General features: G+C 43.6%; 4 protein-coding genes and 1 non-coding gene across 9 annotated transcripts; 4 read left to right on the top strand and 1 right to left on the bottom strand.

The window, feature by feature from the left end:
• Positions 1-27519: 27519 nt before the first annotated feature.
• Positions 27520-31765, top strand: Nxt1 (nuclear transport factor 2 like export factor 1). The gene is made up of 2 exons (XM_059259638.1): positions 27520-27715; positions 31025-31765. The coding sequence occupies exon 2, from the start codon at positions 31083-31085 to the stop codon at positions 31503-31505; it is 423 nt and encodes a 140-aa protein (XP_059115621.1). The 5' UTR covers positions 27520-27715; positions 31025-31082; the 3' UTR covers positions 31506-31765.
• An 8833-nt stretch (positions 31766-40598) lies between these two features.
• Positions 40599-53575, top strand: Gzf1 (GDNF inducible zinc finger protein 1). Of its 2 annotated transcripts, none has more exons than XM_059261577.1 (6): positions 40599-40726; positions 44119-45487; positions 47528-47622; positions 48914-49081; positions 50520-50677; positions 51386-53575. In XM_059261577.1, exons 2-6 carry the CDS (start codon positions 44130-44132, stop codon positions 51725-51727), a joined length of 2121 nt encoding a protein of 706 aa, XP_059117560.1. In that variant the 5' UTR covers positions 40599-40726; positions 44119-44129; the 3' UTR covers positions 51728-53575. The 2 variants fall into 2 exon arrangements, with proteins under 2 accessions (XP_059117560.1, XP_059117561.1); XM_059261578.1 differs by lacking the exon at positions 40599-40726 and adding an exon at positions 40741-40816.
• A 1469-nt stretch (positions 53576-55044) lies between these two features.
• Napb (NSF attachment protein beta) lies at positions 55045-106738 on the bottom strand. 3 transcript variants are annotated; one of them, XM_059261581.1, is made up of 11 exons: positions 106582-106738; positions 88488-88567; positions 84182-84298; positions 82259-82305; positions 82047-82124; positions 73585-73640; positions 73366-73450; positions 62668-62772; positions 60999-61067; positions 60233-60283; positions 55045-58866 (listed from the first exon to the last, which is right to left on the bottom strand). In XM_059261581.1, exons 1-11 carry the CDS (start codon positions 106677-106679, stop codon positions 58756-58758), a joined length of 897 nt encoding a protein of 298 aa, XP_059117564.1. In that variant the 5' UTR covers positions 106680-106738; the 3' UTR covers positions 55045-58755. The 3 variants fall into 3 exon arrangements, with proteins under 3 accessions (XP_059117564.1, XP_059117563.1, XP_059117562.1); XM_059261580.1 differs by lacking the exon at positions 82259-82305 and having other exon boundaries at positions 106582-106594; XM_059261579.1 differs by lacking the exons at positions 82259-82305; positions 106582-106738 and adding an exon at positions 105861-106211.
• Positions 106739-110536: 3798 nt separating this feature from the next.
• On the top strand, positions 110537-110618 carry Trnaa-agc (transfer RNA alanine (anticodon AGC)). Its single transcript has one exon. It is a non-coding gene; the product is annotated as a tRNA-Ala (tRNA).
• An 8094-nt stretch (positions 110619-118712) lies between these two features.
• Positions 118713-123885, top strand: Cstl1 (cystatin like 1). 2 transcript variants are annotated; one of them, XM_059259640.1, is made up of 4 exons: positions 118713-118823; positions 119221-119568; positions 123070-123180; positions 123771-123885. In XM_059259640.1, exons 2-4 carry the CDS (start codon positions 119344-119346, stop codon positions 123864-123866), a joined length of 432 nt encoding a protein of 143 aa, XP_059115623.1. In that variant the 5' UTR covers positions 118713-118823; positions 119221-119343; the 3' UTR covers positions 123867-123885. The 2 variants fall into 2 exon arrangements, with proteins under 2 accessions (XP_059115623.1, XP_059115622.1); XM_059259639.1 differs by having other exon boundaries at positions 118722-118823; positions 119226-119568.
• The last annotated feature ends 7258 nt before the right edge of the window (positions 123886-131143 follow it).

Genomic DNA, 131143 nt, shown 5'->3' on the forward strand with positions numbered 1-131143 from the left:
GCAATGGTCCAGAGAAAGCCCGAACTGACCTACTCTGGTGATAGGATGGTCAAACACCCTAACTGTCATGCTAAAAATCTCATCCAGTGACTGATGGAAGTGGATGCAGAGACCCAAGGCCAGGCCCCAGGTGGAGCTCCAGGAGTCCAATCGGTGAGAAAGAGGAGGGATTGTATGAGCGAGAATTGTTGAGACCAAGACTGGAAAAAGAACAGGGACAAATAGCCAAACTAGTGGAAACACATGAACTATGAACCAATAGCTGAGGAGCCCCCAGCTGGATCAAGCCCTCTGGATAAGTGAGACAGCTGATTAGCTTAAACTGTTTGGGAGTCACCCAAGCAGTGGGACCAGGACCTGTCCTTAGTACATGAGCTGGCTGTTTGGAACCTGGGGCCTATGCAGGAACACTTTGCTCCGCCTGGGAGGAGGGGACTGGACCTGTCTGGACTGAATCTACCAGGTTGAGCTGAATCCCCAGAGGAGTCCGTGCCCTGAAGGACATAGGAATGGGAAGTGGGCTGAGTGGAGGGCAGAGAGAGCGGGAGGAGGGAGGACAGGGGAATCCGTGGCTGATATGTAAAATTAAATCAAATTATAAAATTAAAAAAAAAAAAGAAAAGGGGAAGTGAACACAAAGTCCCACCCAATTTTTTTTTTTTTTAACTAATATCTGCTGGGGAAAAAGGAAATGAGTTTTCTCCAATGGAGTAACACTGGGTAAATCAACCACACTCCAGAGCAGGCTTCATTTTCAAGAGTAGTTGGCCAACACAAAAAGGACTTCCTGATTCTTTCTATGCTTCCTCTTTTGTTTTGTTTTGGTGGGTTTGTTGGTGTTGGTTTTTTTGTTTTTATACCTTATTGATTTTCCTCTTCTTAGTTTGTTTGCCTGTGTTGATTTTTGTTGTTTTCTTGGGGGTTTTGTTTATTTTTTTTTTTTTAAGAAATAGAGAAAGAAACAACATGAAGTTGGGTAGGTAGGAGTGAAGAGGACCTGGGAAGAGTTGGGGGAAGGGAAAGAATATGAACAAAGTGCATTGTATGAAAATAAAATAAAAAATAAGTATTAAAAATTTGAAAATAAAAAAATAAAGTCCTTAGAAGCTGAAATTTACGCCTATGCTGAAGAGTTTATCTAAAAAAGTGAGATGCTATTCTTGGCTCATGATTCATCTTGAATTTATTCTTTATTGCCAAAACCAGTGGATGAAATTGGGAGAAATTCTCCATTAAACACCATCTCTGGCACTCTGTCGGCTTTGGCACAAATGTATCCACAGCCTGTCATATACAGTTCAAGGATACAATCAAACATGACCAAGTGTGAATGTCACTTAATATGTCAGCTTGACTAAGTCACAAGGTGCCCAGGTAGCTAGCTAGTGGAGCATTTTTCTGAGTTGTATCTGAGAGAATGTTTCTGAAAGACTTTAGCATCTAAACTGTAGACTGAGTATGGCAGGTGACCCTCCCCAGGCTGTCACTCAATCTGCTGAGTATATTACAGAATAAAGAGGAAAAGACTGAAGTTACTTTCCTGACTGCCTAAACCACAATGCTGATCTGTCTTTGGTACTTATGGTCCCCAAGTCTTCAGATTGGACTGGAACCTCATATCCTCACCCCCTAAGTTTCTGAATTATTCTGCTGGACTTCCTGGTTTTCCAGCTTGTAGTCTTGTCAGCCTTCATAACTAAAATAAATCTTTTCTTAGATAACATATAAGAAATTATAGTAAAAAGTGGTGGCATATGTCTGTTCCTGTCCCCAGTGGAACACTATAGGAAAAAATTTCTTCTAACCAGTTTGGCAATGAGAGAGAATTGTTGACTTTTGTCATTGTCCAAATAGTGAAATACAGCTAATAAAGTGTTCATAGAATTCAGATTTAGTGGTACACACTTGTAATCCTAGCACCTCATCCCTGAGGCAGGAGGACAGCAAGTTTAAGGCCTGCCTGGGACCACATAGCAAGAACCTGGGTTTTTAAAAAGGAAAGGAAAGAAAGAAGAAAAAAAGAAAAGAAAAGAAACCCAAACATGGTGATGTATCACTTTAATCTCAGCACTTGGGAGGTAGAGGCAGGTGGATCTCTGTGGGTTTGAGGCTATCCTGGTCTACATAGTGAGTTCCAGGACAGCCAAGGCCAAATAGAGAGACCCTGTCTCAAAAAAAAAAAAGACATGAAAATATTAAAAAAAGAAATATAAAGAAAATAAATTATATATTATAAATCTGCTCCTAGACATATATCTAGATGCATGATTTTTGTATAATTTATTATACTTATACTTTATACTTCATATTTTATTTTATAATTTATGCATAACATTTATAGTACATCTTATTTTAATTTATATAATTTTATGCTAATATGAAATATGTATTTTTGTATATAGAACAGAAAACATGTTTTTTTTCTGGGGAGCACTAATATACCAAAGAAGATGAAGTTCAGGGTAACCACTCGCTGCCTGCTCAGTAAGTCTAGCTACTTCCTCTCTTTTCTTCCTTTTTTATTAAGTTTTCATGATAGAGTTTAGCATACTCAGAGCCTTGGCCAAGCTGTGCTCCACAAAGATGAAAGGGTCACGGAGCTCAAGGACAGTTTAGAAAGGGGAATGAATATGCACATAACCGAAACATTAAAGTGCAGATTCTCAGATCCTGTTCAGAGGGACTGGGTTTAAATGCCAGAGAAGGGCATTTGGGACTTTTTTCCAGTTGCACATTTTGTATTAATTATTTTTCTTGTAGCTGTGACCAAAACCTAACAGAATCAACTTAATAGAAATGGGATTCATTTTGGCTCATGGTTAGATCATTAACGCAGGGCTGCAGGAGCGAGGCAGCTGGTAACATTGCATCCACAGTCAGGAAGCAGAAAGATAAATGGTGATGTTCAGTCCACCTTGTCCTGTTTATTCAGTCTGGGGCACTAGCCCATGAAATGATGCCTACTCAACGAACCCAGTCTACAAACTTCCTCAGAGACACTCCCAGAAGTTTGTCTCCTAGGTAATTCAAAAATCCTCTCAAGCTGACAAATTAAACCTCACAACACTTTAAGTTTGAGAACTACTGTAAATATTAAGACCAAGGATATACTACTGAAGCTGCATTTTAGACAGTGTTGTCTAGCATCATATGTAATATGTATTAAAGGGGATCTTAAAGATGAGAAAACTCAGGTTGCATGGGATAACAAGAGACAGGAGTACAGAACCAGCGTGAGATGGACTAAAGTGCCAAAATGCCATATTTCAGTGGTTAAGAGCATTTGCTTCTTTTTCAGAATGCTGGAGTTTGGTTCCCAGAACTCATGTTGCGCAGCTCATACCTGCCTGTAATTCCAGCTCCAAGGGATTCTATACCCTCTTCTGGCCAAAGCAGGCACCTACACACAAATGTGCAAACACATACAACATGCACACACATGTGAATAAAAGTAAATAAGTTTTTTAGGAAGAGCAAAAACGATGGGGGCTAGAGGGGTGACTCTGGTTAAGAGCAGTTGCTGCTGTTCTAGAGGAGCAGGATTTGGGTCACAGCACCGACATAGTTTATAACTCTCCTCAACTCCAGTTACAGAGGGTGTGGTGCCCATAGGTACCAGGCACGCACACAGTGCGTTTACATACATACAGGTAAAGCAATCATAAACAGAAAATAAAAATAAATAAACAGCAGGGCAGTGGTGGCACATGCCTTTAACCCCAGCACTCGGGAGGCAGAGACAGGTGGATCTCTGTGAGTTTGAGGCCAGCCTGGTCTACAGAGCTAGTTCCAGGACAGCCAAGCCTACACAAAGAAATCATGTCTCAAAAAAACCTAATAATAAATAAATAAATATTTAAAGAAAAATAAAGAAAAGCAAAAAAGAGTGAAGGTAGACAAGGAGATTTAGAAGGGCTAAGCTAGCTCTCTTAGAACCAGAGCCAGAGATTTGGATATGGGTATCTGGTAGTACCATCTGGGATGGCTCTGAACAAAGAGAAAAAGGACAGAACAACAGAGGGAGGAAAATGCAATGAGCAAGGGTCTTGTTTCATGGTGCCAAACCTCAATGTAACCCATAGGAGCTTGGGGACATGGACTGTAGTGTAGAGTGAGTGAGTCCCACTTTGATTTCGAGATGTTATGATGGTAGTGTTTGTTATGACCAGCCAACACACAGTCAGCACACTACGTTAGTGAAATGTCCAGTAAAAGAAATTGGAGCAGAGCACCTAACAAGCCCACACAGGCCCTTCAAACAAACAGGGTCTTAAGAATCACAGATAGACCTGGCTTTGACCTAAACTGTTTATGCACCCTTCTGCACACAAAGTTATTGTTGTTGGCCAAGAGGTGTCCTGGCTGTGAGATGACCTCTGGGAAGACATAGTTTCTCCAAGAACTGGGGGATTTATTTGCATGGGTCATCTTTGGTAGTTTTTAAGGTTTATTGGAAAATTCTCTAAGAGACTCATAGCAAGGGTTCAGGAAGGAAAGAAGGGTGAGGAGGACACTGCTGATGTGTGAGACATGACTAACAGAAGACAAAGGTGTAATTAGCAGATATGACCCTCAAGTATTCTGTTTGTGGAATACTCCCCAGAGCCACATCTGAGAGGCCAAGTCCTTCCCCAGGGACCAGAAGCATCAGCAAATCTTTCCCTCCCAAGAGCTTCATTAAAAGCTTTCACATCGGAATCTGGATGAATCACTCATTACTTTTCACTATAAATCTCAAAAAGGCAAGACTCAACCTCTTCATCTCCCCATAGAAACTTCCAGAGCTAAAATCTCATCTTCTTTGAGTAATTTGAGTTATTTGTTGACATTTGCACATACTTTTGCTTGGCAAAAATTGTTTTTCTTTTTAAAGATTTTATTTTATTTTTATTTGTGTATTTTGTGTGTGTAGGGGCTTGGATGTGGTAATATGTATATGAGTGCAGGTGCCCACGGATGCCAGGAAAGTGTCACAGATTCTCAGGGCATACAGTTAGAGGAGGTTTTGAGCTAATTGATGTGGTTACTAGAAACCAAGTGAAGGTCCTCTACAAGAACAGTACAGACTCTTACCCACTGAGCCTTCTCTCAAGCCCCAGTAAAAATCTAAAAAATTACTTAAGGAATCATTTTCTTTCTCTTTTTGTTAATGCTCTTTTCTTCCTCTCTTAAGTTTTCAAAAACAAAACAAAACAAAACAAAACAAAAAAAACCACTAGACCCGGAAGAATCATTTCTCCCATGATATCAGTAACATCTTCTTTAAGCACCCATCTACTCCTGTCAAGCCACATCCTTTCTTGCTTTGAACCCAATTAGGTGTGCAATATGAAAGGTTGTTTCTGGTGATTAGGGAATAGGTACGCTAAAGGGCTCAGGTCATTATCCCTGGTGAATCAACTCTGGGACACAAGAAAGACAGTCCATCATACATACCTGCTCCTACCTAAGTTAAAGAAAATGATAGTTCATAGACATCAGTCTGTCTCTGGAATCTCACCTCCCTGCCACTCCCACACATCACCTGCACTTCCCACCTGCAAGCAAGGTTCTCTTCAAATGTGACCTGTATTTGGCTATAGATAAGAAGATCATCAACCCTACCTACCATCTTTGAGGGCTTTCATTAAAGTTAATTGCTATTTACTATGGTAAAACATCACTTCTTGAATAAATGCTGTTTGTAACCCTGAACTTTTACTTTATATTTTTGTTAATTTTTTGCAAATCTGTCTACTATGGATCACAGCTCTGGAGTTACAATGAGTGAAAAGCAACCAACAGATGAAAAAAGACAAATAAATAATTCAGAACCCAGATGTCATTTGCCTTTGCCTCTCTCCAGAGCCAGCTGGGTCCTGTTTCTCTCGTTTTCATTCCTCTGCTAAATAAGCTTTTTCAGCTTGTTCCAGAGAGGTAAATAAAAATGAATAATTCAGTCTCCCATCTCATTTGTCCTCCCCTACAGGGAACCAGAGTCCTCTTTTGTTTTCTGTCAATCTCTGGTTAAATAACATTAGCACCAGTCATGCATTCTTTCTCCAGTCTCCACCAACCATTCCTAGGAGGGAAGTGCATTTGGGGGGTCTCAGATGTGACCAGATTGTCTTCGTACGCATACTTTCTTCATTGCTTAATGCGAAAGACTAATGATCCTACACTGAGATGTTTCAGGGTAAAGTTCTTAATACTTACCAAAGGCTGTGGGACTCCTTAGAGTGACTAAAGAGTCTCTCACCAGCCAGGAAAACTTGGGTGACTCCACCACGTTCTTCCTGAGTGCCAAGCCTGAGGCTAGCTACTTAGTTGCTATAGTGACCAGCTCAGTGCCTCATTCCTTCTCTCAAGAAGTTGCAGGCCTCCATTCTCAGAGTGTTGGGAATCTGAATAGGAAAACATCCCAATGGCTCCCTTTCCTTGGCCTATGACTAAGTTCTCCATCTTTAATCTTTTAGAACATCCCTCTGCTTCCCTACAGAGATTTGTCTCTAGGAATCAATCACTTGATTTGTACTTCCAGGTACTTAAATCATTTTAGCATCCCTGGTGACTGCATAAGCTGATTCATTACATCTTTGCAAGCTCCCTGCACTCAATTTAGTCCTGAAAATAGCTCTGATTTTTCATGTAACTTGTCATTTCCATTTTCCCCTCCTACTGGAAGTATAATAAATTCTAATATTCAACAGACAGAGGAACCTATAGAGAAAGAGAACAGCTAAAATTTAGCAGCTATAAACCCACGAAACCCTCAGGAAAGCATATAATATGAAATGAATGTCATGGCTACTATTTATGATGAGATGCCCTAGGCCAGATTGTTACGGTTCGGATATGAAATATTCCCTGATGACTCATGTGTTGAAGTCCTAGTCACCTGTGATAGCTCTTTTTCTGTTGCTGTGATAAAATACTGTGACCAAAAACTACCTATGGAACAAAGAAGTGACTTTGGCTTGTGGTTCCAGAGGGAGAGCCTACAATGGCATGGGAGGCATGGCAGCAGGTGGCAGGAACAGGAAGCTGAGATCACATCTTCAACGGCAAAGCAGAGAGCTAACTGGGAGAAGATTGAGGCTATAAACTCTCAAAGCCCGTCCCCAGTGACATACTTCCTCCAGAGAGCTGCACCTCTTCTAGATTCTACAGCCTCCCAAACAGTGCCACAGACTGGGGACCAAGTATTCAAATACCTAAGCCTATAGAGAACAAATCTCATTCAAACCACATGGCCTCACTCAGGCTTTCTACAATTCTTCCTTTTCAGTACAGTTCTGTGCATTTTTTATTCTACTTTCTGGAGTATCTTTGAGAAAATGTGCAAGCTTTTCATATTCATGGGGCACAGCATGGCATAGGCTCCAACCTGATCATGCATTAATCCCTTGATGGATTCATAATATGAAAGTATTATTGGGATATGGTGGAAGTAGGAGATGGGGTCTAATGGAAGAAATGGATCACTAGGAATATATCTCCTCAGTTCCTTCCCTTTGCTTCATGGTCACCATGAGGTGACCTACTTTGCTCCCCAACATGTTCTTACTGTAGTGGTAGTCTGCCTCACCTCAGGACTACAGCAATGGTGTTATCCAACTATGGGTGGAAAACTTTGAAACCATGAGTCAAAACAAATCTCTCCTTTCAACTGTTCTTCTTAGACTTTTGTTGCAGCAACAAAAATGTAATATGCAAGTACATAATAAACTGGGCCCTGTCTTCTGGTGGTACCATAGGCTGAAACAGAACAATCAGGGTAGCATTAGTGTAGCTTTATCTTTCATCTGTATTCTGATCCTCAGAGATATACCTTTAACCCATGTGTCATCTGTGCTCCAGCCTGAACACCAAATGCCTTTCCACTTACTATCTGCCATGTTCCCACACCCAACCTAGTATTCCCCAATGCATCTATCTCTTCCCGATCAACACCATCATTGGTGGTCGCCATTGCATCTTGCTGAATTGTAATGTGCAGAATTACCCAAGTAGAAAATCCATATCCCCCTCATCATTCTTTCCCCACCCCCGCAGTCAGTCTCCATGTCTCATAGTTTTCTGCACATCCCGGTACTCTTGTGGTGATACGGGAGGCAGCAGAGAAGAATCACCTAGAAGCTTGCACACAGAATCAAAGACCAACTCTCTTTTTTTGACATTTATTTATTCATTTTACATCCCCACCAGTTTCCCTGCCCTTCTCTTCTCCCAGTCTCTCCCCCTACCTCCCCTCCCCTGCCACATCCAGTCCTCTTCTGTTTCTATTCAGAAAGGGGCAGGCCTCCCATGGGTATCGACAAAACATGGCATATCGAGTTGTAGTAAGACTAAGCACCTCACCTTGTATTAAGGCTGGGCAGGCAACCCAGTATGAGGGATAGGGTCCCAAAAGCTAGCAAAAGAGGCAGAGACAGCCCCTGTTCCCACTGTTAGGAGCTGTACAAGAAGACCAAGCTATACAACTGTCACATATATGCAGAGGGCCTAGGTCAGTCCCATGCAGGCTCCCTGGTTGTTGGTTCAGTCTCTGTGAGCTCCTATGAGCCCAGGTTACTTGATTCTGTGGGTTTTCTTGTGATGTCCTTGACTCCTCTGGTTCCTACAATCCTTCCTCCCTCTCTTCAGCAGGATTCCCTGAGCTTGGCCCAATATATTTGACTATGGATCTCTGTATCTGTTTCCACCAGTTGCTGGATGAAGCCTCTCTGGTAACTACTGGCCAAGCACAAATCTGAGTATAGCAGAATATCGTTAGGCATCATTACATTGACATTTTTTTCTCTAGTCATTTTTGGTTCTATCCTACGTCTCTGGACCATCCAGACTCTGGGTCTTGGCACTCCAGGCAGTGTCAAGGGTGGGTTCACTTGCATGGCATGGGTCTCAGGCTGAATCAATCATTGGTTGGCCACTCCCACAATCTCTGTCACCCTTCCCCCAGTACATCCCATAGGCAGGACAAACTGAGGGTCAAAGGTTATGTGGCTCAGTTGGTGTCCCAGTCCTTCCACTGGTAGTCTTGCCTGGTCACAGGAGGTGGCCAGTTAAGGCTACATATCTCCTATTGCTAGGAGTCTTAGCTGGGGTCATCGTTGTAGATTCCTGGGAGTTTCTTTTGTACCAGGTTTCTTCCTGATCCTGAAAATGACCCCCTTTCTATTGGTGAAATTATTAAGGCCACTCCATGTAGTTAAAAGATTTATTTAATGGCGTAACTTACAAATTAAGGGGTAGGTAGGTTGTGGGGTCTGGGGAAGGTGTATCATAGTCCAGCGGTGTTCTCTGGAGTTCTGCTTGGTCCACCTCCACCATCCAGGGTCCCAGAATGGAGTGAGTGCCCCGCTGATCCAGATCTCGGGTCCCCAGGCACCTCCCTTGGCCCCACCTTGTAGGCGTGACAGTTGCCTAAGTCTCAATGGGGGTTGGAACTTCCAGATCAAAGCTGGAATGGCTACCCACTACACCTTTCCAGTCAGCTCTTTGAGTACTGCCCCTCTCAACCCCCTAAGGATGACTTTTAAAAAATAAATGATTCCCTGGTTATTAAGCAGTATCTCATTATCTTGAAAAACTGGTTTTATACAGAATGGCTTTATTAATGTAAGGAATGTGCTCTGTAGAACTCTGTAAGAAACATCAGCATCACAGACAGAAATGACCCTGAAGCCTTGAGAGTCAGCACAGCATCTGAGGACCATTTGCAAATAAGACAATCACAACGTTCATTAAGCAAGATGGTATATATAATCTTAAGAACACTGAAAACATTCAAAGATGTATCTGAAATCTGAGGAAATAGTCAAAGAAACATCTGTAGTTGTTCTCAATCTGAGGGTCACGACTCCTTTGTGGGTTGCATATCAGATATCCTGCATATCAGATATTTACATTACAAGTCATAACAGTGGAAAAATTATCAGTCTATGGAATTAATGTCTTCTAATAAATCTGTTATAAAAAGAAAGAAATAACACAAATGCTTTCTGTTTTCCTGGCTGGAAACTAACACCCAGACATTAAAACTACCATATAAGTTGGTTATTTATAAAGAGGTGAAATGTACTAACACAGAAAAACAAGACTCTCTTCATGAGTTTGGCAGATAGAATTGTGGTTCTCTGTCAAAAATTCCATCCAGAAGTAGACCTTTTCCCATTTTGCCCCAGTTTAAGGCAAACTTAATCCATGGAGGCAGATTTTTGCCTTCCTTCTTTATTCTTCCTTTCTCCTGTGTGGTACCTGTCCTGCATACACACTAACAACTGAGGTTGCTTAGTGCAAGACTATCAGCTTACACCAGTAACATAATGAAACGGAGAAAGTATTTTATCATTTACATGTACGATGGAACTACAATAGCAATGGGATTTAGTTCATGATTATATCCTCTGAACATGGGCATTAAAATGTAATCTTTGACTTGGAATTAAAGCCTTTTCCCTGGGAAGCATCTCAGGCATTGTGGGCTCTGTCATCCTGTGATGCTGTATTAGCAGAGACAGCTTTGACATCAACCTGGATGAGCAAACAGCAATGCAACTGTTAAGATGCTCCCTGATGCTCCAGGAAATACTGGGAATGTGCTCATGGTGTATTTTTCCTAATAATTATTCACTGCAAACTCATATTTGTCAACTATCCTCTATAACAAGGACCAACTCTTAAAAGCTGTCTCTTACCTTCACATGTGTGCCATGGTGTGCATGCACTCATACTCTTATACACACACACACACAGAGAGAGAGAGAGAGAGAGAGAGAGAGACAGACAGACAGACAGACAGACAGACAGAGACAGAGAGCACTTAAATCTTGCTCTTTCTCTCAGAAAAAATATAAAAATCAATTATTATATTTACTATAAAAATAAAAATTTTAAAGCAACCTGAGTACCATGCTTTCCCCAGCTTAGTGGAGTACCCCCTCAAACTGTGAGGCAAAATACACCTTTTTCTTTAGGTTACTTTTTGTCAACAATTAACTAATGTAGAAAATATCCCACCAAAGGCCCATGTGTTTAGGACTTGATCCCAGCTGGCAGCATTGTTTGGGGAGGTCCTGGAAATTTTAGGATGTGGCATGTAGCTAAAAGAGGTAGGCCACTAGGGTGTGCTGTTGGGAGTATCTTGTACCAGCTTATTCCTGCCTACCTCTGCTTCCTGAATGCAATGAAGAGAGCCTCGTTTGTCACATCCACACTGTATGAAATTCTGCCCAGGCACTCTCTGAAACAGTGAGCTGAAACAAATCCTCTTCCCTTTAGGTTTTCTGTCAGGTATTTAGGGCAATGCTACACCAGTGTAACTAACACATCCACGTAATCACCTCAACCTTTTCTATTAGCAACCTCTAAATTCTAAATGACTTTACATTTCAATAGTTTGATTTATCAACTCTAGTCATTCACTAGTGACTATTATAGGGGAAAACTGACAAGAAAATCTTGGCCAGTTTCAATAGCTGAGGCAAGGCCAGCTCACCTTGTTAGGGTTTCCTTATGGCCTCTATAGAGATGGGGCTTCCTGATGCACTGAGCGCCTATCTTCCATAGCTGGAAGGAGGACAGGGAAACCTAGAATGTTCTATGATAACCTGCCTTTTCATGGATAGAAGTGAGGCTCCTCTGTGGAAGTAGATCCTCCTTGGGCAGCTCATTCTCAGTCAGAGGCATCTGGCCAAAAAGATGTGGCCCCCAGGGCTGTTCCTCTCACTGACTGTCCCTTCTGTGTATTACCCACCTGGAACCATGCCTGGTACAAAGTCCCAGGTGCTAGGCAGGTACCTAAAATGCTAACTAAGAAGCATTCTGGGCAAGCACTCCTGAGATGCACAAGTTCGGATGCTTTGGTCAGCAGACACAAACCCAGAGCTTCTAAAGGAACTCCCTCTAAACTCCCTCTAAGGGATGAAACGACAACCAAGCCCCTGTGCACCACCACCTGTCCAGACAACAGAGACATTCTTGGGATTTTCTGGCTTGTCAAATGTTTAGGTTAGGGGCGAAGTAAATGCCTTCTAAGGGATAAGACAAACTCTAATGCAGCAGCTCCCTTTGCAAAGGCGAGAGCGCCCTCATGTGGCAGATGCTTTGAATGTCAACTCAAGACTCCAAAAGCAGGCCAAATGCAGGCAGCTTCAAAACCAGGAAATGAAGCTCACTCAGCCTTTGAGCCTGAATCAACAGTCGAATAGTGTAAAATTGCTTTATTGAGTGAGCTTGCAGCATTTCCGTACTCTGAGTGTTTCTGTACTATAGTCAGAGCAGAGGTCCCACTGTGTGACCCATGACAACAGCAGTCTCTCTGGGAACTGGTTAGAAATGCAAATTGCTACTCTTTAGACACTCGGAAGTTGAGGGTCTAGCCCTCATATCAACATGCCCTCTTTGAATTCTGAAGCTTATTCATGTGTGTTCATATGTGGTATATGTGTTCATGTATGTGTGTACATGTGTGGGTATGTATGCACATATATGCATGTGTGTGGAAGGCACACATCAATATTGGATGTTTTCTTTAATGGCTCTTCATCTTATTTTTATTTATATTTCTTGTGTTTGTATATGCATATGCACATATGCTCCCATATGTACATGTAACTCCAGATTTGTATAGACTCATCTACCTTTTTTACCTTATTTTTTGAGGTAGGGTCTCTCACTGAATCTGGAGCTCAATTCAGCCAAATTGGCTAGGGATTCTCCTGTCTCAGCCCCCCAGAATGGAGACACACACACACACACACACACACACACACACACACACACACACACAGAGTCCCCTGCAGCAGCCATGACATAATCACATTAGTGTAAGAAGTGCGACTGAGACAGGGCAGGGTCAGCACATGAGAACATGTAAGAGTCAGTTCTCTCTACCACATAGGTTCCAGGGACTGGACCCTGATCATCAGGCTAGGCAACAGGTGCCTTTACCCGATAAGCCATCACACTCAAGCCAACTGCCAACTGTATACTAGACCAATATACCAACTTGGAACTTCGTGCCAAGCATGGTTTCCAGATAGGTAGTATATACCAGGCAGGGAGGATGAACGATGAGAGAACCAGCCATGCCCCCCCCACTCCAACTACACATTTTGTTGGCCAAATGTCAGCTGACTAAGAGTGAGAAGTATCACATCCACAGAGGACCCTCAGCTTCTAGTCACGAGAAGGCGGGTTATTATAGAACATTCTAGGTTTCCTCTTCTTACTTCCAGATGTGAAGGGTAGAGTGCTTAGGGCAGCAGGAAGTCCCATAGCTTTTTGGGGTCAGAAGGATACCCTGTCTAGGAGAGCTGGCCATGTCCCAAGTGAGCTCTCTGCCCCAAGAAAACCCCCTTTGAAAGCTTTTAGATTCAGCATAGAAGAGCCAATACACCAATTAGGAGAGGAAAGGAAGGCAGAGACAGAGTTTGTGGGAAGGGGACCTACCTAGTCACGTCCAGAGATGTACCCACCACCTGGCATCAACTCATCTATCCATGTGTCAATATTAGGAAGGGCACCAACTGTGCAGATTGGGAAGCTGAGCCCTCAGGAATCAGACAATTCACACTTGACCTTGCAGGTCTACCTGGCTCTACCCCCTTTCTTTCTGCTTCCTCTGCCTGGATTTTTTCTAATGATCCCAAAAGCCAATGAGGCTCTCACTGTAGTTGTAGTAGGAACTGTGAGGCACGAGTGACCCTGTGAGGCTGATGTAGTGTGGGCCTCACAGGGGGAAAGGAACATTACTCAGACTGTGGCCCTCTGCTCACAGTCAGAGGTACAAACAGATGGCACGGGATAGAAAAAGAAATTCTCAAATTCTGACAAGCCAGAGGAGGTACCAAAGAACAAGCGGCATTTGAACTGAGTCTTGAAAGAAGGGCTTTCTCCCTTTCCCTTTGTTTAATATTGGAGATAAAGAAGCAGAGGCAGGTGGATCTCTGTGAGGTCAAGGCCAGCCTGGTCTACAGTGTGAGTTCCAGGACAGCCAGGACTGCTACAAAGAGAAACCCTGTCTCAAAAAAATGAAAAAGAAAAAACAAAACAAAACCAAAAAACCCTGAGATAAAAGTTACACAACACTAGACCATTTTAAAGTGAATAATTTGATGACAATTAGCACACTCACTCTCACTCAACTTCTATGTCATTCCAAAGTGTTCCCACAAGTGCACATGGAACCCCCTTTCTATTGGGTTGCTTCTCCCTAACTCCTCCTTGTCCATAATCCCTAGAAAATGCCAGTCTGTGTTCTGTTAATATGGATTTACCTAATCTGGATATTTCACATAAGTGGAAACATATTCTAGGTGACCTTTTGTGTCTGGCTTCCTTCACACGGTGTGCTTTCAAGGTTCATCCACACTGTAGCGTATAGCAATACCTCATTCATTTTTCATGGCTGAATTAAATTCCATCATATAGTCAGACCACATTTTGCTTATTCATTCAACCATAGATGGACATTTGAGTTGTTTCCTGCTTTGGGCTATTATAAATATTCATATACAAATGTTTGCTTGAGCACCTGTTTTCAATTCTTTAGAGTACATATCAAGAAGTAGACTTGCTTGGTCATATGGTAAATCAGTTTAATTTGGGGCAGGGGAAGCAACTGCCATACCACATCCCACAGTGACCATTTTACAATCCTACGGTGTACAAGGCTTCTAATTTCTCAACCATCTCATTGGCATTCGTTATTTCCCAGTGGCACTCCACTGGGGTTTTGATTTGCACACTCAGGAAAGACCACAGTTCCTGACTAATCTCATAATGTACCTGCAATTCCTACTATTAGGGAAGCTGAGACAAGACAATCAAATTCCAAAGCCAATTAGAATGTGTTCAAGGCCAGCCTAGACTCAAGGAGACCCTGAATCCAGCCGGAGCAATTTAGAAGGCCCAGTGTCAAAAATAAAAACTGCAATGAGGGCTGGTTTGAGATGGCTCTGCCAGTAAAGGCCCTTGCCATCAACCCTGACTACAACCTGAGTTTAATCCCTGGCACCTACAAAAAGAAAACTGATACTCAAAGTTGTCCTCTGATCTTCACATGTACACTGACAAGCAAAACACACACACACACACACACACACACACACACTAAACATAATTTTAAAAGTACAAAGATGGCTGGAGGTATGGCTAAATGGTAGAGCAGTTAGCTTACATGCACAGGCCATGGGTTTAATGGCTAGTGCCCAAACAAACAAGACCAAGAACTGTTCCCTCAGTTCACAGGTGGCATGCCCTCAGCCCAAGACTGGGTCACTGACGGCAGAGGTCATGTCATGTCTCACTTTTTCTCTATGTCCTCAGGTCAGTGTCCCCTTGGCTTCACGTGGCACCCAGTCTCTCTCCACACAGACTGGCAGTTGATCCACATGGTTGGGTGTCTGATGGCAACAACCTCTTGAAAGGTTCTGTTCAATGTCACCAAGATGTCTATGAAGCACACAAAACGTGCTGGGTCATTCCGGGCCACTTGTGAAACTACTTACAATCCCTGCTACAATCAGCACTGTACTGTGCATTGTAGCCTGGGACTTTCCACATCAGAGGACTCAGCTGATTTCTCAATACCCAGTGACTATTTGGAGGGACCTCTGATAGTTTCTGTAGATCTCTTGCTAGGCAGTCCAAAAATACCAGTAAACTAAGAACTTCCCAAGCAGTCTCCATGCTCAAGAGGGGTGTGTAACTTCACTTCCCACCCCAATGCACTTTCTCAGGCCCCAACCCCTCCTGCAGCACCTCCAGTAAGAACTCTGAAGCCTGTGCTCAGAGTCGTCTATGCTGGGTTCCACAGTTTGATTCCACAGTAGCAGCTGCCTAAATGCTCCTACCTTCCCACCTGTTCTCCTACACATTCCCAATCAATGCCTTGTACTGGAACCCTGCTGTGTACCTTGTTTTATTTTGTTTTGTTTTGTTTCAAAGACAAGTGTCACTACATTGTTGTAGGCTGGGCTGGACCTCCCTATGTGGAATAGGCTGGCCTCAAACTCATAGATATACAATGACTCTGTCTCCCAAGTGCTGGGATTCAAGGCCTGCACTACCATGCCCAGCTCCCTGATCTAAATTATTTTTAAAGATTCATTTTTTTTTTTTTTGAGACAGGGTTTCTCTGTGTAGTCCTGGCTGTCCTAGAACTCAGTTTGTAGACCAGGCTGGCCTTGAACTCACAGAGGTCTGCCTGGCTCTGCCTCCCGAGTGCTGGGATTAAAGGCGTGTACCACCACTGCCCAGCTCATTTTTTATTATTTTTAATTATGCAAATCTGAGTGTATCTGTGTTAGAGTATGTGCACACGAGTGCAGTTGCCTTTGAGGGTTGGATCCCCCAAAGCTGGGGTTACAGGCAGTGTGCCCCAATGTATAAACTCAGGTCCTCTAGAAAAGCAGTAAATAATCTAAATCACGGAACCATTCCATCAAGCCCCTGAATCTCTTCTTAAAGAGTACATTCTTGAGCAAGTGAGAGGGTTCAACAGGTCCAGTTACTTGCCCCCAAGCCCAAGAACCTGAGTTGAAGTCCAAGGACCCACATGGTAGTTAGGAGAGAGCTGACTACTAAAAGTTGTCCTCTACCTCCACATATACACCACAGCACAAATGCACACGTGTGGGGGTGCACCTTTCATGACATAGAGTAAATAATAAATAAATGTAAATTTAATTTTTTTTAAACACAAACTAAACGTCTGGGGAATGGCTCAGCCAGTAAAGTGCCCTGCCATGTGAGCATGAAGACCCGAGTTCAGATCTCCAGCACCTATATAAAAAGCCAGGCACAGCAGAGGGCACCTGCAATCCTGGCACTGGGGAGGCACAAGCAGAATCCCTGGGGCTTGCTAGCCAGCCAGTCTAGCTAAAGGCATGAGCTCTAAGTTCAATGAAGAGACTCCGTCTCTGAATATAAGGTAGAAGAAGACACTTGATGACCTCTGGCCTCCCCATGCTCATGAACAAGTCTGAACACATATACACCACACATACACAAATAAAGACAAAAATAAAAGAAAAAATAAAAGAATTGGTACTGGCAAGACGGCTCAGTAAGTAGGTCTTCTATAATATTAGAGGGACCAGCCTTAATATTATACATCCCAGGAGAGAGAATTACTAACGGCGAGGACTATTTTCAGGAAATAGAATCTCAGCACACCGAGCTCCATAGTCCACTTGCTTTAATTCCTCTGGCATAACATCCTTTATACACAGCTTCAGTTCTATTCTCATGTCTAGCTCCTTTCTTACCTGATTTCTCTCCATACTTATCTATTGCTCCCTCTAAGTTCTATCTTAATTCTCTCATCTTAATTCTGCCTCATCCAGGTCCTTTTCAGCTTGTTCTTACTTGGCTAGTACTTCCCCATCTGGCTCTTCCTCATCTTCCATCTCATTCCTCTAGTCCTGTCTTCTAGCCCTTCAATCTAGTTCTTCCCCATCTCAGTTTGTTCCTCTCAAGTTCTTACCTGTCTAGTTCTTCCATTTGCTTTTCTCTTCTCCATCCCTTGTGCCCTGGAAGCCCTGGTATATAAAGCCAGGCTTCCAGGGTCAAACGGAGGGGTGATAAGAATCATATTGACAGGCAATAACCGTTAATTATCATCTGCAACCCCAAAGGGAAGTGACCAATAGGGAAATGAATTAACTAAAGGCTAAATTCAGGTAATATCTAAGAAGAGGGAATCTTATGTACTCAACTATAGTCTTAAACGTGATTAGTAGAAAATGTTAAGAATCTATAAGTTGCTGGGTCAATGGGAGAAAATAAAACTGCCTTCTTTTTTCCTGTGGCTCCTATCTGTCCAAGCTATCTGCCGTTTTTTCTGCAGGGTGGGGGAAAGTGTGCTCAGTCGCTAGGCAACCTGTGTACAGCTAGATGCCTCTGGTGATAGTTAAAGGGAGATCTGGAACTAGAGGTAAGGTTTAGGAAAGGAGGAAGTAAAGTTTAATTGGCACATCTGCCAGGCCTTCTCAAACGGGTAGCCTGGATGCTTAAGTCTGTTCTTAGAGAGTACAGAGGTATCTCTGACAAGGTACTTTCCTCCATCTGGGGATTGACCTGGCCGGATGCTGCCAATGAAGATAATTACAGGGAGGCTTGAACTGGGGTTCTGGCTGAGCATAGCTGTCAGCACAGAAAGTTATCTAAATATTCCTAGAAGTGGTTAGGTAAGGAGTTAAAGGTCTATAAAGTTAGTAAGGCTGTAAGTAAGGAGGGTCCGAGTTAAATTGTGTAACGCTATTACTTAAGGTCCACCTGACCTAGGCGGTGTCTCCTTGTGGAATTTATCTTAAATCAGGAGACTTGCATGCGGACTGTTATTACTGCTAGTCCTTGAAAGTGGCTAAGGGAGATATCTGATTCCAGAGAAAGCCTTTCCTGAGGCTGTTCTCCAAATACCTGGAATGTGTATGTCCAGAGAGTGATCAGTCCACACTGTTAGCCTTTCTTAGGGAAAAGTCAATTGGGAAAACTATGAAGGCACACATGATTTTCATAACAGAAGACAGCTGATATATAACAAGCCAAGTAACACCAAAAGCTCCTTGGAATTTGGCTTCCTCTGGAGGAAATCCTTGATCCCTCCAGGTAGTGACTTTGCCATAACCAGCTGAGTTCTTATGATATATTCCTGCAGCCCGCAGCAAGTATGGGCACTTGTCACCAAGCCTGATGACATGGTTCAATCCCCAGAACCCGTATCATGGAAGGGGGAATTAACTCCCTTAAGTTATCCAGACTTCTACACACACTCCATGGCACACACGTACCTTTTCCTGTCCCCCCCCCATAGATTTTTTTTTTTTTTAGATTAAAGTAGGGATTGAAGAGATGGTTTAGCATCTTGCAGAAGACCTAGGTTCTATTCCCAGCACCCACATGACAGCTTACAGCAGTGGTTTTCAACCTGCGGGTCGAGACCCCATTGGCAGACCTCTATTTCTAAAAATATTTACATTGTGATTTCATAACAGTAGTGAAATTATAGTTATGAAGTAGCAACTAAAGTAATGTTATGGTTGGAGGTCTCCACAACATGAAGAACTGTATTAAAGCATCGCAGCATTAGGAAGATTGAGAACCACTGACTTACAGCTTTCCATAACTCTAGTTCCAAGGCACTGACAACCTCTTCTGGCCTCTGTAGGCACCAGGCACATAAGGAATGTACATACACATAAAGGTAGAAAAAAACATTCAAAGACAAAACAAATAAATCTTTTTTAAAAAATTAAATAAAAGAGTCCAAACTAAGCTCCAGGCACTTCACACACATTAATTAACAGAAATTTCTAAGAAACAGAGAAGCAAGAATGTCCCCAAGAGTTGTCAGTAGGACAATCATCATAGTCAAATAGGCCTGCCTGATCCACAGGAAGGGTCATAAGCAATGTCACCACTAAGAGAAAGAAGGTTCCTGGCCACAAATATATGACAGAATGAAATATTTGACATCAAAGTTCAATACCTCTTCATGATAAAAGACATGAGGAACTCAGAATACAGGGAAAATACCTCCCCCTAATGCAGGCTACATACTACAAACACACAGCCAACATTATACTCATGGGGAAAACTAAGTCATATCTTCTAAAGTAAGAACGGGACAAGGATGTCCACTCTGCTCATTCAGTTCAATATAATGATTGAAGTCCTCACTAAAGCAATAAGACAAGGGAGAAAAAAATTATAAATAGGAAAGAAAAAAATCAAACTATCCTTGTGAAAATATATGATCCTACATTATTTTTTATTTTTTAATTTTGATTTAACTCTTTATGTGTTGGGTGTTTTCCCTGTGTGTACATCGGTGCACTGTGTGAGTGTCTGATGACTGCACAGCACAGAAGAGAGCATCAGATCCCCTGGAACGTAAGTTACAGATGGTTGTGAGCTGCTCTGTGGGTGCTGGGAATCAAACCCTAGTCCTCTGGAAAAGCAGCCAGTGTGCTTAATCACTGAGCCATCTCTCCATCTCCATAATGCTGTGGAATAATCCTTCTGTACACTGTGAAGATGTATTGCTCTCACTGTTAATAAAAAGCTGATTACTCCATAGCAAGGCAGGATTTTCAGGGCAGAGAGAATGCTGGGGAGAAGAAGGGCAGAGTTAGGGAGTCATGAGAGTCTTGATCCAGATGTGGAAGAAGCAACATGGGAAGTTCATAGATGAGGTAAATGAGCCTCGGGGCAGCACATAGATTAATAGAAATGGGTTAATTTAAGTTGTAAGAGCTGATTGGAGACAAGCCTAAGCTATCAGTCCAGCATTTATAATTAATAATAAGTCTCTGTGTCATTATTTGGGGAGCAGCTGGCGGGACAGAAAAATTCACCTACATCATGGACCAACAAACAAAAAACTAAAGTCTCTACAAGAGAACACTTTATGTACAGCAGCAGCATACAGAATCAACATACCAAATTCTATTACCAAAAACTAATAAGCTGAGTAAGAAATTAAAAATAATAAACACAGAAATGAAAAATTTTTACAATGAAAACTTTAAGCATTGAAGAAAGAAAATGAAGACTCTAGAAGAAGATGCAAAGCCCCCCACCCCATAGATCAGCGGAATTAATATTACAGACATGGCTATTTTACCAAAAGTGATTTACAAGGTCTACAATATTTATCAAAATTCCAATGACATTTTTTCTTTTGAGACAGGGACTCACTATGTAGCCCTGGCTAGCCAGGAACTTAATTTGTGGACCAAACTGACCTTGTAGAGAACCACCTGCCTCAGCCTACTGAGTGCTGGAATTACAGGTGTGCCACCATGCCCAGCAACATTCTTCATAGAATCAGAAAAAACAATCCTAAAATTCATTTGGAAGTGCATGTGTGTGCATGGAAGTGCGCGCGCGCGCGCGCGCGCGCGCGCGCACACACACACACACACACACACACACACACCAAAGTAATACTAGGCAGACAGAGCCATGCTGGATATACCAAAATACCTAGTTTTAAACTATAGTATAGCGCTATAGTCATAAAAACATACTCTTTGGTGCCAGAGAGATGGCTCTGTGATTAAGAGTACTTATTGCTCTTCTGGATTGAAGCCAAGTTCAATTCCAAGCACCCACATGGTAGCTCACACCATCTGTAACTCCAATTCCAGGGGATCCAATGACCTCTTCCAGCCTCCACAGGCACCAGGCACACCCATGGTGTACAGAAATATATGCAGTAAAACACCCACACACATAAATGAGGATAATTTTTTTTTAAAAATTATCTACCATAAAAGACATGCAAACCAACAGAATAAAAGAAGGAACCCAGAAATAAAGCAATCAATATGACAAAAGGAGGACTGGAGAGATGAAAGGCTCAGCAGTTAAGAGCACTGGTTGCTCTTCCAGAGAACTTAGGTTTGATTCCTAGCACATACTGGTTCACAACCATCCCTAATTCCAGTTTCAGTGATTCTGATGGCTTTTGGTTTCCATGGGCACTGCACTGCACAGTGCAGACATACATGCAAGCAAAACACAGATACACACAAAAGGAAAGTAAATAAATCTTTTAAAGTATATCTTTGAGAAGAGACTCAAAACATCCTTAGCAGTACAAGACAAGGTTCTTGAAAAGTGAGTGCAACTGAAAAATGTGTTTGTGACCAATTTTGGAAGGTATAATCTGCCACAATAAAGAATGAGAAACCCTTGTGACTATACTGTATGTGCATTTAGACAATATGAATGATGCAGCTGTGCACCATACTATGCACATATGTAAACATGCATCTCAGAGTGTATGTGTGATAGTGCACAGACATCTTATTCCAGCCCTCCTTTCTCACTGCTCATATGATCTTTTCCTCTGCTCCTGTTTGTGCTCACAGCTACACCAAAATTCCTAAGTTTATTGGCCTCAGTTCTTTTTGCCTTCCTGAATCCCTTTCCCTATCCTTTGGGGATAGCTCCTTTATATATTTCTGCAAGAATTATTCCCTCAAGTGGTTCTGGTTGGACTGTCTAGCAGGTATATGGAACATGGCTGGAACTGGGTCAATCTAACTCCATTTCCCAGGAATCTAACTTGAGTGGTGAATCCCAGAGGCTAGAAATTGCTCACAGATCCATTATCCTGTGGTTGATATATTATGCTGTGGTGATATATTGTGTCCCCCAATATATTGTGCATCCTAATAAATTTATCTGGGGTCAGAGAACAGAACAGCCACTAGACAGACAGAGGCCAAAAAATGGTGGCACTCACACTTTTAATCCTAGCCTTCTGGAGGCAGAGATCCATCTGGATCTCTGTGAGTTCAAAGCCACACTGGAAATAGCCAAGCATGGTGACTCACGCCTTTAATCCCAGGAAGTGATGGCAAGAAGCAGAAAGGTATATAAGGCGTGAAAACCAGGAACTAGGCTGGTTAAGCTTTTAGTCTTTTAGCAGCAGTTCAGCTGAGATTCATTTGGATGAGGATTCAGAGGCTTCCAGTCTGAGGAAACAAGATCAGCTGAGGAATAGGCAAGGTGAGGTTAGCTGGGGCTTGTTCTGTTTCTCTGATCTTCCAGCATTCACCCCAATACCTGGCTTCAGGTTTGTTTTTATTAATAATACCTTCTAAGATTCCTGCTACCTTATGCACCCCAATAAACTTATCTAGGGGTCAGAGAACAGAAGAGCCACTATATTAAACATAGAGGTTAGGCAGTGGTAGCACATGACTTTAATCCTAGCATTCTAGAGGCAGAGATCCATCAGGAGCTCTGTGAGTTCAAGGCCACACTGAAACTAGCCAGGCATGTTGACACACACCTTTAATCCCAGCACTTGAGATCTCATGTCTTGCTTGGGAAAGAAACACGCCTTTAATCCCAGGAAGTGATGGCAGGAAGCAGAAATGTATATAAGGCATGAGGACCAGGAACTTTAGCTTTTTAAGCTTTTAGGCTTTTAGCAGCAGTTCAGCTGAGATCCACTCAGATGAGGACGCAGAGGCTTCCAGTTTGAGGAAACAAGATCAGCTGAGCAGTTGGCAAGGTGAGGTTGGATGTAGCTTGTTCTGTCTCTCTGATCTTTTAACATTCACCCCAATATCTGGCTTCTGTGTATTTTATTTATAAGGCCGTTTAGCAATTTGTCTACATTATCCCATTGCATTCTATTCTAGTTTGCTTTCTACTACTATTAATATTATTACTACTAATACTAATATGAGTACTATTTCTATTACTCTATATCTATTATGTGACAAAGACCATGACCAAAAGCAATGTGGGAGACAAAAGGGTTTGATTCATCTTACAGCTTATATAGTACATCATGAAGGGAAGTCAAGGCAGGAATTCAAGAAACAAACCTGTAGGCAGCATCAGCAGAGACCATGGGAGCACATGCTCTTTTACACAACTCAGGATCACTTGTCCAGGAGCAACACCATCCACAGTGGGCTGGGTCTTCCCATGTTAAGCCCCCCACGACTCGCTTGAGAGCCAATATATTTCTCTACATGCTATTTTGTTTTATTTCACCTTATGTGTGTGAGTGTTTTGCCTGCGTGTGTGTCTATGCAAGATGTGTGTGCCTGGTGCCCAGAAAAGGGTATCAGGTCTCCTGAAACTGCAGTTACAGGCGCTTGTGAGCTTTCCAAACCCAGGTCTTCAAGTGTCCTGAACCACTAAGCCATCTCTCCAGCCTCCTATGAGACAATCTTATGGAGGCATTTTCTCCCTTGAGCTTGGACCTTAGCTTATATCAAGCATCAAGCAGACAACAAACAAAAACAAACAAAAAACTAACTAACCAGTGCACCCAGCACCCAGCTCTTCACGCAATTCTGTCCAGTTCTTATTCCCCAACTCCAGGAGTCACCTTCCTAATGCCTGCTGTTGACTCTACTAGCAGCCTTCCCATAAAGACGTTTTGGCCTAAATTAACCAAAGTTGGTTTCTTGTACTTTGCAACTACTGATAAGTATAGATGTCCCGCTTTGACCACACAGAGGCTCTGTAAGCACGTGTGACCTGTCCCACCTGTCCCACCACTTCACATTGCTGATAGCAGAGATGGGAAAAGACACACCTGAGACTTAGTCAATAGCAATCGTTACAACCTTCTTAGGCAAACAGTGACATCACAGGGAGTACCTCCATGTAATGTCTACAGAAGCCACATTTCCAGGTGTCTACATTCTGTTCCTCGGCAGTAGAGAAGGCAGAGCACGGATTTTACAAAAGACTACCTGGTTCTATTGCGGGTGCTTCTTCAGTGTTCTCCCACAGTCTCCACACAGTCCCGTCCCTAAATGAGCTCAGAGAAACACAGCCCTAGCTCACCCTGCTTCACCAGAACTCAGATGGGCCTGCCAAGGTCAAGAGTCTGGAAGAAACAGATGTGGTTCAGGTGCCAGGGAAGTCAAGACACAGCTGCCCAGACACAGCTGTGCGTTCACTGACTGCAGGTCACACAGCTGCTTTAGAAAACATGTTGTTCAGGTTCTGTCCTGGGGAAGAGCACAGAAATGTGGGGGAGGGGACAGCAAGCCTGTGTTGACAGATTTTAAGATTCTTAAGTCAGGCCCAACTCTGTGTGTGGACCACGTGTCCTTCCTGGACTGGCTCCATGGGGCAAATGGGAACACTGTCTTCACAGCTGCTTAGGCCAGCCTCATTTATCAAAAGTGCCCCTGTGATCAGGTAACAAATCCCACCAATTTGTCCTATGCTTGTTTCAAATGTAAAAGCCAATCATTTCATTAAAAAGACTGTTGACAAATGAAGAATTTGCTGTTGACATAAAATATAAAATATAATTCAGTCCCATTAATGCTTCTGGATGCTAATTTGGACTCATGTGAAGCCATTCCCAAGAATATCATTAGTGTCTCTGCTTTACAGAGAAGGCAGCTGGTCCCCAGACAGGCAAACTCACGGGCCACGACCACACTGCTGATACTCAAAGACACAGTGCTGAAGCTACAAGTAGCTAAAATTATGCCCAGCTTTAAACACTGACTCTAGAAACTGAGAAATCCAAAACTGAAGACTGGGGCTGAAGTGTGGTACAGTGGCAAAGCATTTGGCTAACATGTTGAGGCACTGGGTTCAACCACCACCACATTCTCTCTCCCTCCCTCTCTCTCACACACACACACACACAGATACACACATACACAGAAAGATGATAGTCCTAACATTCATCGAAGACCTTATTTCTGATTTCTTCTCACCTTCCGGTCTGCCTCATCACTGCTGAGACAGTTTCTCCTCTGGGGAGCAAAAAGACTGAAACACTGCTGTTCATACCCATGTTCAAAAAGGAAAGAGAAAAAAACATGCTCCTTTCCCAGAATGCCCTAGCAAACTCCTTCTCCAGTCCAACGAGAGTAACTGGGCCTCCAAACTCCCTGTGATGGCTATTCTTGGTTGTCATCTTTACTACATCCGGAATTCATTAAAACCCAAACAACTGGGCAAACCTGTGAGGGATTTTTTTTCTTTCGAGACAGGGTTTCTCTGTGTAGCTTTGCGCCTTTCCTGGACCTAGCTCTGTAGCCCAGGCTGGCCTCGAACTCACAGAGATCTGCTTGGCTCTGCCTCCCGAGTGCTGGGATTAAAGGCGTGTGCCACCACTGCCCGCCTGGATTTTTTCCTTAATTATTTGAAGTGGAAGACCCACTTTTAATCTGGATTTCTGAGGTGGGAAGATAAACCTTCAATCTGTATCTTTTGAGGTGAGAAGATCCACCACACCTTCTGCTGGCAGCCTATGTAAGGAACATGGAAGAAGGAAACTCTCTTTGCCTGCTTGCTCTTACCCTTGCTAGTGGATTCTTGGGTGAGAGTCCACAGCCATTGTTGGGCTAGCTGAACCACAGTGTGTGTGTGTGTGTGTGTGTGTGTGTGTGTGAGAGAGAGAGAGAGAGAGAGAGAGAGAGAGAGAGAGAGAGAGAGAGATTAATTCATTCTATAAATTCTGTTACTCTAGAGAATCTTGACTAATACACACCCTCAACTGTTAATGGTATTCTACTCTTGTGGGGGGCCGCCACCCAGCTCCCAAATAAATCACACATGGAGGCTTATTCTTACTTATGATCTCCTCACTCCTCCATCTCTCTTTTTCTCCTTCTCCCAGATTTCTCCTTCTATATATCCTCTCTGCCTGCCAGCACCACATATCCTTTCTCCTGCCTTGCTATTGGCCATTCAGTTCTTTATTAGACCATCAAGTGTTTTACACAGGCACAATAACACAGCTTCACGGAGTTAAACAAATGCAACATAAACAAAGGTAACACACCTTAAATTAATATTTTACAACACTCAACTGTGTCATTGATCTGTCCCGTGGATTCGGGTATATCTAATCTCCCCAAACTCAAGGGCTACATACAGAAAGAATAAAAGTCAAGTTATCTCTCAAGAAAAGTCCTAGGACCAATCACTGCCTACCGCCAGGTTTATAAAGCCATTTTGGTATAACTATTGCTCCAAAGACACTTATTTATCCTGTAAACTCAGCCTCCAACTCACTTCTTTCAATAATACAAACTTTTCACCTACTTGACTACAGTGGGGAGTGGCCGATATTAAATAGCTGGTTTCTTAAGTCTAAAAGCAAAGGGTAACTTATGAACATGAACAAAAGGACCCACAAGTTTGCCAACAAAATACAGTACTTCTTAAAACCTAGCCACTTCCAGAGGGCTCTCTCAGCAGGACAGATGAAGCGGAGAATTGTGTGTCTCGGGAAAATGAGCTTTTCGGGTTTTGTTTTACCCTCGGCAGTTTCTAAAGTTCTCACACTAAATGGTTCCATTTTAACGCTAAGTATCTAGACTGCTCTAGAATGACAAACAAACAAACAAACAAACAAACAAACAAACAAAAAGCCTTGCGTGCGGAAGAATAGTGCCACAGCTAGAGCCAGCAGGGAGCTCAACTTACAGCACACAGCAAATCAACTGCCACTGTTTGCTGCCTCCTGCAACCTCGGTCCTACCCTTGATTCTTCTCACTTGACTAAAATTGGTTCTCTCGTATAAGCACATCTGCAATGTCTACTCTAAGCGGCTTTACCTAAGAAAGGGCGCGATCAGATAAGATGCTTGACCCCACGGACTTCAACAGGACTCTGTCACTTAGCTTTCCACTCGGGCTTCAATAGAGTGGGCGTCCTATGTACTAGGTTCAGTCCAGAGCCTTACTGCAGCCGTGCTGCTATCTCCCTAGGTGGCGTCAAGCCTGAAGCTTCACGACTCTCCACAAAGAATCAACCTAACAGAGGAAGGGAGCCAGATGCGCCGGAGCAGCAGGTCTCTCGAGAGCCAAGTCTTCCCCAGTTGAGCGCTTAACCCCGCCCCCTATCACGCCTGCCAATCAGAGCTCCCTCCACCGGATCTTCTAGGTTGGTGCCTGCCCCGGAAGCCGCTCCCTCTTTGCAGCCACACCTGGGCGGAGCCAGCCTTTTTACTGGCTCCCGGAGCTGCCCGTCGCGCGGAGGCGGGAACCGTTGGGAAACGGGGGGCCCCTCGCGCCTGCGTAGACCACAGCACGCCGCGCGCGGGAAGCCGCTACGGGCGCCCAACTGTTCCCTGCCTCGGGACGCCGGCGCCTCAGGCGGAGCCTCTGGGAGGAAGAGGAGGGCAGGAGCGTAACTCCCCTGGCCCGGGACCGCGGCCGGGGCGGGACCCGGGACCGAGTCGCCTTGGAGACGCTGACCCGGGCGGAGCAGGTAGGTGGCCGCCCCTCCCTGCCTGACTGCGCTGTGGCCATCGGGCAGTGCCGCGGCACCGGGAACCCCTTGCCTCCCCTCAGGCTCAGTAAGACCTGGGTGTTGTCTTTCCCCCACGTGGTGTCTTTACGGCTGGGCATCAGGCTTTTTTTCTGTGCAAAACGGTGGCGGTGAGTTTGCCCTGCCCGGAGGAGAGCAGCAGTTTGGGGGCAGGAGGATGGCTCTGAAGAGCGTGCTGCCATCTGCCAGCGGCTTTGATAAGAAGCGACACCCGGCTGGACCTGAGGCCCAGAGCGCGGCTGCCGTTCCTGGGGTCCAGCTCCAGAAAGCTAGAGTTAGGAACCACGGCGTGGAGCATCCTCCTGGCCTCACTCTACTGTGTTTCGGTCTTACTGTTTTCCCTTGATGTGGGAGAGCTGAGCAGGTTCTGTGGGTAGCTGAAGACCAGAAATAGGAGTGATCACCTTTGGGGGGAGGGGGGGCGTGACCATTGTTGGATTGTGTTTGGAGGAAGCAGAGGAGAAAATGTCAACCCGGAGCGTCGTGGTCTAGAGGAAGCAGCGTTTGTATAGATGAGCTAGTTGGGCAGAGAGAAATGTGGTTACTTGGGAGGACATTGCCAAGCCGGCATCCCTGGAGCCGTGTTCATATAGACCTACTTTTAAAAGTCTAGGAACTTAGTAAACAAGGCCCTGACCCCCCTCGATTTTCCTAAATCGACTTTGAATCGACCAAGAGTGTGCGAACTCCTCTTCCTCTTTAGTAAAGTTGTTATAGTGATACCCATTTGTGTGATGATTGTGGGCATGTTCCTAAATTACTTAGCAAATATCACTTCAGATTGGTTAGTTGAGTCTTCAGTCTGAGGTCCTTGGAGAGATTGGAAAGAGCAATATCAAACTGACTCTGAACTGCTCATCTATAGGACCAGCTTCCTCCCAGCCCTGTGTGGAGTCATTGTTCATAAGCTGATAGTTAAAAAATAAATAAAAAGTGGGTGGGGCATGGTGGTGCATACCTTTTGTCCCAGCAGAGGCATGTGGATCTCTGAATTCTAGGCCAGCCTGGTCTACATAGCAAGTTCCAGAAGTACATAGAGAGACCTTGTCTCAATGAAATAAAGGTACTTGAAATGAAAAAGAATTGTTCACTACCTAAGTTCTAAGCTTAGTAGAGATCTGAAAATTTCTGGAAATAGACAAATAATATAAATTACCATGTCTACTATTTTCAGTAACATTGGTCAATACTGGTTTCTTTTAAGTGGAAATTTTTAATTAGAAGAAATAAAACAAGCCGGGCGGTGGTGGCGCACCCCTTTAATCCCAGCACTCAGGAGGCAGAACCAGGCGGATCTCTGAGGCCAGCCTGGTCTCCAAAGTGAGTTCCAGGAAAGGCACAAAACTACACAGAGAAATCCTGTCTCGAAAAACAAAAAAAAAAAAAGAAAAAGAAAAAGAAGAAGAAGAAATAAAACAGTCACATCTGTTACAGAAAAAAAATATGCTGTTTATGTGTTAGAACTTAAATGTTTTAGGGAGCCATAATCTTTATGATAGAAATAAAATTGTGTCCGTCCCCCTCCCCGCTTAGAATCTGTTTGAATCCTAGGGTCTTTCTGCTATGGTTATGGCCCCTCTAGTCTTACATGGTGGGCATTAGTGCTAAAGATGTGAATTCCTGTCAATCTTGGGCTTACTTCTTTCGGGGATGGTGATCACTATCCTCCACTCTCCTGAGTAATCTGCCATTCCGTGCATCTTCTGGGTCCTTGTTCAGTTAGTTCATTGTAGTCTTCCCAGACAGGCACCTGCTCTCCCTCTGGTAGCCTGTGTTGAGCCAGTAACCACTTATTTCTTCAGCATGAGCCACACCTATTCCAAGCTTTCAGGAAAGTTTTTTGTTGTTTGCTGTGGGATGTTCTGTATGGAAAATGTGTTGCTGATTGATTAATAAATAAAACACTGATTGGCCATTGGCTAAGGCAGGAAGTGTAGGCAGGACAAGGAGGAGAATAAAGCTGGGAAGTGGAAGGCTGAGTCAGAGAGACACTGCCAGCCACCACGATGAGAAACAGCATGTGAAGATGCCGGTGAGCCACGAGCCACGTGGCAAGGTATAGATTAATGGAAATGGATTAATTTAAGCTGTAAGAACAGTTAGCAAGAAGCCTGCCACGGCCATACAGTTTGTAAGCAATATAAGTCTCTGTGTTTACTTGGTCAGGTCTGAGCGGCTGTGGGACTGGCAGGTGAGAGAGATTTGCCCTGACCGTGGGCCAGGCAGGAAAACTCTAGCTGCAGTTGTTGTTTGAAGACAGGTTTGCTCTGTTGTTTTTGAGACCAGGCTCGCACCTGCCTCAGCTTCCTCAGTGTGCCCCATGACTCCTGGCTTAAACTTCGGGATATGTATTGTCTAGTTTAATTTTCATGTTCCGTGTGTGTGTGTGTGTTTTAATGAGGAAACTGAGAATTAGTAAGATTAAACAGGCAACAATTACTGAGCTTGGTGGTGAATGCCTTTGATCCCAGCACTTGACAGAGAGAGGTAAATGAATCTCTCAGTTCCAGGCCAGCCAGGACTACATATTGAGACCCCGCCTTTAAAATAAATAGGTAACAGTTTGAGCCTAAAGTTATCTGGTTGCAGTATGTAAATATTCTGTCACCAATAGAAAAGGAGGGTTGGGGCCGGGCGGTGGTGGCGCACGCCTTTAATCCCAGCACTCCGGGGAGGCAGAGGTAGGTGGATCTCTGAGTTTGAGGCCAGCCTGGGCTACCAAGTGAGTTCCAGGAAAGGCGCAAAGCTACACAGAGAAACCCTGTCTCGAAAAACCAAAAAAAAAAAAAAAAAAGAAAAGGAGGGTTGGGGCCAGATGGGTTAATAGGTAGAGGTGCTTACTGTCAAGCCTAACAACCTCAGTTTGATCCCTAGGACCCACATGGGGCAGAGAAGACTCTTGCAGGTTGTCCTCTGACCTCAAATAGCCATAGCATGTACCAACCCTCATATACACAAATATAACTTTAAACATTAAAACTTGAAAGAAGCCGGGCGTTGGTGGCGCACGCCTTTAGTCCCAGCACTCGGGAGGCAGAGCCAGGTGGATCTCTGTGAGTTCGAGGCCAGCCTGGGCTACCAAGTGAGTTCCAGGAAAGGCGCAAAGCTACACAGAGAAACCCTGTCTTGGAAAAAAAAAAAAACAAAAAAAAAAACAAAAAAAACACAAAACTTGAAAGAAAAGTTTTATCAGAGCAGAGTAGACTTTGATTATTGACATGTGTTCCCTTCATTTTTGCTGTCCTACAGTCCCTGGATCCCCATAGAGGAAGCACTCTGACGGAGGCCTCTGTCAGCAGAGCCAGAGATGGCATCAGTAGATTTCAAGACCTACGTGGACCAGGCCTGCAGGGCTGCAGAGGAATTTGTCAATGTCTACTACACTACCATGGATAAGCGGCGGCGGCTGCTCTCCCGCCTGTACATGGGCACCGCCACTTTAGTTTGGAATGGAAATGCTGTTTCAGGACAAGAATCCTTGAATGAGTTTTTTGAGATGTTGCCTTCCAGTGAGTTCCAAATCAGCGTGGTAGACTGCCAACCTGTTCATGATGAAGCTACACCAAGCCAGACCACAGTCCTTGTGGTGATCTGTGGAAGCGTGAAATTTGAGGGCAACAAACAGCGGGACTTCAACCAGAACTTCATCTTGACCGCCCAGGCCTCCCCCAATAACACAGTGTGGAAGATAGCAAGTGACTGCTTCCGGTTCCAGGACTGGGCCAGCTAGTGGGGGTGAGAAAGGCTTCTTGGCTCCAGCCGAGCTCTGCAGAGAAATGCCAAGCTCAGATCTCAGGATGTGGAGAACACAGTTCATTTTTGTTGTCACAGCAGCACTGCAAACTGGATGTTTGACTCCTAGAAACCCCTTTCCTGGTTATATACTGGTTTGTCATGGTTGCATTTTAAAAGTAGTAAACTTGCTATTTTTCTACTTAATCAGTAGAAACCTTGTTTCTGGAAATTGACAAATAAATAATATAAATACTGCTTCTCTGCCTTATGTTTCTAAATTTTGAGAAGGATGGAGGAGCGTGAAAGGCAGAAAACATAGTAGGAAGCACCTATAGAGGTGGGAGGGTCCTGGATGAGCTCCTACCCCAGTCTGACCTTGGGGAATCCAGAGCTATGGTTGGTAACCCTAACCACACTAGAATCCTCAAAACATTGGGAATTACCTGTCCTGGGCCATATCTCTAGCCAGTACCTCCACCACAAATAAGATATGGGCAATGGCATTTTATTTTTTCAAAGGCATCTTTGTCTTAATGTATGATTTATAAAAAAGATGATTCACCTGACAGTTGGCTTTGCCCTTAGCACCTGGGCTGGGAGTTATGATAAATGTGAAGAGTTAGCTGATAGCAGGATGCTGCTCCTAACTGGAAGCACCAAGGTTGGGAGGGAACATCAGAAGCTGTGACACAGAGGACCCACCTAAAACTTACTTTTCAGTCTGAGTTATCACTAGATTTGACATGTGATTAGATTATGGCCAGTGAAGCAGAAGCTGAAGGTTCGAACTGGGGAATTTTGTTTCAGTAAACCCTCATTTCCTCTCTGGCCGCTAGACCCCTGGTCATGGCTTCATCTGGAGTGACCAGACAGTCTGGCTGTGACCTAGAGGTAGAGTCCTCTTGAAGTACTCTGGGTCTCTGGTGACCACAACTGCCAGAGTAGCCCTAGTTAACCTATGATTATACTACTTTATGTCTTGGCCAGTCATACCCATGAAATAAGAACTCCAAAGCCACATCTAGAGCAGTCCAACCAGTCCTACAGACTTGGCGACAAGATGAGACTCAAAATTCAAGCTGAGATGCTGCTAAAATGTATGAAATAGCAAAGTGAGGTTTCCACCATGAATTAACTAAGATCCATGAACACTAAACATGATCCCTTAGGAAGACACAGGGAAGAAGATTGGAGGAGAATAAGTTAGTGATTTGGAGGGACATGTTGCTGAGCTTTAAATATCACAGACTATCACCAGAGGTGAGACCTTGATACAAATGCCCTGGAGTCAAAGAATTAAGTTCTTTAAACTCTATCATAACCGTCCAAAATAGCAAGAATAGAATAGTGTTCACCTTCCGGGCTTGGAACAGACATATTCTCAAGGTTCCCGATTTCCTGGCACTCTGGGAATGTTTGAATTTGAATTAACATGGTTCTCAAAGACAAGCTTTGCTCGATAACCATCTTACAAACACACAACCCTCATTTTTTTGTGCTAGAGTCCTCCAATTCTCCCCTTTACCTCAGTTCTCCAGGTTCTTGTTCCTTACACCCTGCCCTGTCAGGGTTTCCCCTTCATCCCTCACATCAACCCACCTTTCCTTTTGCTCTCCTTGCCCACCCTGCCCCACCAGAATGCACTTCACACATAAACGAAAGGCAAACACACCCAGCTTTCACCACCAGGCTGTCTGCTGTCAGACTGAAAACTGAGGAATGCACCCGGGAACCTGGGGAAAGTACTCAGAAAGGAGCTACCTTCTTTTTTGCTCTGTGACAGCCGCATTTTGTTTTAGAGCATTAAAGGCAAAGTTTGCTTTAAACACAAATCCTCATTTGTAGTCTGTATTTCAGGTTCTCGGCTAGGGTGTCTGCCAAATTGAGAAGTCTGGATTCTGTTATAACCTGTATTTTGCTTTAACAAAGACAAGATGCTTTACATCTTTGGTGCTGCCTTGTTGGAAAAGTGTGAAAATAACCTTTATATTTAACAGTGAGGGCAAAATTAGTTAATTCTTTGCAAAATTTTCTTTGTTCTCAGCTGTGATGGAGTTGTAGTAATGACAAAACTGGACTCTTATTTTCAAGCTCCCAAGGCTCTAGGGACATCTCTCTAATTCACATCCCCATGCCCTGGTCAGGTGGGGTCACTGTCCCTGGAAGGAACTGAGAAATGCTTTAGGATTGGCACTGAAGGGCAGGACTTTGGGGACCAGAGTGGACAGGCTTAAGGGCTGGGGATGGCTCAGCAGGTAAGAGCACTTGCTGCTCTTCCAGAGAACCAGGTTCAATTCTTAGCATCTACATAGTGTTTCACAGCTGTTTGGAAGTCCAGTTCCAGGAGGTCTGATGCCCTTTCCAGACTCCATGGCCACTAGGCCCACAAGTGGCACACAGACACACATGCAGGCAAAACAGCCACACAGTAAAATTTTGTTAAAAGTGGGCAAACTTGATCCTGATCAAGTGTGACATCTTCACACTCACTGTTAATCCTCTTCTGGTGGATCCTGGCCAGAAGAAAGCTAGTAGCATAGGTCCAGCCTCTCTGGGGCAACCAGGGTAGTGTGGGGTATGGAGTCCTTGGGGGAATCTTATGCCCAGGCATCATCTGGTCAGCCTCAGGACATACCATATTCCAAGCACCTGTGAGGCAGGATTAAGCAGCCACAGCTCACTAAGATTTTTTTGTGAGCAAACAGCATAAGACCTTGATCAGTGGGTCATGTTAATGCTGGCCACAGTACAGTGAATAGAAACAGTAAATACAGGAGGTGGTGTTTTCTAAGATGGAGGGGTCTCACAACATCGCTCACATGTTCCTCCTGACTCCCCATGGAATAGCCAGGACTACAGGCACATGCAGCTGCACCCATGGTCTTAGTATTAGAAAAGTGTCTTCCTGTCATCAGTAATGTTTGCCTTCCCAGGGAGTTACCAATTTTACTGAGTTTTCAAAGAAACAGCTTGTGTCAGTGATTTTTCTGTCTTCAGTGTAGTTGGCCTTTGCTCTTCGTGATTTTCTTCCTCCTGCTTATTTTCAGTCTTTTTAAAAAATTCTTCCATTGAAGTGCTGAGATTAGCCTGGGCCACCACACCTGGCCTATGAGGTAATTATCACAGGCATCCTTTGTGAAGTGAAAATGGTGGGAACTCCAAATGTCCACTAATAAGATTATTTTTAAATTATAATATTGCCACAAGGGAGATGATTGTGCAGTCTGAAAAAAGAAGGAGCAGACTTTTGTGTGATAAGATTCTTATGAAATATTTGAGTTTAGTAGTGAAAAAGCACAAACTCTTGGAGGATAACAGAAACATCACAAACGTCTCAAGAGCCGCTCAAGGTGTGTTGCACGATTTTCAGCTTATTACTGATAAGGTAATTGATTTGTGAATTTAAAATGAATTTATATATAGTAGACGTGAAAATTCTAGAAACATCGATCAAAAATTAAAGCTGTTTCTCAGGCACTGGCTTCTAGTATTTTAATAGTCAATTGCCGGGGCCAGCAGAGTGGGAAGGAGAGAAGGGACACCTGCAAGTTGCTCTGATCTCCCCAACATATGATCCTCTCCCAATGTAATTAAAAAAAAAAAAATGAGTCCTCTAATGTGTTTAAAAAGCCAGAGATGAAGCGTTTGGGTTTTGGAATCTGCAAGAACAGTCCGACATGAGTAATGGAAATAGATAGCTTTACAAAAACACACCTATCTTAATTTGTGATTATCAAATGCACCTATGAGAAATGGCTTAAGTCGGGTTGTGTATTGGGGAAATAGTTTAAGTGATGATTTGAATTTGAAGCAGGTAAAGACTTGTGGCCTGTTAAAACTCAACTCTTTTTTTTTTTTTTTTTTTTTTTTTTTCGAGACAGGGTTTCTCTGTATAGCTTTGTGCCTTTCCTGGAACTCACTCTGTAGCCCAGGCTGGCCTCGAACTCACAGAGATCCGCCTAGCTCTGCCTCCCGAGTGCTGGGATTAAAGGCGTGCGCCACCACCGCCCGGCTAAAACTCAACTCTTGAGCTGACACATAATTGACACACTAGAAAGTAACATCACTGGCAGGATTTTGGAGCCTGGTAATCGCACATCACTCCACCGCTGCGTGGTTCCTTCATCAACGCCCACTCTCCGTGCTGCGTGGAGGCTCCAGTGTGGCCGTGTTTTAGAGCAAAGGCTGTGCAACCTGGTGGGGATGTCAAAGGACCGCAGACCACCGCCACAGCCTCTCACTTGTAACCGTGATAGGATCGACGTAACACACTCGACCTTTAGGACCGAGGGTGTAGCATCAACACTGCGACCACCCAAAACCAATTGCAAGACTGTTCCCTGGGAAACGCAGCGGCATACCACGTGGCCTGGGCCCCCAGCTGCCTGAGTCTCCCAGAGTGAGAGACAAAGCACCGCACCAGGCTGAGAGACTAGGCCTATCTAAACCCTGGATGCTCACCATAGAGGTCGTGGCCCGGCTTGTTGGGTATTCCAGAACACGACCCGCATTATCTAACCTGCTGTTCACTTGTCTCCTTAGAACTGTGTATATTGTTTCCAAAGTTTCACCAAAATAAGCGCCTTGAAGTGAACACACACTATAATTGACTTCCATTTACTTCTTTAGGATGACTAGCAGGTAGGGAGAGTTTTATACACACAGAGAAACATATGACCATCTTGGCTTTAACCCCCTCACTGCTGAGATTGCACTTTTTGTACTTAGGCAGGATCAAACACTGTTGAACTCTGTCAGTTTGACTGCATGCAGTGGCTTGTATGCTGCTGCATTTCCAGGGGATTCTTCTACTTGTATTCTATGAGAATTGTATTCCAGCATTCTTTATCTGCTGGTGATTTGTTGTTGATTTCCAGAGTTTCTTCGAGGTCTGTCCTGCTGTCTTACCATTGCTTCGGGGTAGTGCTTTGCCACAAGGATGTGTATGGGGCAGATGTGTAGTTCTGAAATCTAAGGTAATCTTAAGAAAAAGTTTAAGCCGGGCAGTGATGGCGCATGCCTTTAGGGCAGGCGGATGTCTATGAGTTCAAAGCCAGCCTGGTCTACAGAGTGAGATTCAGGACAGGCACCAAAACTACAAAGAAACCCTGTGTGTGTGTGTGTTGGGGGGGGGGGGAACAGAACAAAACAAAACAACAAAAACAAAAGTTTAAGGCGATGACTTATTGAAGGGGAATGAGGTGAGGTCAGCAGAGTAAAGCAGGTGTCTGAGCCAAGTCAGGGAGACACAAAATGAAAGTGGTGACTAGACTTTTATTCAGATTTTAATTACTTTGATGTAGAAGAAATTCAGGTGTTACAAAGGATTTACTAAGAGATTTGCATAGGAGACATTAAGTCACACAAGTGGAATTTAGCTAAAGGAGCTGCCTCCAAATAACCCACAAGATAAATAGTATGCTAACTCAGCCTCTTAGAGAGAAACAAAGTTTAGGATGCTAGGATGCAAATGTGTATTCACCACAATTGGCTAGCCATTAGGCCCATCCCCAAAGACATACCTCTAAGAGGCAGGGGGAAGCACAAGGTCACACCATCATTAAGTTGCGGGTCTGCCATCAAGTCCCCTGTGCTCTCATTGGGAAAAACACAATTCTGCCCTGTGGGCAAGATGACCCTGGGTAGCAACCGTTCAAAAACAAAACAAAACAACAAAATTGGCATGCTTAAAATAATTCTGATGTGGTCGGGCGGCGGTGGCACTTGCCTTTAATCCCAGCATGCAGGAGGCAGAGCCAGCCAGATCTCTGTGAGTTCGAGGCCAACCTGGTCTACAGAGCGAGATCCAGGACGGGAACCAAAACTACATGGAGAAACCCTGTCTCAAAAAACAAACAAACAAACAAACAAAAATTCTGACAAAATGTTGTGTCTTTGCTGTGTAAATCTCCTCGCTTGCCTAAGCAGCCAAACTTGCAGTCTCCTGTCTCTGTTTACATTGTTCAAAGTGTAACTGAGGCCAGAACCCAAAAGAGATTTAAAGATGAAAGCATATGTAAAATGTGTAAGTCTAAAGTACATATATGTAAGCCAATAAAACCTTCTGCTGGGTGCCAACCCTTATTTGGGCCTTAGCCCCAGTTGGCCAGGTGCTTTCGTAAAGTGCTTTTCCTTCATTAATCTCTAAGTGTGTAGAGTGATTTCTCACTGGGAAGGCATATTTCTAGAACAACTTTGTGGGTGTAAGTGATAGAAATTCCCACCACACCCCCACGGTCGTGCATGGTTGTGCATGCCCGGCTGGACACTTAGTCATCTCTGCCTAGTCATTTCCGGGTCATAGGTCCTGCGTGACCCACGCCCCATGGTTATGCGGTCACGTAGTCTCGAGGATGTGACTGCGTGATCTCTGCGTGTGGGCCTATGTGCGCAGGTGCATCCTGGCCTTTATAAGGCATCGCCATGTCCGGGTGCCCCCCCCCCCCTTCTCGCACGTGTCTTTCCACAGGCCTGATCACATCTATCCGTTTCTCTTTGTCTTAATAAAACTCTTGTTAGTGGATTCTGTCGTGTATGTTGTGACTTTTCCTTTGGGGCAAGAGCGCAGTAAAAACCAACAGTAAGGAGTCAGTATTTTCTAGAAAAAAGTATTCTAAGATACAAATCCATTAAGAGTTTGTGAAGAGCAGGGCTGGTGGGCTGTGAGGAGTTCAGCAATTAGGATGTTCATACTGTTGGGTAATAGCATCAGGTCTTGAGAAATGGAGTCAGGCTATACTGAGTAATAGCCTCTAGCCATGAAGAATTGCTTGGCCAATGCCTAACCTTTCAGTTCCACCTGCAGAAACAATATGCCTGAGTATCAAAAAAAAAAAAAAAAAAAAAAAAAAACAACCCACCCTGTGGGGCTGGAGAGATTAAGAGCACTAATGGGTCTTCCAGTTCAATTTAATTCCTAGCAACCACATGGTAGCTCACAACCATCTATGTGAGATCTGGTGCCCTCTTCTGGCATGCAGGCAGAACACTGTATACATAAAACAAAAACAAAAAAACAAAAAAAAAAACTTTAAAAACAAAACACCCTGATCCCAATTAAATCACACACACATACACACACAGGGGGGTTTGGGGGGGCACTATAACTTCCTGGTAGCTACCCACATATATGTGTGTGTATATATACCTGCCTGACAGTCCCTATAAATGCATTCAACTTTAATCCCAAAAGGTTGGAGCCCCTTGGTGTTCCAATAAAGCATGAGGTAAGAGTCTAAACGCTTCTCTGCCCCATTTTTTTTTTTTTACACATACAAGATTTACCTTTCAAATAAGCTCAATTTATTCACAAAAACATTTCTATAATACCATGCTATTATAAAGATTAAGGGACTCACAATTTAGGGTTGGTTCACCAACATATCAAAGCCTGCTTGGTCATGGGAACTGCCTAGTGGTTGGCTCCTTAACACATCTTGCAAGTATTACATTATTCAAAGTCACAGAAAGTGGTTTCCAAGTTACACAAAATGGTTTTACTTATGTTCCCAACAGAGTTGTAAAACAAGATTTAATTCTTCTGTGTAGCAAAGCAGTTATAGCTTATTACACATGTTATACATATATATTTCAAGATACAATCATCAAATATAATTTAGTGGCATTCCCATACATAGTTTAAACTAATTTTATCTTGTAATTGAACCTTTATTTCAGGTAATTGGTTTAATTCAAAGAACTAGATTGCCTCTCTGCAGCAGGGGCTAGTTTAAATAAGAGCAAGTTATTTGCAAAGTTGAAGAAGCTATCAATCCTGGTGGGCATTTCTAGTTGAAATAGGCAGCTTCCACAACCTAGAGAAAGACAGGATCTGTATGCAGACAGAAGTTAGTCTTCTAGAGGATTACACACATTTCAAAGAGAAGGAAAAGCACCATCTCACTATACTAAATGCTCAACAAAGGGAGAGAGTGACCAGAGACCATCTATTCTCAGCAGGAAGAGGTCTTGTTGGCTGGTAGCAGTACAGAGGCAACTTGGTAAAGCTTTAGCAGTGGTTGGAAGCCTCAAGCATGATCACTGTTTAACAAACTGGAAATCTAAGGCAGTACTGTTGGGGAATATTATTTTAAGGTGTGTTACTTTTGTTTGTGCTGCATTTGTTTAATTCTGTGAAGCTGTGTTACTATGCCTGTCTAAAAAAACCTGATGGTCTAAATAAAGAACTGGCCAATAGCAAGACAGGAGAAAGGATAGACAGGGATGGCAGGCAGAGATTATAAATAGAAGGAAGAAATGTGGGAAGAAGGACCTAAGATCTAGCAGCCAGAGGAGGAGGATGACTCCAGGGGCCAGCCACAGAGTAAGAAACAAAGAAAGGTATACAGGAATAGAACGGGAAAAGCCCAGAGGGAAAAGGTAATCAGGATAAGTTAAGGAAAGCTGGCTAGCAACTAACTAAGCCAAGCTAAGGCCAGGTATTCATAAGCAATAATAAGCCTCCCTGTGTGACTTATTTGGGAGCTGAGTGGCCGGCTACCCCAAAAAGCCCCCCCCCCCCCCCAACAACACAGGACTTCCAAATTACCAAGTTTTAAGACCAAGGATGGGTCAGGCGTGGTGGCACACACCTTTAATCCCAGCACTCAGGACGCAGAGGCCAGCCTGGTCTACAGAGCTAGTTCCAGTACAGCCTAAACAAAAACCAAAACACACACACACACACACACAAGATCACGGGGATGGGATTTGGACGGAAGGATTCAAAGAATACAAGGCTGAGCCATCCTTTCCACCACACCACAGCGAGCATGGCCGCAGCCCTATGGCGAGACCTGGACCACCCCGGCACCCAGGAGGGCCTAAAAGTTCAACGACCGGGACAAGAACGCATTTAACGTGGCGGGAGGTTGTTCCAACTTGGCCAACTAACACCGCCCACCACCACCACCACCACCACCCCGCCCCCCGCCATTGCTGTCTTCTGCGCAGGCGCAGCCTTGGCTCAATGCAGGTGACAGATCCCGGAGCTACCAGCCGGTCGCCCTGCCCCAAATCACGTAAGACCACGCAACACAACGGCCGGAACCGCCTCTGCAGCTGGACGTGCGCGCGCAGCGCCTGTCTTGCCTGCGGGGGGCGGGGCCCATCAGGGGGCGGGGCGCGCTCGTGGCGACCAATCGGTGGACCTTTGAGGCCCGCTGTTCCTGCGGGCCTGGTCCTGGATACGGGCCCGGCGGAGGCACCGAGTGCGAGGTGAGTGTGTTGTCGACCGTCTGGCTTCCAGGTTGTCCTCCGCCTGCTGTGCCTTGGAACGGCGGGCTGTGGGGACCCAGACCGAGAGGGGTAGACTGGACCCCTTTGGCTCTGGAGGCCGGAGTCGGGGACGAGGGGCTGGGTCCTGGCCGCAAGAGTTCCTTCTCCCTGAAGCTTTGGAGGATCCTTGGTCGTTGGGACTCTGGGGGATCACAGTGGGGACGAAGGTGGTGCGTGCGGTCAGAGAGGCCACAGCTACCCATACTACTTTATACCCTGAGTGAGAGGCAGGATCCCTGTAGGGTGGACAGGCTGCGGAGAGCAGCGTCTCCTGGAGGCCTAGCCTGGGAGTCCGGAGATACTTGGCGACCTTGGTGAGGATGCTTGGCCCATCCAGAGGCGGCCGAATGCCAATAAGTTACAGTGGAACACAGCTGTCACCAGGCCACAAATAGTCGCTGGGACTTGACCGGTGTCTGCCCTCGTGGGAGGTAAACGGGGAAATCTGCTCAGAATCTCCTTGATTGATAGTGAAGTCGCTGCCAGGTCTCCTGGAAGAACTCAAGTTCCCTTGAGGAGGCAAGGCAAGGTGTTAGGAAGTTAGACTGGCCATATGAGCATTAGGTAGAGGGGTCAGTAGCCTTTGTCCCCAGGCTGGGACCGGGTGTTGGGTCCTGGAATCGCACAAGTAACCAAGAGCAGACCACCGAAGTTTATTAAGCAACTTTATTCAAGAACACCGCGGTGGGAAAACTTCTAACTAGTTAGAAATTATTTGGTTCTGTGACCCAGAGAAAGGGCTATAAGCTTCTTTTTATAGTCAAAGGTTGTACACAGGACAGAAAGTAAATGGGACCCACAGCATCTTGGCCTCTGAGCGTCTAGGGAGTGTTATCATCTGAGCTTCATCTCAGGAATGTTGACCTGAGCTCCAACTACAGGATTTAAGACCTCTGATTACAGGGTGTTAGTTCAAAATGTTTACATAGTCCGTGGGTTCCTTTAAATTGCCTTTCCCTTGTCTGGGAGAATGCAGGGCAAAGGGTTTTCAAAGCGGCTGTCCGTCATAATACACTCAGAAATATGCATATAGGCTATAAGCATACATTTTTTTTTCATATTCCTGGGCTCTTCATGGGGACTCTGAAGAGCATCGGCTCACCAGTACTTCTTCAGGTCTCCTTCACCCCAGTATTTCCTTTACTTAAGCTTCCTCAATATGTGGTGTTTCCTGTGAAGTCCCCTTCAGTCCTTCCACAGGTGCTGATTTTTTAACAATTGCACTCCCTAGGAGAATCTTCTCTGTGGTTGAGACTGGGTACTGTGGGTAGTGGTCCCTTGCATAAGATGGACAGGCAATGGTGAAGGAGATCAGCAGGAGTGCCCTGGATAGTGGAGAATTGGAAACCAAATCGAACCTGGAAAGGGAAGTTAGATTCAGGGACAGAGGTTTCTGAGAAGAGTCCACAGAGTAGAAAACGTGAAATTGGGCTAGCATTTTAGAGTCCAGGAGAAGAGATCTGGGGGATATGGCAACTGCAGGGGAAGCATCCTTCATTTGGTGAGGCTGGGGTGAGGGATGTGTTGAGAAACTTCAGTTAAACATAGACAGGGCCATGAGGATTAGGTTCAAGACCCCATCAGCCAGTTAACCAATTATCTTACTAGCTTGTCACCTGTAAGATGAGGTGCCATCAGTACCTTTACAAGTATGTAGGGAGCCCTCCACAAGCCGGCAAATGTCAGGCCAGCTGGACCTGTTTGGTATGTTGTGCTCCTTAAAGCCTCAGGATAACAGGGCCTTCCAAGAGGAGGAAGTGAAGGTTCAGAGAGACTCTAACCTGCTCGGGGTAACACAGTTTATAAAAGCTATGGAATTTCATTTCAGGAGAGTAACTCAATTTACCGGGTACTTAAGGACACTGGAAATGAGGATTGGGTTTTGAACTATTTTTCCAGGAAATACTCACAGTTTTCAGTGGTAGAAGTGATTATCAAAAGACTGTTTCTTGCTCAAAGAACTAGACATAAATTTTCCTGTATCTTTGGCATATGTCTCTGAGTAGATTAGAAAATGAGCTTGATAAGCAAATTGTTGTCTTAATGAGTTTCACTAAAGGTAAACTAATCATTTGTGCTTATCATTGGAGGAAAGTCTTGCCAGTATTGTTTTCATAAGAATATTATCTCATGAAAGGTATTTAGGAGCTTTAGAAAACTGCTAAGAATGAAGTATAATTTGACTCTATGTCTATGTGTGAGGTTATTTTTTTAAGATTCATTTTGTTTTTAATAATGTGCATATTTCTTTGTTGGGAGTATGGGCATGTGAATACAGATGCCTGAGAAGTTAAATCCCCTAGAATTAGAGTTAGAGGCAGTTATGAGTCACCCAATGTGAGTGCTAAGAAGTAAACTTGGGACCTCTGCAAGATCAGTATGTGCTCTTAACTGCTGAGCCATCTCTCTAGCCCTGTCTGTGTACTTTGTTTGTTTGCTTGCTTTTGTTGTTTTGAGATAGGTTCTCATATATAGTTCAGGCTAGTCTCAGAGTTGCTGTGTAGCTGAGATTGGTTTGAGCTGATCTTCCTGTCTCTGCCTTTTTTTTTTTTTTAAAGATTATTTATTTATTATGTATATAGTGTTCTGCCTGCAGGCCAAAAGAGGGCACCAGATTGTAGCTTGAGTTTTCCTGCCTGGCCCACAGTCAGGACAAATCTCTCTCACCTGCCAGTCCCACAGCCGCTCAAACCTGACCAAGTAAACACAGAGACTTATATTGGTTACAAACTGTATGGCCGTGGCAGGCTTCTTGCTAACTGTTCTTATAGCTTAAATTAATCCATTTCTAGTAATCTATACCTTGCCACGTGGCTCGTGGCTTACCGGCATCTTCACATGCTGTTTGTCATTGTGGCGGCTGGCAGTGTCTCTCTGACTCAGCCTTCCACTTCCCAGCTTTATTCTCCTCCTTGCCCCGCCTATACTTCCTGCCTAGCCAACGGCCAATCAGTGTTTTATTGACTAATCAGCAACACATTTGCCATACAGAACATCCCACAGCACCAGATCTCATTACAGATGGTTGTGAGCCACCATGTGGTTGCTGGGAATTGAACTCAGGACCTCTGGAAGAACAGCCAGTGCTCTTAACCGCTGAGCCATCTCTCCAGCCCCTGTCTCTGCCTTCTAAATGCTGGATTGTACATGGGGTTAAAGATCACACTACCACATCCAGCTGCTATTTGAATCTTTCTTTTTGAGAAAAGTTGGGTTTGTTAATTACTATTTATTTTCTCAAGAACTAATGTAACCCTCATAATTTCAAGTCCTTTTTTTTTTCAGGGATTATTCATACATGAGCTAATTAATTCTTGTTTTTGTTATCCAAGCTGTTCTTGGAATGAAGATGGAAAGTAGCACAGTTTTGCTGGAATCAAAATCTTCACCGTTGAACCTTCTGCATGAGATGCATGAGCTCCGACTTCTGGGCCATCTGTGTGATGTCACAGTCAGAGTAGAGTATCAGGGTGTCCGTGAAGACTTCATGGCCCATAAAGCAGTGCTGGCAGCCACCAGCAAGTTTTTTAAGGAAGTGTTCCTGAACGAGAAGAGTGTAGACAGTACCAAGACTAACGTCTGTTTAAATGAAGTTCAGGTTGATGACTTTGCTTCATTTCTGGAGTTTGTCTATACTGCCAGGGTGCAGGTAGAGGAAGATCGAGTGCAGCGGATGCTAGAAGTGGCTGAAAAGCTAAAGTGTTTGGACCTGTCTGAAACATGCTTACAGCTAAAGAAGCAGATGCTGGAGTCAGTCCTTTTGGAATTACAGACTTTCTCTGAGTCTCAGGAAGTGGAGGCCAGCAGTGGCCCCCAGGTGAGTGTGACCCCCAGCTCCAAAGCAAGTGTACCAGGAGAGGATGCTCACTCCAACGGCGTTGTAGATTCCTCTGACTATCCCATAGAGAGATTGGACAATGGCCTTTTGCCAGAAACGCCGTCCAAGAAGTGCAAGGAGAAACTGGACAAGAAGAAAGATGTGGCTAAGCCTCCCTACCCTAAAATCGGAAGAGCTAGTGGGAGGCTGGCTGGAAGAAAGGTGTTTGTGGAAATCCCTAAAAAGAAATATACAAGAAGGCTCCGAGAACAGCAGAAAAGTGCAGAGGAAGCTGCAGAGAACGACAGGTGTCCCCAGGACCAAACCCCAGACGATGAAAGGACAGAGACAGAGCCAGCTTCCAAAAGTGAGGCTTGCCCTGCTAGTGTGGAACTGGAGGAAGGCCTGCAGAAACAGGAGGGGATGAAGGAGGAGGAAGAAGGGAAGGATGGGGAGAAGAAGAATAACTTCCAGTGCACAGTCTGTGAGAAGTCCTTCCTGTATGAGAAGAGTTTCCTGAAACATATCAGGCTCCACTATGGTGTGACCACGGAGGTAGTGTACCGATGTGACACTTGTGGCCAGACCTTCGCCAACCGCTGCAACCTGAAGAGCCACCAGCGCCACGTGCACAGCAGTGAGCGCCACTTCCCATGTGAGATGTGTGCAAAGAAGTTCAAGCGTAAGAAGGACGTGAAACGGCATGTCCTCCAGGTGCATGAGGGTGGCGGCGAGCGGCACCGATGTGGCCAGTGTGGCAAGGGCCTGAGCTCCAAGACTTCTCTGCGGCTGCACGAGCGCACACACACGGGTGACAGGCCCTATGGCTGCACCAATTGTGAGGCCAAGTTCTCGCAGCCCTCGGCGCTCAAGACCCACATGAGGTGCGGCTGCCTGGGAACATTGCTGTGTGGAGCAGGGCTGGCCTGCATGCAGGGATGTGGGTTCCCAAGTGCTAAGGTGCACTGCGTGTTGGAGATGGCTTTAGGACTTGGACCAGCATGTCTGTGTCTGTTGATCTTCATTTCCCCACTGGTGCCGTCTACGGCTTGGGAAATTGAGGCAACTTTGAATCCTCTTTGGAGGTGTGGAAGTATGGGAAATGGTTCTTCAGCTTCTCCTTTTGCCCTGCCTCCCAAGCATAGAGGCCCTGGCACAGCAGAGCCATCTAGAACTCTAGGTGCTGTGTGCCTCCAGGTGCTCTGTACTTGAACAAGAGCTGGGCTTTTTCTTCACTCAGTTCCAGTGAAGTTCTACGAGGTGATAAGTCGTCTGTAGGGCACTTCTCTAGTGGTCTTTTAGTTCTTAGGGCTTGGAAAGTACCATTCATTGGTTGATCTAAGAATGAGGATCTAAGAGTCAGACAACACTTTTTAATTTTTTTAAAAAGATGTGTTTGTTTTTATTTCATGTATATGGTGTTTTGCCTGTACGTGTACCATGTAAATGCCTGGTGCCCTCAGAGGTCAGAAGGCAAATGTCAGATGCCCTGGAACTGAAGTAACCAATGGTTGTGAGCCACATGTGCGTGCTGGGAACTGAGCGCTGGTCCTCTGCTATAGCAGCAAGTGCTCTTAACTGCTGAGCCATCTCTTCAGCCTCTGAATAATGCTTTCTATTTGTTTTCAGACTATAGGTGGATAGTGAGTTCTTATATTTAACTTTCTTTATAGTTTTTTCTTTGTTGTTGTTTTAGACCAGCAGATCTCAACCTGTGACAAGTCACAACCCCTTTGGAGGGGTGTCCAACAACTTTTTCACAGAGGTTGCATATCAGATATTTATATTACAATTCACAAAAGTAGCAAAATTACAGTAATGAAGTAGCAATGAAAATAGTTTTATGGTAGGGGGTCACCGCAATATGAGGAACTGTATTAAAGGGTCACGGCATTAGGAAGGTTAAGAACCACTGTTTTAGGCAGTTTCTCACTGTTTCATCCTTGTTGGTCTGAACTGGGCTACATAGACTATGCTTGCTTTGAATTTTCAGAGATGGGCCTGCCTCTGCCTTGCAAGTGCTGGGATCAAAGGCGTGGGCCACTTTATACTTCTAAGTCTATACGTTCTCATACCAGTCAAGCAGTTGAATTTTCTACTGTACTCTACCTTTGCCTTCCAACCTAGAACAGACTGTGGGGACGGAACAAGGTGTCTGTCATCTTTCAGTTTGCCTGAGTTCAAAGTACTTGTGTGGAATGTACTCAGCAGATCGTGGCTGAGTGCTACACCATGCTGATTGTAACTGAAATACTCCTGTGTGGTTCTCAGCAGCTTGAGAGCAGTTTCTCTCTTTAGACTGACTGACTGGTCATGTGTTAGGAAATGATGGTAAAATGTTCGGTCATATGGTACTTTGTCAGCAGAAGTTCCTAAGGTTATTCCAAATGAGGAAGCTTCAAATATTAAGTGATACCCTTTAATACTAAAATATGTGAAGGCACACTCTCTGCCTTCCACTGCTTCCCAGCATAAATAAGGCCCTGGAGAGATGTAGGAGCTGCTCAGTGGTTCTACCCTGGTATATGGAACTAAGTGGAGATATCAATCATTGGATCTTGCACAGAAACTCCATTTGTGTTGGGATGTATGGTAAACTCTTTTTTTGTTTGTTTGCTTCCCCCCCCCCCCCCGTGATGGGGTTTTTCTATATAGCCCTGGTCTTCCTGGAACTTGCTCTATATACCAGGCTGGCCTCAAAATCAGAGATTTACCTGCGCCTGCCCCCCAAGTGCTGGGATTAAAGGTGTGGACCACCCTCCAACCCCCAGCATATGGTGAACTCTTGACCTGCCCAACCAGTCATTTTTCTCAGCTGTCTTGGAGGAAATGGTTTTTACACAATACAGAGGAAATTGGAAATTGTATTGCAAAGTGACCTTTGAAATATGCCCTGAGTTATCATCTGAATGTTGTACTTTCAGAATTCATACAGGGGAAAGGCCTTTTGTCTGTGATGAATGTGGTGCAAGATTCACTCAGAACCACATGCTGATTTATCATAAAAGGTGCCACACAGGTAAATACCCACGCTCTTGTGATTGACTGTCTTTCCTAGCCATAGAAGAAAATTGCAGTTGCTTATTAGAAGTTGGCATCCACCACAGCAGTGCAGGTTATGAAGCTTTTCCATCTAGTAAGGGAGAATTGCAGATAGACCTGCTGCCTGTACTGTGCTGTACATGTGGCATGGTCTGTGCCATGAGGCGCTAAAACGGGGCACACAGGTCTTAGATATCTAGAGGTATGAGACAGTTCTTATTGTTGTAACTCTTAGTCCATTTCCAGGAGTCTGTCCTAAAGAAATTATCCAAAAACCTGAGAAAAGCTGTGTGATCAGCTCTCTTCTTGCTATGTTTACTTACAGAACTGGGAACAACACAATGGGCCAACCTCAAGGAAATGTTTCAGTGGGCTGGAAATCCATGCCCCAGCTCATGACATGGCCTCAGAGGAAGGCCTCTTGAATTGCACGGGCACATCTGTGCTTGAATGTTGACTATAGCAATGAACAGTTAAGCATGGTCAGTGCCAACTGTGAAAACCTGGGCAGAAACCAGGAGCAAATACATACATGATAAATAATCATATTTAGATATGAGATTACCTCTATTTCTAAAAATCATTGTGATAGTTTACCATGAGAGGGACAGTTTCAGTTGGCTTTATTCTGGTTCAGCATTGCAGTCCTGTGGTTGAAATGTTGATGTAAACCGTATAGGGCACAGAACCTAGTCTATCACTGTGTACTGTACGCACTCACCCAGGTCTTCCTTTGCTTACATTATTTACAGCTAAGCACTCACACAGGCGTCAGGGTCACATACAGTCCTGACAGATGAGGTGTGGACCATGTGTTGCTGGAATGTAGACCACCAGTGCAAGCTGTGGAGGAGTCGGTCTCACATCACAGACTTAACTAGACTTCGTCATTATATATGACTGCTAATGTGTTAAATTTTATGAAAGCCAATGTTTTAATATTTGTAAAGCCAGGGGCACACCAGTTGACTGTATGAGTGAGTTGGGAGAATAAACAAAGAACTTAAAAGTACAAAAAGTGAGATGTCATTGAAATTGTCCTGTAGTCTAGTCCAATGGATTACTAGTACAATTGGATTACTAGTACAATTGGATTACTGTTTGGATTTCCTAGGATAGTCACCACTTTTAGCAAGTAGCAGGCGTAATATGTTTGATGTTTAATTAGAAGTGTCCAATGCTGTTTGCCAAGGTGTAGAGAGACGACCAGCTCTTCCGGGTGTTTTTAATGACTATTATTTCTACTTTTGTCTCATCTTTTCATGTAGGTGAAAAGCCTTTTATGTGTGAGACATGTGGCAAGAGTTTTGCTTCTAAGGAGTACTTAAAACACCATAATAGAATCCACACTGGATCTAAACCCTTTAAATGTGAAGTGTGTTTTCGGACCTTTGCCCAGCGGAATTCCCTTTACCAGCATGCTAAAGTCCACACAGGTATGGCTGCATAGTACCAGAGAAGAGTTCAGTCTGGCAAGGAAAACAGTTCACAAGTTTTAGATTTATTAGCAAATCACTTGGAGAGTGTCACTTTGGTGTGATTATGACTATAATAACTTCCCAGGGATGACTGATAGTGGATCAGTTTCCCAGGGTTTATTCTCTCATGGTGGGAAAAGCATGGCCAGGTTCATGGCAGCAGCAGCTTATAGGGGTTCCTCACATTATGTAGACTAGAGAGAGCTAGCTGGAACCAGAGGCTAGTAGAATCCTAAAGATACACGTTCTACTTCCAGCCAGTTCCAGAAAGATTCCACAGCCTTCAAAATAGTGAACAGCATTAAGAACATGACCCTGTGAGGCACATTTCAAATTCATTCTGAATCAGAAGCTTTAGGAGACAAAAATGGTCAAACTTTGTTATAATAGCATTTTTAAAGTGATTTTTTGAAGTTAAAGTATAATTACATATGATAGTATTTTTAAACCTTTTTACCTCCTCTAGGGCTTATTATTGCTATATGAATGCTGTGCCACTACATTAATTCATGGACCCTATTTTTTGTCTTCTTTTTTGAGGTAGATTTTCACATAGCTCTTGAACTTGTTATGTAGCCCAGAATGACCTTCAAATCCCGAGCCTCCTCCCTCTACCTCTCAAGTGCTGAGGTTACTGGCCTGGCTTCCCACCTAGTTTTCATGCTTTTGAGTTTGTAGTTTCTGATTTATTTGTTGTTGTTTTAACTAAGTTTATTTTGTACAATATGTGGTGGGTGACTAAGTGCCCTGACACATGTGGAAGCCAGAGGACAACTTGTGGGAGTTGGTTCTTGCCTTTCCCCATGTGGGTCCTACAGATTGAACTCAGATGCTCCAGCTTGGTGGCAGGTGCCGTTACTCACTGAGCCACCTGGTAGGCCCAGTTTGTGGTTTTGATAAAGTGAAAAATGAGAACACTTTAGTATGCAAATGGGGGAGAGTCTGTTGGCAGCATGGGGTGTTTATTGAAAGGGCACATAGCTTCCTGTGGTATGACAGCTTGATTATGGATGTTTGTATGGATTCGCATCCTCCAGATACAAACAGGGATAAAGAATGGATGTTAGTATACATATGTGCACACACACATGTTATGTATGTGTGTGTTTATTTAGGACAGTTCATTACTATGAATAGTAGGTTTGTATTTCACAGATACAATGTCAGCTGCATACACAGAACTGACCTATTTTTAGTACAATTTTAAGTTCTTGGTTATTGTAGTATTATAGTGCACTGGCGCTTCTGCCAGGTGTCTCTCCCTTGAGTCATTGTAATATTGCTTTCCCTTTGGGGGAGTGCTCAAGACTATCCAGGGAATGCAGATGTGTATCCAGAGTTAAATAAAGTGGACTGAAGAGGTCATTGAGTAGTTTCCTTCTCTTTCTGTGTTCAGGAGAGCGGCCTTATTGTTGTGACCAGTGTGGGAAGCAGTTCACCCAGGTAAATGCCCTCCAGCGCCACCATCGAATCCACACAGGCGAGAAACCATTCATGTGCAATGCGTGTGGACGGACATTTACTGACAAGTCCACTCTCCGGAGGCACACCTCAGTAAGTGATGGGTAGGCTGCTTAAAAACAAAGCCCTCTGCTCTGTAGGTTGCTAACCCTGAAAGCCTGTCATTATTCCGGTCCAGAGGGTCAGAGATGGTAGCAGGTTCTCTCTGGGGGTGTCCTGCAGTGACATCCAGGGAATAAGGTAAAGGGGTAAGGCCCCCTACTGCCAAGTCTATGCCAAACACTTCCCTAAAGTGGCTGCTGTGCCAGGCAGATATTTGGTAATTAGTGCAGGGGTGATTCACTAGAAAGCAGATTTAAAAGGCAGGGAGAGCTTTTGTTTCATCTCCTTAATATTTACTTTTTGATTGATAGACAGTCTAACACTGTAGTCCAGGCTGACCTCAGACTCATGCATGACCCTCCTATACGCCATAGTTTTGTTTAATGAGAGTGTGCCACGCTGCCAGGCCCTGAAGAGAGCATGTTGTTTTAAAAGATGCATGTGTGCCGGGCGGTGGTGGCGCACGCCTTTAATCCCAGCACTCGGGAGGCAGAGCCAGGCGGATCTCTGTGAGTTCGAGGCCAGCCTGGACTACCAAGTGAGTTCCAGTAAAGGCGCAAAGCTACACAGAGAAACCCTGTCTCGAAAAACCAAAAAAAAAAAAAAAAAAAAAAAAAGATGCATGTGTTATTAATAAGTATCTGTAAATTGGGAGACTTAGAGACACATGTAGTGACTTTTGTTTTGTTTTATTTGTAGATACATGATAAGAATACGCCGTGGAAGTCTTTCCTTGTCATTGTAGATGGCTCCCCCAAGAATGATGAAGGACATAAGACAGACCAACCCGATGATGAATGTGCATCACCGAAACTTTCAGATAGATTACTATCTTTTGGTGAAAATAGCCATTTTAACAACCTACTGGAAGTTCAAGGTAACGTGCCTGCCATGCAGGAGAATAGTTCTACAGACACTACTTGCAAAGCCGTGGTGTCTCAGGATGCTCTGCTCACCACTGCCATCAGTGAGCTTAGTGAGCTGACTCCACAGACAGGCCCAATGCCTACACACCTTCCCTCGTTGACCAACATGGAGTGAGAGCTTGAAGTTGTGTGCCAAACAGTCTGTGTGATTGCTGTATTCCAGGTAATGCCAGGGGCTAAGAAAAAAAGTTGTCTGTGCAAATACACAGACAAGACTGGCCTTGACATTTCCCCAGACTTCCATGACCTTGCACGTCTGTATCACACTTAAAGCTTTTCCATAAACATTCTGATCTGCATGATCTCAGCTACATTTCATCAACAAACATGGCAGTTAGCATAGCTCACTGAAGCCTGGTGTAGCTACACATGTCAATTACACTAATGCTTGATGTCTAAACCATTGCTTGTCTTAATCACAGTACACAGCATTGACCCAACTTAGGAAAGTGCTGTTTGTGGTCTCCTGGTCTTGCCCTGCCTTATATTTCCATGTGTGTTTACTTCACTCTGATCCTTTTAGGGCATTTTTCTACAAAGTTAAAGTAAAACTGGGGCCACTTATTTCAGCTGTTTCTTCCTTACTGAAATAAAAGCAAATTTGTTTTGGGGACCCTAAGATGGGACTGAAAAAGTAAATGATTGCATTTGTTCTTCCCCAACCCCCTATTTGTACGCACGAAAAGAGGAATGACAGAGTGAACGTTTTCAGTGTAGTAACTCAGCATGTGTGCAGGTAGGGAGTCTGTCATAAAATTCAACCTGGGATGAGATGTGGCTGTTCAGTTTCATTCCCTAAATCAGAAAAAAAGCTGTCCTACCAAAGAATCTAGCAAAATAGTTGTCTCGTTTGCAGAGGCGTGAGAAATAAAGAGGCGTCAGAGCATTTGACTAGTCACATTTTCACAACCAGCATGCTGAGTGAGCCTGGCAAATCTCAAGTACTTCTGCCAGGCTTTTCTATAACGTCCAGAGTCCCAAAATACCCATTTCCATAGTGGACGGTGACACAGACTAGTAACAAATGTGCCTCTTTAGGAGGAGCATGTAAGAATCTAGAGCGGTGGTTTTCAACATATGGGTAGTGAGACCCCTTTTGGGGTCAAACGATCCTTTCATAAAGTTGCATATCATATTTACATTACAATTAAGAGTAGTAGCATTAAAAGGTTGCAGCATTAGGAAGGTTGAGAACCACTGATCTAGAGGGTACCAGAAGCCTTGGCATGCTCAATTCCTATGCCTTAACAAATGGATAAAGAACGAGGAATGTTGTCTCAAATGTTCCTTTGACTTTCTTATGCTGAATTTAATTATTGCTCAACAAACTTCACTATGAAAATTGCAGTTTGTGGCATTTGCTATTCCTGATGTATGGTTGCAGGGCCTTGGGTATGTGGACACTTGCTACCTGTGACCCTTAATCATTAATTTTAAGAGCGCCTTAATGGGAGAATTATCTGCTCTAGTTGTTCTGTTTTTAACTTACTAAGCTTGCTGTGAGAACACTCTGGTTTCTAGGAGGAAGGTATCTTAAGTTCAGGGTGAAGACAGAGCACTATGATAGAAACTGAAAGTTCTTTCCTAGTGCTAACTTTGTGGTAACACCTTAAAAAAGCTGTTGAAGCCACCAAAAGGTGTTCCAGAGACTTGTAATATTTCAAACTTGCTCTTGAAGGTTCAGGGCTGAATTATCTCACATTCAGTTATGACCTGGCTCTCCTAGTTGTGTTTACAGACAAAAACAAACAAAACAATAGACTAGTGACTGGCACATGACCATTTCAACTGGTTAAGCAAACCTGCCCAGCTGATGTACTGTGTTATGGAATAAAGTCATCTTGATGAGAAGGAATTTAAACAATAGATTATTTTGTTACCTACTGGAAGAACTGTCTTGAATTTGTTTCTTTAGAAATTCTAAATAAAATTGTTTAATGTTAATAAATGTCTTTGTAAAGGTTCTGCAATTCTAAATTTATTTACATTACTATAACAGGGTCTGTAGAGAAAAAGATTCTTAACTGAAATTAGTCTAATTTGTTTAATAGCATAAACATTAAAACTTAAAATCAAGGTTTGTAGACTTCTAGTTATATAATCACCACAGGTGATTGACTTAAGTTCTTGAACTCCACAGTGGCAGATAGAATGGCACCTGCTCAGCAGTGGCCAGTGTCGAAGTCACAGCAGGCACTGAGTGACCACTTTGCTATAAAGGTTTTTGTCTCTTCCCAAGAGAGGAAGTTGATCCCTAAGGACATAAACCTTGGAGTTATTACCACTTTGTGGTGTCTTCCTTTTCTCTGTGAGAAAGCAAGACTGCCTTCAGTGAGTTGGTCCCAAATGTGTTCTGACAGCACACTACTCTCAGAGCATCAGTTAGGGTTACTGAAAAGGCGATCTGGTGCCATTCCAACCATTTTGTGTCACAACATAGTCCAAAGTCCAGAGGGCTCCACAGCCTTTGGTTTTACTAAAGTTTTCTGTAGTAGTTTAAAAAGTGGACCAGGAAGTAGTGAGAACCTTTGGATTTCTGCTGTTAGTAATGATCTAAACAGGATTGTAGATTATAATTTAACTTTCTAAAGATTTTATGTGTACAGGTATTTTGCCTGCACATTTGTTTGTCTGTGTACTGCACGCACACCTGGTACCGGAGGAGACATCAGACACCCTGGAATGGGAATTAGACAGACAGCTGTGAACCACCATGTGGATGCTAGTAATCCAGCCAGGGTCCTCTGGAAGAGGAGCCAGTCCTCTTAATCACCAAGCCTTGTCTCCAGTCACAAGTTTAGCTTGTTTAATGTTACCCCACTGTAACTGTTCACTCTGGCCGTTTGTACAAGCTAATGAAGCCAGGCTCTGACTTCCTTCCGAGTAAGGAAACCAACCAAGGAGAGACACTGGGGTGGCCAGACCTGCAGTGACCAATTTCTGATGGCCAACTGCACACACATTCACTTTAAGTTGGAAATCTGCTTTAACACTGGCAGAGTTCTGTGACTCGGTGGCAAGGGTCTGTACTTCCCACCTCCAAGGGCAACTATAGTTCCTGTGGGGAGACCCGCTTACAAAATTAAGAAGGCCACATATGGCCTTTTCAGGGAAGGGGGACACTGAGCTTCCAGGTCCCTTCCAGAAGTCAACTGTTTCCAGCAGCCACTCTTTTGTCTGCCTTGCAAGTGACTGTGAAGCTCTAAGGATTCAAGGAAGGAAGAGACAGCTTCCCAGCCACTGGCACTTCACTTGCAGCAAGAGAGACACCAGGGTTTCCCTCTAAACCTCAGCCAGCAGAACCATCAGGTGAGCAAGGCACAAAAAGCCAAACATGGGTAATGTCAGTGCTGTAAACCATCTGATGGGAACAACTTCAAAGCAACTAGTTCTAGCTGGAGTCAATTTAGCTAGCAAAGACTAGTCAAACCATTACTGATAATTTCCACTTTATTTACTGTACAAGTTCACATAAAACATTTTTTCAGCTAAGGTAGATTTATTGTTACATGGTTAGTTTTTATAATGTACTCCCCTTGCCTGAGCAACTCAGGACTTCACAGGGCCTGCTACTGGTCACGGCTCACACTGCAGCAGGCAGATCACGGGCATGCTGTGCTGCCAGATCCTCCACAGTCACCAAGGTTTGTATTTGGACATTTTTAAGTGCACAACACCAGAGGGAACAATAAATGCACAAGGGCTGGTGCATATACTTTGGTTATAGTGACACCACCACACATGGTTACAACTGTGCAAAAATACTGTTTTGTGTCATTAAATAAAAAAGGAATTCACACAAGCTATAAAAATGTTGCCACAAAAGCAAAGCTTTTCGACTGACATAACTGTGAACTATCCCCAGATGCTCTCAAGTATGAGAACTACAACAAATGATCACTGTTTTTGTTCATAATAATGTAGAAACCTTGAAAGCCAAAGCCTAGGCATCTTGAGACAATGCACTGCCCTGTGTCCACAGGACATTTGGAGGAAGTAAGCTCGCATACTACTGTCCAGACATTTTCCTCATTCTTTTACCTTCTGCCAGGTCTGTTCTTAGATGACCTTGCTACGATGTTTATTCCAGTTTATTCTGGAAATTATGCTCTTCCTGCCTCAGTCTCCCAAGTGCTGACTGATCTCACTCAGCCTTTCCTTTTTTTTTTGGTTTGTTTTTCGAGATAAAGTCTCACGTTGTAGCTGGAGTTATCTCCAGTCCTGCCCGGGCCGGCAGCCACTCAGACTCAAATAAACACATAGACACTTATATTATTTAAACTGTTTGGCCTAATGGTTCAGGCTTCTTGCTATCTAGTTCTTATATCTTAATTTAACCCATTTCTATTAATCTATATGTTGCCATGTAGCTCGTGGCTTACCGGTACTTTACATCTCGCTTTTCATGGCAGCAGCTGGCAGCTTCTTACTGACTCAGCCTTCTTCCCAGAATTCTCCTCTCTCCTTGTCCTGCCTATACTTCCTGCCTGACTACTGGCCAATCGGCACTTTATTTATCAATCAGTCATCCACAGCACATTGTAACCTACGCTGGCCTGGAATTCACTGGGTAACCCAGGCTGGCCTCAAACTCAAACAGTCCTCTAACTTTAACCTCTTAAATACTATAGGTTTACAAGTGTTCATGATGCTTGACCGAGCACTTAACTTCAGTAAAAGCAAATAACTGCCTAAAAAAATATAAACACTACTTTAAAAACCCAACACTTCTCTCGATAGGTATGTTAGGGAATCATGATGAAAGCTAAACCAAAGTGTCTTACAAGATACCATGTGGTTAAACGGTCACACCAGAAGACTGAATTAGTGAGGGCAGAGTACAGAGACTGACCAGTGTTCAGATGCTCTCCACTGGAACTGACTTAGAGCCATTTACACGCCCCACTTCCAAGGAAGGCTGCCTGTAGTTGGTTGTGAATAAAGCAATAACTCACTTTTCTATAAACCAGACTTTTAAAAAAACTTATTTTTAAGTGTATGCATGTTTTGTCTGCATGTACATCTGTGTACCACATGCATGCCTGGTGCCTGTGGAGGCAAAAAGAGGATGGTCAATCCCTTAGGACTGGAGTTTACAGACAGCTGTGAGTCCCCATATGGTTGCTGGGACTTAAACACGGGTCCACTGGAAGAGTAGACAAGCTATCTCTCCAGCCTCACTCACTCACTTTTCTGTCTTTTTGTAAGAGATTCTGATGGAGTCAAAAAGGATCAGCTAGGCTTGAGTGCAAACTTTACCTTTGGTACAGCCAGCTATCGTTCAGAAACCCCAAAAAGCATTGAAGGGAAAAGGGATTCTCGTCAGATTCTAGGGCACATTCTTTCTTTTCCAGACATACAGAGGCCTTTGAGCTTCCTGCACACACACCGTTACTACCATGAGAGTCTTCACAATGCCTGATAGACACCGACCACCCGTCCTCATGGGACCAATTTCAACTTCATCTCCTAATTTTTTCTTTAATATTTAAAAGATTGATTTATTATTTTACAAATGAGTGTTTTGCCTACATGTATGTATATATTCATTCACCTGTATGTGTTTATCTGTATGCATGTGCTTATTGAGGGCAGAAGAAGGTACCAGAACTCCTGGGGGAACTGGAGTTACAGGTGGCATTGAACTACCCAACAAGGGTGCTGGGCATCAAACTTGGGCCCCCTGGAAGAGCAGGAACCATGTCTCTAGCCCCATCCTGCTACTTCCTTTCCCTTCTGAAAGACGTGACTTTCTTATCTGTCCTCAAACTCTCCTCTTTTAGCCTGGGCCTGGCACGGGAAGAACCACCGACCCTACTCTAGGGCCATCCAAAGATGAAAACACCATTTCAGTGCCATTTCATACCTGATTAATCAGGAGTTTCATTGTCTGTCACATGACAGCAGCACATTAGGACTATGAAGTATTTCTAGTAACACATGCTCTTCAAGCACAAGTCATCTCAGCATACAAATATGCACAGGAGACTCAGGAAGCAAGGCCATGTCTACAGTACTGTATCAGCATATAAAGTAGCAGGGAGTGTCAGAATCTGAAATAACAGCATACATCTTATATAAATCACATGGGACAACAGAGTGCATACACACAAGTGAAATCACACCACCAGTTAAGAAATAAACCAGGGACCATCAGATGCAGGTTAGGTTCTTATCCAACCAGATATAACATAAATTCTTAAGCCACACTGACCCTCACTTAACCACCATGTCCAACAAATGGACACTTAACCACACATATTCTCAAGCTTCAGCTGGAATCTTCTATCCAGCTATGCTCAAGCTTGGCATGACCATGGTCCAGAAGACAATGTGAGGAGTGTATAAATGTGAGAACAAAGGAAATGCCAGTTATAATTTTTATGCAAATATGAAGAAGGGATTTCCATTACGACTAAAAGTGGAAACTCTCGAGAAGGGGAAAAATCCATTTCTCATAGGTTTTGTGTGTAAGTTCAAAATATCAATGAAATCCACCCTGACATTCATCCATACAAGAAACAGGACCACAGGACCTGCCAGCAAGTTCCTTCCCCTTATAATGCAAGTGATGCCAACAGATCCCAGCTATTCTCAGTGTCTGCCATGTATGTGTGAGCATATGGGGCAAAATAAAAAGCAAATGAATTCATCACTAGCACCATCAAAATAACTATAAAAGAAAGCTAGACAGTTTCTACTCAATTACAAACTTATTCCTAATAACCATCCTAAACTAAGCCACTTGTATAAAGGGTCCATCCAATACCAATACACAACGTCTTTGCAAAGCATCTATAAAACTGGGTTGAATACCGGAGTTTAGGAAAAAAGAAAAGCACATGGCAACATTGAACGTGGGCCCTGAAAATATCAGAAGAATAGGAATAAGATTCGGCAGTACGTCTCAGAAAACTATGAGGACTCTGATAAGCATTATATACTTTGGTTGTCTTAACCACCAACTGAATAGAAGCCTCCCATTCTCACAGTAACACAGACATGGCGAGCTGAAACAATACATAAATTGTGTGGCTTATTTACAACAAAATTAAGTCATTAAATGGGCATCCCGGAAAGATCGCCTTGCCTGTAGACAAAACTAAAAAGGAATGAGCTGCATGCCACAAAGATGTCAGCACTTCACTTGAGGTCTCCATCTCCTTCTCCATCCCCTTGGATGGACTTCTTGATTCGAAGCAACATGGTGGTCAGCCACTGATCCAAGCGTGATATTGAGTCAAACTCCTTCACCTGGTTTAAGGAATGAAGAATAGGAATTATACCCCAAAACACATTGAAAACTCAAGATGATAGTGACCTAAGCTGTTTGAAGATGTTACTGAAATAACCCACTGACTTTGATTAGAAATTACTCATTCTAATTTATAACTTTCCTCACTAAAAACAGTTTTCCTAGCTGGGTGGTAGTGGTGCCTGTCTTTAATCCCAGGACTTGGGAGGCAGAGGCAGGCAGATCTCTGTGAGTTTAAGGCCAGTCTGGTTTACAGAATGAGTTCCAGGACAGTCAGGACTGTTGCACAGAGAAAGCCAAGCCAACCAAACAAACAAAAAACACCCCCCGAAACAGTTTTCCTTTTCCTTTATGCCATAAGACTGTGCATTTAATTTTTCTCTGGATGTGAATATGTGTATGGCAAAACCCCACAAAAGCTATTATAAATGGAAAGGTGAATTCTATATGACAGAGGGTAGTGGGCATGACATAAGAATTAGAAAGGCATAAGAAAACTATTATTTACTGACCATGAAAACATACAATCAAATAATTAGGGAATGGGGAGCAGAAGTCCCTTGATGGATTTCAGCGCATGCAAAGAAAGACAGTGACATTGGGTGAAAGCAGTTAAGGGTAAAAGTGAAGATAGTCCTTTTCACTGTCACTTTAGGACTGGAGTGGAACTCATTCCAGGCCACTGAGAAATCTGCTTTGACTCTGAACACAAGACTGCAACAGATTAAACAAAACCAAAACCAAAAAAGACAAGTACAAAAAAGTAATCTATATCACAAATACACCAAAGTACACCAAAGGCCCAGTTTTGATGTTTTAGTTTTAACCATAAGCCCTTCTTTACACTGTCAGACTGTTTTCTAATCACCAAAACAGCATGTTAGGACTCTGTCACATGTTTCTGAAGAAACATCACAGCTAAGTTAGTCTCAGTGGAAATCAAGAGTCAGGGCTCAATACAACGAGAACTTCTGCATAGTGACGGGTTAATGGAACTAAATAATTGTTTTTTAGATTTATTAATTTTATGTGTATGAATGTATGTACACAATGTGTGCGTCAGGTGCCCATTGAGGTCAGAAGAGGGCACTGGGTCCTCTGGAACTGGCGTCACAGATGGTGTGGGGTGCTGGGAACCCAACTCTGGACCTCTACAAGAGAAACAAATGTTCCAAACCACAGAGCCATCTCTCCAACCCTTCCTTAATGGAAGTAGTTTGTGGGACATGTAAGACATCTTAAAAAAAATACAAGCAAGTTGAACCACATTCAAATAAATGTTCAGAATTTACGCAATGTAAAGAAAAAGGAATTTTTATACTGTAAACCTTTAAAAATGCAAAACTTCCTGAAGGTATAACTTACTGCTTCAGTGTAAGCTTCACTGTTCTGTTCTTCATGAGCTTCTAGAAGTTTCTGGTGGCATTAAAAAAAAAATCAAGAAAATGCTTTAAGCTAGAATGTCCTGTTTCTGAAGGAATACTTTAAACACAAATCACCATAGTAGGTATCTCATGAACTGAAGTTCCTAGTATCTCACAAAGCAGGATATAGCCAAATATAAGAATTACCCAAGAAAAAGGTCTAGCTTTATACTGCTATTTCAATTCTGCCTACTGTGGCACAGTGTTAAACAGTCTAACCCTCTTAACATATGAATATCAACAATGAAAAGGCCAAGTTTGAGGTACCCAAGTGATGGCTTGTCCTCACTGTCAACTTGACCCAGTTAGAGTCACCATTCAAACACATCTCGGGGTGTTTCTAGAAAGGTTTAACTGAAGAAGGAAAAGCTAAAGAAGGAAGACCCACCACCTGGAGTCCTGGACTGAACAAAAGGGAAGAGCGAGTGGGGCACCAGCATTCATTTCTCTCTGCTTACTCATTGAAGACGCACTGTGACCAGACACATCATGTTCCTGCTGCCATGATGGACGGGTCCATCAAAATGTACCCAAAACATACTTCCTCTTTTAAGTTGCCTGTTGTTGGGTTACTTCATTACAGCAATAAGTCCAGTGACCAATACACCATCACAAGACTTACTAAAACTCCACCCATCAGTAGTCTCACTTAAGTGCCATCACCTGACAGTAAAGGCTTCTGTCTTCAAAATGGCTTCAGTACTTACTTTCAATAGTTTACATTCTCTGGAGTCAGTAAATGCCGGGAACATTTCCTCGTACTTCTCAAGAGCCAGCTGAGGAAGGAAACAACTGGTCAATGTGAAACTTAGTGAACTAGGGAAGCTGTCACTGTCCTATTAATCCAAAAATTCATTTCATCCCATTTAACTGTTGGAGAAATATCATGTTAAACTCCACATCATAACACAGGGAACCTATTTATTTGGATATTCAATTTCAATTGAGAATAAAATTTCTAAAATAATTTTTAGATTTCAGTTGGGCTACTTAAGAGAAGAAATTGAATAAAATCTAATTCACACCAGGCTCTACATTTGTCTACTAAACAGAGACCTCCCTTCACACCCTCCAAATGCCAAATACCCATAGGGTAGGAGGGACTCTAGGGCAGTTTTTCTTCGTGGCTCTGTGAACTCTAGACGGCCAGTGCCAAGGCTGCTTGGTCAGTCTTGCTTTCTAGCTGACATCTTAATTTGCAGCCTCGACCTTCATTCTATTCTAATTCCACTTCTGAGCTGGTTTGTGTACTTTTTATTGTTGTTGTTTTCGAGACAGGGATTCTCTGTGTAGTTTTGGTGCCTGTCCTGGATCTTACTCTGTAGACCAGGATGGCCTCAAACTCACAGAGATCCGCCTGTCCCTGCCTCCCGAGTGCTGGAATTAAAAGCGTGAGCTACCACTGCCGCCCATTTTTTTAAAAGAGGACTTAGAGGCTGGTTGTGGTGGCACACACCTTTAATCTCAGCATTTGGGAGGCAGAGGCAGGTGGATCTCTCTGAGTTCGTGGTTATCCTGGCCCACACAGTAAGTTCCACAACTGCCTGAGCTACATAGGGAGACCCTGTCTCAACAACAACAACAACAAAGGCTATTAGGGCCAGTGTGGTAGTTTAGCAGGTAAAGGCATTTGCCGCCATGCCTGAATTGAGTTTGACCTATGGATCCTGTATGGTGGAAGAAGACTAACTCCTAAAAGGTGTTCTCTAGCTTCCACATCTCTGCTGTGACATATTCATATGCTCTCCCTTCCCCACAAAAAATAAATAACAAACAAATGTAAAAAGAGGGACAGAGGACATTAGCTTTACTGTCCCTCTTTTAGTTCCCCATTCCATTTAAAGCAACCACTACAGGAATCTTGAAGAGGCCAGCTCCGCAGCTGTCGAAAGATTCACACTCACACATCATGGAAGAACTATTACTTTTACTTGTATGTGTTGGGGCAGAGTGAGTATGTATTCATGTGGCTGTGTGCCTAAGCATGTTAGGGAGGGCGCATATGCACATAAGTGTGTATATGTGAAGGCCAGAGGTCAGTATCAAGTGTCTTTCTCAATCACCCTCCTTTTTTGAGATGGGGCATCTCCTTGAACCTGAAGTTCATCACTTGGCTGGACTGGCTGGCCAGCAAGCTTCAGGGACCCACTTATCTCTGCCCTCCTCCTCAATGCAGGAAAGACAGATGTGAGCCACTGCATCTGGCTTTTACACGGGCGCTGGGCATGTGAACTCGGTCTGCAGGTTTGTGAGCTCAGTGCGTTATCAACTGAGCCGTCGCCACAGCTCACAAGACCTGCAGGAAAAGACATCAAGAACAACAAAGCATCTCTTCTCGAGGGTAAAGTAAGTCATCAGAATCGAGCATGCTCTCACCTTGGCATTCAGCTCATCCACTATAAAGTGACAGAGTGCTGCCTTGAAGAAGTAATCCTTTGCACTGTACTTCAGCAAGGGGTTATCCATAGTGTTTGCTCCTACCTAGGCAGAGAAGACAGCAAATCACTAGCATAGGCAAAACCCACTGCCTACTCGCATGTTTTGTTTTTAAAAAAATACTTTTCAGTATCTTATACTGATATACTCAATACGAGATAGGACAAAATTTTACTAGATAAGAAATAATCATTAGGGCTGGAAAGATGGCTCAGTAGTTAAGGGCACTGACTGTTCTCCCAAAAGACCTGGGTTCAAATCCCAGCACCCACATGGCAGCTCACAACTGTCTGTAACTCAAAGGTCTGACCTGCTGGCAAAACACCAATTAAAAAAAAAAAAAAGAAGAAATAATCATTAGGCACATGAACTGTTAAAAATGCCTAGAAGACCTCTGCTTCTGAGACGATGAGAAAGTCTCAGCTTTACACCATTCTTCCTACGAAGTACAACTAGAAGTTTGTTATTTTAAGAAAAATGTCTGTTGTATGATATCTTGATTGCACTATGACAATAGGTTTGCTCTGAGTCAGAGGGCGAAGCTAGCCATTAGTTGACGAAAATTAACCATAGAGGTCTTGAAGGACTGAAGACAGATGGGAGACGGGAAGTAGTAAAGTAGAGCTGAGAAAAGATCTCCATTGCTTCTTTGATCATTCAGGTTCTTACCTGATATTTGACTCCTGATTTCTATTAATAAAGAATAATTAGATAAACGCTACAAGTGTCTGTGGACAGAAGGCACAGGACAGCCAACCAGTAAATCACCTGGGGACTCGGGGGCGGGGCTACTGGGTTTTATTCTTTACTACAACCCCAACATAGAAATTAAGAAGCCAGCATCCAGAAGTTCCAGGAGAAGCCAATGAAAAGAGAACAGGTGCCGGGCGGTGGTGGCGCACGCCTTTAATCCCAGCACTCGGGAGGCAGAGGCAGGTGGATCTCTGTGAGTTCGAGGCCAGCTTGGGCTACAGAGTGAGATCCAGGACAGGCACCAAAGCTACACAGAGAAATCCTGTCTTGAAAAACCAAAAATAAATAAATAAATAAATAAATAAATAAATAAATAAATAAATAAATAAATAAATATGAAATAGAACAGGTAAAGGTCTTAAGGGGCCCAACAGGGGTGGGAACTTCCACATCATAATTGTAATGTTACCTTCCTAGGTAAAGGCCTAGAGGAGCCTGAGCTTCCACCTCTACCAATACCCCTAGCTCTCCAAATGGTGTTAAAGAGGACCGATGAAAATCAGATGCAGCCTCGGAGCACAATCTGAAGATCATCAATCATAGCACAATCTAAAGCTGACTACAGAGACAGCAGACAATCAGGGGACAGAAATGTTAGACCTGTCTAAGTTTGCTTAAAGGAGTCCTCAGGAAAAATTCCTCAACAAGCTTACAAAAATGCTTGACGCTAATAATAAAAAAAGAAAATAAAAATCAGAGCCAGTGGTAGAGCTTTGTGGTGGAGCACCAAGGGGCTCAGTCTCCAGAATCACAAAAGTAAAAAAAGACAACAAAGAAACACTTGGAGCTGGGTGGTGGTGCACACCTTTAATCCCAGCACTTGGGAGGCAGAGCCAGGCAGATCTCTGTGAGTTCGAGGCCAGCCTGGACTACCAAGTGAGTTCCAGGAAAGGCGCAAAGCTACACAGAGAAACCCTGTCTCAAAAAAAAAAAAAAAAAAAAAAAAAGAGCAGTCTCCTCTACAGAGAAAGGTCCAAAACAGCGGAATCCAGTTTTGAAAAAGAAACAACAAACAAAACAAAACAAAAAAACAAAAAGAAAAGAAAGAAACACTTGGAGCTAGAGGGACAGCTCAGCAGTTAAGAGCACTTGCTGTTCTCCCAGAGGATTCAAGTTCAGCTCCCAGAATTCATATCAGGTGGCTCACAACCATGGGTAACTCTAGTAACAGGGTATCTGATCTCCTCCCCTGGCCTCCTGGACATCTGTACACACATACACATGGATACACACGTAAAGCTGCCTCTGGGGGGCCAGCCTCCAGGCAGCACCCAGGGTATGCAAAAAAATTCCATGAATGCAGTGAGGGCTAGACTTTTTCTGTCCGAGGAGAATAAGAAACATATGTTTTCTGATGGTAACTTTTTCTTTTACTTCATCTTGAAATATCCCTTTCTGAAAATCTCTGTCTCCACACAGCCACATTTTCTACATACCTCTTCTACACAGCTATACATTTCATCTACATAGCTCTCTTCTATCCATATATCTCTCAACAGCTACCTCTCTTTTCTCAACACATCTCTCTTCTACACACACTTCTTTCTACCCTGCTATATTTCTTCACATACAGCTACATTTCTCTTCTTGATCACTCACACACTCACTCATTCACTCACTCACTTCTTCACTCACTCACTACCTACTGCCACTTACAGAACAAACTCTGGATAATAAATAAATTACATAATCAGGGCCACATAGCATTATTTGAGTAAACAATAAGAAACAGAGCCATTCTGGTAACACATGAGAAATCACATGGCCTCCTGAAATGTCACACTGACCGTAGCTATGGCAATGCTTGGCTGTCAGCCAGGTCCCTGACAGGCAGTCTGTAAAGCAAAGTAAAAGGCACGTAGACATCCAAAGCCTAATGTTTCCGGATGGAGAGTGACTTTGAAATTCAGGACCTAAACAATAAACAGTTATTTGGCTGAACCTTGAGCCTTGAATCATAAAACTGAGGTCTAGGAGTACATGCAGAAAGTCAATTGCTGCAGGGAGTTATGTCTACTAAAGTTGTTTTGTGCCTGACCTTGGTTAAACAGACACCTGGGAATCTATCTTTGTGCAATCATTTGCAGGGCAACTAGTTTACTTTGAATTTGCTCTGAGGGCTAAAATTAAATTGGTAAAAAGCTGTCTTTGTAGCTGAGAACACTGTTACTTTCCTATGTCAGTCTGAGTTGTGAAAAATATCCTAATATTATTTCTAGTCATCAAAATTAGACAGCTTAAGACGAAATCATCTTTCTGATCATCCACAGATATATGTGCCCCAAAGTACAAAACACACTACCAATGGGCTGTGGAAAGAACTCCACAGCTGTTCTTTTTAGAGAGGAATTGTGACAGCACATGAGAAAAATCACAGACAGAAGCAACCAGTTTTCAGAGTTTGTGCTCCTACAAGCCTTGCTTGATGGGGTTCCTCCATCAAAGAGTTATTCATCTGGTAGGTTGACACCTGAATTATTAATTGCCATCTACTGTATTTATGTCACGGCCCGTGACACACACACACACATACAAATAATACAAATAAATCTTAAAAGAGAGAAAAACACACACACACACACAAATGAAGATGTGATGGGAGAACAAAATGAAGGAATGCTTTCATGATTCTGGGGAGATAGCTCAGCCAGTAAAGAAACTGCCGTACAAGCTCAAGGACCCGAGTTTGAACCCCAGCTCTCACTTTAAAAAGACAAGCAAGGCAGCATGGGCATAGAATTCTAGCACTGGAACCTCTACACACATGCACATTGTGTACAAAAGCACATGACCATGCATATACACACACCACATACACAAAAGAAAGAAAAACACAAATAGAAGTTTTAGAACCCAAACCCGCAGTAACTTCTGTATATGCACTAAATGGGCTCAACAGCAGTGTGGATGGGACACAGAGAAACTGAACAGGATGGCAGAGGACAGAAGTTTCTCAGAGTAACAGAGAGGTAGTAGGTCTACCCTTCATGCCATTTGCTGGAAGTGCAGTGTAAAGTGCTTGAAAGTACCTGAAGAAATGACAAATCAACACTCGGCCATCTGACAAGAAATAAGCTACAGACTGCAGTGGAGTGAAAATCAAGCAGCAGAGACCCAGACATCTGTATACAAGCCACATTAGAGTTAAACTCATAAACCTGAAGACAAGGAACTATCAACCCAGAATCCTGCCTTCAGGGAAAATGTGTCTAGAATGGAGAGAAATATGAAGACATTACCAGATGTACAGAAATTAAGAGAATTTGTTAGCAAAGATCTGCCTTAAAAGAATGGCACAAATATGTACTCTAGAGAGAAAACAGTAAAATAATGCTTCCTGGAGGAACAGGAAGGAAAAATAGTAAGCAAAAATTCAAGTACTGCAGGCTTTCCTTCTTAACTTTCTAAGTTATGTTTGATGGCTGAAGAAAAAAATGGATGAAGTCTTAATGTGTGCACAGGACATTAAAGACAATTAATTGCAGAACCAGGGAGCATCAAATGAGGCAAGATTTTTTACATTTCACTCGAGTTAATAAATGACAACTACACTTGTCTGTGATGAGCTATGTGAACGTGATGACAATTGGAGGGCAACTGCTTAAGAAAATATCACTAGAAGAAATATCCCCCCGCCCCCCAAGACAGAGTTTCTCTGTGTAACAGCCCTTACTATCATGAAACTCACTTTGTAGACCAGGCTGGCCTTGAACTTGCACAGATCTGCCTGCCTCTGCCTCCCAAATGCTGAGATTAAAGGCATGCACCACCACACCCAGCTGGAAGAAATAAATCTTAAAGACATTAAAGATAACCAAGTAACCCACAAGAGGCAGGGGAGAGAAAATGACAACAAAAACCAGAGCACAGTTAGAAAGTAAAATACAAAATGGTAGAATTAAGCTCTAACATACCAACAATTACATCAAATGTGCAAGATATAATCACATCAATAAAAGGACAGATTTGAGCTGGGAAAATACTTCAGTTGATAAAGTGCTTTCCTTGAAAACATGGGGCCTTGAGTTCAATCATCAGCTGTTAGCAAGGAAAAAAAAAAAGAGAGATTGCAGAGTATATGAAAAAATGTATCTCAATTATAAGAATTTCAAAAACTTTACTTGCATTATAATGGTAAAGAAAGAAGTAAAAGATGTATAAACATCACCGAAAAGGAAAACAGGAAAGAAATAGAAGAGGCTTTAAGTCTTTAGCACAAGCATAATTACCAAAGATACAGGATGTTACAGAATGATAAAAGGATAAATCTGATGAGAACCATGACACACAGAAGCCAAGTGTGACATAGTGAGCAGAATGGTGGGTAAGGCCACAGTGATAGCTAAAGCCTTCAATATACAGCAGAAACGAACAGAAAATCATCAAGAAACCCAGTGGTTCTATCAGCTAATAAGGTTTAATCAACACAGAGCAGGCCATGCAGCAAGGGCAGAACCACAAAGCACAAGCCAAGACAGACTCTGCATCCTACAATAACCTTCAACAAGTTTCTAAAAGAAATCACACAGAGCATGCTCTCCAATCACAATAGAACCAAAGAGAACAATTACAGGATAATCAGCAAACACTTAGACATACTTTTTAAAAATTTTTCAAGACAGGGTTTCTCTGTGTAGCCCTGGCTGTCCTGGAACTTGCTCTGTAGACCAGGCTGGCCTTGAACTCAGAGATCCCCCTGCCTCTGCCTCCTGGATGCTTAGATTGAAGGCATGTGTCACCACCACCACCTGGCTGACATTAAATACTTCTGAAGTGCCTATGAGTCTGCAAATCTCAAGGGAAAATAATAGGTACAATGAGTTGAGTTAAAATGAAAATACAACAACAAAGTAATCACGAGACACACTTACGGCAGCCATGAAAAGACAACTGTGGTGATATTTTATTTGTGCACTCCAATAAAACTTATCTGGGGATCAGAGAACAGAGCCAGCCACCAAATTAGACATAGAGGTCAGGCGTGGTGGCACACACCTTTAATCCCAGCACTAGTTAACCATAGAGGTCTGGAGGTCTGAACAGACAGATAGGAAGTCACAGAGCTAGGCAGAAAGAGGAAAGTGATGTAGCTGGGCGGAGAGAGGAAGTAAGATGGCAGGGCACAGAAAGGTATAAAAGCGTGAGTATACAGGAAGTAGCTCTCTCTTGGCTGAGGATTTCCTAGCAGTAAGAACATGGCTGGCCATACCACTCTTGGGCATATACCCAAGGAATGATCAATCATACCACAAAGATACATGCTCAACTATGTTCACAGCAGCACTATTCATAATAGCCAGAACCTGGAAACAACCTAGATGCCTGTCAACTGAAGAATGGATTAAGAAAATGTAGTACATATACACAATGGAGTACTACTCAGCAGAGAAAAACAATGACAGCATGAAATTTGCAGGCAAATGGATGGAACTAGAAAATATCATCTTGAGTGAGGTAACCCAAACCCAGAAGGACAAACATGGTATGTACTCACTCATAAGTGGATACTAGTTATAAAGCAAAGAACAATCAGACTGTAACCCACAGAACTAGAGAGGCTATATAGCAGGGGGGACACTAGGATGACTGTGGCTTATAATAAGTTTGGTTTTACTCAATTACTGGGCAAGCCTCAATGAAACATATCACTATCACTATTGGGATAAGAATTTATACTGTATCAAGCTGGAGAGATGGCTCAGAGGTTAAGAGCACTGGCTGTTCTTCCTGAGGTCCTGAGTTCAATTCCCAGCAACCACATGGTGGCTCACAACCATCAATAATGAGATCTGGTGCCCTCTTCTGGCCTGCAGGTGTACACGCATGCAAAACATTGTATACATAATAAAAAAAAAAAAAAAAAAAAAAAGAACGTGGCTGGCTTCTTTCTGCTTCTCTGATCTCTCAGTTTTCACCCCAATATCTGGCTCCAGGTTTTTTTATTAATAAGACCATTTAGCAATTCATCTTACAGACAACCACTATCAGTAGAAACACAGATACCACACAGGAAAATTAGTAAGCAACTAAGCTTCCATCGCAAATATCCAGGAAAGACAGAGACAGAGAGATCTGAAGAATACACAGAAATACATAAAAATGAAAATACAAAAACACAAGAAAAAATCATTAAATTCTACCCAGTGTTTAAATATTAAAATCAACCATCATAAATACTTTCAAAAAACACGGGGCTGGAGCTGCGTTGCAGTTAAGAGCTCTGGCTGCTCTTCCAGAGGTCTTGGGTTTGATGTGCAGCACCCACACGGTGGCTCACAGCCATCTATAATCATTGGGTTCAGGTGAACTTCCCTGGCTGGCAAGAGCCAGCACACATTTCCATTCCTCTGGAAAAGGAAGTGGAGAGGACAACAGGGCACTCTGACGTGGCCTCTCTCAGACTGCCTTATGTCCAAGCATCTCCTGCTGATTTCACCTTTGTCCTCAAATGTGGTAAATGGCAGCCATGAGTGTTAGTGGGTTCTGAGTCCCTTCAGTAAATCATCAGTGCATGTTTGGAGGCCCTGAAACTTCTGATGATCAGGTAAGATTTATCCTAGAATGTATGACTGACTTAACACACACTGTATTAATGTAATAGAGGACAAAAACTGTAAGCTTTTTTTTAACACATGCACGAAAGGATCTAACAAAATCCAACATCCTTTGATGGAACAAGCACTGAATTAAAAAAGGAAGAGACAAGAGCTTCCTCAAATTGACAAAAAGCATTAAGAGCATCCCCACAGCTGGCAGCCCACTTAGTGGTGAGAGACTGAAAGCTTTTCCTCTGCAATTAGGACCAAGAAAGACGAGGATGTCTGTGTTCACCATTTCTATATTAAATACTGTAACGGAGGTTCCAATCAGAGTAAGTGAACTGACAAAAAAGTGATGTTAAAAGACATTCAGACTGGGGAGGAAAACCTAAACATCTTGTTTATAAAAGTTCTATGAAATCTACAAAATCATTAGAGCTAATAAATGGGCACAGCAAGGTGGCAGCATAGAAAATATATAAAGAAGCAAAACAACAGTCTACAACCTGAGGAGGAAACTAAGGCAACCGTGTTTGCAGTAACGTTAAGAAGAACAAGATACTTAGGAATATATTTAACTACAAAACACAACTGAACAAACAAAAAAGATGTAACTATGTGGAAAACATCCTGTATCTATAATGTGATGGTTAATATGACTACCAACTTGGGACTAGAACACCAGCTCAGCAGCTTAGAGCACTTGTTGCCCTTGCAGAGGACCTGAGTTCAAGTCTCAACACTCACACGGCAGCTCACAACCATCTGTAACTCCAGTTCCAGAGGATCCTATACCCTCTTCCACAGGCACCAAGTACAATACATGCATATGGTGCACATACATATAGGTGTACAAAACATTCATATACATAAAGTAGATAAATAAATAAAATATGATCTTCAACTTGACAGGATCCATAGTTACCTAGGAGGCAAGCCCTTGGGCTTCCTGTGATAGATTACCTAAATTAGGTTAGCCTCTGAGCATGTCCATGAGAGATTCTAAACTAGTGAACTGAGGTGGGTATACCCATCCTAACTGTGCCACACATAAAGAGGAAGAAGGAAGCTGACTATCAATCAGCCTTCATCATTCTCTGCCTCCTGACTGTGACTGCCATGTGACCAGCTGCCTCATATTCCTGCTGCTGTGAGTTCTGACCATAAAGGACTTATACCCTTGTAAGCCAAAATATACCCCTCTTTTGGTTTTGGTTTTTCAAGACAGGGTTTTTCTGTGTAACCTGGCTGTTCAGGAACTCACTCTGTAGACCAGGCTGGCCTCAAACTCACAGAGAGCCGCCTGCCTTTGCCTCCCAAGTGCCTGGCTAAACCTTTCTGTCTTTAAATTACTTTTGTCAGGAATTTAACTGCAGCAACACAAAAACTAAGTGTTTAGATCATAAGTCTAAATATTCATAAATGGCAATATTCTCTGAGGATTAATCAATCCTATGTGTCAACACGAGTAGATCATGGGTGCCCAGATACTGGCTAAATATCATTCTGCATGTTTCTGAGTAAGATTAGTATTTCAATCATCAGAGGAGAAAAGCAGACTTCCTTCCTCAACAGAGATGGGCCTCAGCCAACTTACTGATGCATGGACCAATTACAAGGCTAAGCAAAGAGGCTAGTGAGATGGCTCAGAGAGCACAGGTGCTTACCATCAAGCTGGGCAGCCTGTTAATTTCCTGGATTCCTGGGGAGGGAACTAACTTTTGCAAGTTGTCCTTGCATTTGTCCCCCTGGCCCAATAAACAAATAAATATAATAAAAATATACTTTTTTTTAAGTTTAAGAAAAGGACAGCTGATCCTCCTCACTTGATAGTTCTAGAATTGAGACACTGCTCTTCTGCATTCAGAGTAGAGCTCATATGATCTATTTTCATGACAGATCTGGGCCATCTCAACATCTACCACTGAGAGAGAACTCCTAAAATCTTCTCTCTTTTCTTCCTGCACTCCAATCTGTTGGCTCTATGTATTTCTCTTGACTAATATGCTCTTTGAATTGCTCTACGCACCCAGTTCAAGTCCTATTAATAGTGAAGCTGGATTCAGGGCAGGATGACCCACTGATCCCAAAATTTATGTTAATTCAAGGGATCCAGAAGGAGGACAATCTTGAGAAATAAGAGTCAACTGCAGGACTGACAGTTTCTGATTTCAAACTCCCCTGTAAAGATACTGTTGTCAGAACAAAGTGATACTGGCATAAAGGTAAACAGATGGATGGAGTACAGAGCCCAGAATGAAGCCCCTGTCCTAGTGAGACAACTTCCGGCAGGGGTCCCAGACCACTGAAGAGTGTATTTAACAAATGGCAACTAGTAAAGTGATGTCCATATGTCAGAGTGAAGGTGGATCCCTGTCTAACATGCACACAAAACTCAGAATGGATCAAAGACTTGAACCTAAGGGCAAAAATCTTGAGACTCTTAGAACAAACCACTGGCTAAAAAGGTTTTCCGTACTCTACTTTCTGCACTCACACACACAAAATAAGTAACTGTAAAAATTTATTTTAAAGATTAAAAAAATCTAGACCAAGGCAAATAAACAACAGAATAAAAGGGAAATCCATGCAATGGGAAAAAATATTTGTAAGTAAGTTATTACTGACCATAAAGAACCTGTATCCTAATATCTAGGATTAAAAGAACTCCTAAATCTCAAAATGAACAAAGGACTCAGACATTTCACCAAAGATGGAAAATGGCCAGCGAGCACACAAAAATTAGTATCACTTATCATGAGAAAGAAGAAATGGCTCTTCATATTCATTAAGGATCACACAGAGATGCAGATGAGGATGTGGAGAAGCTGAGCCCTGGGCACTGTGCTCAATGATCTAGTGCTCTGTAAGAGTCTGGTAGTTTCTCAGCCAGGTAGGCTTGGGTGTACCATGAAGCCCAAAAATCTCTATTCCATCCCCAAGCATGCAGCTACGACAACTGAGAACATGCTCCCACAGAAGTTAAGTGCAAATGTTCACAGCAGTATATGCTCAATAGACCCCAAGTGGAAGCACCCCAAACGCTTATCAACAGACGAACATATAAGCCACAGAGTAAGTATTATTCAACCATGAAAAGCAATGAAACATTGATACATGTTACAATATGAAGAACCTTGAAAACACTATGACTAATGACGAAGTCAGTCACAAAAGGACAGACAGCGCAGTATTCCGTATAATGTGAAAGGGCCAAGAATGGCAAATCAGGGAAATAGAAAGCAGGTTGTCTTTCCAAGCTTCTTCTGGGAGTGATGGGAATGTCTTAAGCAGTGGGTAGTAGTGACTGTTACAAACGTTGTCAGGGTGACAGCAGTGTGCTCACCTGCTCATAGATCTCGATGGCTTTCTGATACTGCTCCAGCTGTGCAGCGTAGGCTGCCACCTTCAGCAGACACTTGTTAGCAGAGCTGAAAGTGGGACAGTGCAGAGTAAGTGACAAAACTGAGGACACTTGCTCCTGGCAGAGATGCTCAGATGACAAAGATGAGGTATCCTTTACCACCTATGAAAAGCCAGGACTGATACAAAGAAAAGCACATACCTGTTGGACTCTTCTCCTTTGTAATAATCAGCAGATTGTTCATAATGTGCAATAGCCTGAAAGTACATACATTTAATTCACAAACAATTCATTCATGGAATTGCATTTAAAAACTACACATAGGGGCTGGTAAGATGACTCAGTAGGTAAATGTGCTTGCTGCCACGCCTGACAATCCGAGTTTGACTCCTGGACTCTGATGGTGGAAGGAGAAAAGGGATTCCCACCAGTTACCTCCTGACCTCCACAAGCGTGTCATGGCACACATGTGCACACACAAAATGAATGAATGAATGTAATAAAAAATTTAAAACTACATGTACACTGATATTTTCCCCTATAATGAAGCTTATTCCAGTGATAAATCTTTCAGAACTTGGCCTCCTCAGCAAATACAGTAAAGCATGTGACCCTGAAGCCTCCTAAAGACAAAACCCTTGTGTTTGAGGTGGAAGATGTGATCTCCCGGCTTCCTGTATCTGCCGCAATGCCTGTGGCTTGCTATCACGCCTCCCTGTCATGATAGACTCTATCCCCCGGGACTCTAAACCAAAATAAGTTCTTTGTTCCATAAATTGCTTTTGGTCATGCTGTTTTATGTACAGCAACAGAAAAGTAACCAATAGTTTCCCTCACAAACGGTCCAGCTTCCACTGCAGTCAGGGTGGCCCCATGAATAGTTCTCCGATAGAATGTGAATAGCCAAACATCTTACTCTGTACCTTTTTCTTCATCTTTTCCACTTCCTAAGAGCTAAGACATGGCCAGGTCTGGGGTGACGGAAGCCACAGACTGAAGAGGGCAGAATTCTATCAACCTGCTTCCTACCTAACTCTTATCCCAGCATACTCATACTCTACAACTTACTGCAACAGCTTTGACTGTTCCTACTACCACAAGTATCACCTGAGCAAAGGTGTTCCTCCCATTTAAAATATGTGACCCCAAGCAACAGTCAAATGGAGAGAGAAGAAAGCTAGAAGCCCTCATCAGGCTGTGACAGAGTATTAGTGAAATTAGACCACCCAACACTTCAGAGGGTAGAACACATTACCAGAGCCCCAAAGTAATGCAAAGCAGCTACAAGAACAGGATGGTGTATACTGCTTTAATTAAGCCTGATGAGAGCCAGGTGTTGGTGACACAATCCTTTAATGCCAGCACTTGGGAGGCAGAGGCAGGTGGATCTCTATGAGTCTGAGGCCATTCTGGTCTACAGAGCGAGTTTCAGAACAGCTAAAGCTACACAGAGAAACCCTGTCTCAAAAAAAAAAAAAAAAAAAAAAAAAAAGCCTAATGAGGATGAATCTGAAAATAATTAGCTGCTTTTCAGGCAGTTATGGGGCAACAGGCCATGTACACAGGTAAGGGCCTGGAAAACCAATCAATGACTTCTACGGCCCAAAGGCATCAGTATGTGTGGTGATATTTTATTTGTGTTGAAATGTGGTGATATTTTATTTGTATGTTAACAAAAAAAGTTTAAGCCGTTTTAAGTAAACACAAAAGTCAGACAGTGGTAGCACATACCCTTAATCCGATCACTTGGCAGGCAGGGTCTCTGTGTGTTCAAGGCCACACTGGGGAACAGAGCCAAGCTTGGTGACACACATGTTTAATCTCAGTACAAACCATAGAGACCTGGAGGTCTGTACAGATAGGCAGTGAAAAGGAAGTGAGGTAGCTGGGCTAAGAACCAATGAGAGGGCAGAACAGCAAGGCAATAAAGGTGTGGGTAGATAGCAAGCAGCTCACTTTTAGGAGCTGCAGAGCTGGTGAGGTAAGGTTGGTTGGTGGCTCTCACTATTTCCCTGATCGCTAAGGCTCTCACCCCTATATTTGGCTCTGTGTTTTTTTATTTAATAAGACCATTTAGAAATTCATCTACAAGTATGTCTGTAGGAGACTATAAAATGGATCAGGTAAGCATTTTCTGCAGTGGCTTAAATTCTACTTTGGGGTCTAGGAGCTGATTGAGTTCTGCTGGCAAGTACTCAGTGATCCTATAACAGCACAGCCACCAACAACATAAGAATAAGTGCTGTGTCTTGAGACTGACAGTAAAACTTCAGTTTTGCATGACTTAAACATTTAAAAAAGTTTATTTTGGGAGGGAGGATCAGAGGCATGTGGAAGTCAGTGGACACTGTGGAGTTGGTTTTCCCTTTCCATGTTATCTGGGTTCTGGGGATTGGACTAGTTCCTCAGGCTTAAACAAGTGCTTTACCCCCTGAGACACCTCACTGGCCCAGTTTCACAAGATTTTTATGTGCCATAAATGTTTTTGCTTCTGATGATTAAGCAGTAAAACGCCTTTGATGGCTTGTAGACGTACACAAGCAGGCAATAGGTTTGCAGTCCTGAGCCTTAATTTACAAAGCTTTCCCAATAAGGCCCAAATACACAGCTAGTGACACATGGAAGTCAGACTAAAGGTGCTGGGCACAGAAATAAGGAAACAAATAGAACAAAGCAGGCTTGAGAACTGCATCGGATACCCTCTGCCTGTCTGCAGAGCGTGATCACAGCTGATGGAGCCAAGACTACTGAAGTCTCTGCACTGTGGAGCATCCCAAGGACACCCACCTTGAACAATTCTTCAATAAGACACCAACTTCACTGGTTAAACATGTGAGCTACACACAGTTAAAGGTAATGGGTAAAAGTGCCAAGACAGAAAAAACGTTAGGTATTCTATGACCCCCATTTAACAGATACAAAAGTCCATACAAAAAGCAGCAGGACAATACAGTCACTTGGAATCTTTCTCAGAACTGTCAGACACATGGTTCCATATCCCACAGAAGCAAATTCTGTGAGGGAAGGCCCAGGACTGCTGTTCACCATAGCATCCCTGAACCCATGACAATACCTACCATATGGCAGGTGCTCAGTAACCAGAAGTGAATGAATAAAAGGCCCGTACTAGACCACTATCAATATTCCAAGTAATACAAAGGACCAAAAAATTTCAGCAAATTTATGATTGGGGGAGAAAAGCCTTTGGGCCTGGGGTGCTGCCTAGTGGCAGAGTACATGCTTGGCCTCGATGAGGCTTTGGATTTGATGGCTGGCCTCATCCTCTTGCCCCCTCTGAATCGTTCTTATTCTCTGAACTGCTTAGCATTGTTTCCACTGTAACAAAGGGATCAGGGCACAAGGAAAATACCCATGTCTCCTGTGAAAAACTTGGACCACAGACCCTACCCACTCTACTGAGTAAAAAGATAATGTCTATTCCAACTGCTGAGAAAATTAAGCCCCAGTCACAGCAGACCTGTCCCTTCCGATCCTTTTATTAATCCTACACCAGAGATAAACTGCAGACTCTATTTATTCCCCACCCCTCACCCCCATTACCCCCATGCAACCAACACACACACATGTGGGATAGCCCTCTTCAGAATAAGACCAGAGCTTCCCCAGAAAAGAGACTAGGGAGTGGGACAGTGTGTGTGTGTGTGTGTGTGTGTGTGTGTGTGTGTGTGTGTGTATGTGTGTGTGTCTGTATGTGTGTGTGTGTGTGTGTGTGTCCGTATGTGTGTGTGTGTGTCTGTGTGTATTGGGTGGTGAACAGCATGAAGCAAATGAAAGCAATTTCTGTGTTCAGAAAACAACAATTGTGGCAGCTGGTATGATATCAGTCTCGGATGCTTCCTGGGTCTTTGACTATGTCAGAGAGAGGGCACAGTATGTTTGCTTACTCCTAAGTATTTGTTTATAACCTACTACGCCCTGGGCCTTGGGGGCCTATAAGAAAGTAGTGGTAGAACTCGGCAGTGGTGACATCAAGACCAGAGGTGGGAAGGAGATAGAAACAACAGAATCGTGAACAAGCATATGCCATAGGATAAAAGGTGACTCGTGGCTGTAAAATGGGGTGAGGCTGAGTAAGGAGTGTGTATTTGTGGGAGTGTCATCTGAATAAGTACTCCTGGGGTCTATAATCTTAAGTAGGGGGCCATGAGCTAGAAAAGGTGATAAAGGACACGAGGACTCAGCTTGTGGATGTGTGAAGAAGAGTTGGGCAGGCAGAGGGAACAGCTAGTACCCAGGTCCCAGGGCAGGAGCTCTTCTGGAACAGGGAAGGAACAGCATGGAGGCCTCAGTGGCTAGAGCAAGGGGACAGAGCAAAAGAGCAGGATGAATTTGAGGTCCCAGAGATACAGGAGTGTGGTGGGAGGAGCAACTCAGTGGGTCATGAAGACCTAGTGCAGGTCTCCAGCTGTTCCCGAAGCGTACGTCAACAAAAGGCTGTACACAGGGGCTGGGCTGATAGGTCAGTGTCAACAGCGCTGACTTCTTACACAGGACCGAGCCTTGATTCTCAGCACCCACAGGGAGGCTCAAACCATCTGTAACTTCAGTTCCGGGGGATCCAATACTCGCTTCTGGCCTCCAAGGGCACATGTAGACCAAACATATAAAATGATTTTTCTGTGTTTTTTTTTTTTTTGTTTTTTTTTTTTTTTGAGACAGGGTTTCTGTGTAGCCTTGGCTGTTCTAGAACTAGCTCTGTAGACCAGGATGGCCTCAAACTCATAGATCTACCTGCCTCTACCTCCAGAGTTCTGGGATTAAAGGCATGCACCACCATAGCACAGCTTAAAATGAATCTTAAAAGAAAGAGAGCGATAGAGACAGAAAGACAGAGAGAAAAGACCGTAGAGACAGACTGGCACACCAGTATCAAGGCTCACTGTGGCTGCTTTGCTGCTTGAGAGTCTGGGATGAGGGAACTAGGGAGCAGATGTGAGAGATGTGAGACCTGTCTAAGTAGATTGAAGGCACATGCCTTCAGTCTCAGATGTGAGAGACCAGCTGGGGGCTCTGATCACATGAAACTGGGGACAGGTACTGAGAAAACTGAGACACAGGAGTAGTGAGAACAGTACCCAAAAACCTCTTCACAAGCTAGATGGGGCCTAGAGAAAGGGCAAGGAAGCCGGCTGACTGGAGAACTCAGGAGTAGGGGCGGCACTTGAGAAGAGAATCTGGTCTAAAACCCACTGGCTCAGAGATGACAGTGGGACCCAAGAAGAAAAGCTGGCAAGCAGGCCACGGATGAGAGCAGTGATGCTGAGTGAGTACCGCTGACCGAGGGTGAGAGCAGTGATGCTGAGTGAGTACCGCTGACCGAGGGTGAGAGCAGTGATGCTGAGTGAGTACCGCTGACCGAGGGTGAGAGCAGTGATGCTGAGTGAGTACCGCTGACTGAGGGTGACAGCAGTGATGCTGAGTGAGTACCGCTGACCGAGGGTGAGAGCAGTGATGCTGAGTGAGTACCACTGACCGAGGGTGAGAGCAGTGATGCTGAGTGAGTACCGCTGACTTAGGATGAGAGCAGTGATGCTGAGTGAGTACCGCTGACTTAGGATGAGAGCAGTGATGCTGAGTGAGTACCGCTGACTGAGGGTGAGAGCAGTGATGCTGAGTGAGTACCGCTGACCGAGGGTGAGAGCAGTGATGCTGAGTGAGTACCACTGACCGAGGGTGTGAGCAGTGATGCTGAGTGAGTACCGCTGACCGAGGGTGAGAGCAGTGATGCTGAGTGAGTACCACTGACCGAGGGTGTGAGCAGTGATGCTGAGTGAGTACCACTGACTTAGGGTGTGGGCAGTGATGCTGAGTGAGTACCACTGACTTAGGATGAGAGCAGTGATGCTGAGTGAGTACCGCTGACTGAGGGTGTGAGCAGTGATGTTGAGTGAGTACCGCTGACTTAGGATGAGAGCAGTGATGCTGAGTGAGTACCACTGACCAAGGGTGTGAGCAGTGATGCTGAGTGAGTACCACTGACTTAGGATGAGAGCAGTGATGCTGAGTGAGTACCACTGACCGAGGGTGAGAGCAGTGATGCTGAGTGAGTACCACTGACCGAGGGTGAGAGCAGTGATGCTGAGTGAGTACCACTGACTGAGGGTGTGAGCAGTGATGCTGAGTGAGTACCGCTGACTGAGGGTGTGAGCAGTGATGCTGAGTGAGTACCACTGACTTAGGATGAGAGCAGTGATGCTGAGTGAGTACCACTGACTTAGGATGAGAGCAGTGATGCTGAGTGAGTACCACTGACCGAGGGTGAGAGCAGTGATGCTGAGTGAGTACCGCTGACTGAGGGTGTGAGCAGTGATGCTGAGTGAGTACCGCTGACCGAGGGTGAGAGCAGTGATGCTGAGTGAGTACCACTGACCAAGGGTGTGAGCAGTGATGCTGAGTGAGTACCACTGACTTAGGATGAGAGCAGTGATGCTGAGTGAGTACCACTGACCGAGGGTGAGAGCAGTGATGCTGAGTGAGTACCACTGACTGAGGGTGTGAGCAGTGATGCTGAGTGAGTACCGCTGACTGAGGGTGTGAGCAGTGATGCTGAGTGAGTACCGCTGACTGAGGGTGAGAGCAGTGATGCTGAGTGAGTACCACTGACCGAGGGTGAGAGCAGTGATGCTGAGTGAGTACCACTGACTTAGGATGAGAGCAGTGATGCTGAGTGAGTACCGCTGACTGAAGGTGAGAGCAGTGATGCTGAGTGAGTACCACTGACCGAGGATGAGAGCAGTGATGCTGAGTGAGTACTACTGACTTAGGATGAGAGCAGTGATGCTGAGTGAGTACCGCTGACTGAGGGTGTGAGCAGTGATGCTGAGTGAGTACCACTGACTGAGGGTGTGAGCAGTGATGCTGAGTGAGTACCACTGACCGAGGGTGTGAGCAGTGATGCTGAGTGAGTACCGCTGACCGAGGGTGACAGCAGTGATGCTGAGTGAGTGCCACTGACCGAGGGTGACAGCAGTGATGCTGAGTGAGTACCGCTGACTGAGGGTGACAGCAGTGATGCTGAGTGAGTACCGCTGACTGAGGGTGAGAGCAGTGATGCTGAGTGAGTACCGCTGACTGAGGGTGAGAGCAGTGATGCTGAGTGAGTACCATTGACCGAGGGTGAGAGCAGTGATGCTGAGTGAGTACCACTGACCGAGGGTGTGAGCAGTGATGCTGAGTGAGTACCACTGACCGAGGGTGAGAGCAGTGATGCTGAGTGAGTACCACTGACCGAGGGTGTGAGCAGTGATGCTGAGTGAGTACCATTGACCGAGGGTGAGAGCAGTGATGCTGAGTGAGTACCGCTGACTGAGGGTGAGAGCAGTGATGCTGAGTGAGTACCGCTGACTGAGGGTGAGAGCAGTGATGCTGAGTGAGTACCATTGACCGAGGGTGAGAGCAGTGATGCTGAGTGAGTACCACTGACCGAGGGTGTGAGCAGTGATGCTGAGTGAGTACCACTGACCGAGGGTGAGAGCAGTGATGCTGAGTGAGTACCGCTGACTGAGGGTGAGAGCAGTGATGCTGAGTGAGTACCACTGACCAAGGGTGTGAGCAGTGATGCTGAGTGAGTACCACTGACTTAGGATGAGAGCAGTGATGCTGAGTGAGTACCACTGACCGAGGGTAAGAGCAGTGATGCTGAGTGAGTACCACTGACCGAGGGTGAGAGCAGTGATGCTGAGTGAGTACCGCTGACCGAGGGTGAGAGCAGTGATGCTGAGTGAGTACCGCTGACCGAGGGTGTGAGCAGTGATGCTGAGTGAGTACCACTGACTGAGGGTGACAGCAGTGATGCTGAGTGAGTACCACTGACTGAGGGTGACAGCAGTGATGCTGAGTGAGTACCACTGACTGAGGGTGACAGCAGTGATGCTGAGTGAGTGCCGCTGACTGAGGGTGACAGCAGTGATGCTGAGTGAGTACCACTGACCGAGGGTGAGAGCAGTGATGCTGAGTGAGTACCGCTGACTGAGGGTGAGAGCAGTGATGCTGAGTGAGTACCGCTGACTGAGGGTGAGAGCAGTGATGCTGAGTGAGTACCACTGACCGAGGGTGAGAGCAGTGATGCTGAGTGAGTACCACTGACCGAGGGTGTGAGCAGTGATGCTGAGTGAGTACCACTGACCGAGGGTGAGAGCAGTGATGCTGAGTGAGTACCGCTGACTGAGGGTGTGATCAGTGATGCTGAATGAGTACCGCTGACCGAGGGTGAGAGCAGTGATGCTGAGTGAGTACCGCTGACTGAGGGTGTGAGCAGTGATGCTGAGTGAGTACCGCTGACCGAGGGTGTGAGCAGTGATGCTGAGTGAGTACCGCTGACTGAGGGTGAGAGCAGCGATGTTGACCGAGGGTGCGGAGTTTGCCTTCCACTTCTGCAGAGCCTCAGAACTGCCGCAGACAGGTGGAAAGTCTTTTGACCATTCTGACACAACTCACAGCACCAACATCAGGGAAGCTCAGGAAACCCTGGCACTGCAGGTAAACCGTCTCTTTACTCAGCCAGCTAGGCCCAGGTGGTCTCCTCCAGGGCACCTGGAATGATTCTGGACCACTCCAGTCAGCTGGGAAAGAGGAGGAGTGGATTCCTAAGAGGCCAAGCATCCACCCTCCGCACCAAGCTCCTGGGTGTGGTCTGTGCTTACCTTCTCAATGTCCACAAGCTCAGTCTCATAGATCTCTGCAATCGTGATGTGGTGCTTGGCTGCGATTGTAAACCTTCCCTAGGGGAGAAAGCAGAGTCATACACCTGCTTTACCTACACAATCACCAATCAGTTTGGGAACAGGAAAAAATACAACTCTAAAGCAGCTCAAGGACTCCACCCCACAGCCATTCAAGCAATGCAATGTCTTACCATGTCTGTGTAAATGTCGATGGCTGCATTTAAGCAGTTGATAGCCTCTGAAGCGTGGGCATTTAAGAAAAACAATGAAAAATTCATTCAGTGAAAGAGGGTTCAGCTGAGCCTGTTTCCTGGCTGCTACTGATGGTAAGGAGGTAAAATTTTAGGTAGCGGTGGGCAGGCTGGTTAGTGGGAGCAGATACAATCATGCACAGTCCAGACTCATTAGTGTGGCTTTGTTCCTAGCAGCTGCACTGGTATTTAAAGCAGTGTGGCTGCAGTAGTAACTAGTTCAGTAATTCTTGGGGGGGGGGGGTCCATCGAGGTGGCAGATTCTATTACAAAGGAAACAAGACCACAGGGATTGCCACCCACACTGGTAAATCACACCTGCTACTATACAAGGCAAATCCAGCTTCATTAATATCATGTGTGTTTACATTCATTTTGGCAAATATCACTTCTTCACAAGGAAGACCATTTCAGTAGTCTCCACTTCTCATGCAGCCAACATCAAAAGCACTTTGTAATGCTTGTTCAGCTCTTAAGCCAAATATGTAAATGTGTATACTGCTCAAAGGCGCTAACTTTTGGTATACTGAAAGTTACATAAAAGTTACAATGGTATACGTCTCCATGAAATGAAGGGAAAACGTTACATGGCAATGCTAATAAGTTATATTCGTTTCCTAAGACGCTGAGCCAGAAAATGTCCTCTCACAGAACAGTGTAGCCGACAGCACCAAGTTTGCCTTCAGTTTGAAAGGGAGCAAGGAGGCCAAGCTTGACTGGAGAAACAGAAGTGACTAGGACAACAAAAATAAAAAGCCACTTCTCCCTAAAGTGTATTTAAAAATATGCTCACCGCTATACCTTACAAATTACAGGAAAACAGAGAGAGCCTATCCATAACGCCACTCAAGCCCGGCATTCCCACTTCAGCACTTTCCAGTTTTGGATGTGTTTCTACACGCACAAGGGTTTTTTCAGAAATTGTGGCCACACAACACTCGGTTCCTTAATTTAATTAGCATGTGACCATTTACCAGGTCAACAAACATTCTAGGAAACCAAGCACTTTGGTTTCTTTGAGGGAGGGTCTCATATCCCAGGCTGGTCTGCAACTCCCAAGTCTCCAGCCTCAGTCTCCCAAGTGCTGGGGTCATCAGTGTGTGTCACCACAACCAGCCCCAAACCACAGACTTGGAAGCCTGTGTGATATCCTTCAGCATGGAGTCATTCTGCTCACACCCACCGTGCTCAGTCTTTCACTGTTGGAAACAAAAACATGGCTGATCTTTACACAAAAAAGCTTGATGACATTTTTCTTTGGACTATATTCCTATAAGTTTAGATAAAAGACAACTTTAAAGATAACCATGTACATGTATGGGATTTTAATACCTTAGTTTAATCCTTCTCCAAAAAGAAGTAACATTTGCAAGAATTTTACTAATTTAATGTCCAATATTCTTTCCAAAAAAAGAAAAAAAAAAAAGCTTTGAAAAGCAATTAGAGAAACAATGAAAAGTATTGTGTGGCTAAGACACCTTTTTAACCACTGAATACTACATTCCTTCACTAAATAAAATACATTTAGGGGGATGGGAACACCAGGATTTCCTTCTTAGTTCAAGAACATACTTCATAAAGACGAGATAGGTGCCTGTAATCCCAGCACAAGAGAGGCAGAGGCGGGAGAGCACAGAGCTTCAAGTTTGAGGCCAGCTTAGCTACACGATGAAAAGCTGTCTCAAATGTCCCTTAACTCCTCCAAATCGATGTCTTTATGATTAGACATTATTAAATGACCAAAATTTCTTTTTTATCTCATAATGCAAGGATTCTTATTACCAGGACTCAGCATGGCACACCAACTTCAACACCATAGGAAATGCTGCTGGCCAGGGACACAGAGCCACCAAGTGGCCTTACCTTGAGGGTCTGCCTTCTTGTAAGCATTTCCAGCATCGACAAAGCTTGTAGCAGAGTCGTGTTTGCTCTGAAGCTGCATGTGGAGCTTGGCGGCTTGACAAAACGCATTTCCTGCAGCTGAAGAAGATGCCACAGTTAAATAGTGAGGAACAGCCTTCCCAAAGAAGAATCCAGGGCCCACAGGAAAAGGTACAGGTCTCTAAAAAAGGCCTGCAGCCAGAGACCACAGGCATCAAGACAAGTGCATCTGGGTGTTGGTCACTTGTCCCCGATAGTTCCACAGGATCTGCCAGGCATCCTGGACACCAAGCCACCTTTCTCTGGCCCACCCTTCAGTGACTGACAGCCAACATTTGGACTCTTGAGCTCTATCCCATACCATAAGACCAGCCCAACAAGGGGTAGTCAGCCTCACACAGTTAAAGGCCAAGCACTGAAGCCAAGGCTATTCATCTACTCATTTCTCAATCCCAGTGCTCATGTCACTCAGGTGTCATGTTGAATCTGCTCCACTAGGAAAATCATGACTTAGAATGGCATTAAAACCATAATGCAATGGTTCTCAACTTTCCTAATGCTGTGACCCTTTAATATAGTTTTTCATGCTGTGGTGACCCCTACCATTAAATTATTTTCATTGCTAATTCATAATTGTAATTTTGCTGCTGTTATGAATAGTAAAGTAAACATCTGTGTTTTCTGATGGTCTTAGGTGACCCCTGTGAAAGGGTCATTCGACTTCCAAGGAGTTGTGACCCACAGGTTGAGAACCACTGACTTAAAGTTTAAAATCCTTGGGGGAAGATGTGATGTGATTTGCTACGACAGGATCTGGCCTTCTCTGAAGCTCCACTCACAATCCTCTTCCGCCTCAACCTCCCAAGTGTCAAGACTACAGACAGGCATGTGCTACCATGCCCAGGCTCATGGTCTGAATGCTTGCTCTCCAGCAGGTGGTGCTATTTTGGTTAGTTCTAGAAGCCTCAAGAGGTGTGCCTAAACGAAAAAACATGGTCACTGAGGGCTGGAGCTTGTCAGGGCCACCTTCCTTTCCTTGCTCTCACTTCCGGTCCACAATAAGGCAAAGAAGCCCCTCTACCACCACCCCCACTCCATGACCTTCTACCCAACAAGCACACACTGAGCCCCTGAACCCGTGAGCTAAGTGAGCCTCCCCTCCTTCAAGCTCTTCTGAATATTCTGCTCATAGCTAGGGGCCGTACCAACAATCCAAAAGCCGCGCACTCTGCTAAATAACCACTTGCTTCAAATTTCCTTGTAAGAAATAAAACATCTAATTCTGCTTTAGCTGTCTCTCTTGTCCCAAACACCCTCTCCACAGGTATTAACCTAATTCCCATGTGGACCTCTGATCATCATCAAGGAAAGGAAGCCACACAAACCCTGTAGTCTGCTCCAGTTCAATTCTTGTCCTGTGCCTCTGTTTCTGACACAAGAGTACACATGAAATTTAGGAAACATTTACTACCTACCACAACATGGGTGCTGCTGTGGTCTGAATGTTGGTGCCCCCCACTCTTCATATTTTGGAATCCAATAGCCAATGTGATAGTATTACCCATTAGGGCCTTTAAGGAAGTTGTTAATCCATGAGTATTTCACAAATATGAGTGGAATTAGTACCATTATAGAAGATACTGAAAGGAGCAAGTAGCCTTGTGGGATGAAGCAAGAATATGCCATCTTGGAAGCAGAGAGAAGTCTTCACCAGATGCTGAATCTTCTGGCACCTCGATCTTGGATCTTGGACTCTTCTGCTTCCCAAGTTGGCAGCAATATATTTCTGTATTTTATAAATTACTCAGATGAAGGTGTTTTGTTCCAGCAGCAGAACAGGACTAGGGAGACACTGACCAATGAGAACTAGCCTGACAGCTAGAGCTGGATCAGAATAATCCCTGCTGGCAACTGGAGAGCCACATAAGAGGTAAAAGACTGAGAAGCGTCAAGGCCAAGCTAGCTGCAGGAATAAGCCAGCAATCAGGAGCTTTGATGGGCTCTGCCTTGGAAGAATGTAGTGACCTGACATGAAGTTTTGGGAGGACCTGGCTCCGGAAGCACTGTGCTTCCACTTTCACTACTGCAGACAAATCTTTCCCCAGCACATCCCTGTACTCCAGCACATTTCTCACTTTACAATCCCACCAGTAACAGATTGGTTACTGTCCCAGAACCAATCATGGCCTATCCTTTTCCTGCTGGGGGTACAGCACAACAGCTGGCTCCTTCGGACTACCTCAATCTCCAAGATAACTGCTTTTATCTTGTTTTACCTTTTCATGCCACCACTTTATTACCTGGAACACATATTCTGGCCACTGCTAACAAGGGCAAGCCTCTCTCGATCTGGAAGTGTCTTTACAGAAGAATGGCAGCTGGGAAGTTACCCAACTTGTCAGGCTTAGTTTGAATAGTGGCTGAAAAGCATTAGCTTAATCATTATAAAAGAACTTTTGAAATTATAAAAGACAAAATGGTATCATGATCACCACTGGTGCATCACTGCTTTAATTTCGGGGCCTCGTGTTTATTTATTCAATTACCAAGTAAATATACTGAATATCTACCACATCAGGGACACGATGTGGACCCTGGAGATGCAGTCATAATGGAAACACATAAACACTCTGACCTTCCAAGGAACATGCTAGTGAGGGCCACTATGTGACAAATACATGTAAATATAAATAACTAAAACACCATGTAACGTCCATGGTTTTTGCTAGATGGTAATGTGGCTAGTGGGGAAGGCTAGTGAGTTTCCAGGAAGTAGATTATTGCTTATAAGGGGTAGTCAAAAGAAAGCTGGCTGAGAAGGTAACATTTGAAGATGGACCTGAAGAAAGCAACCAACGAGGGCAGAGTATGCAAACAGAGGTAACAGCACATGCCAAGGCTCTGGGGTGGGAGCCAGGCGCATGAGCATGAGCAGATGAGATCAGTAAAAGGACGAAGACAGTCCTGGAAGGTCAGTGTACAGACCCAATACATGACCTGACTTACTCTGCCTCAGTAAGACTGACCAGGAGCTCACATGCCTACTATCCTAGCACCTGGGAGATGGGGCAGGAAGACGGCTCCAAGTACAAGACCTATCTGGGCTTATAATGAGTTCCAGGACAGCCTGGGCTATATAGTCAGTTACACTGTCAAAACAAAACTGAGAAAGGGCAGAACTTGGGGACATTGGGGACACTACCCTGGCAACAGACAGCAGCAGGGTACATGGAAGGCCTCTACAGGTACATAGAGGACAAGGGCCTCTCCAAGTGAATTTCCTAGGATCTGACCTTCAGAGGAAACAGGTAAGCATTCCTGGGTAAGACCCCCTTTCATCTGGGATTACAGCACTTGAACAGAAAAAATGGACTGCTGGGACGATTCTTTTTGTCTTCCATTTGTTCTTCAGTAAAATACAATGTGGGCCTAAGTGCTTCTGAAACCCTTCCATCTCCCTTTTAACTAAAGCTCTACTGCAAACTAAGCTGATAAAGGAACTTCAGAGCCAGATGCAGCCGTTCAGATCCACCCAGCTCAAAAGCATCTTCTCCTCTGAAACAAAGTGTGTGCCTTAAAGGCCATGGGAAACAGCAGCTAGTAAAAGGCAGGAGCCATTTTGCACCTTACAGCAGCTGTTTGCTAAGCAGGAGACCCATGTTCTCTCTGGCCCAAGGCTGCCTCGACATTCACTTGCATAAGGATCCCATCACCATCTGAGCTATAGAAGTCTCTTTCTCCAAGGGAAAAAGAGGTATTTTTCTCTCCAATTAGTGTTAGCAAGGGCAATCCCCTCAGACAAGGAGAAGAATCTTAAGTGTGAGGACTTACTTTAAAGAATGTGTTAGCTAATGGGGCTTACGTAAAGATCTCTCGCTGTCACTCAGTTCTCAGTGAATTCAGAGTAGAGAATTGTTTTGAAATTTTCAACTCATGCTAAGGCCATTTTTATTCATCTTGTTAGTTCTCAATGAGTTTTCCTGTAATTATGGCATTGTATTTACTGGAATACAATTCTAAGAAGCACACCTACCTTTCCTAGTCTATGAAATGCTTCTTTCAGATTTCACAAGCCTACTGCACTGGTGGCTTGCAGAAACTGAGGCAGACATTGTCCCAGTGCTCAACCTTGAACAGGTTAGTTACCTGAGATGACGATCCTCTCAGCATCAATGCCTGCCTTTGGGACCAACAGTCTCACTCTCTAAAGGGAACACACAGTCCTGTTTTCCCACAGAATTATTTTTTAAAGTGTTTGCCTGAGAAGTAGACAAAATGTCATACATACCACTCCAATTCTTGGCCATCTTGAACATATTTGCGGCTCTGGTGTACATTTCACACGCTTCTTCTATTCTCGTGTTTCCTCTAAGAGAAATTTAAATATGAGGTTACACTTGTTAATAACCATCCACTTCTCTCCTCCCTCCCTGAAACAATAAGGACATTATTTTACTATTTATCATGTAATTATTACTATATTATTATAACCCTGAAACACTCAATGAGCTCTTCTGTGCATGAGACAAACTACAGAATCTTAACAGCTAAATACTGTTCCTGACCCCAAATTCCGGATGAGGAGGCTGAGGAAGGCTGAAGTTACTGTCCTGGGCCACATACTCAATGCCATGAAAATAACACCTAGACAAAGATCTGGTGAATCGAGAGTCTACAACGTTAACTAGAGTGTTCTATGTATAACAAATGCAAGTTTGGGGCTCAGTAGTTAAAAACACTAGTTCTTGCAGAGGACCTGGGTTTGGTTCCTATCACTTAAATGGAGGCTCACAACCATCTGTAACTCAAGTTCCAGGAGGATCTGATACCCACTTCTGACCTCTGTGGTCAGCAGGCATGCTCATGGTATATATACATATGTTGGCAAAGCACTCATACACACAAAAATAAATATATCTTGCTAGTGGCCACGTCAGAGGAGCAGCAGGTGGCAATTGAAGTTCAGGGTGTCAGCCCACTAGGAGGCAAATCCCTGAGGTGACTCTCAGATAGGCAAGACCCTGAGAGCACAGACTCCAGAATGTCTTTTGCTCCTGCTGAGTCTTTACATGTTTGCCACCGCCATCTTTCTTTGGTATCTGGCATGGTGTGAATGAGGGTGGGGAGATCCCCACTGCCTGTAATATAGTGTGATTATCTCATGGAAACATCCCATTTACCTGGGCATTTTTACCTGTGGATTATTGTGAAGATTATTTCTTCCTAAGCTGTACTGTCTAATTGATAATAATAATGTTAGTTTAAATTGAGTTTTGATGATAAAAAATAAAACCAGTTAGTGTCACACAGCTAGAACACATGAAGTTTCTACTAAGGAGTCATATAGACTGTCACTTAGGTTAATGATTAAGGAAAACAATTGAGTCCCAGTAGCCTAGCTAGTTTAAATTCTTCTAATCTTATATTTTTGGTTGTGAGCCTAGCCTTTAACGGCTGAGCCATCTCTCCAGCCCAAATTCTTCTAATCTTAATGTTGGGAGGTATGTTCACAGGTTTTGGAGTGTATCATTAGCTGAAACAAAGCCTCAAAATAATTTCAGGTTAGATCAGATGTTTGGATAATAGCTTTGAGATGAAAAACCCCAGAAAATAATCTAAAGCTCACAAGGGCACATAGCTGAGTTATAGATTCATTAGGTTAGGGTCAAAAATACAAAGCAGGCCCAATTGTTGCTGACGTACTTTCCTTGATAGGTTTGGTTGATGATCAAAGGTGATGATTAATTCTTTGTGCCCATTTTTGCCCTCAATCTTCTGATATAAGAAACTATTGATGAGTGGGTATGCAGCCCAAGACTTAAAGTAAAGCTGACTGATTTTTTTCATGTATAAAAGTTTAGTTTTATGATTCCTTATAAGATTACCTTTCAAGATAAGTAATAAAGCGATTGGTCCTTCCTTTGTAACTGCAAAATGCAGCCTGCCAGTAAAAGAATACTTTGCTTGCTTACACTGTTAATCTATAACAAGTTGCTTGGGTATGAATGTAAGTGGGTTCTTGGGATAATTTGTTCTTCACCTGTCATACTTAAAATGTTTAATCATGTAAGGGATAAAAAACATGCTGTTAAAGAACAATCAGACTGCAACCCACAGAACCAAGGAGGCTACACAGCAGGGGGGACCCTAGGATGACTGTGGCTTATAATAAGTTTTGGTTTTACTCAATCACTGGGCAAGCCTCAGTGAAACATTTCACTATTAGGATAAGAATTTGTACTGTATCAAGCTGATAATAGAAAAATAAATAAATAATTTAAAAAAACATGCTGTTTTTATCTGTTTGTTTTGTATTCACTGTAATCATTCACTTGAAAACCAGAATGTAACCACATTATAATTCCTATATTGCCTGAAAAATTTTGTTGGGGTATATAAGCTGTAGGAAAAAAGTATACAGTAGAAAGAACAGAGAAGAATAGAGACTAAAGAAGGAAACCATCAAGACAGAGTGTGAGTGTCTCTTTCCCCTAACCCCCTCAGATAGAAAAGTCTACTATGTGCTGACTCTGTGGATTTCCCTTTGAGCCCTGTGCTGTTGGGGGCTGGCCCCTCAGGCAGCAATAATATCTAAAAGTTTTTAGAAATGCAAGTTTTCTACCAGGCTAGGTAAATAGACTTCTTTATTTTAGAAGTGTATTTCTCAAAGAAGATTACATTTTGAAGGAAGATACCTTATCTTGCCACTCTTTAACAGTTTAGCATAAAACCTAAAAGCCAGATGTGGTGGCCCAGGCCTGTAACCCCCACACTGGAGCAGCAAAGGCAAGAGAATGGTGAGTTCCAGGCCAGCTTGAGCTCAATGGTGAGACCTTGTCTGAAAAGCAACCCCTCAACCCCCAGAAAAGTCACAAAACTGTCAGCTTTGGTAGGGGTCAGCCTGTCTCCAAAATGGAAGACCCTCAGAGTACTATTCTCTCCAGGTACAGAAAAGCATTGTGTAAACATCTTGAGAAGAGGCCACTCCACAAGCAACAAGAATGCATGTAGTTCTAGAAAGTTCTTCATTGGGCAGCTAATTCCTATTGATGGATAGCTTAATTTTTGTTTATTTTTAATTACAAAAATTATTTTATATAATACTTTGTTATGTAATAATAATGTAAAAATTATTTTATGAGTGTTTTGTTGGCATATATCTCAGAAAGAGCATCAGAGCTCCTTGAATCTGGAGTTACAGATGGTTGTGAGCCACCATGTGGATGTTGAGACTTGAACCCAGGTCCTCTGAAAGAGCAGCCAGTGCTCTTAACCACTGAGCCATCTCTCCATCCTCTAGGGGATAGCTTTATACACTCAGCAATTTTTTCATACACAAAACCAAATTAGTCTTTGGTGATTCACCTATAGTTCTGAATTCAACTCTGCTTCTAATTAGCTCAGGCCCTTCCAAACAAGACATTTGTCTATTTTGTTTATGTACACTGCAAAAATAAAATCTCAGAGGAAGACCAAGGCCCAAGAGACTCTGACTGTGTGGCACATACAATGAGGACTTCTGAGTGCAGAAACACAGACTTGACAGGGAGTGGACGAAGGAAGACAAGCACATCTCCCGTGAGGTTGGGTAGATCATGATAAGTGAACTAGTGCAGATAGTAGAATCTCTCTCCTTTGCTCCATTGCCAAGCAAGTATACAACATTCTTTCCCTACAAACAGACTTCCACCATGTGAGGACAGGAAGGATAACACCAGATGTCAGCACCTTGACTTTCCAGGTCTACTCTCCAGAATTGAGAAATACACCTCTGTTCTTCCTTTAAACTATTCTGTCTCAGGCATTCTGATGTCACAAGCCAGACTTAAGACATCAAAGCCAAGAGTGTTGGGGAGAAAGAAGCAGGAAGGGGTGTCATAGGCAAAGGGCATGTTGTTTCATTTGGGGGCGGTTACTGTCATGGTTGCACAGCTCCACTACGCAAAGATTTTAAAAAGCAGCAAACACTTCCGACAGGTAAACTATCTGCCAGGTGAATTGTATCTCAATAAACTGCTACGCCTGCCTGCCAAATAAAATAACCTGGGGCCATGTCACACAAGGAATGACAGGATGTCATCAAGCCATCCAAAACCAAAGAGCCAAAACAAGCAAGGTTTTCAACCTCAACCTTCTGGTCCCTTTTCTCTACTTCAAATCTACATTCATTTCTTTAAAGATTTACTTTCTTTATGTGTATGAGTGTTTTGCCTGCATTTATGAACATGCACCATTTGTGTGCCTGGTGCCTACAGAAGTTAGAAGAGGGTGTCAGATCCCCTAAACTGGAATTACGGAAGATTATAAACTGCCATGTAGGGGCTGGGAACTGAACCCAGATTGGAAGAACAGCCAGTACTCGTAAGCTCTGAGCCATCTCTCCAACCCATCTACATTTCTTTTCTTTTCTTTTTTTTTTTTTTAAAGCAATGAACTAACAGGCTTCCCTAGTGGAAAATTCCTCATGAGAAGTTTCTCACTTTTAGTCACAGCTCCACAGAGTTAACACAAGCTAGCCTTTTCCTGTGTCTTGTTTTTCTGTCAAGTCCCAGGAATCTTTAACTGTAATTACAGTGTAGTGCAGTCATTCTTATTAAGTTTCTAAATAAAACTAGCTTAATTAAAATGTACCTTATCTTACTTTCAAGTAGAAATGCGAACAATAAAACTCTTGTGCTGTGCTAAGTTCACACCAGATACTGCAACATCAGGTCATTTTTTTTTATCATTATATATCATTATAATAACGGGAGGACACTACCTTCATCTCACAAAAGAGACACTGGCATCTGGAGGCCAGTGGCTCACCTTGGCCACTCAGCACAGGCTAGCAATGCAGCTGAGTCCTGACTTCAAATTTAGAGATCTTTGTGAAAAGGCTGGATGAGCCAGCTGGATTAGATCAAGAGACACTTACCTGTCCTGAACAGAATTACCACAAGCATTCTCAATGCTAGAGAAAGGGGCTGAAGTGATGGCTTAGTGGTTAAGAACACATACTGCTTTTGCAGAAGACCTGAATTTGGTTCCCAGTACCCACACTGGGTGGCTCATAACAGCCTGTAACTCTAGATCCAGATCCCATGCCTCTGACACCTGCTCTCATGTGCACATCCCCATACACAGATACACAGAAGTACACAAAAAAATCAATCTTAAAAAAAAATTGAAGAAAGCCAGGCGTGGTAGCATATGCCTATAACCCCAAAATTTGGAAGGTAGAGGCATAATGATCAGGAATTTAAGGTCATCCTCAGTGAGTTTGAGGCCAGTCTGTCCTATATGAGAACCTGTCTCAAAACAAATAACACAAACAAATAAACAACAACAACAACAAAAAAAACCCTAAGGAAGATTCATTATCAAAAAAGGAGAATACAGTCTGGGGATGTGGCTCAGCTGGTAGAGTGCTTGCCTAGCATGCACAAAGCCCTGGGTTTGATCCTCACCCAATCCATATAAACTGTACATGATGGCCCGTACCTATAATATTAGCACTTGGAAAGTAAAGGTAGGAGGATCAGAAGTTCAAGGTCATCCACCATACAATGAGTCAGACCAGCCCTGGGAACGTGAGACTCTGTCTCCAAAGGGGTGGGGGTAGGGTCCTTTAGGAAGCCACATAAAAACAAAAGGTAGGCTGCTGATGGGGTAAAGATTTCTGCCACACAAGCCTTGCAACCTAAGTTCAATCTCCAATCCATGTAAAGACGGAAGGAAAGTACAGACTCCACAAATAACTGTAAACATTTTGGAAAATGTCTTTCGGAAAAGTACCTCAATTACTTACTTCATGTACATGAACATTAAATAGTACAGGTTTTAAAGACCACTACTCAGAATTTACAAATAATTCAACTGATGGCTACCCTGAGCTCCATAGGTAGAACAGTCTTGGAAACAACAGATTCTGAAGAGAATCTCTGCTATGAAGTAACATTATGTCAGCCAGCACACAGCACTAAGTGCCATGAAGGAAGCTGAACTGAGCTAAAGCCAGTGTCTTTTGGTATTAGAGGTTTCTGACCTTGAACAAGGAAATACCTTCTCCACCAAGAAAGGAAACACTAGCAGGCACAAGCCCTGCGTCCACCCGGAGGCCCCAGCCTGATACCCATTCACTTCAGAGGCAGGAGCTTCTTGGTCACTTACTGAGCGAACAGCTGCTGAGGTCAGTATGTGCCACATGACACTAAGGAGGGAGGTCGGGTGCTCACAAAACCTCACGCTTTGGAAATGAAGACGCCTGAGACAGCACATCCAGCCCCACCCTGTTCCACTGTGCTCAAAACCCCAAGGCAGCCCACCAAGGGTCAGTGAACTGCAAAGCTGTCAAAACCCAGCTGATCCCCAAATCCTCCAAAGTCCTACTTTCCCCCACCCTGAAGAATCACTGTTTGGAGCACAGAGCCACACTGGCAGCTATAATACATACTATTTTAAAACTGTGGGTGGGAGGAGGGAGGTATCAAAGCAGACTTGTGGGAATTAATGGCACACACACATCATAAGATGTACCCAAAAGGAAAAGGTGACAACTGCCGAGGCAGCAATAAAGCTGGCTCTAAAATCACAGGATATTAGAGTAGAAACATCTCAAATAATGACAGTTACAGCACTGTATCAGTGTGCAGGCACAACCAGAAAGAATTCAGGTCTATAATGAGGATACCTAAGGGCTATCCAGCCACACCAAACTTCAAAGACAAGGACCACTGTGCTAATTCCTGGGAGCACGGTGAGGTGTGTGTGGGAGGCTGTCACCCAGGACAACACTTCTTCACCAGCAGGAAGGTATTAGCCTAACCGGTAGAGAGGGGTCAGCACAGGGCCTAGCACAAAGGTTACAATGGCAATGCTAGCTGCTGTGTGGATGGAAGAATCTGTCTACATCACTGCTTTTCGTTGCTGCTGCTGCTGCTGCTGCTGCTGCTGCTGCTGCTGCTGCTGCTGCTGGTGGTTGTTTCATTATTGTTGGTTTTTTGTTAGTTTGGCTTTTGCTTTTGCTCTTTTTTGGGGGGTGGGTGTTGCTACTGACGTTTGTTTTGACACAAGGTCTTGCTCTATATAACCCAAGCAAGCTTCAAACAAGATCCCTCTGCCTTTCCAGGCCCAGGATTACAGGCATGCAGTAGTGAGCCCAGCTCCACATGATAGTTTTTAATGTTTTCCATGTGTCCCTCAAAATAGCAAACAGAAAATAGAAAATATCAAAAAAGGAGAGAAAAGGCAAGAGGAAGACAAAATAAAAATAAGGAAGTCTGAAAACATCATAAGGAATCCTATTATCAACTCTCTAGCTTGAAAAACCTATGTTGTTGTTTGTTTTTGTTCTTTTTTCTTTTGGGGGCCCGCCACCCAGCTCCCTAACAAACTACACATAGAGGCTTATTCTTAATTATGAATGCCTGGCCTTAGCTTGCCTGGATGCTAGCCAGCTTTCCTTAACTTAAATTATCCCGTCTATCTTTTGTCTCTGGGCTTTGTCCATTCTCTTCTGTAAATCTTACCCTTATTCCATGGCTTGCTGTGGAGCTGGGAGGACCTGATGTCCTCCTCCTTCTCTGGCTCCTTGATTTCTTCACTCCTCCATCTTTTTTTTCTCTCTTTTCTCCCAGATTTCTCCCTCTATATAGTCTTTCTGCCTGCCAGTCCCACCTATCCTTTCTCCTGCCTTGTTCAGTTCTTTATTAGACCATCAGGTGTTTCAGACAGGCACAGTAACACAGAGGTTCACAGAGTAGAACAAATGCAACATAAACAAAAATAACACACCTTGAAATAATATTCTACAACGAACCTATAATGCAATAAGTCTATATAAATACACATATATAATTTACATGAAATTTTTTCATTTGGGTTGACGTGCTCTCTCTAAAAGCCAAAGATGACCCCTAACACCAGGCATGAAAAGCCCTCTTTTGAGCTGTTGGTTGGTTAGGGTCTCAATGTAATAGCATTACAGGCTATTAATAATGCCTTTGGATGCCCCCCACAGGAGTGAAAGGAAAGTCTCTATTGCTGAAGACACCATACACTTCAAACACAGGGGCCAGAGACACCTGAGCTGGAACTGACCTGAATGCCTCCTCACTGAGGACTCGTTTTCATAAAGCACCAGGCAAGTATCCAAAGGAGGGAGGCAACCAACAGTCCTGCTCAGCTATGATGCCCTAAACCACCTTGATGAACCAGTATGGCACTATAACCCTAAGAGTGCAGCAGTACTACTCAGACCTTGGCAGTAAACAACAGCTCGGAAATTAGACTTAAGATCTGCTCAACAAAAGGAAAATCTGCCTAGTACTGACAACCTAGCCAACTACCCAGGACTAATGAAGTCATGGATCTTGAAAAAGAACCTACAACCTCCACTTTAATAAACAGCATAAGAATAAGCCCTACATTCTAAATATTGGTCCTTATACCTACAGATAAGTCTAGTCCTCATCCCCTTTCAAGGAAACTTCTCTTTGCAACAGATGGAAACTATTACAGAAAAACAACAATTAATCAAAACACAAAGTTGTGGTGCCTAGTCCCAATAGACACATCTACAAAACAACTCCCAAGCCTAACTAAGGCTCAGGGAACACTGAGGAAGAGGGGGCAGGAAGATTTTAAGAGCCAGACAGTCAGGGAGTTTGCTCTGAGATTTTTGTCTCCTAGTAATGTCAGAAGCTACACTCATAGTGTCACCAACATGACTGCCTAAACATGAGCTGAACAAAGATATCAATAGACACACCAAAATAGATGGGGGGGGGGAGCCCACAGCCTTCCAACCTACACAAGGAACCATAGACAACTAAGGAACAGTCAGAGTGGGAGGAAGAGCCACCAATTGGTCATCCAGTTTCAAATGGTCAGTCCTATATTCATAGATACATACAAGTAACATTATATAGAATAAGCAAGTTAAATGTGGAAACACACACACACACACACACACACACACACACACACACACACAAAACAATTAATAAAAAAGGAGGCCAAAAATTTGAAAGAGAAAGGATGGGTATATGAGAGGGTTTGGAGTGAGGAAAGGGAAGGGGGAAATTGTAATAATATAATTATAATCCCAATAATAAAGGAAAAAATAACAAAATATAACAAAATAGCAAAAAATTAGCACAGCTGCCATATGGCTGTGTTAACTATGTGATAATGCTATGGTCTGAATGTGAAATGTCCCCACAGGCTCCTGTGTTTGAGCATAGCTAGTTACCTGTAATTTGGAAGGTTGTGAAACCTTTAGGAGGTAGAACTTTGATGAAGGAAGTGGGTCACTAGGAATTGTCCTTGAGGTTTATAGCTGGACCCTGCTTCCTGTACAGTCTCTTCTTCCTGTTCCAGAGGTGAGGAGGTTCCAACCACATGGTCCTGTTGCCATGAAACCACCTACTATCACACTTCAACCATGATGAACTTCTCTTAAATCATGAGCCAAAGAAATCTGTCCTTAAGTTGCTTTTGTCAGAAATTCTGTCGCAGCAATAAGTAAATACTATAGAGATCAGTACCAGAAGTGGGGTTATTGTGATGGCAGACCTGATCATGTGGCTGATTGGCGGAGAAATATGGAGGAGTTTGGAGATACAGGCTAACAAAGCCCTAGAGTGCTATAAATAATGTGCCATTGCACTGGGTGTAGAGACTGCTAGAATGCTTACATAGATGTGCACAGTGAAGGTGTTACTTACCAGGCTTCAGAGGGAAACAAAGACTCTAGTAGGAACAAAGCCATTTGCAGCATATTTTGGCAAAGACTCTGGCTATGTTCTGCCCATCCTGAAAATATGAGTGAGAGTGAATTAAAAAGTAATGGACTGTGTATTTTGTAAAATTCCAAGACATGATAGCACTGAAGCTAAGAATGGTTACCACTTGGTGCTCTTAATCAGATTTATGGTGGGCAACTAGAACAGAAAGATCTAAAAAATGTAGTTTAGAGGAAAGGAATAGGAGCAGTTCAAAAGCTGTGGGTAACATGGGCTTGGAGAAGGCATCTTCAAGTGTTAAAGAGATTTGTGCCATGAAAGAGAAATCACAGGCACTGAGTAGGACAGGAAAAGTGCCGTGGGGGAGGGTCACACCCACTCCAGAACTTGTTTGAAAAACTTACATTTTAAAACTATTTTTTATTCTGTATAGAAGTTCACTGAGATGTATAGACTTTAAGTCTGGTTAATCTTGATGCATGATTCCCACCCCACCCCCCACAAGTTCTTTACAGTAAAGCTTTAATAAAAATCATTTTATGTGTACATTTGTGTGTATGAGAGTAGAGAGGAGTGTACAGTGGTCAGAGGGCAACTTTCAGGAGTCGATCTTCCCTTCTACCTCATTGAAGTAGGGTCTCTCTTGTTTTTGCTGCTAGGCTGCATACTCCAGGCTTGCTGGTCCAAGAGCTTCCAACTGATTCTCCTGTCTCCATCACACACTCCAACTCATAGGAATGCTGGGATTACAGATGAATGCAACCACATCGTCAACTACTTAGTGAATTCAAGCCAGTGTGGATTACATGATACCTTGTCTCAGAAAGAAAGAAAGAAAGAAAGAAAGAAAGAAAGAAAGAAAGAAAGAAAGAAAGAAAGAAAGAAAGAAAGAAAGTAAGTGATGGAGAGGGGAGGGAAGCAGAGAAGAGACTATAACAGAGAGCCTCCAGGGCATCTTGCTCTAACAGACCCACCTAGGGAGGTGTTCTCCTAGGCTTAGTCTACTGCAGCTGTGGTCCAAGGAGGCAGGCTACACCTCAAGCTGGCAGAATCTGGCATCCCTCCTCTCCTACCACAGAAGCCTGAGCTTCCACCACTGCTGCTGTAGGTTGTGGGGAGCCAAAGCCTTGAGTGAATGTGTAAAGAGCAGATGAAGTCCTGAGTGAATGTGTACTGTTGACATGGCCATGGCCATGTCATGACCCAATGTCTCACATCCACGGAAAATTGGCAAAGCCTTCCCCATATGGGTCAGGCTCAGAATTAGGGGCAAAGCCTTTCTCTGGTCCAAGCGCAAATATTGACAGTGTTGATGACTGACCAGTGTGTGCAAAACTAATCAACTACAACTTCCTCCTCCTGGATGTTTACAGACTGAGAATGCTTACCCAGAGACCTCTGACCAAGACAGCAAACCTCTCCCCAGGTGCTGTAGGTAATAATCACACTGAGGTTCTAGGCTGTTGCATAGTTGGTACCCTCCACCAGGGCAATGACAGCCCACCTGACCCCAGCTTTTCTGTAGGTGTGTCCATGTGTCTGTCCTTTCTGTATTCCCTCACTACTCCTTGTCAAGGGCAAGTGTAGAGGGCAAAAAGGCCTTGTGCACACAGAAAAGCACTGGAGAAGTTAGACACACAACTTACCTCTTCAGTGGAATGAGGTGCATAGCTGTTCTTCCTGGAAAGCTAGGAATGATGTAGTTTTACAACCTGGCCATCCTTTGGGGTCTAATGAGACAGGATCTGTATGCATCTCCCAGAATTTATGTTTTTACTTATCCCAAGCCTTTTCCTCTAAATCTTGAGCATTGCTTTTGGACCATAAGACCCATTCTTATGAGTGATGTCATTTATGTTTTACAACAGTACAAGTGACTTCTGTTATCTTAGGGCCAGGCCAATCCTGACACCCACAGGCATTATGTTTACTTCAGTCAAACTCCATAGACCCTAAACCTCAGGCACTATGTTTGAGTCAGCAGTGGCCATTCTCATGAAAGAAGCTAGACGAACTTTGTAAAGAAACTCAGTATAAACATCTCTTAAATTGTGCACTTGGGACTGAGTTAATTGTTATCTGAATACTTTTTTCCAAAATTGTGCTGTGTTAAATATGACTAAAGCAAAATGATCTGGGCCAGACTCTAGAATCGTGGTCCAGTGCGCTTACAATAAAATCGGGCTGAGCCACGAGTGTCACCCCTGTTTCTTCATGGATCGTTCTTCCCTGCCTGCTGCAAAGTCTGTAGGAGAATCACCGCAGGCAAACCCTTCTGGACTAAACGGCAGGCAGCCAGGAGACTGACTCCACGTACTTGGAATCCTCCAAAGAGGTAGGCGAAAACAGTCCCTCAAACAGGTATTTCAACCAGAATCTCAGAAAATTCCTAGGACACAAAGAACATCTGAATCCAAACTGGCTGACTCTGTACTAAGGTCTACTGAGAAATCCTGGTAAACTACTGGTTCTATAAATAAAATCTTTGGGCTCCCACATCAGAAGGCAAAGGTGCTTACACACCTAAGAAATCAAGGTAGGAGTGCATTTCAATGCTAGCATACACAGCCAACAGCAGTGGGGCATTTCCCAAGAACTCAAGAGGGAAAGTAAGTCACACTTCTACCAAACAGCAGCAAGTCAAGTGCCACTGATACAAACCAAAACTTCAGGAAGATACAGAGGCAACCAGAGAATATCAGTGGGGTGGCACTGGATACATTTTCTTAAAGATCTAAGACCAAAGGACATAATGAGAAAGGTTAAAAAATAAAAATGCATGGGAAAAAATTTTTTTTGTGTAAGTACAAATAGCAAAACTCCCACACCAAACCAACAAAAGCAGACAATGGAGGAAGGTGAAGTGACGCACACTTTCAAGTACACAGGGAACAGGTATTTTCCAGAACGAATGAACTAACAAAGGCCTACGTAAGGAACAGGAACGGGACTAATTTTAAAAACTTTGTCAGCAATGTAACAGCTGAACAAACCACAAATGTTCCAGATAAAAGAGATCACAAAAAGGATCAGATAAAATATAAAATACAGCAAATATAACGAAGTACTTCAACAGCTGAGAACCAGTCACATCAATGTCACTTTCAGATTGGCTCACAAAACAGAGCCACAGGAGAGACACAGCTAATGTACAGCTCTTCCGAAAGGCTTGGGATACAGACCAAGAAATGCACCAGAGAGATGCCTCGGCCACCCTTACAGAGGACCCAGATTCAATTCCCAGCTCCTGTAAGGCAGCTCACAATCGTCTGTAACTCCCGTTCCGGAAGATCTGACACCCTCTTCTGGGCTCCTTGGGCACCAGGTTTGCATGTGGTACACAGGCATACCTGCAGGCCAAACACCTATACATATAAGATGTTTAAAAGGTGTTTTAAAAAATATACCTATCAAAAGTTTGAGGCCAGCCAGAGCTAAACAGTAAGACCTGTATTAAAAATAAAATAAAACCAGAATACACCAGCCAACTTTGGTTAGATGTGTTACAACCTCAAACAGCCCTGACATCCTGCAAAGGCTCCTCTTGCTAAATTCACCTGCAGGTAGGTTTGATGTTGGTTCTTTCCTAAGGGCTTTCACTCTCTACCCCAGGATATCCTCTTTATAATTTCTCAATAGAATAAAGATTCAGCAGAAGCGCAGGGTGGTTCTGCATTTCCAAGGGGAAGCATATGTCTCTTCCGCTGAACTTCCCCAGAGTCAGTCATGGAGCCACAGCAGGCTCGTGGGGAAGGGGAGCTGGCTGACACAGGGCACATGGCCACTGGATGAATGTGTAATCTTTCTTATATAATACATAGTTCCAATGTAGGAAATGCACACAATAAAAAATGGACAAGGTACAATGTGGGCTCAAAAGCACCAAATAAGATAAGTTCATTCTATAATACTAAAGATAAAGTTCACAATGGATGTGAATATCTTTGTATGAAAACAGTACTTTCTTAAAGCAGAAACTACAAAAGAGGCACAGAGAGAAACACATGAAGAGAACACATTAACACACCTCTCTTAGTCAAAAGCAGATCAATACTTTAAAAAAGACACAAAAGGCCTAGTCCTAATTATATAGTCCGTAGTTAGATAGTATGGATCTCTATCAAACTGGGAAGCAAACATCTACCTTCTTCGGAGCTCACAAGGACCATTCAAGAGTACTGATAACATATTAGGCAGCAAAGAAAGCAAAGAAATAGCTGTTAGTTTTCTAATCATAAGGAAATAAGATGGGAATTTACCAGAAATACACAAAAAGGCTCCTCGGCCGAGAGGCTGCCCCAGAACAACTCCCGGATCAAAGGAGGAAACAAAGGAAGACAAAAAACCCCAAGTATCAGGTTCTACAGCACACAATTCAAGCAGTTTAAAAATTCACACCCAAACTAGATTCATGTAAGTAAAATAGAGACAGCAAATTAATACCCCCCCTGCAAAAAAAGAGCCACGGAGAAAAATAAATGATAAAGAAAATTAAAAAATCAGTTTTTTGACAAAAACAAACACAAACAAACAAACAAAACATCAACCAGGACAGGGCAATATTATTTACAACCACTCATGAGTAATTCTCAGAAATAAAGAATCTCTGAAAAAAATCCAAAGTACAAAAATCCCAGAATTACAGATTTTGATGGCATTTATTATTATTTCTCTTCTATATAATACACAATTATCCACATTTTAGTTCTTACATTGTAAGAAACATATACAAATACTCCCATCTTCTTACACAGTAACATCCGTCATCTACATTCACTGTCTTGTTTTTGAGACAGGCTGGCCTGAAGCTCAAGACCCTCCTGCTCCAGCCTCCTGATTGCTGGGATCACAGGCATGTGTAATGATTTTTCTGTTGCTTTTTCTCTTTTTGTTTCTGAGACGTTTCTCTACATATTCCTGGCTGTCCTGGGACTCACTATGTAGACCAGGCTGAACTCGCTCTGCAGACCAGCCTGGCCTCATACAGAGATCTACCTCCTTCTGTCTCCTTAGTGCTGGAATTAAAGGTGAGTACCACCATTAATCCAGCTGATTAATGACTTTTTTAACAGTTGAATCTACATTTAAGTATTAATCGTAACTAAGAACGATGTAAACGCTATCAAGGCTATCACATGACCATGCTAAACATGGAAACACCATCTTCACCGGAATAAAAACAAGTGAAGAATATAGATATAGCCTACAAAAACCTAAGAAATATTTGAATTTCACAAACAGATATTAAATAGACTCATGCTTAATTGCAGTAACCCAAAAGGATCCTTCACTAAATTTACACCGAGACCACCAAATATATAGCTCTTTAATTAGTCCCAAGATTGAGGAACATTTCAGCAAAGGAACCACTGGGGGCTGGGAATATAGCTCAGTGGCAGGATAAATAAATGCTTGCCTAGCATGTACAAGGCCTGGGGGCTGCATCCAAACAAAATGAAAACAAACAAACAAACAAATGAAGGTAGCTCAGAAAAACTGTCCTATCATTCCCTAAGTATAGAATGTGCACTGTGTAAGACAGCCTCAACCTGTGTTCCCCTAGCAACAAATGAAGAGAGCAAGCAGATCTTTGCAATTAGAAAGTATCTTACTGTTAGTTTGGCCAAGCTTAAGATCATTCTAGAAGTTTGTTGAGATTCTAAACTAGAATTTGAAATTAACTACATATTTCCACAGCTCCTCTCTGGTAATGCACTAGGTGGAAATTTGACTTTTTCAGTGGTAGTTTCATACTGTGCTCTTCAGAAAAAGTGAGAACTAATTTGACTCCCCAGCTAAAAAGATACATCTTTCTTCAGCTGGAATTAGATAGAAAACCAAACAAAAGTAACACTGGTGGCAGACATGTCTGCATCCTTCCTCAATGATTCTCCTGTAGGGGAGCTGCAAGGGACTTTGCTGGGGAAAGAAAAATGCACTGATACCCCCTCCCCACTTCCAGCTTCCAGGCAGAAAAGGCCTGTAGCTTAAACACCGAGGAACCATCCAATGGACCCACTCCTGAGAATATCCATGCCTATTTCCATCTAAAGCAACAACAGAAAGTCAGAGTTATGGAACAATACTGAGAACACAGTATTGCCACAAAAGCATTGTGCAGCATACAGGAGATGAACTCAAGCTAGGCTTTAATCTGCAGCTGGGAGATTAACAGTCAGTGATGTGAAACATCTGCAATAAGCCAAATGCCTTTTCAAATGTCAGCCACATCCTCAAAAAATCACCTGCGCATCTCTTAAATAAGAACTCTGATGATACTAAGGTGAACCAAGACATGTGATTATTAATTCTCCTTTACCCTGAGGGTATCACATGGGGATAGATGACACTACCATAAATGAAAGACAAAACCTAAGGGAGGCAGGCGGGGAAACATGTAAGGTGATGACAGATGCACGTAATGTCACAACCAATGAACTCTGATACAAAACCTTAGTCTTCCCATTATAACTCAAAGAGAAATAGGTCTGGTTTGGGGTTTCAAATACTACATACTTAGAATAAATCTCATGAAGCTCTATATATTCTTCTTCCCCTAAACTTTCCAGGACCAAATATTGCTGGACACCTCCCAGTCTTCATAATGCAAAGGACACTTGACCTGGCCAAAACTCTTAAGGTATTTGTTTACTAAAAGACTAGTGACCAAGCTTTTGGCTCCCAAATCCTGCAAAACTCAATCCATCTGCCCTTCTGCTTCCTTGATAAGAGGAGTTGACAGCTTTTATGAATATGTGAATAATCATCGGACAGCTGTTTCCAGCACCCATAGACCTAAGTATTTTAAAAATATAAACTCACTGATCACTAATCACGAGATAAACTGTGGATTATAGCAGAAGAAACTGAGGCCCAAAGAAGCAAAGTTAACCTGTTTCAGGTTCCAAAGCCATGACAATAACCTGACCTGCTGCTTCTACATGAGTAGGATGTAGTAACTCTAAAAACTGAGGGTGAATGAAGGAAGATGAAAGTCTTCTTAAATGGCCTGTCACGGACAAGCAGCAACAGTCAAAACGATGTTTCTTCAGAAATAAAGATTCTCCAAAATCCTTTTAGATGACTGTCTCAAGATTTGACCTAGTTTCCCCAAAACAATGGGCCTCTTGACCAAAAGCAATGTCCATAACTGGCTCAAACATCCTGATTTGAAATACGTTGTGCATTAAAATCACCTCCCACAGTGAGGCACGCTGCCATCAAATTTCACACAGTGAATCTCATGTGTTTTGTGACTCATAGACAGGAATTAGTAATTGGCACCTGCATTAAATACAAAGCAATGTTCCTTGTCCCTTTTAAAGGGGAAATAGAGTATCCATAACTTACAGCTATTGTTTCAAGCCTCATATTACATGAGAAATTTAGGACCTAGTAGTGATAAATGCCCTTAGAGGTCCCCAAGGATGGTCTCCTCTTTATCTTGGCTACCATGCTACCATGCACTGTATCAAAGTGACCCTAAGCATTTCCTGGAGATAGAAACATAACGGGGTTTCACTAAACTGTTACATAATAACGTATATTATAATTAGCAGTCAAATGAATGAAGTTGAAAAAAGCAAGTCAAAGCTCATTGGGCGCGTTTTCAGAACTAAGCATCCAAATTGAATTTGTACAGAAATAAAATCGTGTCTCATATGCAGCAGTTAAGTGTGTACCACTAGTCCTTCCCGATAATTAAAATCTGCTCTTAGTAAAGATCTTTCGCTTTCAAATGGGAAAAAAAAATGAGGCACACACGTAATTTCTGCCGCTGTCATAAACAGCTGAATCATTCGCATAATCAACAGCCCAGAATTCTTCCACAAGCTCTCAGTTCAGGTTCTGCTTTTTGAAAGCTCAGAATGCAAAAAGCCTTCGCTACTACAGCCTGTTAAGACGAAATCACGGGAATCCCAAAAGATACTGACTTTAAACAGAGGCAATGTTACGGTCCATCACACAGGAGGCCCGGGCTACGAATACAAATCACTCGGGCAAAGGAAAAACACACCATCCGAGGAAATGACTGTAAGGCCCGTAGGCTGAGGCCAGCCACCAAGTGCCCAGGATATAGAGGCGCCGATCTTGCGCTCCCTGTGAGGTGCTAACAGTTGCTAGGCACCAGGCTGAGTTCCAGGACCTACCCGTCCTGGCTCCCCCAGATGATACAAGGCCCGGACCAGGATAAATTAATGAATCCGGTCCGCCAGGAAGGTGGCGTTCCCAGAGGAGCAGCGGACCCTGGCACCAACACCGGACCATGGGCGACGCGAGGGGGCGGGGGTGTCACAGAAGTCTCCGGGGGCGTGTAGGCGTTCTGGGCTGTTAAAGGGTGCCCGGGGGGTGAGGGCTATCGGTTCTTCGTGCGTGGGGGGGGGGGCGAGGCGGGGGTGCCCAAGGCCTGAGGATCCCTGAAAGGTTCTGGGGCTTGCAGTGTGTGCAGACTAGAGCCCCCTAGGCATGGCCCCCGGGATGCGATGGCCCCTAGGGGCTGCGGGACCCAAGGCTGAACGTGGGCCACTTGGATGTGTTCTGAAGGATGTGGGAATCCAGGAAACCTAAGCAGTTGCGCGGGCACTCTGCGGTGGCAGCCGGCTGGGCAGAGGACCAGGCACCAAGAACCCTAAGGGCAAGAACTCTGGTGCTCACCCGAACAGTCCTCGGAGGAAGGAGTGGGAGGCCTTCACTCGTTTCTCGGCCTCTGCCATCAGCTGGACCGCTTCTCGCTCCTTCCCTGCGTTGTCCATGTCGCCCGCAGCCGCCAAAGCCTCCGCCGCCGACTTGCGATGCTCCCGGGACGACTTAACCCTTCCTCCAGCAGGTGCCGGCACGCAGGCGCGGTGCGTGGGGCCTGTAGGGAACTGTAGTCCTAGACTCCATTATAGTGACAGCTGTGTCAGCAGCTACAACTACAGTTCCCAGAAGGCTGCTGGGCAGGGCCGGCTGGGAGCCTGTCTTGAGGACCCTGAGTTCTCCCGGCGCTGGGAGGAGGGAGAAGGGGCGTGGCCCTCTGGAGGGGTCTTGGGCCAAGGTGGACTTCAAGGTTTTAAGTAGTGCAGAATTAGAAAATGACCTGTGGCTTCCAGGAGAGATAACCTAAAATACGCAGCATCAGGAATCACTGACCATGACTGAGACCTGGCAATGGATAGACGGTTGACTAGGGAATGTTAAAAAAAAAAAAAAAAAAAACGCGAACGCTCAACCCATATGCAGGTACTGCAACTGCAAAACGTAATCCAATGCAGCAGTTCAGCGCAATTTTGTCAACCATGTGGTGCCCCATCTCCCAACTCTCCCAGAAAAGGAGCAACAGCTGGCCAAAAGAGTTATTTTTAATTTCTGAGAGCAAGGCGTTAAAAATGCATCATCTTCCCCAACATAAATTCAGGGTTGTTTTTAAGCGTCCCCAAAATGCAACTTTCTATTGGTCCTTTTGTTTAGAAATGAGTTGCATCTCTTCCGTGTAGGCATAATCCATAATCCACTCATTTTATTGACCGAATTCTATTAAATGGCTATGAGCCAGTGAACTCCTTTATCCTTTACATAATACTGGCCACAGTGGGTGGATCTTGACAAAATTCCTGTCTGCCAGGAAGATTTTTAATCTACTAAATATCCATAGATAGATGCAATCCTGTGCCAATGTCTTCTAGGCCTGTCCCAGAGGGAGCTGTTTTTTAATACAATGTCTAGACCATCCAGGCTTGGCAGTGCTAATGTAGAGGTGGTGAGGCAAGTGGAATCACTGCCAAATGAGAGTTTCTGATGATTTAGAACTCTTCATGGATACACTGTGGGGACTGGAAAGCAAAACATAGCTAAAGAAATGAAGCCTATCTTCAGAGAACAAAGCAAGACAGTTCAAAGTCCTTGCAGATGCAGCCAAAAGGTGAGCAGACACAACTGGAGAGAGAGAGAGAGAGAGAGAGAGAGAGAGAGAGAGAGAGAGAGAGAGAGAGAGAGAGAGAGAGAGAGAGAATGAGAATGTGTACGTGGTGGCCAAAGGTTGACACTGGCTGAATGTTTCCTTAATTGTTCCCCATCTTATTGTTGAGACAAGGTCTCCCACTGAACTATAACCCATTGCTTAGGCTAGACTGTAGGATGGCCAGCCAATGGGTGAGTGGAATCAGCCTTTCCTGTCACTCCCCTACTCTCTCCCCAGCATCAAGGTTACAGATACACACCATTGTGCCTGATTTTGATATGAATGATGCAGATCCAAACTCATCCCCATGCTTGTACCACAAGCTTCTAATCCACAGAGGCATCCCCCAACCGCTCGTTCACTTTTAACATATGCTTTCCCATTTAATCTTCATCCATAAACTTAAAATTACATAGACATCATCAAGGTGCAGATTTGTAGTTTATGTTTTTTGTGTGCCAAGCCAAGGTCATCAGCTAAGAGGGAACATTTCCAATACAAAGCACTCAGGAGATATGACTATAATTGTTAACTGCCAATCATTGAACACATTAGATTTATATAACTTTTTCTCGAGGAGGCATAGTTGAGTTGTATGAAATTTGGCTCCTGTGTAAATATTCACATCTGTCCTGAAAAGAAGGGAAGTTGCTCGTATCTGGAACACTCTGCCACCAGTTGACTTAAGAGAATGCTAGCAGCTCTTTCTTTTTTTTTTTTTTTTTTTTTTTTTTTTTTTTTTTTTTTGGTTTTTCGAGACAGGGTTTCTCTGTGTAGCTTTGCGCCTTTCCTGGAACTCACTTTGGAGACCAGGCTGGCCTTGAACTCACAGAGATCCGCCTGGCTCTGCCTCCCGAGTGCTGGGATTAAAGGCGTGCGCCACCACCGCCCGGCTGCTAGCAGCTCTTTCTGATCAGTTGAAAGAACTGAGTTTTCTACAGACTTGCTCTGCATTGGAATAATTGGCACTGAGGATACAGCCAATCCTTATTATTTCTATATTCCATGTTTATAAATTCACTTACTTGCTAACACTTGTGATGTTCTTGCAGCCACTGTAAACATACTCAGAGTGGTGAAAGACATGAATGGACTGACATGTGACTTCTGGGTCCATCACTGTCCAATAAGCGTCCCTTTCATAGCCTCTGTAGTGCCATAACTTTTCATTTTAGTGATTTTTTTTTTATGTTGAAGGATTTGATAGATCTCCAATTTGCAGATGGCAAACTGTTGACTTTCAGCCTCCATAACTACATAAGCCAATCTTGCACAACAAATATCTCCATATGTATATGTAAATATGTATACACATGTATATCTATATTCCTACTGGTTCTGGGTCTCCCAATTCCTCTACTCTCTACTACTCTTTCCCCAGGGCATTGCAGATTACATCAATGAGGCTTGAATTTAGCCAACCAATCGTAAGAGAGAGGTCAAGGGGTGAATGCTAATACAGCATTTGTTTCCTAGTCCCTCCACAAAGTGGCCACTTGACACTGCCTGACTCTTTCTGGATTGTTCCATCCTCCTCATTGTTCTTGCTTAGCAGTGCTGGCATGGGTACTGCTACCCGGAGAAGACTTCCCTGTCTCCTGTGTCCCCTGGTTCCTTTGCATTTTCAGCATTGTGTAGACTTTCTGCTTAGATCAACAATCTTGAATTTTCCTTCTCTCTCTCTCTCTCTCTCTCTCTCTCTCTCTCTCTCCTTCCCTCCCTCCCTTCCTTCTTCTTTTCTTTTCTTTTTTCTTTTCTTGACAGTGTTCATCTGTGAAGTCCTGGCTATCCTGGAACTCTCTCTGTAGACCAGACTGGCTTTGAACTCAGAGATCTACCTCTCTCTGCCTCTTGAGTGTTAAGATTCAAGGCATGTGCCACTACCACCCAGCTTTCTTGAATTTTTCTTATTGCTATCATGCCCCTGCTCACTGCAAAGATCCTCACTGACGTGTTCTCAACTCATTGTATAAGGCTAGTATGATCCTGAACCCCAAACCAAAAGAGGATGACATGGGAATGGAGAAACGAAGGGCAATCTCATTCATGACTATAATAGATAGAGTATAAACCAAGCATGAACATACATACCATGCACAAAATCCAGATGATTGCTGACATACACGGAAATGCTAAAGTTTAAAATGTTTGGGAAAACATGGAGGAAAGTAGCATTATTATAATGTTTAAGTAGCTTTCTGACCTTGAATTCCTAAGACATCAAAAATGCAAACCAGAAGAAAGAAAATCAATACATTCACTCCATTAAGGTTAAGAATTTCTCTCCTCCAATGTACCAAAAATAAAATGAAAAGGCAAGCCACAACCCAGAAAAAAGTATTTGTAATATGTATACCCAAATCAAAGTAAAGAAAAGAATTATTCAGGGTAAAGAAATCTTCTAAATCAATGGACACAAACAGCCAAATAGAGAGGGGAGCAGAGGCCTTTAACTTTCAGATTTAGAGGATTTCAACACATACTTGGCCTTTAGCTTTCCCGGTTGGTGAGCAGGCTCCAGAGTCACTTGCTTTTCATTTTTTTTCAGAATAGGACCTGTTGGGAACTATTGTGGACTCCATAACACATGACTGTGAGCAGCACTCACCCTTCTATATGACTACAGAGCCTTGGAATTTACTTTTTCTACCTGTATTATTTTTAAAAAGTTTTGGGGGTTGGGGATTTAGCTCAGTGGTAGAGCGCTTGCCTAGCAAGCACAAGGCCCTGGGTTCGATCCTCAGCTCCAAAAAAAAAAGTTTTGTTTTGTTTTTTGATACAAAGCCAGTGTGAAGCCAGGCTATCCTTTAACTCCCAATCCTACCTCAGCCTTCTGAATTCGGGGATCATAGATATGTGTCACCACACCTGGTAAAAAAAAGTTTTGATTAATCATTATTATTTAATTGTACACATTTAATGCATATAGTGTGATAATTGAATACACATGTAATGATCAACTCAGGGTGATTAATTGTCCATCTCCTTATCATTGTGTTAAATTTCTCAGAGTTATTTATAAAATGCATACTAGGCTACTGTGACTACAGATACCCACTGTGCTATAGATTTACTTTTTTGAACTCCTGGTGTTTTGGTGCTTGCTCTCCAACTTCCCATTTTCCCCTATTATTATTCCACATTTAGCTTATTGTGTGTGTGTGTGTGTGTGTGTGTGTGTGTGTGTGTGTCTACATGTGGGTATGTGTACAAAAATGCAGGTGTTCAAGGAGGCCAGAGACATCAGATCCCCTGCATCTGGAGGTACAGATGGTTGTGAACTTCCTGATGTGGGTTCTGGGAACTCAACTTGGGTGTTCTGGAAGAGCAACAAGTGCTCTTAACTGCTAAGCCATCTCTCCAAGCCTGGATAACATTTTGTTGTTGTTTCGTTTTAAGATAGGTCCTTATTATGCATCCCACCCTGGCCTTCAATTCATGATTCTTCTCCTTTTAGAGCTCATAGTGCTAGGATTACAGGCATGTCCCACTAGGCCTGACAGGATATCATGCTTTTTAATGGGTACATAATAGCCATAAATATGTTGCATTTGCTGTCTCTCTCTATATCTCTATCTCCCTCTCTGTCTCTGTCTGTCTGTCTCTGTGTGTGTGTGCGTCTCTCTCTTTCTCTGTGTTCCCGTGTGTTCATAGGGAGGTCAGAGGACAACTTCAAGTGTCGGTCCTCATCTTTCACCTTGTTTGAAACAAGATCTCTTGTTTTTCTGCTGCATGTGCCAGGGGAGCTGGCCCATGAGTTTCTGTGATTCTCCTGTTTCTGCATCCCACCTTCTGGTAGGGATGCACTGGGATCACAGATGCTTTACTACTGTCTGGTATTCACATGGGTTCCAGGGATCAGAACTTGGATCCTTAGGTTTGAGTGGCAAGTGCTTTCCCTGTTGAGCCATCTCTCTTTCCATGTACTAGGTTCTCTCTACTCATGGTTTGGACACAGGATCACATGTTAAATGTTTGGCCCCCAACTACAGGCACCTTTTGGGACAGCTATTGAAATAATCTCTGTAACATGCCATTTACCTATGTTCTGGACATTTCTGGATTTTAGTATATGTCTCTTGTTTGATGTTGTTCTTGCTAGTTGTATTTCTGTTTTTGATTATGTTATTACCTTTTCCCTCTCCTAGACAATACTTGGTAATCGTTCCTATTATATATATTTTTATATTAAGTTAAACCTTTCTTATTTAGACAGAAGGGGGAGATGTAGTGGATATCTGTTCTATCTATGACCTTGAGGCACCACCTCTAGAGATGTAACTGTCCTACCTACCTATGACCTTGAAGTACCTGCCCCTGGGACGTGGCCTCAGGACTACCCTTAAGACCTGAGATGCACATACGCCTTGCTCTTGTCTCCCTCATGGGCTTGGATGCTGGGACAAACTCAGGCAGAAGAACAGTGTGGGACTGTACCTCGACCTTCCAGGATCCTGTGATAAATCTCCTGTTCTGTAATGAGTCTCCCTTTCTAATAAGTTCCTTTACACTTTGAGCAGACTCTGTGGATTTCTTGTAATAGGATCCTGTTGTTTCTTTAGATGGGGAAGTATGATTAGGAGCTGCTAAATTATTTTTAACATGGAAAGCACTTGAAGGAAAAAAAATACTTAAGTTTGGGTGAGGAGGACAGGCTGGCACCAGCTATTCCATCCTGATGTCCTTAGCCAGCTCTTCCCTCCCAGGGAAGCACTGTGTAACTGTGAGAATGCTCTTTCTTGGCCTTGTGACTTCTCAGCTTTCTTAGTCTAGAGGAGAAAATGTACAGAGCACTTTGGGTCAGTTCCAACCTGAGCCATCTGTAACACCACCTTGTGTCTCTGACATCCTGTGTGCCTGCTGCAGGCTTGCTTCTCAGGACCAGAAGGCATCTCCAGCCAAGGTCAGCTACATCTGTCTGTGATAGCACCAGAGATGAGGGTCCAGGGCTGCTGTGGGGACTGCTGATGGCTTCCTGGGCATTACTGTCCCACAGTCAAGCCTGGGATACTTGAGCAGGTGGCAGACTGCTGATTTTTTCTTTCATGGCCATCTTGGAAGGGTGCCTGGCAACCAGTTGGGTCTTAAATAGATTTGCTTCCTGTCTGTGTTATATCCAGGTCAGTATCCTGCCAGAGCAGGACTATTGGGGTACAGAAATACATTTTTTTAAAAGCGTGGTGTATTCTTGGTTATCAAAATACTCATGTAGTGTGGGGTTTTTAGTTGGTAAATATTCTCTAAATGTATGTACACTTGCAGCATCTAGAAGGACACAGCAAGCTGAGCTGCTTGTGACTGGGGGGCTGTTCTTGGCTCCTTGTGTTGTGTTTCCTGTAATGCACATATTACAAAATAAATAAATGCTTCTTTTAAAAGCTTACGAAGAAAAGTCCAGAAAAGAAACCAAATGATACCAGCCTTCTTGTTTGTAAGGAGTTACTTTATTTATTTACCCTGTGGGAAAAGAAGGTCCAGACATCAGATATAGGTGTAGGCTTTTTAAAAGAGTAGCACATTGTGACTCTTCTCCAAGTTCTGACACTGTATTTATCAGTGAAAAACAGATGTCCCTTGGTACCCATGGGGATTGCTTCCAGGGGCCTCTGCAGATACCAAAACTCTGTGGATGCTCTACCTTCTTACAAAACAGCATAGTGTTGGCATAAGACCTGTAATACCCCTCTATCCTTTCACTGCCCCTGCATCTCTTACAATACCTAATAAAACACCAAGCTCTATGTAAGTATTCCATTTTTCAGACACATGCTTGGTCCAGACCTAATTGTATTTTTAGGAGTTCTCTATTCATGTTTGACTGGCTCCATAGTTACAGAACTCACAGGTAACAGATGTCTACTGCTCAGCTAGGGTTAAGTTCACAGGAAATAGCAAGGAGCCCTGAAGCAGCTCCACTTTTAACACTCCCCAGTGGAGGGTTCCTCTTCTTATTTATTTATGTATTTATGTATTTATGTATTTATATATTTATTTATGTATTTATTTATTTATTTATTTATTTATTTATTTATTTATTCTCCTGGCATGATTGGACACTGGCCAGCCAGCTTGGGAATTGAACCCCGTTCCTCTGGAACATCAGTCAGTGCTCTTAATCACTGAGCCACCTCTCTCCTCTACGTTTATTTATTTGTTTATTTATTTATTTATTTATTGAAATAGGTGCCACAACTAATGTCAATATGAGCCCTGATGTCTCTTAAGCTACAAATGCTAAGTATCTGTGCAATTTATAATTTAAAATTCCCAAGCATCTATAATACTTTAGCTGTGAAATGTAACCTAGCAAAAGCTCATGCGTTAAAGGCTTTGTTGCTGTCTGATGGGCTTTGAAGGCTGCAACCTCAGTGGATTGTTCTATGGATGCACTAATAATTAGACGGCATGATTGGGAGGTGATGAAAACTATGAGGTGAAGTTAAATTTGAGGAAGTAGGTTAAGGAGGGAGCATGCCCTAGAAGAGTTTTTTTTTTTTTTTTTTTTTTTTTTTGGTCCTGGAACCTGATCTGCTGCTTTTTGTCTGTGTCCTGCCTGCCATGAGACATCTAGTCATATTAGTGAAAAGCCAGCACGTCATCCTGTGAGATACTTACTTTTATGATTACATGCTAGAATTCCAGCTAAAGAGAAGGCGAAGCTAAGAAGGTGAGGCAACTGGCCAAGCAGCCATGGAAAGGACCACTTTTTTTTTTTTTTTCTCAGTTGTATGCTCTTCTCAGCAGCTCTCCTGCACCTTCCAGGGTCCCCCAACTGAGACCAGGACTAACAAGCCCGAATGTCTAGACAGGGCTGCCCGGTTAGGATATGGTCTATCCTGTTGCCTAGACTGGAAAAAGCCCAGAATTCTTGGCGTTTGCTAACTGACCTCGTCATGGAGCAAGGGCACTCCACTTCAGGTTTCAAGTGAGAGGTGGAATACCGTGAGCCATGCCTTTGGACCAGACTGATGGGTGGTTTAGTGCAGGTCCAGGAAACCTCAGTCAAGGTCAAGCCTGAGTAGTTTATCTTTATGGGTAGGGTACGATGGACGGGAAAGCAGCATCAGCAAGAAGGACAGACTAGGAGAAGGATGACTAAAAGCTACAGCCAGGAAACATCCTTGCCGGCAGACTGCTCAGCCGGCACAGCAGAGCACACTGCCTGTGGTGATGAAGCACATTATTTTTCTATTTCTTGCTTGTTTCCTTCTGGGAATTGGACTGACAAATCTCAAACCTAGATGTTAATACGCAAAATGAGGAAGTAGTACAACTCATGCAAGTTCCTTGAGGGACCTAAACACCACTCAACCTTTACAGGCAGATCTCAGATGAATCCCACCTACCTGCCGGGCACCACTCATCCATCAGGGGCCAGGTTACCAAATTTAGTTCATCAGATAGGAGGCCAGATTTGCTAAGCATGTGGGGAAGATTCCTTTTTTAAAAAAGAAATAGCTACCTAGAAGCTGTCTTCCTTTAGGTGGTGTGGCAAATGATAAGATGGCTTGGGTACAGGTAGGCAAGAGGGGCAATGGGGCAGGCTCACTGTGTCAGTCTTCTGGTGGCTTTGGCCAAAGGCAATCCTTTTTCCCTCAGCCATAAGCATAGGTCATGAAAAGGAGAATAGTGGTGGCAGGAAGTGTCTTCCGACTGATTGCATATTCCACAGGAAGTACTCTGGGTAGTGTCACATGCCCTTTATCTATCTACCTAGCCATTTGCCTCCTTATCCACCCCCCAATCCATCCATCTGCCCATTTACCTATCATGCATCCATTTATCTCACACACTCACCCATCCATCCATCCATCCATCCATACCACATTATGAGTTGCAATTGACAAATAATCACATGTATTTATAGTGAACAATTTGAAGTTTTTAATACTTGTGTTTACTTGCAGAATCATCACTCACTAAAATCTACCCAATGAACATATCTGTTATCTAAAGTTTCTCCTCTCCTTGACATTCTTTCCCCCTGCCCTTTTCTTCCTCTGTGCATGAGCAGATCCCACATTTTCTGCTATTCCATGCTATCCTCCGTTAACAGGACCAGTGAAACACTTTTCCTCTTATTCTACATATGTACCCATGTTTCCAATTTGCTTATTTCCCCAGACATCTACAGTGTCTATTTTCCTTGCAAACAGTCAGAGCTCACAATTCTCCATTTCAGAAACAATATAGTCTCCCTGTTTCATAAACAACATAAGGCTTAAATATTTCCTATTCATGAATTTTCTCAATAAGGCCTCATCCCATCCCATGAAATTTTCTCATGTCCTATGGACAAGACCAAGGTCCCTGCAATTGCCTCTTTACATGGATCCAGCCAAGGTTCATGTTTCTCCTTTGCCATGGGTGGAACAAGACCCCTCTAAGTTCCCCTTTAGTCCATGGAATTCTCAAGTCCCCATCTCCCCTATAGCCTGTAAAATTACGAGGCATTTTACTTCCGTTTTCATAACGTGCAAAGAGCCTTACTTTTCCCTTTCCTTTGGGCGTGGCCAAGCTTAAACATTCCCCACAGCTGCTTGGACATGGCCTGTCCGTGTGTTTCTTTTCATTCCTGGATGTAACTAGGCTATCATGCTCCTCTTGTTTCACAGCTATAATCAGGAATCCAATTCCAATTCTGTGAAGATAAACAAGCTCCTTCTTTGCCTTTCCTCCAAGAACGTGAGCAGGTCCCTTACTTTCTCCTTTTCTCCCCATTCCTCATTGTATTGTATTTCACCTGGCTCCTCTTAATTCATGGTCAGTTTCCCAATATTCACTACATTTCTCATACTTACGGTTGTGACTAGGGTCTCTATTTTATCTTTATTCCACGAATATAACATGATCCCTACTTCCCACATACCCATGGATGTGTTGGTACTCTATATCCCCTTAGTTATTGGACATTAAAATACTGCCCATTTATTTCATTGATACAATTAGGCCAGTTATTTTCCCTTTATTCCATGGTTTTAACTAAATACCTGTTTCTCTCTCATACTGTGGATCTTCCTGGTATTGTTCAGGGAAAACTGGATCAGGAAACAAGATGCCTGAACTGATAGGGGCCAGAAAGCAGTTTAATTTGCAGCGTTGACACACACAGAGCCAGCAGAGGACAGTTTAGAAAGCTGAGCCCCGGGGCTGAAGAGATGGCTCAGCAGTAAGGAGTACTTGTTGCTCTTGTAGAATACCTGGATTCAATTCCCAGCCCCCACATTGATGGTTCAAAACTATGCATGACTCCAGTTCCTGGAAATCTGAAGCCCCCTTCTGACTTCCTCAGACACCAAGCACACAAATGGTACAATATGTACATCCAGGCAAATGGTACATTCACGTACATAAAACAAAATTTAGAAATACAAAAGAAGAACATGAGCCCCAAGTTCAGTTAAACAGATTGTTTTATGCCCATCTGACCCCCTGCTGGGCTCCCCACATAGCAGTCCAGAGTGACATATATTTTTGATTGTCTATATTTAGCTTAAATATAATAGATTTTTTTGGATTGTCCCACAGGCAGAATGTCCCCCCCACCCCAAGCAGCAGAGTTTACTACAAGCCATTTATAGTACAGAGGGGAAAGGGTAGAAATTAGGCTACAGTTGAGACATCTACTCTATAAGTGACCTTGGCTTATGCAACTTGGAGTGTTACAAAGCTGCCATGTCTGGAGCCAGACAGTTCTAGTACTCCATGGAGCACAGTATGGATACCATGACGTATCCTAGCAGGATTGTGCACTGTCACATGTGTACATGAGAGTGGCTTGGACAAGGGCTAGGAGTTCCATAGACAACGGTTCCAGCCCATGAATCCGAGTCAGGGAAGGATCACACAGACGTTCTTGAGAAATCACCAAAGGCAGACACAGGAGCAAGTTCTTTGCCTCCATCCATTTTCATATTGTAGGGATGTCAGGTGTGGTGGCACATGCCTTTAACTGCAATATGGGGCACAATCAACTGGATCCCTATGAGTTTTAGGCCAGCTTTGTCTACACAGTGAGTTCCAGGCCATCCAGGATTATGTAATGAGACCTTATTTAAAAAAAGAATAATCCATATTGTAGGGAGATAAAAAAAAAAAACTAGGCTCAGGGAGATTAACTAGCCCAGAATCCCCAGAATATATCTGGATAATAAAATGTGTGTGTGTTGTCTGCCATATGACTCTGCTTCTCACTGACTAGTATTTAGTTTTGGATATTTCAACTTTTAATTAGAAATAATATAAGACTTGCAAAAAGGCTGAAAAAAAATGCAAAATCTGTCCTAGGCCTTTAACTTCCCCAAACATCAGCATAATCCTAGGACAAGTGTAAAACTAAGAAGTTAATATTTGACAATACAAACACTGCATTATATTCAGATTGTGGGCATGGGGTGTGGGGGTTTAGAAGGTGTATGAAAGTCCAAGGCTGCTTTTGTGTCTTACTGCATTACCCTCCACCTTATTTTTTGAGACAGGGTCTCTCAATGAACCTGCAACTTAGCATTTTGGCTACACTGATTGACTGGTGACCCCTAGGACTCACCCGTCTTTGCTCCCTAGCACTAGGTTACAGATGTTCACTGCCAAATCTGTCTTTTATGTGGGCACTGAGGATATGAACTCAGGTCCTCATGTTGGCACTGAGCCATCTCTGTAGCCCCCAGATTCCTTTAATTCTCTTACTATTATTCTTTTCCTGGAGCAAAATACAGGGCTTGCTAATGAGCTTCTACGTACAGGCAGGGCTAATTTCTGAGGAAGGCTCCTGGCTGGTTTCACATGAGGATATTGGGGTTACCTCACAAAGCTCTACTGGGTCACAACAGGATTACAAGTGAGACTATGTGAACTTGCTATCAGAGTGGGAAACAGCAGGAAGAAATCTGTGACAGGTGGGAGGCAGGTGATTAAGAGGAATCTGACCAAAGAAGCACAAAGAGATGTTGGTGGCTTGGTAAGATGGTTGGAATGTACTACCAGGTTCCATGTGGTTGAGTCCCATGTCTCAGTTCAAATACGACTTTCCATAAACATTCACCCACTCCCATACATAGTGACCTCTGTCTACATAGTGACCTCTGTCTACTACAACAGCTTTTATTGCAGAGCTCTGGACAGGTCTGTTCTTGGGATTTCTTGCACACTGTGTGCGCGGGCAAGGGTAGGGACTCCCCTGGCTTGGCAGTGTGCAGAGACAACCCCTTACCTGGACGGCTAAAGAACAGAATGTCATCGCAAGCGGGAGGAACACTGCTGGGTAGCAGGGCGTGTGGCCCCCTGGGAAGCTTTCCACGGGTAGTGTTCTGAGCACCGCGGAAAAACGAACTTGAGATCTTAAACCTTTGCTTAAGTGCAGGTGAAGCTGTCTCCCAGGAAAGCCTGTGCTGGTAAGACTGCTGTGGCAGAGCGAGGCGAGAGTTGCTGTACTCCTACCCTGGCAACACTGCAGATAAGTGCCATCTGAAGCTGTGGCGATGAAGGCCAGAGGCTTGAGGATCCCCTTGCTGCTGCTATTGCTGGCGACAGTAGTTGCAACGGCCAATGTGACTTACCTCCAAAGGTGGGGGGGCTTCAAGGAGAAGGCCACAAGCACGAAAAACATGAACTCCACACTCCATTTCTTCATCCGGTTCTACAACAACGCAAGCAACGACAGCTACTTGTTTCGAGTTCAGAAGCTAATTCAAAGTCAGATGCAGGTTTGTGCCTTGGTTTTCCGGACAGCGACACAGCCCCCGTCTTGCTCTTTCAGACATATGGGCATGCTGACTGGGCTCCTGGGATATTGGAGTACCCATAACTCTTTGGGGAGCATCATATGCGGTGGGTGCACTTGATGCTTCTGGGCTAAGCAGGTCCCTCAGTCACTACAGCCACATAACCTAGGTGGCCCTAAGGTCAAGAGCCAACCCAACTCCCTTCTTCTTAGCCAAAAGCTGATTTGTAGAAGTTCTCCATTGTTCTATGGAGGGGACTGCATTTCATTTTGCCTACCAGATAGCAGTAACGGGGCTGGTTTTGCTTTCTTTAATGGTTTTGTCTGGACAAAACCTAAAGACTCTCTGTAGATTCCTTATTTCTGACAACATTTCTTTTGTGTCCAGGACTGTAAAATAGGACTGAATTTTCTGTTTGAGACATCCAGAATCACAAGTCTTTGGGGATAGCAGTGGGGAAATGGCAGGGAATGAGCCAAGGGGCTTCAGTCAGATAGTCCCACCCCTTCTGAGGCAGAGTCTCTGCATTTAGCCCTGGCTGGCCTGTTTCTCTCTACCCTCAACCTCCTGCCTTAGCCTACTGAGTGTGAATGCTAGGATCACACATGTGTGTCACCGTAGCTTCTCTTTTGTTTTACACACAATTTTACACATATATTTCTTGTGAATTGTATCAGTTGAGAGATGGTAGAGGAGAGAATTTGTTTGAAAACTATTGATCCAATGTTCCCTCAAGGTCAGATAGTAAAATATGTAAATCAGTCAGAAACGATATTACATCCTAGTTAAGTTTGGGGAGAAATAATTCACTAGGAGGAAAGATTACTAGAGGTGAGATAATTGGAGGCAGATGGAACAGGAGTAAGCAGAAAGAGGGGAAGGGATGGGAGTGGGGTGGCAGTATTAGTGTTATACCCAGGCCAGAGGATTCCTAAATCCTGGCACAGACATTCCCGGGGATTCCTGGCTACTATGCACTATGACCACAAGATGGTGCTGTTCTCATCACAGACATTCCCGGGGATTCCTGGCTACTATGCACTATGACCACAAGATGGTGCTGTTCTCATTTGTCTTTTTCACTAGAATCAATTTCCTTTAGGTATAGCTGAGACGCTAAGATTTAATGTGTGAAACCAACCTTTTACCACTAACAGTTAACTGGTCAAGAATAGTTTCTTAAAATGTTATAAAAAAAACTTGATGTTACTTTAAGTGATAAATGGACAGCGTGGGCTGCTGATTGGAAGGGGAGGATCATGACTACAGGTTTCCGGACATCTCAATATCCGGATGTGACTTTGAAAGTCTCCGTATGAAAAAGAGGGGGCCGTAGACAAGCATGGTGGGCTGGTGGGCCTGCTTTCAACTTTCAGCTGTTCCCAGCTGTGGGATCTTGGTTAGGTGTTATCTAGACTCCTTCAGGATTGCTTCTTCACCTGCAAACTGGGTCAGAACAAGTAACGGTTTAGCGCAATGCTGCCACCTAGTAGCATTTGTCAAAATATTTGCTGTTATTATGACTGTTCATATTCTGAGTGAACAATTGACACTACCAGTGAGTAAGAAGTTTAATATGTGCTCACGTTTTAGTTTTTTCCTACATACAACTTGCTGGTGGCCAGTTAGTGTGACAATGGCTGGCTCAGTTCTACAACATCCTTATGCACAAGTAAAATGGCCCGTTGATGACAGCAGAGGAGCACCTGTACTCTAGTAAATTCCAGGCTAGTACTGAGATTGTATTTTCAGTGCAGCCATGGGCAATTAGCCTGGGACCTGGCCTTAGATTTTCTATGGCAACCTTTCAACCAGGATCAAGGTGAATTTTCTGCCTGCATCTCCCCTAGACAGACTCACACTATCTCATTAGGTTGGACCACTGGCATTTGGGCAAAAAGCAGGGGACTCCCAAGAGCTTCTCCCTATACAACACTGCTGTCTAATCTACACATTCATCTGGAGGCCAGACCTGGGACAATAATCACCAAATGTCCTTAGAGTTTCACTCCAGTGTGCTTCTCTTCCACAGAAGCCTTCCCAACTTCGTCCGTCTTGGTCTTCACAGGCTTAGGTTTGATCACGAGAAAGGGAAGACAAGGGCACCCATGGGAGCTGGCTCTGGCTTGTGTCTCTGTGGCTTACCTGGCTAGCACATCACCTTACACTGTCCACTTCCCCAGGAGGAAACAGATTCAGGGCACAGGGGTATCAAGTGGAAAGCTCCTGGGAGATAAAACAAGATCTTTAGCACACGTCATCCTCTGTCCTTGGCTCTCCCAATGTCATAGCTGGTCCACACAGCTTAACTTAAATATTTGAATTCTCTTAAGCTACCATTGTGTGGCTTTTCCTGGGGAGACCTGAATCAGCATCTACTTACTACAGATAGGGAGTGACAACACACCAAAGGAATGATTCCAACCAAGTCTAGCTTAGTTTACCAGTGATTCTATAGGGATGCTTAAAAAAAACATGGAGGACTCAAAAGCAGCTAGATCACCAAAAAGCCTATGCCAGCAAGGGTGATGGCTCAGGATGATGACAGCATCTCAGAAGTTCCTGCGGGTGGCTCCATAATGACCTTGGGTAGGAGGCCTTACAATCTTGTTTCATTTGATTCCTGCATCTTATGAACCAGCCTCCACACTCCAGAGGGATGTTTCAATTGGGAGGAAATGGCTACACAATAGGTTGGTTTTTATGCATTAGTGGAAGTGCTTCTGTTTTGTCCACAGACTCCACAAACAGATTGAATGATTATGTGTCCCTTTCAAATGAAGAAATGGAGGCTGCTATGTTATTTTCTCAAGGTTTCAGAGCTAATATATGGGGAGTGAATGTCTGAAATAAATTTGACCCCCAAGCTCATTTTTAAAGATTTATATTTTTTATACGTATGAGTGTTCTGCCTTCAAGTATATGTATATTAGTGCACCACATATATGCAGTGCTTGCAGAGACCAGAAGAGGGCACTGGATGTCCAGAAACTGGAGTTGCAGGTGGTTGTGAACTGCCACGTGGGTTCTGGGAACCAAACTTTGGTCCTCTGCAAGAGCAACACATGCTTTTAAACCATCTCTCTAGCTAACATTTATATGTGTTGCTAAATTGCCTACTTTATGATTGGCTGGGAAGAAGAGTAAGGAGTGAGAAGAGTGGGAAGAAATAGGGCCAGATAGCTCAGTACGTTATGAGGACCACAGTGGTCTGTTGTTACCAGGCACCCCAGCTTGTCTTATCGTGACAATGGATGGGAGACAAGAAGCACTATGTGACTGCCACAGAAAAGTCCAGAGCAAAGGACTGTGGCTGATTAGGGACCCTAGTTACCATTGAGACTCACTCAATGGGAGAGGAGGGAGGAGCTGAGTTTTGATGGATGAGTTCTGGGAAGAGGGGTCACGCTTAGTCCCTTCTGGAGAGGGTCAGACACTGGACACTCAAGTGTGGAAATTAGCAGTGCAATTGCTCCTTTACAGCTGACCACAGGAGTGGAGTATTTTGTCACTGTGAAGATTGGCAGGACCAAATGCAAGAAAAACGAGACAATGAAAGCTTCCTGTCCTCTGCAAAGCAGCAAGATGAAAAAGGTGTGTTGTGGGAGTCCTCTGAGAAAGCCTCAAGTCCAAGGATGGGGAATGAACGTCTTCAAACTGAGAGTCAGGGCCAGCAAATGCCCAGCCGTAAGGCTGCCTGATACTTCTTGGTGCATCCAAGAAGGAAGAAGGCTGTTGGCTTGGGCAGTCTGGCCACCCAAGCAGGCACGGCCCTGGACCTAGGCTTCTGCTTCTCCCCACAGAGCTCCAGGGTACAAGCGTTGCTTGTTCCTTCTCAGGGCCTTTGTTATTATCTTGCTTCCATTCTTTGGGGGCACTGAAGACTATTCCCGTCTCCTCTGTGTCTTCGTAGTTCTATTGTCTCTTTCTATGCTGGCTGGTCCCTCGTTGGGGCCTCTTTCTGTCCCAGGGTGTAGGTGCAGAGATGGGAGGAGAGAGAGGGTCAGTACCCCTTCCTGGAATCCCAGGTCCTGCTTAGACTGAGGGCTCCAGAGGCACCTGCCATGCATCTCAGAGGAGCATTTCCTTTCTGGGTTCTCCAGGGCCTGAGGAGTTGGAGCCTTCTCTTCCACCTTTGAAAACTGTTTTCCCCAAAGCTGATTCTCTTCTTTTTTCTTCCACAGAGCCTGATTTGCACATCACTGATATACACTGTGCCCTGGACAAACTACTACCAGCTCTGGAACAATTCTTGCCAGGATCACAGAGTGTCCATGTGAAGAGCTCTACTGACACCCAGATGCCTGTGTTGTGTACTGGTTTTTATATAGCTCTAAGAGGACTTGTGCCCCTCTCTGGGGTGTATCTACACACACACACACACACACACACACACACACACACACACACGTACACATATGCATAGTAACAGCACCTTTGCTGACACATGTACTTTCCACTCACATGCACACAGGCATGCAAACCTCTGCTCTCATACACTTACAGTCACCGTGCAAACACATATGCAAACACTTCCACACGTGAACCTCTGTGCTTTCCCACACTTGCAGCTCACATACACTTCCCAGATATGCAGTGGTCATCAGGGACTGCTATGCTTTGAACAGGATGCTGCTATCCCTTTGGGGAGCCTCACTGTTCTGTCTACATCAACTCCATGCTTCTTCTATCTCTGGGCCCAGACACAGTCATTGACTCTGGCCTGGGCATGGGGAACGCTATACCCTACCACTACACACAACACTGTGGCTAACACATGACACAGTGAGCATGTCTGAAGTCCCATGACTAAACAAGACTTGAGTAACCAGTGTCGACTCAGTACACTTGTAGCAAGGCTGTGACTTACAGTGGCTATAGGTCAGCAGGCGGTAGCAGTAGCAGGGATGTCTTAGCTCAGGGTTTTGCTGCTGTGAAGAGACTCACAGTTCAGGGGTCTAGTACATCATTGTCATGGAGAGAAGCATGGCGGTACAAAGGCAGACATGGTGCTGGAGAAATAGCTTAGAGTTCTACATATGGATCCTCAGGCATCAGGAAGAGAAAGTGACACTGGGCCTGGATTGAGCATTTGAAACCTCAGACCCCACCCCCCGTGACACATTTCCTCCAACAAGGCCACACCTAGTAGTGCCAACTTGCTATGAGCCTATGGGGGTCATTTTCATTCAGACCACCACAAAAAGGTAGAGGATAGTGTCCCAGGGGAAGACAGAAACTCCCAGAGCCCTTGCCCGTTACAGCTACAGGGTGCACTTAATCCCCAGCCACGAGCTATGAAGGTGTCTGTAGCACACGGTCTTCTAGGGACTAGGGTCAGAGACTCAGTGCTCAGGTGTTGTTTGGGGTGTGTGTGTGGTGTGGACATATGGAGGCCCTTTGGTAGGGTTTCCATCACTGTGCTGAATGCTTTCCCTCTAGGTCTCCAGACTATGGGCATGGTATATTCTTATTTCCCTACAGCTACCTTCCTCCATTGACTCATAGCTCAGTAAGAGAGGGCACAGCCTTGAGCTGAGAACATATTGAGTGTATCGTGTGATACTTGGCTTCCTCCCTGGATCTGCCACTCTTTCAGTCAGAAGGAAACTTGAGAATCACTTAGGGGAGGAAAATGTAGATCCCCAAGTGAGAGCCTCAGATTAACCAAGATGCCTGGAGGAGAAGGGGCACAGGAAATGAGTGGAAGGTTACACATTAGTAGGGAAAAGCCCACAGCAACCTGCCATGCAAATTCAATGCCATTGGGGCCTCTGAGGCCCCACATGCCCCTCCACTTTCTCTGGATACCATTCTTATCCATTCTTTAATAATAAACCTGTGGTTTTTAGGAGTTTTTATTTTAATTTTGATTTTTAAGGTAGTGTTTAGCTAAGTAGACCAAGTTGGCCTTGAACTTGAGATCCTCCTGTCTCAGCCTCCTTAAGTGCTAGTATCACAAGCATGCACCATCGTACCCAAATAGTTTTCAGTTTCTAATAATACCTTTTACCAATAAGCATGTGTGTGTGTGTGTGTGTGTGTGTGTGTGTGTGTGTGTGTGTGTTGGGTATTTGCTGAGGTCACAGGGTGTTCATTTGTACAGCATAAGCTACTTTTGCTCTGAACTTATTTTCACTCTCCCTAACTTATTTTGCATTTCTATTGTTAGTTACTTCAGGCATTGACATGGTGGTGGAATCTCAGCATTCAAGAGGTTGAGTCAGAGGAGTTATTATGAATTAGGGATGCCATTCTGAGCTATATAGAGAGATACTGTCTCAAAATTAACAAATGAATAAATATTAAAAAAAATAAACTGGTCGGGTGGTGCTGGCACAATCCTTTAATCCCAGAACTTGGGAGGCAGAGGCAGGTGGATGTCTGTGAGTTCGAGGCCAAACTGGTCTACAGAGTGAGTTTTAGGACAGTCAGGGCTGTTACACAGGGAAACCCTGTTTCAAAAAATCAAGAAAGAAAGAAAGGAAAAGAAAGAAGAAAGAAGAAAAAAAGAAACCATGGTATTGGTTTGAGCTCATGTTGGCATGGTGAGACTAGTGTTCAATTTGTTTTTGATTTTATGTGATTTCATATGGACACGGTTCTTTTTTTAAAAAATTTTATTTGTTGTGTTGTATGTGTGTGCAACATGTGAGTGTGAATGCAAGTGTGCTCTTGCCATGGTGCTCATGTGGAAGTCAAAGGAGGACTTTCAGGGATTGCTTCTTTCTGACAGTCATGGGTTCCAGGAATGAAACTCAGATTGTCAGACTTGCATGACAAGCATTTTACCTTTGTGAACTGTCTCGCTGGCCCTCTTATTATTGTTATTTATTTATTATATTTATATTTATTATTTATTTATTGGTTTTCTGAAACAGAGTTTCTCTGTGTAACAGTACTGGCTGTCCTGGAACTCACTTTCTAGACCAGGATGGTCTTGAACTCACAGATATCTGCCTGCCTCTGACTCCTGAATGTATTACTATTATTTTAACAGTGTTGCAGTTTGCTCACAGGGCTTTCTGCACACCAGCAAGTGCTCTGCCACTGAGCTACATTCCAGCCCTACTTTGAATTTTTAATTCTGTTCTTCTCTCTGGTTATGTGTACTCATGTGTGTCCTTATGGGAGTATGTGCACATGTGTTCAGATGCCTGTGGAAGTCAGAGGCATCAGATCCTCCTGCATCTGGAGCCACAGGCAGTTGTGAGTGGCCCAACGTGAGTCCTGAGAACTGAACTCAGATTCTCTGCAAGAGCACTATGTGCTCTTAACTTTTGAAACATCTCTTTTGCTCACTGCTTCGAAATTTTTTAAACAAGTGAACTTTCTCTTTCCCATCCAACCTATTTTGCTTTTTCAATCCACAAACAGGAAGAACTGGGTAAGCAGGCTGCATGAAGGGTAAGTAAATGGAAGTCCTGGCCCAATAGGAATGGTTCTGCATATCTCCACTATAGTGGTACTTACAGGAATCTACATGAATGACAAAATCACACACACACACACACACACCCACACACACCTACACACACACACACACACACACACCACACACACACACACACACACGCTGTACTGATCCCCACTAGGTGCTCTGTTTTCCTTAATTATGAAAATTTCGCCATCAGAGAAAACCAGGGGGAGGGGTACAGGGCACTTCTCTTTGCTGCCTTTGTAACTTCTTGTAAAAGTAAGATTATTTCCAAAATATATTTCAGCCAAACATTGACTGAAAAATCCGAAAGACTAATGGCCCCAAATGTTCCATCTCTGTTTTTCTCTCAAAGGACAGTCACTTTCTGGGGGATGAAATAGCCCAAATGTGTCAATAGTGTGGATGTGATTCACAGTAAATTACTACCATGGCTTCCACTTAGTTCCTGCTCTAGGCTACATGTGTTTTGATTCCTGCCTTCATCATAAGCATCATTACTTTCACATGTTGTAACAACTCCAAGAAGATATCCTGTTTTCCTCAGCTGAAGAAGAAAAGTTGTAGATTAGTGTGATCCCAGATATTTGGAAGAAGGAATTCCAGCTGGCACCCCCTCCAAATATTCTAGAGTTTTGATGCTAAAATCAAAGTGAGTAGATGCTAAAAATGCCTATCGAACCCCAACTTGGGGAACCTTGGTAAGTCTTCTGTTCACCCAAGATCACAGTTCACACTTGGTGGTCCTCTGCTTGTGTCCTATAGACTTACCCTCTCGGGGTATGCCAGCTCATTTCCCTTTGAGCACTCTGTGGCTTTCTCTGACCTAGAGCTACCCCAACCCATAGGGGGCAGGGAAATCACAGTGCTTGGAGCCACCCTTGGCAAATCCTAACTAGACAAACACCTCGACTCTACCAGCTGCTCCACTCCTGTGGTGTGTGTGTGTGTGTGTGTGTGTGTGTGTGTGTGTGTGAGAGAGAGAGAGAGAGAGAGAGAGAGAGAGACAGAGACAGAGACAGAGACAGAGAGACAGAGACTCTATGATGTCAGCAGGATCTACTAACAGTATTAAACCCTGGACTTTTGCTGAATGCTTTTGTCAATTTAAAAGAATATTTATGTGTCTGTTTGTCTCTGTGTTAAATATGGATGCCAATGTCCATGGAGGCTAGAAGAGGGTGTCAGACCCCCCCAGAGCTAAAGGTTAAGATGGTTGTGAGCTGGGAATTGAACTCCAGTCCTCTGGAAGAACAGCAAGTGCTCTTAACCACCAGGCCATCTCTCCAGGCCTTTTGCTGGAGTCTTGGCATGAGATCTTTCTCTACCAGATGTGAATGAGCACATGTGAATTGCTGATAGTTCTCCTGAGACAAAATAGGGAGAGTTGTGTGGAAGGAGCCTGGGGACATTGAATTCCTGAATTGAAGTTTTGGGGTGTCCCCATTGTTAATGTGCTATCACGGAAGGTGCTCCTAAACTCCTGTGGAGACATAAATCTACATCATGAGAAGATCCACTGGGACTTTTAGGAAGTTAGTGGGTATCTGTCCATGTAAGCGGATGAATTCATTTGTCTGATAAATAAATCCTTGTTAATGACTTGCTGAATCATCTTGAGAGCCAGTCAGTTTAGGTGAGTCTCTGCCACTCCCTGCCTCACTCACCAGGTGATGTCCTGTGCTATCTCAGGACTGGGCCTTTAAAAAGAAGGCTATCACTAGATGGCGCTATTTAACCTTAGACCAGAAGCATGAGTCCACACAGCTTTCTTTATAATTTGCTAGTCTATTTTATAACCTACAGAGTCCAGTCGTGTTTCTGTTGTCATATACTCATGGGTGTGAGGACAATCACTAGAATGTGGTGATCCTACCAAGGGCCGCACTCTTAAAGAGAACATGAAGTTGAGAGGGTTTGGGGTGGATCTGGGAGGACTTAGAGGGAGGAGTCAGGGAGAGGAGTGACCAAAATAATTGTATGCATGTATAAAATTCCCATAGGGTTAATGAAAATATGTCTTAAAACTACACTTAAATCCTATGTAAGTGGAAAAGACCTTGGTCAGAATAGAAATTCTGGGATTCTAGTGATACTGAGATGTTTATTTAATATTTATTTATTTATTTAGTCATTACTTCACTTGAAGAAATTGAAGTAGAAACTCTAACAATCTCTATTTAAATGTCCTCCTTTTAGAATGTAGTGGCTGACAACATTAACTTCACCTCTTGATTCCTCCTACAAATGATAGAATCTTCTGCATTTTATTCTCTAACTTGTTAAATAAGGAGCCTAATTCATATTTTAAATGATACCTGTGAATGTTTAATTAAGTTTTATATCAATTTTTGGCATTTTGTAAGTTTCTTGTGTATAATGAGCATAGGATAAATTGCAAACAATGTCATAAATAACTCTACAATTTTATTAATAGATTTCATCTAATGTGAGATATTTTATTTTATTTTAGTGTGTGTGTGTGTGTGTGTGTGTGTGTGTGTGTGTGTGTGTGTGTGTGCAGGTACCCACTGAGGTCATAGGCCTTGGATATCTCAGGAGCTGGAATTACAGGTGTTTGTGACCTGCCTGACATGGGTCCTGGGAATAGAATTCAGGTCCTTTGCAAGACAGAATGTACTCTTAACCTGTGAGCCATTTCTTCAGCTCCAGTGTGAGATATTTTAAACAATACAAGCACATTCTGGCAAGTTATTTAGAGTCCAACTCTGTGGTTTAATGTATGCATTCATGTTTTTTTTCCTTCCAGAATACTGGTAAACATTTTAAAACTTGATCTAAAGTTGAAATAATTTTACAAAGAACAACTATATGCCCACCACTTACACTCTACAATTTGTATTTTGTATTGGTATTAAGCATCTCTTTCCCATTCTTATATTTACCTGACAGTCTCCTTTTTCATATGTACTTCAAATTTAGTTGAAGACATCAGTATACTTCACTGCTAAACATGTCTAATTGCAAATTAAAGAGATTTCATAATTTGTTTGTGTTTTTTCCTTTTGAACTAATTTTTTTTTTTTTTTTGGTTTTTCAAGACAGGGTTTCTCTGTGTAGCTTTGCGCCTTTCCTGGAACTCACTTGGTAGCCCAGGCTGGCCTCGAACTCAGAGATCCGCCTGCCTCTGCCTCCCGAGTGCTGGGATTAAAGGCGTGCGCCACCACAGCCCGGCTGAACTAAATTTCTTAATGTACAATTAGATTATTATTAAAAATAATTTACCTTATTTGTAGTATTGTGTTATTATTGGTAGGAAACAGATCAAGACAGAAAGTCCAGCTCCTGTGACATAGTATTCCTGGCTTTTCCCTGACTATGCTCCTTTCTCTTCTAGTGGATTTAATCCCATTGGTTGATATGGAGAAAATAAAATGACATTGTGGACCATGTCCTCTTTCCCACGGGGCGTATATTTTCCTTTGTCTCATAGATAAAACCTCCAGAATCCAAGATGTATTCTGCTCTGGTCCTGGCTGCTGGTGCAATGTGGTGGGAGTCTAGATCTGAGTTTAGTGTTTCTGTACAGACACAAAGGGCATCTCTCAACTCTGGACCAGGAGTAAGGTTCTTGTCTTTCTTAGTTCTTTGTGTTTTTCCTTCTTGTTTCATACTTTAGTGGGGGGCTCTTTGTCAGGCTCCTGAGGGATTCCACAGTGAGAGTCACTTGCTAACATCTCTGCTGCTCAGTTACCCACTGTAAACATCCTTCCATCTCCTTATTGTCCTTCTCCCTATCTTCTCCATCTAGTCTTAAAACCCAGAAGAATTGGCCTGGGAATGTTGTTCAGTTTGTAGAGTGTTTGTTTAATCTGCAAGAAGTCTTGTGTTTGACGCCCTCTCCACCCCCACCCCCCCAGCACTGTATAAAGCTGAGTGTGGTGGTCTATGCCTATTTTGCCAGCATTGGGAGGAGGAGGAAGGAAGATTACAAGTTCAAAGTCATCCTTAGCTACATAGTAAGTTCAAGGTGGCTACATAGTGAGTTCCAGGTCAGCATGAGGTTACCTGAGACCCGATCTCAAAAGTAAAACAAACAGATAGACAAAAAAAAAGTCCTAAAGTCCCCTACTTGCTATGAAGCTAGGATGAAGCTCC

The sequence above is a fragment of the Peromyscus eremicus genome, chromosome 4, assembly GCF_949786415.1.
Source record: "Peromyscus eremicus chromosome 4, PerEre_H2_v1, whole genome shotgun sequence".
NCBI classification, from domain to species: Eukaryota; Metazoa; Chordata; class Mammalia; order Rodentia; family Cricetidae; genus Peromyscus; species Peromyscus eremicus.

What these genes read in the sequence shown, in the direction of transcription:
- Napb (XM_059261581.1), bottom strand. Translation starts at nt 106,679, where the DNA reads ATGGACAACGCAGGGAAGGAGCGAGAAGCGGTCCAGCTGATGGCAGAG. An exon ending in TGGATGAGCTGAATGCCAAG is followed by an intron (nt 61,068 to 62,667) that starts GTGAGAGCATGC and finishes TTCCTTCCTCAG; the next exon opens with CTGGCTCTTGAGAAGTACGA. An exon ending in GTGAAGCTTACACTGAAGCA is followed by an intron (nt 58,867 to 60,232) that starts GTAAGTTATACC and finishes TCCTTAAACCAG; the next exon opens with GTGAAGGAGTTTGACTCAAT.
- Gzf1 (XM_059261577.1), top strand. Translation starts at nt 44,130, where the DNA reads ATGAAGATGGAAAGTAGCACAGTTTTGCTGGAATCAAAATCTTCACCG. An exon ending in GCGCTCAAGACCCACATGAG is followed by an intron (nt 45,488 to 47,527) that starts GTGCGGCTGCCT and finishes TTGTACTTTCAG; the next exon opens with AATTCATACAGGGGAAAGGC. An exon ending in TCATAAAAGGTGCCACACAG is followed by an intron (nt 47,623 to 48,913) that starts GTAAATACCCAC and finishes CTTTTCATGTAG; the next exon opens with GTGAAAAGCCTTTTATGTGT.
- Cstl1 (XM_059259640.1), top strand. Translation starts at nt 119,344, where the DNA reads ATGAAGGCCAGAGGCTTGAGGATCCCCTTGCTGCTGCTATTGCTGGCG. An exon ending in TAATTCAAAGTCAGATGCAG is followed by an intron (nt 119,569 to 123,069) that starts GTTTGTGCCTTG and finishes GCTCCTTTACAG; the next exon opens with CTGACCACAGGAGTGGAGTA. An exon ending in AAAGCAGCAAGATGAAAAAG is followed by an intron (nt 123,181 to 123,770) that starts GTGTGTTGTGGG and finishes TTTCTTCCACAG; the next exon opens with AGCCTGATTTGCACATCACT.
- Nxt1 (XM_059259638.1), top strand. Translation starts at nt 31,083, where the DNA reads ATGGCATCAGTAGATTTCAAGACCTACGTGGACCAGGCCTGCAGGGCT.